Source organism: Carettochelys insculpta, chromosome 9 (assembly GCF_033958435.1).
Source record: "Carettochelys insculpta isolate YL-2023 chromosome 9, ASM3395843v1, whole genome shotgun sequence".
NCBI classification, from domain to species: Eukaryota; Metazoa; Chordata; order Testudines; family Carettochelyidae; genus Carettochelys; species Carettochelys insculpta.
In genome coordinates this window covers 60,684,796-60,806,691 of record NC_134145.1, presented here as the reverse complement: position 1 = coordinate 60,806,691, position 121,896 = coordinate 60,684,796, and the positions used below count along the sequence as shown (strand labels likewise).

Below are 121,896 nucleotides of genomic sequence, written 5' to 3'. Positions count from 1 at the left end.
CACACACACACACAGACACATTTCTGTAGCACTCAGCTGTTTCTCATTGCATTTTCCCCCTTTCCAACCTTTCATGTCCCACTACATTAAAGCAATAGTGTCCTTGCTGGGATGCAAAAGCAGACACTAGTCTAGAAAACGCTAACTTGTGATAACTTGTTCTCTCTACACTTCGATCTCCTGTTTCATTAGCCCACAGCTACATGTCCCAGCAATGTGAGGGGTGCCCAAACTTCCACATCGGTGGGAAAGGCAGCAATTATTCAGGGGAAGAGAGGTGTGATGTAGATCATCAGTCTGAGAAGACGATGGGATATAGTCTTGCTTAGAAAACAAGAACGAGCCTTGTGGCTCATCTAGTCTGTCCTCCTTGCATCACTGTTTAACAGCCTAGAGAAAAGTGATGTGTTAGACCCATAAGGTCTTGGAGCCTGCTTCTTTGAGAGATCACCTCTTTCTCCCTGAACAGTGCTGTACCAGTGAAGGGTCTGCAGCTGGAGTGTCCTTAGTTTAAAGGGGAAGGAACGGCCAACCTGGAAGTTCCATTTCCTGTGGATTCATCCCCTTCCCATCCTTCTCGTCTGAAATAGCCCAGTGGTCACAGCATGAGGCTTGTTAACACAGGGTTGTGAGTGCAATCCTTGAGGGAGCCTTTCAAGGGAGTAGGGTAGATTTGACAAAAAAAAAAAAAAGTCAGGGTCCTGCTGTGAGTTCAGGGGATTGGACTCGATGACCTCTCGAGGTCCCTTCCAACTCTATGAGGTACGTATGTACATATGTTGGGCTTTAGAGCAGCCTGCACCCCTAAGATACTGGGGAAGAAGAAGCTGCAGTGAATGGCTGGTATTGTGGGGTGCCTGTGGGATAACACCATTTTCTGGCAGGTCACTCACTCCTCAAGCTTGACGGCAAGGGGTATCAGGCACATGATGATGCTTGCCAGTGCACCTGTGTTTCCTCAGCTGCCTCTTACTTGGCCTTAAGGACCCTGGGCCCTAGACGAGAGAAAGAGACCCAATGGGAAGTGCAGGTGACAGCTGTCAGAGACCACAGGATTGGTCCCTGCTGAAGGCAGGAAGCTGCAAGAAGTGTTCGCTGACTGGGGTCCCCAAGCCAGAGGGCCAGGGCTGGAAAGATCAGAAGGCCAGTGAGCAGCAGAGAAAGTTGCCTGTGGATGTTTAAGATGGGAAGCTCAAGGGGAAGGCTGGTGGGTGGGAGGTGACTCACTCACATCTTCATGCTGAAGACCAGGCGCCAGAGGAACAGGGAAAGGATGAGGGCGAGCGAAGGAGGCTTTCCTGGTGAGGCTGATCTCCCAGCAGAGGGCGTACAGGGTTCTCCCTGAGAAAAGCCTGCTTCCATTCTAGCTAGAAGGGCTGGGGCAGCTTTCCTACCCCAAATCTCACAAAAATAGACCTCAGGCCTGTATGGTCTTCATCCCCACTTCTATTGGGCCCAACTTGCCCTCACAGAGGGTCTGTCTTCCTACTCTCCCAGCACCTCTTGATGGCATGTTGGTATTTTCCCTGCTGGGTCAGGCCCCTCCGTGGCCCTTCTTACTCCCTGTAGTGTTTGTGGAAATCTGCCAACCACCTGCAGCCGTCTCCCCCCGTTATAAGGCTCTGGTGACTTCCCTGAAGCCCAGCTAGGCAATAAGTAACTAATCCAGATTCATTGGTCCCCACTCCCTTCTAAAGGAGCCAGTCATCCTGTGATTATCCCACACTGGATTTGACAGATTAGATTAGATTGACAGATTAGATACTAGATTTTTAAACTACATCAAAGGTATCTTGATGCCTTTTTATGGATATAAAATAAGCAGCACTCAACAGTGTATACAACCTTCACATTAGAGGAGATGCAGGTCTGTTTAGTTTGATGGACATGTTACTTCCTTCTAGTTTTGCATCATTTCAGCTCACCTTGAAAGTGAAACAGTGTCAGGATGGAAAAAAGGAATCTCATCAGAAACAATTAGCTTGATTTTAAGCCCAGGGGACTTGCTTCTGTTTTATTTCTCTCCTTTCAATATGGACTGCCTTCCTGATGGAATGTTGCTGCTCCTACCTTTTAAAGTAAAGCTTCCAGCCTCCAGCAGCCTTCACAATAGATCAGTAAAATCCTCCCCATTCAATAAGTGAAGAAATACCTATCTCATACAGCTGGAAGGGACCTTCAGAAGTCATTGAGTCCAGCCCCCTGCTCTCACAGCAGGACCTATCATCATCCCTCAGCCTTTTTTTTTTTGCCCCAAATGCTTAAATGCTCCCTCATGGATTGAGCTCACAACGCTGGACTTAGCAGGCCAATGCTGAAACCACTGAGCTATCCCTCCCACCTTGTTAAAAAGTAAAGGCAAGAATAATTGGATAGACCTGACTGTCTCCTCTTCACACATGGTCTCCCAAGACCATGGACCATCATCTGAAATGTGGCTTTTTAACTGGCCCTTCGTGTGAGAAAGCTGGTCTTCGTGTGAGAATGGATGGTAGGAGATGCTGAAATATTGCCCAAAGAGTCTTGCTCATGTATGTGTGAGCGGAGGAAGTTCTAGAATGTGGAGCTGACTCGATGAAACGAATATATGGGCTAGACAGAGGTCAGCCAGAGTAGTCTGGATTTTGTCTTCAGTCCAGAAATGTGAAGGGACTATTCAAGTTCCATAGAAATACTGGCTGGACAATGGGCCTTGGGAGGTGTCATTCTACACCTGGGGTGTGTCTACACCATCCGGCTACTTTGAAGTATCCAGTACAACGTCGAAATAGCACGCGTCACGTCTACATGCGCTGTGTGCTACTTCGACGTTGAAATCGATGTTAGGCGGAAAGACATCAAAATTGCTATTCCCATCCGAAGATGGGAATAGGGCCCTACTTCGACCTTCAGTGTCAAAGTAGGGCGTGTGTAGATGATCCGCGTCCTGCTACTTCAAAATAGCGGGGTCCTCCATGGCAGCCATCAGCTGAGGGGTTGAGAGACGCTCTGGCCAGCCCCTGTGGGGCTCTATGGTCACCGTGTGCAGCAGCCCTTAGCCCAGGGCTTCTGGCTGCTGCAGCTGGGGGTCCATGCTGCATGCACAGGGTCTGCAACCGGTTGTCGGCTCTGTGGATCTGCTGCTGTGCAAGCCAAGTGTGTCTGGGAGGTGCCCTTTAAGGGAGCGGCTTGGGGCTTTGCTGGTCCCTTATTTCGACGGGGAGCACTTGTGTGTGTGGACGCTCCGCATTTCCTTTCGGGGCAGTTCCTTTCGACGTTCTCCGTCGCTACTTCGACATTGAATGTTGAAGGCATCAGCCCTGGAGGACATGTAGACAATACGCGTCGAAGTAGCCTATTTCGATGTTCTTATGTCGAAATAGGCTACTTCAACATAGTGTGCTAGTGCAGACGTAGCCCTTATGAACTTTCCTGTGAAGGTTCAGACTGGCATGGGAGCAGTGGCTTCCACCTGTAAAGAAATGAGTCATGTATGGACAAGCGGCTTGCCCATGTGACTCCAAACGTCAGCTTGTTGCTGTGCTTTTCCACAGCAAGAACAGGATTCCCCATCCTAATATGGGAGAAGATACAAAGACCCTGTAAACCCTTCTATTTTGTCTCCAGTCCTGCTTCTTACCTCTGGAGGATCTTTGCTACAAAGTTTGAATGACCCTTCCAAGCTGCAGATGTGTGCCAGAGGCTTGACTTAAGTCAGCAGTTTATATTCCATCACTGGTGCAAACCTGAACCAAGAATTTTACAACTGTTACATGTATTTAATTCCTTTAACAATTTTAATTGTCACCTTTCCTTCTTTCCTTCCATCTATGAATAAACCTTTGGAATTTATACTCTAAGGGACTGGCACAGTGTGATTTTTAGCTATGATTCTAAGATATAAATTGACCTGGGGGTGTGGTTGGTCCTTTTGGATCAGAAGGGCCATTTCAGTTGATGAGAATGGTTTTCATAACCTCTTTGAGACTGGTCTGGGGTGTACTGTACAACAACCCCAGTCTTGGCCTATTGGCAGCTCTGTCTCTAAGCAATAGAGAGGTGGCCGTGTTAGTCTGTATGCCAATAAAACAAAGCAGCAAAAATGTAGCACTTTAAAGACTAACGAAATGATTTATTCTGCTCTGTCTTTAAGCAGTTTGCCCTAAATGGATCCTCTCCAGAACAGCCTCTCCTTGGCCGTATCTACACTAGCAAGTTCTTTTGAAATATTTTTCGAAAGAAGGGGCTCTTTCAAAATACCCAGTGGAACATCTACACCCAAAAAGTGCTCTTTCGAAATGAAATTGAAAGATGGCGGCTTTCCTTTTGAAAGCACTCTCCCACTCCCGTTTCAGGAAGAGCACCTTCTTTCAAAAGAAAATGTGTGTAGACGCTCCGTGGGCCATCTTTTTTCAAAAGAGCAGTTCTCATGGCACCTGATTTTTCGATCCCTGGCCTGTTCTTTCCAAAGAGCAGGAGTTGTGTGGCTGCTCTCTTTTGAAAGTGCAGATCACTCCTTTGATTCACATTTTTGTGTGTGGATGCGCTCTTTCCAAAGAAGCTCTTTCAGAAGACATCTTCTGGAAAGGCTTCTTTCAAAAGATCAGAGGGGTAGACGAATTAGTCTGTATCTTGAAAATCAACAATAAGTTTGTGGCACCTTACAGACTAACAGATATATTGGAGCCTAAGCTTTCGTGGGCAAAGGCCCCCTCCATTAGATGCATCTGATGAAGAGGGTCTTTGCACACAACAGCTTAGGCTCCAAAATATGTTAGTTTATAAGGTGCCACAGGACTTCTTATTTTTTTGAAAGATCACCGTACCGTAGACATAGCCACTGAAGGGCAGTCACTGATCAGCACCTCTCTCCACAGCCCCCAGCTGAATTCACAGGGCAAGGCAGTGATATTTCATACCCTAAAAGTGCAATGAGTCCCCTGGTAAGACACTGACTACTCAAGGTGACCATCCGTCCCATACTTGGCCCAGGGAGATATGACCCCCCTAGGAATACAGCCTCCCTTTCACTGCATGGGATGACACTTCCACACGTCCTCCCGGGACTGGGGGACCTGCAGGGGCCCAGCAGTGGCTCAGAAGGAGCAGGCCCCGGCAGGAGCGTTGGAAGACGGGGGCAAGGAGGCTCCGCAGCTGCCTTACTGTCAGAGTTGCACGGAAGAGCAGGAGCACGGCCAAGGAGGGGCGGGGCGAGGCACATGGCTCAGGGAGACCGGGGGACCCAGCTCCCACCCCGGCCGGAGCGTGCAGGGCACGTGGCCGTGTCCGGGGCGGCGCTGCTGGGCGGCGCTAGCGGCGCTGCGGGTAGAGGCCGGCTCGGGGCCCGTCCCCGGAAGCCAGCGCGGGCTGCCCGGCGCGGAGCAGCATGACGGCGGTGCTCGGCGGGGGCTTGCGGCCCGGCAGGCTGCTCCGGCTGCAGCGCGGCAGGTCCGAGCCCGGCGCCCCCTTCCCCGCTCAGGTCCCCTCCCCGTGGCCCCGGGGCGGTCGCTGCTCCCTCCCCCTGGCTGTCCCGCATTCCCCGCTCGCGCCACCCGGGGTTCCCCGCACCCCCATCCCCACCTCTGCTCCGCCCCCCGACCCTCGCCCTGCACCGGCTTGGCCACCCCCCTGCTCCCAGGGTGCCCCCTCCTGCCTCTTAAGCACAGCCCAGCTAGTGGTCCCCACCAGGGCCTGGCTCACTCCGAGCCGCAGTCCCCCTTCTTACTGTCTGGGGTCCCACCTTGGGGTTTCAGGGGGTGAGGCTGCGGCGTAGCAACAGTGCTGCTAAGGTTTGCATCGGTGCTGTGTTTTTAAAGGTGCTCAGCAACTTAGGCTCTGGGGATCAGGTGTAGAACCCCAGCTTTGGGTCTTGGGTGCCTGTAAAGCAAGTTGTGCGCTTTCCTGGTTGTGGAGGAAAGCCTGAAAACCTGCTCTGAGAGCCCTCGGAAAGCGCTGAACCCCCGAGGCAAAAAGATGCCCATCAATTTTTATCCATAGCTTAGTTATAATCTCATGGTTTTTGAATGCGTCAGGCTGGCAGTGCTGCACCTATTGCAGTGAAAGGGTTACAGAGGATATCTAAGGGTTCATAAGTGGCAGACTTTGGCAGTGAAGTAGAGAGTAGCTGGTTTTCCTTTAGCACAGAAACCTTAGGTAACTCCAGGGAGCCTGTCTTCAGGAACCAACGGAGTTAAGAAATGGCAGTGACTGCATTTCACCACCTGCTCCACGCTAAACTCAAACTTTCTTAGTTGTGTTGTACCTAGAGCAGCATCATTGTGCTAAGTGCTGTGCAGATATATAGCAGAGAGCAGTCCCTACCTCCATGATCTAAATACTGTTGGTTTCGGTGCCATTGGATTCCTTCATCAGCTGTAAACTTCTCTTCCTCTTTGTTTTAAGAGTTAAGAGTCAGGCAAACTCAAACGCTTTATGGAGAGGTTATATAGACTGTCTCCGATGGATAGTCAGCAGTCTTTTCTGAGTAAAATCCTGTCTTTTATAACCAAAATGATTTTGAAAATGCAGCTGCTTCTGGGGTGGGAAGATGGCACCTGGCTGGTACACAGCACAGCATAACACTAGCGCATACTCTTGTTGTAGGAGCTGTGCTTGGGTTAAAGAGCTTCTGGGGTTGTCTTCCCCGAACAACAATCAAGTGTTGCAGTCATGCCGGAGCTATCGAGTGGCGCTGTGCACTGAGCTGACAAAGCCATTGGTTATTAGGAACCTTCCATCCCCTGCTCTGCAGCCCCACGAGGTACCGTGAGTGAGAGGTGGTTGTTATTTAGCTGGCAAACCCTGTTCCATCCCTGTGTGTCAGGCTCACGGGCTGGATGCTATCCTACTGCTCCTGGTTCTTTCCTCTACCTCAGGGCTATTACTCAGTCCTGCCAGTCTTTCCTCTTAAACATCTCCAAAATCTGCCCACCCCTGCTTGGAGTCCCGAACATCTCTCTCCTCAGCCACGGCACCTTGCCCCTTGCTGTGTCTCCCTGGTTTTCTTCTCACAACCCAGCTGTCAGTAGCACCCCAGGATTCATCTTTGCTGCCACGCAGACAGAATCTAGCCACGCTTCCTACCCCTTCACTTATTTGTTCATTTACTTACTGGAAGGTACTGCAACATCCAAATCAGATTTATGGTATCATTTTGCTAGGGGTTCTACAAACCCATCGCTATGAGCTGCAGTGGCTGGAGCCCTCTGCACGGCATGTGCCAGGCAGTGTTAAAGGCTGGCTGCCCTGTCTCTTCTGCCCAAGGCTCTGCCCCTTTCAGGAGTGCAGGGATGCCCCCTGTCCCCAGGGAGACGCGATTCTGGCCCTGAAGATTTTATGACATGAGACACTGATGTAGCTTTGAATGTCAGCCGAGTGGACCCCCGTACTCACGCAGCATTCGTGGCAGGATTGGAGACTTTGGCAGTGCTGCCCATGGGAAAGCATCCTGGGGTCAGAGTCAGGTTCCCATGGACAGCTGTCTCCCTGTTTCTCCTCTTGACCTTGGTCTGTCTTGTCTGTTTACGTTAAAGCTCTTCAGAACAGGGAGTGCTTCTTGCTGTTTTTACGCTTGGCACCATGGTGCCTCTCGATCCTACTGCATTAATAGTACAAGAACCTTTTTATCTGTAGCGCTCAGTGCCCAGCATCATTTATTCCCTGTTTACAGATGGTGAAAATGACTTTTCCTGAAGTCACCCAGCAGACTAGTGGCAGAGCCAGCACGCAGAGCTCCTGAGTCCCAATCCAGTGCTCTAGGCACTGGGCCACACTGCCTCCTCAAATAAGAAAAGCTTTAGAGATGAAGGTTGTGTGCAGATTGGATTTGAATAAAATTTAACTCAGAAGAGAGGCTGGTTTGGGACTTTAACACAACCATCGGGTCAAAGACTGAGTGACCTTAAATCCCTTCTTGTCTGAGTCTCATGTTCGTTGTCTGTAATACAGTGGCAATGCAAACTGCACAGATATAGTGGGAGGTTTAGTACATGATCATACTGCACTTTGAACAAATACAGCCCAAGTGCTAATTGTTGTTATATCAGCACTGGGACCAGGTAAGAGCAGGTGAAAATCCATAGTCCATGCTTATTGCTTGTATATACACAAATGCCTTTTAAGTGAAGATGCCAAGAAGCCCATAGAAAGGAACAGCTGATAATGAAACCGTGAGAATCAGGGTCCAGACACCCCTTGGTCTGAATCCTAAAGAAGTAGTAGTAGTGGAAACAACTGATTGTATAGAATATTATTGTACAATAAAAGTGAGTTGAGTGAGGTATCATAAAAGGCCTGGTGATGTGCTGATCATTAATAACATTGCGCAATCTGGATGAATGGTGTGTAAACAGTTGTGTGCGTGTGCTGGAAATACGTTCCCAAAATCTGCTCTGGGGGCAGATTTGATAAACAGGTTAGTTCTAGACCGGGGTCACCAACCTTTCCGAGCCAGAGGGCTGAACTTTGAGCTTTTGACCTCTCTGTACGGTCTGAGTGCCAAGGATACTTTTTAAAGTCACTAATAGTCCTTTTTACATCAGCTTCCTTAGTAACTAAATGAAGGCGCAGAACTCTACGGTTTAGCTGTGGCTGGAGGGAGAGCCCTGGCATGCAGAAGTGGGGCTGCCATCTGCGGGGCGCAAGTGAGCTGAAGGGGAGGAACTGGGCAGCCCTGGGGAAGCAGGACCGCCAAACGCCTCGCTGGAATTAACTGCCTGCCCAAAGGATGGTGGTAGCGCTCGGCGAGGTAGCAAGATAGGGCAGAAATGGAAAGCAAGAAGGTTTGGCCCCATCCCAGACAGTGGGCATAGGCTGGGGCAGATGGGATAAAAAGTCCCTGTCCAGGTGCAGATGGCAAGAGGGAGGCAGAGGGGCTCCATGTCTGTCATCAGGGGAGGGAGGACACCCCCACCTCTGCTGGCTGGCTCGTGGGCAGGGCTCTCACGTCCCCACCTTCCCACGGTGGCTCTGCTTGCTGTGGTGTGTGCCTGTGGATCTCTGCACCCCCGCTGCATGCAGGGAGGAGAGGTGGGTCTGAGCTCCTGCCTCGCGTGCCAATGAAAATCGGCTCGCATGCTGCTCTTGGCACCTGTGCTGGGGGATGCTGACCCCTGCTCTAGATCAAAGAAATTTGTTTTGCCTGTCTCTAACGAAAAGTGAGCAAGGTGAGACCAGAGACAGTAGACGTTATCTTGATATCTGAGTCAGCAGGAGGGACGGGAAGTGAACTGGGCAAGACAGACAAGCAGGCGAGGGGAATTGGGAATGTGGGAATACACTTCAAAAATAAATGTCAGAGGTTTGCTGGACTATAAAAAGAAGAGGCGAGAGCTCCTTAGTTATCTCTCACTTAGCCAGGAGGGCTAGAGATTCTGGTAGCATGATGTACGTGAGAGAGCTGTTTAGTCAAAGGTTGTTGCTTGCTGTAGTTAAGTTTTGGCTGAATGTTCTGTTTTTGCATTGCTACTCTGTATTCCTTACATCTCTGTTTGCAAATAAACTTGCTCTTCATCTTTGCTGTGTGCCATCTCAGGGCCATGTGTGGAAGTAGAGTGTGAGTCCTCAGCAAGCCAACAGGCTGGTGTGTACGCGATCTCTTTAGAGACAATGAACTATATCATTTTTGTGGGCATCCAGTGGGAGGGACTGGATGCAGCAGGAACTCAGGAGCTGAGGTTTGCTGTCTGTTCCCTGCAAGGCCAGGTTAGGATGAGCAGTCTCAGAAAGTCTGCTGGTGAGCCTGTCAGACTGCGGTGGCAGGGTGCTGACGCACTATCCGAGCTCCGGCCAAGCTGCCTTGCTGAGTTGGGGTAACACCATGGCTGTCAGTTCTGGATGCCCTGAGGAGAGTGTCACAGAACCTTGTCAAAAAAATAAACATCCCACAATCATTTATAATACAAAAGTGTCCTGAGGACAAATGTTTGAAAGGATGTGCTGTACCTGGGTACCATGGTAATGGGATTATGGCAGTATTTAAGAAAGGAGAGAGCTGTTTTAAAATGCCAGTGCTGTGAAGTCGTCTATTTAAAGTGTTTCTTTTGCTGTTGCTTGAAAGCTCCCTTCTCTCTTGCAGGTCAGGGTTGGCGTCCATTACTGTGGAGTAAATTTTGCTGATATCTTAGCATGTAAAGGTCTGTACCAGGAGAAGCATTGTCTTCCATTCGCTCCTGGTAAGTAGCACTCTGTCTGATCTGTGCAGGTTATAGAATGACTGGCTCAGCTGTCGTGTTTAATTATGGCTACGGTTACACGACAGCGATCTGTCAACAGAAGTCACTGTCGGAAGAGATTTCCTGACAAGACTGTCGGCAGAGTGCAGCCACGCACAAAAGCCAATCAGAAGAGCGCTCCGCTCTGCTGACGGAGAGGCCGGGCTGCCTGGCCATGCTCTCAACAAAACTGCCACCTGGAAGCACAGCAGACAGGGCTGCTCGTTGTTGTGGATGCCCTGTCTGTCACAAAAAGACCCCACAGAGCATCCACACTGCTTTTTTGTCGACAGAACTGGTCAACAAAAGGCGCTCTTCCTCATCTGGGAGAGGCAGAAGGTGAATGTGCTGGGTTTTGTCGAGATATCGTTGACAAATCCCATTTTGTGTGTGAACACTCCACTAGTTTTGTCAACAAAACTGGGGTTTTGCTGGCAAAACTCGCTAGTGTAACTGTAGCCTATCAGTAAATGAGGTGGGAAGATTGGCAGCCCAGGGGAATAAAGCTGTAGAGCTCTGTAATAGGTGCTGCATAGCCTTTGGCTAATTAATGCCAAGTGGGGTGATGCTTCTGTGTGCCATGGACATCTTATCCTGCAATAAAGAGACATAGGATGGGAACAAATTGTGGACGTTTCTGGCCTTCACTGGTTTCAGATCAGCAGACTCCAGGTGGTTATCTTCCTGTTCAACAGGTGTATTGTAAGGAAGAAAATATTTAAACATGCTTTCCCAGGCACAAGAGGATTAGAATAGACTTCCATTCTTAAAAATTCCTTTGTCCTTCCACCCAAAGAATGACCCGCAGTAAGAAGGATCCCTGTTCACTCCAAATGGTGCATCCTTGTGACTGTCCATTCCTTGGTTTTGTACAGCACAGTAGACCCCTGACTTACGTGGAGGCTGCGTTCCTGTGCAAACCTGTGCATGTCAAATTTTGTGTTTCTTGTGGTGGGGGAGCCAGGACATTGACCAGCACAGCAGTGCGCACTTCTCCTCTTTGCTCCCACCTCTCCACTGCTCACAGGAGGCAGGAAACTGCTCCCCACCATCTTGAGTCGCATTAAACTGAGATACGCGCAACTTTCAAGGGGTTCTATTATATACTGTATTGCTGCTCTGGGGAAGAAAAAGTCTGTGTATCTCGGCCCCCAACTCAGTGCTTAATTTGTGCCAGGGCTTGCCAGGACTGGGCCCCGGCATTTTTAGGCTTGGCAGCTCATGGCCCCGGAACTTCTGGCTGGCAGCATCAGTTATGAAAGTAAAACTAGTGTCTGAGCCCCAGCATTCCTGTTATTACCAGTTAGGCACTGCCCCAGCCTTAACCATGTGCAGCTAACACCCATTTTGCACCTGTCCTCTCTAAATCAGGTTTAGCACCTTATAAATTCAAGTGTGCTACTTCCGTCCTGTTGGATTTTCCTAGGATAGACCAGGCTTCACTGTGGCCCCCCGTGTCTTATCACCTCTGTTATACAGAGCTTTGTGTTTTCAAAATGCAGGGCAAAGTGTAACTAACTAATCTCTGTGACCTCAAGAAAGCTTGGCAATTATAAAGAAACTAGCTTTACAGATGGGGATGGTGAGAAGCAGAGAAGATATATGCTTTGCCCGAGGTCATGTGGCAACTCAGAAGCAGAACTGGTGTTAGAGCTGAGGAATTCGTAGTACCCACCAATGCAGTGCAGGTTACTGTGCCTCCTCTTAAAGCATGACTCCCAAGGTTTCCATGCTACTGTACTACTTTCAGGAGTCTGATTTGTCTTGTGTATCCCCACGTTTCATCTCACTTGAAAACTACTTATGACATCAGACATAAAAATACCAAAGGATCACAGCACACTGGTGCAGAAAACTTTTTTTTCATTTTTACCCTGTATAAAATCAAATGGAGTATAAATATTATACTTGCAAAGCAGTACAGAGCAGTACAAACAAGTATAACATAAGAATTTCATTATATGAAATTTTACATTGCACTGACTTCACTAGTACTTTTTAAGTAGCCTGTTGTAAAATTAGGCAGATATGTAGATGTACCTGGAGAGATGCATGTACCCCATTGAGATCCACCACTTTAAAGTATAAAGGCTATAGGGACAATTCCATGTGCGTTGCTTTGTCCACGCTTGACATTTTAAACCTCCTTTTCCTGTAGCTGTAGGCACAAAATACCTCTGCTGTGTTGGATTGCTGTGGTAAAACCTTCAGGCTTGAATATCTCTTTCAGCTCTGGCCAGCTGGGGAGCTAACAGCTGCGTGGATGCCATAAGAACCTCTCTGAAGAAAGACAGCCATGGACAGAGCTTTTACTTTAGCATAATTTTAGAAAAGGCTTTACTTTTACTCCCCGTCATCCATTCGCCAGAATTAGCCATCCATGTTCCCACAGTGCCACCTTCTGGCCTCTTAGCAGCTTTGCTTCTGAGGTCTCTAAAGCAGCCACCCACTGCTTCGAATGTATCCCGTATCTTGTATTGAACCTGGGCCATTGTGGATACTCTGGTGACTGGTAATTTGGAAAATGTAGCCCTTTGCAGAGTGAAAAATCAAAGAGCAGCTGGATTCTTAGCACCTTTACAGAGACAAGGTGGCTGAGGTTATATCTATGATTAAACCAACTTCTGTCAGTGATAGAGACAAGCCTCTGAGCTTACCCAGAGCTTTCCTCTGGCATGTCAATCTTTTCCAAGCAATGCAATATCTTTGCCAACCAGTTGGAGCAGGGCTGCTTACGTCTGTCATGCCAGGCTAATGTTAACTGAACCCATTATTCTGTGCTCTCCCCACTCCAGTCCTGAGTAGGGGAGACCCCTAGATTCCTTCTGCAGAGGGCAGTGCTTGAGTGCAGCTGTGGAAACAGCTTAATTCAGTGTCTGTGGGTTATGCATGACTTTCTCCTGCTTTAGGAATGGAGTTTTCAGGGACGGTGATGGAGACGGGATCGAACGTCAGCACAGTGCAGGAGGTAGGTGAGATATAGTGGTGCGGGGGCTACGAATGGATTCCCACCTGATCAGGGTGTATTGAGGGGGCAGTGTTGGGGTACTGTGTAAGCGGCCTGTATAATAGGATCTGTGAAGTTTCTGAGCTTTGCTCGATGGGTTGGAGGTGTGTGCAGGAAGGTGGTGGTAAAGCAAGTCCCATCAGAGAGGGGAATAAGGATCTGGGAAAAGAACTAACAGTGGGACTGGGTTGTCTGATTAGTGCAGTTGCAGCCTGAACTGTTACCAGATTTAGCCTGTGTTGCTCTGGTTTTCTAGGGGAAGATCAAAGACTTAATCCAAAGAGAGGGGCAGTACCAAGTGTTTGTTCTTATCGTAACAACTGTCCACTGGTGATTTTCTGGCAGGGAGACAGGGTAATTGGTGTGACTCGCACTAAAGCAATGGCTGAGGAGTTCGTAGCTGATCAGAAGGTAACTACAATTTAAATATACATTTGCCTTCTGTTGTTGCAAAAGATTTTGTGTCTCATGTCGCTTAGGCTTTTGTGAGAGCTTCCAGCCTGTACCTTTCTTCGTGATGTTTGTTCTCCTGCTTTTGCTGCCATGGGCTGGGGTTTGCTCTGGTGAAGTGTTGGAAGTAGAGAAAGGGCTGATTTAAAAAAATTGCATTAAAATGCTTTTGAATGAAATTAACCGTTTCATGTAGAGTAACATGAAGGACAGCTTGATGACGTCCTTCTTTAACACATTCAAAGCAATTGGAAAAGACAGAATATCATCCTCTATACCTGTTCGGGGTTAAACGCATTGTTCTGTGTGTTTCGTCATGTAGACACTGTGGCCAATCCCAGAAGGAGTTTCTTATGAAGAAGCTGCGGCATTGCCTGTGTCTTATGGCACAGCCATTTTGGCCCTGGAACACAGAGCACGCACCCAGCCAGGGTAAGTGGTCAGAGGAATCCAAAGCATGCCACGTGTCCAGCAGTAATGATATTTAGCCCTTGTGGAGTGTGCGCTTCATTTGCAAAAAAAGAAAACCAAAAAAAAAAACCCCCAAGCATCATCTATATATGTATTTTAGAGTACCTCAGTATGTGAGTCTGTGCTTCTGTTTGTTCAAAAAAATGCTCCTAAATGGTAAGAGTGAGGGCCCCTAAATTTGGTATACAGTGTCCTCTTACCCTCCCTGAAAGCCAGGTCAAGGTTTGGTTGTGCTAGGAAAACAGGAAGTGCCCTGAATGGGACTGTTTTCCAGAACATTGAAAGGGTGTGTTTATGTGAAATAGGGAGATTTATACTGTGTTTGCTTTCCCAGCAGCTGGATTATAATAACCCTTTATATTCCCATACCGCCTTCTGAGGGAGAATCTTGGAGCTCTTTACAAATATGTTTGAATTAGGCCCCCAAATGCCCCAGTAGTTACATGAGTGTTGCTGGCATTTTACAGGTGAAGGGAACGAAACCATAAAGAGAACCGACTAGCCCATACTGACACACAAAGTCTGTGGCAGAGCTAAATACAGCCTCCAGCACCAACTCTTGTGCCTTCTCAGCAAAACCATCCTTTCCCTGCAGCGTAGATAACGATATATTCTTGTCCCAACTCTGACAACCGCATTGTTTGCTGTTTATACTTGAGCTGGAGTATATGTATGTCCACTTGTAAAGTTGTTGAAAACATGCAGGTACAGGTTGGACCTCTCTAATCCAGCAACATCCATAATCTGGCAAGATTTTAGGTAGTTGAACAACCACTTGTCATGGATGTGGACAAGTCTCCAGTGGTCCCTAAAGTTTGCTTATAGACACCAATCCTGGCTTTCAATGTTCTATGCTGTTTATCTTTAATTTACCCCTACATGTCTTCAAAGAGCCCTGTAAGCAGTGGAAGTACTGGTAATGTGTTAGAAAATATTGGCCTCCTGTGGTCCGGCAAATTCTCTCATTTGGCACTAGTTGGATCCCAAGGGTGCTGAATGAGAGAGGGTCAGTCTGTAATCTCATATCAGATCACTTCAGTTTGAAACATAGAAGATTCACATTCAAGGAGGGATGGGGTGATTCATTTCACCCAGGTATGGATTGGTGTTTGGGAAAAATCAAGCTCCCCTTACTCCTGGGATTGGGAAAGAGAATAGCTTGAAGACGGGGAATGTTCTTACAGATGAAATGGATTGTGGGGTCAGCCTGTTATTGGAATATTTTAAGAGGCTCAAGGATATCTTTCATCTTCGGAATGAATGGGAGATCATGTGGTGGTCGCAGACAGGCATGCAACGCAGTGCCTTTCTGATGTGAAAGGAAGTGCCATTTATTTCTCTCTCTCTCAGGGAAACGGTTTTAGTGACCGCAGCTGCTGGAGCCATGGGGCTTGCTGCTGTGGATGTGGCCGCCAACATTTTCAAGGCAAAGGTATTTCCCTTTTTAAAATGAATCCGGGTTCTGTGTGGGTCCCACTCTGGTAATGACTTTGCCTTCTACCGCCCGCTCCAGCTGGGCATTCAAAGACCTCTGCAGACACTAATGACTTAAATCTTACCAGGTAGGCCAGTATTCTTGTCTGCTTTCAAGAAGTACGTATTGAAGGACACAGAGGATGGGAATTGCCCAAGGTGTAGCAGTGAGTTTTCAGCGGAGCGATACAAGGGAAGAGGGATGGAACCCAGGATACTTGTAAGGTTAGAGGGGCTGGTAATCCAATAAACCCAGCTCTGTGTCTCAAACATAATACACACGCTAATATAGCATTTCCCAAGAGAAGCTTGTGGTAGCTGCCTAAGAGCAGTGGGGTCAGGTTTCTGACCCTGGTTGGCAGGTGGCAGGCAGTGGTCCATCTATATTTTTTTCCGTCTATGGCCAGAATAAAGTTTGTTACAGCGTGTGCGGATGTGCACCATCGGTAGAAATACTAGCTGCCCACTGTGGATGTCTGTGGGCACTCTGCTAGTCAAGTAGGTGGATTCTGAATCTCCTCCTGGGTGGCCGTCTCTCTAAATTCACCCCAGTTTCAAATGCCGCTGGGACTGTATATCTCTTTTGGTTGTAAGTCATTACCTAGTGCTGCTGTGTGCAGTTCGGCTGCTGCTGGGTTCCATCGCGCCGGCGGCTGCTCTTCAGTGGATGATAACATGATCTAGATAGAGTTTATCATGAAGATGCATTACTGCAGAGCTTTGCTTAAAGTTGTTGGTGCCGTAATAGACAACAGCAATGATTCCCAACGTGGGGTCTGCAAGGTTCTTGCAGGGGGTCCATGAAAGAAATAAAAGATAAGTAAATGATCGTTGGAAAGTGCATTTTAAATAGATCGCAAAGTTACAATCAATTATTATTTTTAAATGAAACATCTTCCAGTGTTGTTAATTGCTGTCTGAAAAGTTATGTTGTGGTTTCCTTTTTCATTGAATGAAGTGTACGTAGCAGCTAGAATTGGCTTTGATGGGCATCCACGGATGGTTCCGGGGGGAGATGGGGTGTGATTTGGGGGTCCGTGTTAGCAAAAAGGTTGGGAACCCCTGGACTATGGTGCCAAAGCAACTAGTGTGTCACTCTGAGCAGAGACGCCTTCACTATTATTATTCTATTATTTTTTGGTGTTCTCATAGTACTTGGGAGGCTCAGACCCCATTATGCCAGGCATTGTACAAACCCAGCCAAAAGACAGCTCCTGCCTGGAAAGCTCATACTTCCTCCCAGCAGTAAGGATCAGACAATGATGCTGGTTCCTTCTTGGCTTTCAGGTGATAGCAGCAGCTGGAAGCGATCACAAATGCAGCCTGGCCCTGCAAAAGGGTGCAGCCCACAGCGTGAATTACACCCACGGGAACCTAAAGGAGGAGGTGAAGAAGCTCACAGATAACAGAGGGGTCGACGTCGTTGTTGATGCTGTCGGAGGGGATGTCTTCAAGGTGGCATTACAAAGGTGTGTTGAAATAGGAGTCCGGTCGTGTTCTCAATGACATGCATTAGTTGTGCGAGATGTGTGGTCTCCTGTGACCAGCGCTCCCTGTAAGCTGAGCACTAGGGTGACTGCACAGGAGAGATTCAGCTGTTGCTTAGATGAGTAGCACAGTGTGCACAGCTGCCCACACTGGGCAGCCTGTGTTTCTACTGATGGTGCGCATCTGTACATGCCCTGGTGCACATAACAAACTTGATTCTGCACGTGGATGGAAAAAATTAGAGGGAACCCTGCCTGGGACCCTCCTCCTGAGTGCTTCAAGATTATCCAGGGGAAAGAACCAGGGACCATGCGGGATCAGCGTGGAGTTCTGCAGACTAGAATTTGGGCACATGGGTCTTGTGGAAAAAGTTTCCCGGACTCTTTAATGACTGTGGATACTTCGGGCCTCAATTTTTTTCACTTGTCCTCAGAAGGAGGGGGTGCTGCCTCGCCCCAGGCTGGGGCATTGGTTCAGTACCGCCTGGGAGAAAGCCTCTCGCTGGCTAATGAGCAGAATCAATTCATGGAGAGCCACAATTTCTCATTTTGTGGAAGAGCAACAGCAGAAAAATATTTAGTATCTTTTCCCCTGTCCTTAATGCCACGTGAAAGCTAGAGACAAGCGTAGACTAGTCAATATCATGTGGCCAGCCAGCTTCTCTGTAGGCCACCAGGAAAGTGTTCCGACCTGGCAGTGGCTGGCCCAGATGTTCCCCTTGTGGTTGACAAATTCTGATTGGATTCTTTCTGCACACTCCTTTTCCCAGCCCCAGTGCCCTCCCCCCCTCCGATTCCACCCCCCAAATGCCGGCCACTCACCAGAACCACTGCGGCCAGAGGCGCTCCGCCGTAGCTTGGAGGTGACGACACAGTAGCTGGAGATATTTGCCCTTGCCTCAAGGAGCTGCCGTTGGAGCTGCCACATGCTCCTCCCATCAGGTGGGGCATGTACACAAGTGCTGTTGCACCCCACTCCTGGTGGAAGGAGCACGTGGTGGCTGCGGCTGCGGTCCAGGCTGTGCTGGACAGTTCAGCCACGGCCAACTGCAGTGGCTGGAAGCGAGGACCGCTGCAGCCACAGTAGTGGCCTCTCCAGTGGCTCTGGTAAGTTGCCCTGCTTTTTGTGGGGGCAGAGGGCGGGATTTAGAATTTTATGAACCCCAGTGGACTTCAGCAACAATTGGCAGACATCCATTGTGCCAGAAGTCTGCTAAATCGGGGTCTGTAAAATCGAGGCTTTACTGTATTATATTTAGGGTTAAATCCTGGTAGAAAAGGCGATTCCCCCACCCTTCCCTTGCCCCCGTGAGACCAGAATTTGATCAAGTTCTTGCTCTTCCTCATTAACTTTGTCTCTTCTTTCCCTCCCCCTTGCAGTTTGGCTTGGGAGGGCAGGATTATCGTGGTAGGTTTTGCTGGAGGAGAAATTCCCTCTGTGCCAGCCAACCTGCTGCTTCTGAAGAACGTTTCTGCCTTGGGCGTGTTCTGGGGTCGCTACTCGGAAGAGGACTTCCCTGTTTTCTCATCCTCCCTCTCCTCTGCTCTTCGGTACTGTCAGGGAAGACAGATCCGACCTCACGTGGGCGCAGTCTTCGCGCTGGAAGAGGTAAAGCTCTGCCCGAGGTGCCCAGTTTTGGCCGGGCTGACAGCTCTGTGAGGGAGACTGAGTAGAAGGAAGAAGCTGTCTGACCTGGTGGGCTGCTGTCAGCACTCCCCCGAGGGATGGGAAGGCTCAAAGCATGAGCCCTGTTTGGGGTGCTGGTATAGTTTGTATAGTGGGGCTGCTGAGAGGCATCAAACCAAATTGTAAGCCCTGTGTGTGATTAAACCATTTCAAGCACAGGGGAGCTATGTCTCCCCCGGCACCCTGCCCCTCTGCCTCTTAGGAAGGGAGAAATATGAGTTACAACTAGGAGGCACCCAGGTTTGATCCGCGCCTCAGTGCTACCTCTAAACTCAAAGATCAGCCGAGATCCTGTGAGCCCTGTCATCTGTCGTTGCTGTTGGTGAGTAAATTAAAACCCCGGCATGTGTATTTTCACAAACTGTGGTGCCTTTGTGCAGGGTTGAGCTCTTTGAATTGCACCGTGCCCAGTGAAGGTTAAGTACCTACAGTAGCAACTAGCACTTGTGGATGTGAGTGAGTACCTGCCCTTACAGCTGAGGTTTTGTGCTTGCAGGTGAACGAAGCCTTTAGCCGTGTAACCCAGCGCAAGTCCACAGGAAAGGTCATCCTCTCCATGAAATAAATCAGCCTGTTTCCTCAGAACATGCCCCCATGCTGCTGTTGGAGTAATGAGCAGAATCACCCTTCTGGATTATGGATGCAGACAGCCAAGTTGCATTCGCCCTCTGATTTCTTGTGTGATTTGTCTATCGCCACTAGTAACGCAGAGGGCTTACGGGCTCCTGTGTAGAGCTAGATGTCATGCTGGTATCAATACTTGCATCCATTGCTAGCATTGGTGGAATTGCACTGGCGCTAAACTAGCAGTGCCAGGAATCTTAGGGGAGATGCAGTGGGAAGAGGAAGAATAGATGCGCAGCAGCTATTAATACAAATATAAGTCAGACTGCCTGGAAAAGAATCAGCATCAGGAAATCTCCAGGGCTATGTCTACACTAGCCATAAACTTCGAAATGGCCATGCAAATGGCCATTTCGAAGTTTACTAATGAAGCGCTGAAATGCATATTCAGCACCTCATTAGCATGCGGGCGGCCGCAGCACTTTGAAATTGATGCGGCTCGTCCAGATGGGGCTCCTTTTCGAAAGGACACCACCTACTTCAAAGTCCCCTTATTCCTATGAGCAGATGGGAATAAGGGGACTTCGAAGTAGGCGGGGTCCCTTCGGGGGGTCTGGACGAGCCGCATCAATTTCGAAGTGCCGCGACCGTCCGCATGCTAATGAGGTGCTGAATATGTATTTCAGCACTTTATTAGTAAACTTCTAAATGGCCATTTGCATGGCCATTCAGAAGTTTTTGGCTAGTGTAGACACAGCCCAGGTGTCCCCCTGTGAGCAGCGTGCGCTCTGTGGGATATACCTGTAATCTAGTGTCCCTGGGGCAGGGCTTCTCAGGCCCTTCTGCTGACTGTTATGCAGATCCCTGCTTTCACGTTTACGGTTGCACAGACTGCTCTTCTTCCAGTGGTGATGGCCGGTTGTCGTAGGGTTTGCCTGCACTGCAGCCAGACACCCACAGCTGGCATGTGTTGGCTGACTCAGGCTGCGGTGCTGGTCAGTGATGATGCAGACTTTTTCGCACAGGCTGCAAAGATCCTTCTCTCTTGCAGGGCCCTAGAGCCTGGGTTGCAAACTGAGCCCGAACGTCATGCTGTAATTAATCAGGCCCTTAGCCTCAATCAACGGGCATAGACCAGTCCTGAGTTTTCACCTGCGGTTGTTCCTTTTGTGTCAACCACCGTCATGACCGACGTTCCCTGTAAGCTGAGTGCTCGGGCACATGCCCCAGAGAAATTCACGTGCAATCCAGCTGATTAGCAAAGCTCCCACCACCAACAGCATGTGTTTCCTTCATGCACAGAACAAAATTTAGTCTGCCCGTGGATGGAAAAAAAATCAGAGGAACCCCTGGTCATCACTTTCCTGGTGTTCCCTTTGCACAAGTGTGTATTTTTGCTCCTTTAAATGCAATTGAAGAGCTGGAAATGAGGAGGGAAATTAGTGCCATGAGGTCAGTCAGTTCTTCAGCCTCCATGGCTTGAGAGGGGATGCTCTTGTGTCTGGTAGAACAGCAGGAGCAAAACAGAGCCAGGTGGCTTGGGCAGGGGACAGAGTTGAAACGAAGAGAGTTGAAAAACACATCAGTGGGGGGGCGGGGGGGAACACATCGATTTTACCATGGTGTATCAGCCATTGTTGCATCTTCCTGGTGGCCCCACTTTAGTCACAGCTGCCGTCTATCAGAAGAAGCACAACACCGATGAACGACTTCATCTCTGACTCCTGTGTTAACTCAGCCTGATCCCAAGAGGTGTAATTATACAGGTGGTTACCTTGGTGAACATCACTGGCAACAGGAGAGACATTAGTTTGAGCCAGCATTAACAAGCACACTTGGCTTATTTAAGCCTGCCTGGAAGGAGCTGGACCCACAAGATGCTGCAGCATGTGCTCTGGATGTTTAAATACCAAAGTCCTTCCAGGCTGCTGCTTGCTGCTCTGACTTCCAGTTCAAATCCATATGTAACCTCCCATCAGACTAGAGCGCCTTCTAAATGTACAACAAAGTTTTCAGTTTTCTTAATGTGGCTTTGCTGTGACTGGGTATCACAATGCTTTGCTCATGTCTTCGCTGCTGTGTAAGGATGACCAGCTCCCCTGGCTTCTGTCTGGTATTTTGGAGGACCCCCTAAAAGTCTTTCACCCCTTAAAAACATGACTGGTCCCTCAGATTGCCACCAGCCTCCTGCTGCAGGAGGGTGAGGTCTTGGTTTCTTGTTTGTGTCCTACACAGATGGAAACAGAAGAGTTCTGTAAAGGATGGAATGTTCAAATAAGCCTCAGCCTAAGTGGTCCTGATGGTCCCTTCTGACCTTAGAGTCTGTGAGTTTTTAAGTTTCCCGACCTGAGAGTCATAGGAGGGGGTAGAGGAGCTTACAAAGCTATTATGGGGTGTGTGTCTGTGTTTCTGCATTGCCTTCAGAGCTGGGCAGCTGGAGAGTGGCCTCTGCAGGCCAAGAGCCCAACTCTGAAATGAAGGACATGCCCCCAACCGCATACAGTCCATGCTTCTGCACTGCTGCTTGCTGCTGAGCCAGCAGCCGCTGCTCCCTGGACACCCACTCTGAAGGCAGCATAGAAGTAAGGCTGGTGATATCCATCTACCCCAGCCACATTTTGGGGTGAGGGTGGGAGTTGAGCAGACTTCATTGTCCATCATATGTTTTTCGTAGCTGTGAATTTGTTAGGGCCCTAGTTATACAGGAAGTCAGATAAGGGATTCCTAGTTGTCCCATCGGACCTCAGAAGCTATGATTGTTTTCAGCTTAACAAAGAAAAGCCTCAAATTATTTTTAAACGAAAGATGAAATTAGCAGTGAAGTTTCTAATCCTCTCCTGCTACCAATTGTTTGTGGAGCTGAAGAGGGGCACAAAGCTGGTTCTGCTTTGCCCCCCCCCTTTCTTCTGCAGTTTTGAAAGCGGCCTTTTTGGAAAGTTGGAAGTGAGTGATTAATTCTGACCATGTCCAAACCTGCTCAAAAGCCTTTTTAAAAAGTGTTCATTATTGCAAGTCTCTTTATCCTTGGAAAAAATTACTGGAGGACCCCACGAGGGTGGGAAGTGAAACAATACTAGGAAAGTAGTAACAGAGAGAGAGCCGTGCTAGTCTATATACTATCAGAACAAAAAAGCAGTCCAGTAGCACTTTAAAGACTAGCAAAATAATTTATTAGGTGATGAGCTTTTGTGGGACAGAAAGACCCACTTCTTCAGATCATAGCCATAGCAGAAGAGACTCAATATTTAAGGCACAGAGAACCAAAAATAGTAATCGAGGGTGACAAATCAGAAATTATTTTGTTAGTCTTCAAAGTGCTACTGGACTGCTTTTTGTTTTAATGCTAGGCAAAAGTAGGGTACTTCACGATGGTGAAGACAGCAGCACCAAGACCCAGTGACAGGAATGGTTCTGTGAGAAAGCAAAGTCCAGTGATCTCTCTGGGACTGGCTTGGTGGGTAGCCTGACGCGTTTGCCAATTCTGGGAGTCCTGGATTCAAATCCCCTTCGAAGAAGTGAACTTGTTTGTCCACTGTGTGCCTGGGAAAGCTGAAGTAGAGGACCCCACAGCTAGCAATGGAGCACTGCGATTCAGAAACACATTGCACCTATAGAAACAGATGAAGACTGCCCATTAGTTCCAAATAAGTCTAGTTCTGTGATTTAATCTTTGTGGGGCAGAGTGGTTCTCCCATCTCTTTCCTATTTCTTCCAACAGCTGAACAAACACAATCAACTTAAATCAACTCTTTGTAATAACCGTAAATTTCATTACTGCGCATGCATTTGTCATGTGCCTTGCATAAAAGTATTTTCAGGAGAGACTGAAAGAAGAAAAAATAATCTCCCTAGTGTGACTGTACCAATAGCTAAATGGGGTTATTTTTTTTTTGATGGTCCTATTGTAAAGATATTACCAATATGTATATGAAAAATACAATGTGACATTTGGCAAAAGCCTCTTTTCTGGGTGCTGTAATGTTTTACCATGGACTGAAGTGATTCTGCGTTAGTAAGCTGGGTGATATTATGGTGAGGGTAGTGTGAGCCCTAATCCTGTAATCTTATCCACAAGCGCAGACTCCTCCTCTGCTTTACTGTCCCTGCTTCTAAGCCTGTGTGTTTATGGGGGTCTGCCTGTCTGCAGATGCGATTGGAGGACTGGGGAGATAGTCAGTTTGGGAGCGAGAAAACAGAATACATTTCCATTCCCCTCTAGCTGGCTGGTCTGAGTGGGGCATGGGTCAGCAGTGACAATCGTTTCTGTCTGGAAGCTGGCTAGTGAACTCAGGCCAGGCCCGGTGGACAGACATTTGTGTTGTATTGACTGGAATACTTGCCTGAAAGGGAAGCAGCCTAAAGGAATATCCCCCCGCCCGCTTCTGTTATCAGGGTTTGTCTTCGCCTCACCCTTTAAAGGAAATAAAACTTTCTGAACTGTGGGCGCAAACAAGCAGGGCATTTGTACAGGTGAATAAAAGATAACGCAAGGGATGTAAGACATAAGTATAACGGGACCCTCTCAAAGGTAAGTAGCAAAAGGAACAGAACTCCGACTGCGCCTCAGGGGCGTTTCCTCCCTCAGGATGGGGGTGAGGTAAGGGATGGAGGCCCTTCAGCTGAGGACCCCCATGGCGAAGACAGCTCCAAACACCCTCTTCTGGTGGCAGAGTCAGGTAAGGAATGAGTAGAGAATGTCAGCTCCCCAGCGATGGGTCGGCTTGCTGTCCCGCCCTGTGATGTTGGCTCCGCCTACGAGGGCAGCCTCTGTCGACAAAACTCGCCGAGCGTCTACAGGGTCAAAGGGCTCTGTGGAGAGTTTGTCGGCAAAACTCAGCTGTCCCGCCAGCAGCGTTATACCTCTCCCCGATCGGGTATAACGCCTCTGTCGACAGTGTTCTGTCGACAGCGTGCCCGGGTAGACAGTTCTGTCGGCACAGAGGGCTTCCGGTTCCCTGGGCAGCCCAGTTTGCAGGGCTTCTGGTCAGCCGTTCCGTCAACAGAGGGCATGGCAGTCCGGCTGCCCTCTATCAGCGGTGTCTTGCTCTTCCAATCTGCTTTTGTGTGTAGACGCTATCTGTTGACACAGGTACTGCCAAGGTTTCTCTGCCCGGGTAGCCCCAGCCATTGGCGCGTTTGTCCTCATGTAGGAGGAGTGGCAGCTGTTAACACACCCCTGGCCTGCAGCTGTGCTCACCCTCCTACAATCAGATCTGCGTGGTGCGGGCGTGCTCTGAGGAGCTCCTAAACTCTGCCACTCGGAAGGGTGACCCCTTGCGACTGGTGAGCAGCCCTTAAATCGCCAGTTGTTGCCAAGCAGAACTCAGGTCGCGTGCCTGTCCAGCCCCCTGTCAGAAGAGCGGGAAAATCTCGGGGGGAGGAAGGAGGAGGGAAGCCAAGATGGAGTCCAGGTTGTTGTTTAGACTTCCAGTATGGCGCGCACACGCGTTGTTAAGCACTGGAATTAATGCTTCCCCACCAGTTACAAAAGCCAGCCTTAGAGTTTAGCTGGCTTGCTGGCAAGTGTGTGCCGAGAGGCCGGAGAATGAGTGTGTTTGAGGCTGAACGACCTTTATGGCTTAAGAGGAGTGGCCCCAGATCAACTGGGGACAGAGGCTTATGGTCTCCAGGTCTCTTCATCCAATATTTCTCTTCAGCACCAGGGCCATGTCATTCCCCCACACCTCGTCCTGGGGCCGGGGTGAAAGGGGCAGATCTGTGTATCTGAAAAGTGGGGGGAGGGAAAGGTGAGCCGAGCCCAGGGCACAACGTTTTCCTTCGTGCTGGTGAGGCAGAAGCCCTGGGCCCTCAAATGCCCCATGATTTCCGCCCGTAAAACCCAGCTCCTTCTTGCCCTCAGGACTGTCTGAGGGAAAGTCTGAGCCCAGGTGGTGGCAGCAGAGCACTGTGATCCCTGCCAGAAGGCGCAGAAGAGAGACCATGCAACTCTGTCCCTGCTTTGTTGGGTAAGTTAGGGGAATATCTCCATGGCGTGTCTTCCAGGCAGCCTGTGGCAATGGGGCTGTGTGAGTGGAAAGCCGTGGAGGGCTTGCTGACACAGTGTGTCCTGCTGGGATGTTTCTCTCAGGAAATACAGAACGTTTGCCCTAACCTCTGTCCTCTGCCCCATCTTTGTGCAAGACGGGAGGCTGGATTTCCAAGTGCTCAGCAGCTGTAGTTGGGGGTCTGATTGTCAACGGAGAACACAGGATGGTAGGTGAGGAGCATCACAATGGGAGCCTCTGGGGGCTGAGCCCTCCTGATATCTGACGCCTACAGGTTGGAGCTCCCGGGTCCGGTACCCTCAGGACCTGGCTGGTCCCAAACAATGGAGTTTGCTGGACTGGGGAGATCAACTCTGTCTCCTCTGCTGCCAGCTTCTGGTCTCCCCCAGAATGAGTCCCTCCCACCAGGACCCGCTGCTCCACTCCCAGCCACCAGGGTCTCTGGTCCAGCTCTGTTCACAGTCCTGCCAGGCCACAGATTTTGCCAGACCAGAGAGCTTCAACCTGTGCTTTGGTATTAAATATTGGACACCCACATGTGCTGCAGGAAACATAACTTATTTCCTAGCCTCAGTCTGTTACCCAAACTGTTGCCTCACAGGGCATCATCCAGGGCTGCCACCTCCTCATGTATCATCACTCCCTCCATGCGCCACGCAGTCTCGGGACGGGTTAATAAAACAAAATGGAAAAGGAGCTTGTTTCAGGGGAGGGACTGAAGTAAAAATCTATTGTGGATCCATGGAGCTTTGTCATACAGGATGAATGTTTTCTTCTGATCCTCCAAAATACCTAGAGTTCTGATACTTGTAATTAGGAAAAAATTGAGCGGGGAGTAAATGGAGCATGGAGTAGAAAACTTATGTGATTTTTCCTTTCAAGCCCACTATTGTATTTCAGCAAAAAAAAACCAAAAAAAACTTTGAATAATGGATAACGCTTTGAATAATGGATGCTCTGTAGTCAAGATCCCTTGACTTTTCTTCTTGCCTAACGGGAAGCCTTTTAATTACAGTACACATGGTAGAGTAGGTACAAAATGCTTTATCTTTTGCACTGCCGATGAGCTGAAGTGTGTGTGTGTGTTGTCATTGAGGATTCAGTAGCAGCAATGTAAATCCCAGCCTTGAGCTGCAAGTTGTCCTGAAGGTGGTAGCCGGATCTGTTGACGAATGCCCTGCTGGCGTAACTGCGTTGAAGTCAATGCAGCACTGCCTGAGATTACATTGAGTTTTTCCTCATCTTTCCTTTGGGCAGTTCCCAGTTCTCCGTTTACCTCTATGGTCCTTATGATTTGTATCTGATGGGATTGTCACCTGGCTTAATTTAATCAGATAAAAGCCTTCTGGACTGAAAGCTTGGGCTGGATCATTGTTCTTTCCCTGTAAGCTGAGCATGTGGGTGGCCACCCAGGAGAAATTCAGGTGCTGCCCAGCTGAGTAGCAGAGCACCCACAGCCACCCACAATAGGCAGCAGGTATTTCTCTTGGTGGTGCACGTCTGCACATGCGTTGGTGTACATAACATTTATTTTGAACACAGATCAAAAAAATTAGATCCTCCTTTGGGGCCAGATCCTCACCTCAGCTATGTCTGCACTAGCTTTCCTCTTTTGAAAGAGGTATGCAAATGAGGGAAATTGCAAATGAGGCACATATTCACATATTTGGCACCTCATTTGCATATTCTTTTGAAAGAAGAAAGGCAGTGTTGATGCGGCTCTTTTGAAAGCAATCCCCATCTTCGAAAAAACCCTTCCTCCTAAAAAAGAATAAGAAGGAGGGTTCTTTCAAAGATGAAGTTTACTTTCGAAAGAGCCCTGTCTACACCTCTTTTCTTCTTTTGAAAGAAGAATATGCAAATGAGGTGCCAGATATGTGAATCTGATCCTCATTTGCATTTGCATTTTCCCTGAGTTGCATGCCTCTTTCAAAAGAGGAATGCTGTTGTAGACACAGCCCTTGTGTAATGTGAAGTAGCACCATTCAGGTCAGTTTCCACTGGTTGAATCTCTGGATCCATAAAATGAAGCTAGGCTGTCACAGTTCAAATCCAAAACCCTAATGCATGCATGATTCACTGAGTTTGTACAGCGGGGCATGCTTTTAAATATGCCACTGCTCTCATGTATCGTTGAGTGTCACCTTAAAGAGGTTCAGGCACAGTTACTTGCCCCAATGTTTGCATCGTCACTGGATAGTCTGTCATGATCTAGTGATTGTGCAATGCAAAGGCGAATGCTAGCCACCTACAAGACAGCCAGGACAAAGCCTGGAAACTACCATGCGTGGAGAACTCCTACCTCTCTTCAGCTTTTATCTCAACGCCCTGCTTCCTTTCCTTTGTTCTGGCCCTTCTCCAACTCGCTTCTGCTGTGATGAATTTTTAAACCAGCTGTAGAAATAAATTATCATGTCCCTGAAGATTTTAGATACTCTTATTGACTTGAGTGTTATTTGTTGTTTTGTTTATGCCTTCGGTGATCAATTTGCTCAGCTCCTTGTGCTGGGGCCAGGGCTTCAAGTGTATGTCTAGATAGCAGTAGCTGGGCTGTGGCAGCTGAAGGGCTTGTGGGGCTTGGGCTATGGGGCTGTTTAAGTAGGATGTAGGTGTTTGGGCTCAGGCTGCATCCTGAGATCTGGGACAATCCCACTTTGCAGAGCCCTCCAGCTAGACTCTAAATACCTGTGCAGGAATCCTGTCCGTGTCAGAGCCCAGAGCCGTGACAGCCCAAGTCAGCTCACCAAGGCCAAGCATAGGTGTGTTTTATCTCTGTGTAGACCTAGCCTAAGTGGGCCTGAATAGGACAAAACACTGCTCTAGCATTTCTCTGAGGGTCTCACCTCTAGCTTGTGTCTTATTCAGTGTTTGCATTGCAACTGCACAACATCTTCTCTAAAGCACTCCAGCAGCACATGGTAAGTGTAGACAAGCCCAAGACAGTACCTTTATTCTTGAACATGTTCAGGCATGATTTGATCCGGTTTATGAGATGCTGCAACACCAAATCGTGTCTGAGCTGTGTGATGGGACGACATATCGTTACTCCTTCTGGCGCAGTAGATTTTACGTTGCAGCTGGGACCTCTGTCTGCTTCCCATCAGATTCCTGCAAGGCCTTGCTTGCTGAAGTAATCATAGCCCATCTGAACAAGCCCCCTGGATTTCAGTGGGATCATGTACATGCTCTGGCTACTTACAAAGGAAGGGTTTACTTGTGTGAGTGTAGGATTGTCTGACAGAGCCCTAAAGTTCTGTGTGAGAGGGAACATGGCTGACCATAGGGACCATGGAAGGTGGCAGAGGGTGAGTAACCACCAGGGGTGGGGGTGGGGGAGTGGAAGATATGGAGAGGAGGGAATACCTGCTGGGCAAGGGGAGAAAAATGGCTAGTGGACCACGAGTAGAGTTCCAACATTCCCCCTCATTTTTTTCCATCCATGGAAGTGTAAGCCCCGAGGCACCGAGACCATGTACTAGGAAGAGTTAAATCGCTGTAGAGGCTGTAGAACAGAGACGTCACTCACCCTAGTGTGCGGGCTTAGTGCTTTTGGGGTTACATAAGGAATACACTTTGTTATGGGCGCTGAGGCTGCTGCCAGGTGAGGGTGCACTGCTAGTCAACCGGGCGGCATTTGAATCTTTCCTGGGTGACTGCCCAAGCACTCAGCTTATCAGGAGCACCGTCCCTCACCTATTGGCTCATTCTGATGCCCCTTTCCAACCACCTGGAAGCTTTGAATTCATTTTAATCGAAAAACAAGGGGACCCGCTCAACCTTCCGCCAGTACCGATTCCTTGTCATATGTATCCTGTTAACAGAGGCGAACAGCATTTCCAGATCACATCTGGATGGGTGGCTGCGTACAGCTTGGCTCATTCTTGGTGGAAAGTAACACTGCTTCCCAATCACGTAAAACAAGCCTTTTGGTCTGGTTTTTAAATGTGTGTGTATTCCCCTCGGAAAGGAAATGAAAGCTGCAGCAAATGTCGATGTGTGTGCTGGGGGTTGTTGGCTCTGATTCATCTTTCCTAAGAGAAAATAAATCTCTGCAACAGAGAGGATCAAGGGTGAACTAGAGCATAGCCAATGTCTCGCCTCTTCCAAATTGGTTGCACAGAGGAAATGGCTGCAGAGGGTAGATTCCAGCACGAGGTACTCCAGCTTGAGTCACAGGTCACTCACCCTTTGCCATATACAGCTCGACCTTGTTCAAATTAGGTCCAGCTCTCAGGCTCCAAAATTTTTCATAAGTTTTTGTTACTCTTCAAAATCGGTGGGTTACTGTTGGGATCTGAGCCAGGAGTTGCTCAGTGTTGCCCAGATGCATGGTTTATTTGTGAGTCTTGTGATATTTGGTGTTTTCCTTCCTTTTGGTGTCAGGGTTAGGGGAGAATCTCAGCTTTCACTTCAATAAATGTAAGCCTGTAGGCTCATGATTTCAAAGAAAAGCTTTAAGATGCCACCTGAGTGTACCTTAAAGGCTCAAAAATAGATGAATCAAAAGAACCCAGAATTTATAATATTTTAAAATTTCATGAGTTTTCAGCCACACTCTTGGTTTTCAGAGCTCTGAGGCTAGCAGTAATGCACATGTGTAACTCGCAAAGCACAGGCTTGGTCCTACAGACATTCATGGAGTGACTCACACAACTGAGATCTGTCCAGGTTAGTGCTACCAGAGGTCTCGGTCAGCATTATAGCCCATTGGGTTGAGGCCTGCATTAGCCCCTGCCCTGAAGTGATGATGAGCTAACTTGCAAGTATTAAAGATGATGGTGACGCTCACTCATTGCCAAGTATGATCAGATTGTACACTCCTGTTTAAGGGAGTTCAGTGGCAATCAGAATGAGGCAGTGATTTTTTTGGGGGGCAGGGGGGGCTAGTACTTGCCGGTACTGAGTACGGGCACTGCGGTAGCCCCAGCCATGGAACTGGCTGGAGGGGGTAGGGGCAGGGAGCTGGACGAGTACCAGAGCCTGTTTTTTTTTTTTATAGAAATAACACTAGAACTAGGCAGTTCAAATGTTCAGATAAACATTAAGTGGACTCGACTGACCCCTGTTGAAGGGAAATAGTGATGAGCTGAATTTATTTTGTTTATTTTATCTTTAAGGCTTTAGGGTTCTGGCAGGGTGACACATACACCCCTGTCTTTACACCCCCACCCCCGTACCCTTATCTTCGGTTCCAGAACATGGTCAGTAGCAGCATGTGTGGTGGGGGACCTCATGGCTTGGGAAGACAAGCCCCACCTAGCCCCACCCCTTCCACACCCACCAAAGCCCAGCCCCTCCCCGGTGTGGCTACGACTGGCCCCCCCCTGGGGCTGCTGACCCTTGTTTCTTCTCTGCCCTAGGGTAGTGCCCTCATTGTCCCCCAACCCTCATGGAGGGCTGGCAGACTGTGGTCCCAGGCTGCCCAAACCCTGATGTTCTGCTGGCTGGCAGGTGTGGCTTGGGGAGGGTGCAAAGTCCCTCCCAGCCAAGTCTCTGGCCCCAGTGCCTGGAGAACCAATGGCTGTGCCATGGCCCCCCAGCCTTCCTGTCTCAGCCTTTGGTACCACAAGAGCAGGCTGGGGGAAGGGGTCTCAGGGACTCTGATAAGGCACTGATGGGGCCAGGTGAGGCAGTTTGGGAAGGCAACGCCTTCCCCTGGCTATGATACCCACCGCCCCTTGAGTAGCAGCCTTGGGGCACTGTGCATGAGGTAAGGGACGAGAGATGCTTCCAGCTGCGTGCAAAGGGGAGGACAGGATGATCTGGCCCATGTCCTTGCCGAGCTTGTCCCTTCCTGCTTGCATAGCGCCTAATGGCAGCTAACACCTCCGGGCTGCTGCTGGCCACCCACATAACCCTCTTGCCTCCTGTCCCCTGGGTACAGAGTGGGCACACTGTGCACCAGGGAACCTGACTGCAGGGGATTCTGCAGCCACAGAGCCTGGCTGGAGAGGTGGCTTAGTCACAAGAGGGTGCCTAGGGGATGGAGCAGCTCTGTGCTCCCCGAGGGCCAGATCCTGGGCAATGGGGGAAGGGTGGGTGAGCCCCTGCAGTTATGGGGTGGGAACAGGCTTGAAATTGCTTCACCCCCCACAACACAGCTGACAAGCAGTGAGGGCTGCACTGATGGACCACCAGCAGGACCAGCTTGGCCCCGGGAGCAGCAGTTTCACCCACCAGCCTTGCACATCCACCCCCCCTTATCAGTCACTGGCCCCCTAACTCAGCTGGTGGGCGGGCGGCTGGTGAGCAGAAATCCAGCCAGCAGCAGGCTCTGTCAGGAGGAGGCAGAAAATATGGAACAATCTGCTCATTTTTCAGAAAAATCCCAGACACCTGCAGGAGGCCTTACATAAGCAACAGTTTCTTTAAAAGCAGGACACCTGGTCACCCTAACTTAACACCTATGGCACTTTGTATGGCAAATCTTGACGTCCTGTACAGATATCTGAGGGCCTTGATGATTTAAGGGTGTGGGCGCCGTGGCCCCAGCTTTCCTGTGTTATGTCTGCCAACCAGTTCTCCAGAGCTTCAGGGTTTGGAACAGGCTGGGGCTGGGCAGCCCGACAGATTTCTGGAGCTCTGGGGCCAGGGCAGGCTGAGAGCATTATCCTGGAGAAGGCAGACAGCAAGGGCCAGAGGCCACGGGTGTGGGGGTTGGGCACATGAGCCAACAGCAGCCACAGGTGTGGGGGGCTGGGCTCTGGTGGGTGTTGAAGGGGTGGGGCAGGGGGGGTCTTGCAGCTCCATGCCCTACAGTCATCCACCACCCATGCTGCTACTGATAATGTTCTGGTGTGAACCCAGGCAGAAATCTGTGGGACCAAATGCCCTTGTATGCCCCCTCCCCACGTGTTGCCTTGAGAAGATGCACTGTCCAGTACTCGGTGGGGTGGGTCCACCCTGGGAGGCCCAGACTGGCATGGAGAGAGGAGAATTCTGGGCAGGGAGGGTTGATATATGATAGAGGGGTATAGGAGTGTGTGTGTTACCTCTCCCCACATGTGTGTAGGGGAAGTTAGGGGTGTGTGTGTGTCACCACTCCCTGTGTGAACCCTAAAGCCTTAAGGAAAAGGTAAATAAAAAGAATACAATTACAAAAAATTCTTTTTAATGGGAATCAGTCAAGTCAACAATGTTAATTTGTAACAGCAACAAAGGGTCCTGTGGCACCTTATAGACTGCATCTGATGAAGTGAGTCTGTGCTCACGGAAGCTCATGCTCAAAACTTTTCTGTTAGTCTATAAGGTGCCACAGGACCCTTCGTTGCTGTTACAGATCCAGACTAACATGGCTACCCTTCCGATAATGTTAATTTGAACATTTATACTGCTGAGTTCTGATTTCTGTTGAACTTGCTTGAATATGAGTAATTTTACGAGGTGTCCCAAATCCAGCATAGGGAAATATGGTCACCCTATAGTTGCATAATCAAATATATTATGACACTTTATTAATAACACGTGAGTTTGTGAAGCATGTACTTTTGCCCTGTATTTTCAATATTATATATGAGACAGTTTTATACCCTTGAAAATACATGTCCCCTTTTTTATTTTTAGTGCAGTGAAACGTGCTAAATTACATTTCTCCAGTCTGGGCAGCAAGTGGTTAATGTTGTCATTGCTGGCTTTCCCATGGATGGGGCCAGGTGCCCCCCGGACTATTCCTGCACTTGGCATGTGACTTTCCATTATTAACCAGACAACATTGTGCAGACCAAGTAACAACAAACTCCTGCTACAAAACAGAGCCCACTCACTGGGATTAGCCCTTTAGCCTGTTCGTGTCTTATCTGCCACTGATTAAATCTATCAGAACAAAAAGCAGTCAAGTAGCACTTTAAAGACTAGCAAAATAGTTCATTAGGTGAGCTTTCGTGGGACAGACCCACTTCTTCAGACCATAGCCAGACCAGAACAGACTCCATATTTAAGGCACAGAGAACCAAAAACAGTAAGCAAGGAAGACAAATCAGAAAAAGATAATCAAGGTGAGCAAATCAGAGAGTGGAGGGGTGCGGGTGGAGGTCAAGAATTAGATTGTCTGATTAAATCTGCAACCCTAATAACCTCTCTGCACAGTCCAGAGTGAGATAACATTGGTTTTATGGCTGGAGAGACAAAGAACGAACATTACAGGTGTCGCACAGAAAATCCACTGCAGTGAGAGCCAGCTGTGCGACCTTCTTGTCCCACAATGACCTTCTCACTATGGCTGAATTCAGGTGTTGGAGACGCCATTCCCCCTTCAAACTTTGCTTTTGCGCTCAGCTAAACTTTCCGACTAGCAGCAATGTCTTCCTACCAAGGTTCCGGGCAGCTGACGTGGCAGAGCCAGTGAGTGGGAGCATCCTTGCTAGGGAGCCGGGGCAGAGCCTGTCAGGATGGGATGCAGCAGCCCAGCCTTGGATGTAGGGGTAGGCGGTGTAAGTATTGCAGTATTGTCGGTGGAGTTAGAATAATGGGACTTTTTGAAGGGGGAATTAAGCAAAGGAGAAAGGGATCTCCCAGGATTGTAAAGATAAATGGATTTGTCTTTCTGCTACAGCCAGACTGCAAACTTATAGACACATGCTTTGATTTTAACAAATCTGCTTCTTTATTGGAGGAACGTGAGCTGGATGCAGAATGTTCTTTCCTTATTGTGCTAGATGCTAAATGCCACAGAGGGACCCTGCTTGCAGTTTATTTAACTTTCCTCACTATCAGCAGCGAGCCATTCCAGACAGTCTGTTAGTTGTACTATTAAATGTCTCTGTGCCTAATTCAAATGTGAGGATGGCAAAGTCCAGTGTGTGTCTGGAGTTGGGATTTGGGGAGTTGAAAATGGTTCATGTGGGGCTGGGATACTGGACAATGTAGACACACAATTATCTGATTGGAAAGGGGAGAGTGCCAGCCAAGAATGGACAAATAAACTCCTGGAGCAGCTCCACCCAGATGCTATGCTGCTGTTGGAGCATACAACGGGAGAGTTTCCATCTGTTTTCAGGGGCAGTGCTGCAGTATTGTTTATTGTATATTTGGTCCTGTATAAAACTCAGACCAGCAAATAGGAATTGATATAGAGGCTGCTTTGGACTTAAACCAGTGAGAGTCTGACCCGTCACGCAACCTTGACATCATCTGAAGTTAAGGGCTGCCAGCAGCAGCAAGCTGGCACCAGACTCTAATACAGTCCAGATTTGTCTAACTCAGTTTATGTCTTGGAAGATGTTAAAAGAACATGAGGCAGGAATTACTGCAGCAGATTCTACAGCCTGTGATATGCAGGAGCTCAGACTAAGTACAGGAAGGCCTCACCATTCGCTGGACAAGTGGTGAAAACCATGAATAACGCCAGTTAGTCAACATTTTAATGGAATGGGGCATTCTGTCAATGACCTAAAGGTATGTGTGTTACTTAATTATCGCACGGTTTTGGAAAGGGAAACGGCCGAGCTGGCTTTTATATTCAAATTCGGCACATTAACACATGGTTTAAATCGTGATGGGAACTTTCTGAGTCACTGTAGGGGCTTGTCTGCATACCTGGCTCAGTCTAATTCTTGACCTTCCCCCCCACCCCTCCACTCTCTGATTTGCTCACCTTGATTATCTTTTTCTGATTTGTCATCCTTGCTTTCTGTTTTTGGTTCTCTGTGCCTTAAATGTTGAGTCTGTTCTGGGCTGGCTATGGTCTGAAGAAGTGGGTCTGTCCCACGAAAGCTCACCTAATAAACCATTTTGCTAGTCTTTAAAGTGCTACTTGACTGCTTTTTGTTTTGATAGTGTATAGACTGGCACGGCTTCCTCTTTGTTACTATATTGCATGCATGTTTTCTTTTTTGAGCATCCTTCATTATCTTTTCCATTGTCCTCTTATTTCTTCCATCTCTGTCTCTTCTTCCCGCATGTATCTATTCCCAGTCTCCCCCTCATCTCTTGTTCTTCCTGTCTTTCCTAATTGATGTTTTTTGCAGCTGGGTAGGTTAGGCTGCTCTTGCTTGAAACTTTATATTACTGGCCTGGCAATGTCTGCCCATAACTTCTTTAATTGCACAGCCTGAGTAGTATAATTCCACTGGTCATCTCAGACATCAATAGCACTGATGATTGCTGCTTTACACAATTTAAACTGCGGCTTTATCTTCACAGCGCACGGTCCTAAATAACAAGCAGCACTGTGGCACCTTAGAGAGTAATAAATTTATTCAGCCGTGAGCTTTCACGGGTAAAACCCACTGTCTTCAGATGAATGGAATTGAAAAACAGAATCCATTATATGACTGCAGTTTGGGAAATTATGCCCCTTTACAGAGATTCTGCTCATCTGGAAGTGGCTGAGAAATTTAAGATTTCTAGTATAATGATGCCCTGATGGCAGATAGGCTTTTAAAATCAGTATCAGTTGCTTACGAGAAAGAGGACTAAACTCACCAGCCAGAAAGTAAAAGAAAAAACAGGTGATAGTAAATTGAAAAGTTACGTACAGGAATAACAGCATCACTGCTTCTGCTATTGCTTGCAGATTTCAGATGGGCAAGATAAATGTGAAACTGATATGATTGTCTGTTTCCTGACTTTACAAAATTTTGTACAGTGGCATTGCAATCAACTAGTGACTTGATAATTGTACTCTGCCAGAACAGCAACAGAGGCAGTGGAACAATCTGCCTGCCAGCTAGGCCTGGCAGTTGATGACAAGGCCAAGTGTATTGGCTCCCTGGTGCACTGTGGACTGGGGTTTGAGATCTGGTGGTTCCTGCCAGTTGAAGCTCTCCTGAAATTTTCAGTAAAATATCTGTTCTGATCTTTGACCTCCAGATCATTCTGTGGTTAGAGATGATAGAACAATCAAACATGACTGGAATGTGTGGGGGGAGTTACATTTGCTCGAACTGTATTCACGCACATTAACTAAGAAGCTTAATTAGCAAGTTTAATTTATTTCTCAGGTGGCCTGTTGGCCGCATGATGAGATCCAATACCATAGTGAGGAGTATGGAATAAGACCATAAATAGAATAGAATAGATCCACTTTATTATTAGTAATAAAAGGAAAATATCTGCATTTTTTGGACTCAGTGGGTTACATGGTGGACCTGGAACAATGAGAAGAGAGGACGAATGAAAAGAAAAAGGAAAGTTATTTCACTTCTATTATAAAGGAAGAAGGTAACTGACTAACAAGTTGCCATTGGGAGCTTGTCTCTTTCTCCTTCGGCTGTTATGGCTTTAAACTTCACATGTCCCAGGCTGTTGAAGTCTCAACGTCTCCGGAAGCCCAAATAAACGCCAAGAGCAAATCCTTGGCAAGCACAGAGAAAACAGTCACGGAAGAGTTTGTCCCGAGGCAGGTGAGCAGTCTGCCCTTTGCACTGCTGCGTCAGCTGCAGGGGGGCGGCTCTGTCGCAGCAAAGAGCTGGAAGTGCTGATCCCAGGTTGAGGGTCAGGCAGGCATCAGCCGATGTGGCAGGTGGACTTTGACAGATGCCTTTGGGGACGGAGAGAGCTCAGGCCAGGTCTGCAAAGCTGCCGTGGGTGGTCTCATTGGAACAGGTGTGTGTAGGCAGATGGGCATTTTGTCACTTGCTGTGCTTTCTCTGGGAAATCAGTCACTGTTGCAAGTCATTGTTGCTGCTTCTGGACTATGGAAGAGACATGTACTTGGAATAGACTGACACACACAAGCTGCTCCGTTCAGCATTGTGCACCTTGTGTGGCATGGAGGTGGGTGTCTGCAGTCGAGATCACATCGGTGCGGACTGTGTTGACCTTTAGACTTGCACAGAACAGTTTTGGAAAAGGTGGGAGTGGAGGGGCGAGATCATAGCGCTTGGCTGAGGGGGGCAGAGGGCTTGTTAAAAAGAATTGGTGGAAAAGACTGGGAGGAGGAAGAGCTCAGTGGTTAGTGCATTTGCCCTGTAGAGTCAGGGTGGTGAGCTCAGCCCTTTGGCGGGGCCTTTCAAAGGCCTGAGGCAGGTGAGTTTTTTTATTTAAAAAAAAAAAAATCCCGGAGGGCTGGTGATAGGTGAGGGCAGGAGACTGGACTTGATGACCTCTCAAGGTCCCTTCCAGCTCTGTGAGAGATGTATATTTCTGTGTTTCACATGCCCTCCAGTTCCTGCACATGGAGCTGAGTGCATCTTACACTTTGTAAAGGATTTGATGAGCGCCCCTGAAATCCAGGTGTTGTGGCTAGGGACATTGCTTGAGCATTAGCTATAAGAGAACGGTGGGTGTCTCCACACACTCAGTTGTTCCCTGGGAACGTTCTTACTGGCTCCTGGGATGTGGGGCTTACGAGATTGCAAAGTGAGTGCTGTGGGTAGGTCCATTGTCCTCTCTCTGGCTTCTGTGCAATGAGTTTAATCGGGATTTTTGCTGTTACACTGGGCATTAAAGGTCGCCAAGGGCAGACTGAAACTGATGCCACCAGCATCTTCTGGGGCCAATGGTGCTGTTGGCAAACTCCAGCGGTGCGGAGGTGGGACACTATTTTAGACCAGGCTGTGGGTTCTGGATCCTGCCTTCATCCTCTTTGAGGTCACGTGGCTGGCCAGGGCTGTGTAGTGCCAAAGAGCAGGCTCTTTGAAGCTCCTTCCACAATAGCTTCCCACACCCTGAAACATACATACTGTTTTGGGGTTGCGAGGTTGTGGCTTGTCTCCTTCTCCTCCCAGCACAAGTCTCACCCATCAACCTTCTGAAAAACATGTCAGATACCTACTGACCACCGGAATAATTCTGCTAGTTGAAAGTGTTCCTATCAACATGATGGTTGGGGTTCTGCCCAGTGTTCCCTCTAATTTTTACCATCGATAGATAGAATAAATTTTATGGTTGCCGAGGCAGGTGCGGCTGTGCACCACCAGTAGAAACACAGGCTGCTGCCTCTAGGCGCTCTGCTGATCAGCTGGGCAGCACCTGAATCTCTCCTGGGTGGCCACCCAAGTGCTCAGCTCACAGGGAATACTGGTTCTGTCTGCCGGGCTGAGGAACAATGCTCTGGAGAAACGCTCAGCCCGCCTGCCAGCTGCTGAGGATGCTAGAGTTTCTCCCAGAGCCCATCACCAGATCCTTCCTGTGGTGCCTTCTTTTGTATCATGTGCGGCTAATAGAGGTCTGCTGTGTTTGAAATCATGAGCCTCCAGTGGCTGAAAGGGAGAGGGAGCTTCCTGTCTCTTACATGCTCTCCAAACTCCTGGCTGCTGTGCAGTAGGAATTCAGCTTCTCTGCATAACCTTTTGTTTTTATTTTTCCCTGCATTCTACGAATCTAACTGCTGTGCTCGGTTTTGCTGCACTTCATACATTTTCCAGACATCTTCAACAGCAGCACTGTGTTTTGACAGTTTCACTGCACTGATTGCAAGTAACTGGCCAATCTTGTTAATTTCTGCTTATGGAAAGCCATGAGCAACAAAAGAGTCCCCATAGCTGCGTGCAGACTCAGGAAGAAAGCACCACATTAGGTCATAATTGGAAGTTCCCCTTGCCGCTGGAAAAGTGAGAAGAGTATTGGGCTTTTTGTTTTCAAATGGGAAATTAAATTCTGTAAAAATTTTTGCCAGGGAAAGCTTTTAACTTGCCACGGGTGAGTGTACAAGGATATTTTCCCATGTCCCTTATATTACATCTTGAAGGGAGTCAAAGGGATGTGAACTAATGCCAAGGTTGATGGATATTATGACACTGGAAGCATGGCACTGCACTTTGTGGGCTGACTTTGAGTGGGTTTAGATTTCATGCCCTGGGATTTATCCCTTTGTTTGCAGGAACCTACAGACATTTTGGGACTACAAAAAAACAAATCAAGGAGGAGGAACTCCACAGTGGGACACAAATGGACCCTTGGGTGCCCCCATGGCAGCCTCCACCAAGGGGGAGGCATGTAGCCCAGATGGAGGGCTGGAACAGGGCACCATGGAGAGAAGCCTACCACAGACCTCCACCCCAGTCCTGGCATAATGGTGAGAGGTTTTACCACCAGCAACAGGACCTCCAAACAGGACCTCAACGATGGCCTCACCCATGGATGGAGTACTGCCCCCCCAGCTATCCTAGCAGGGCAGGGGATCAGATGAGACCAGACTCCAGAGCAGAGTATTATGAAAACAGTTATTTCACTAGACCGTATTCAAGGTAAGGTCAGCATAAAATTAAATAACCATATGGATCCAACTTTCCTTTTTGGCTTCTTATGCCTGTGCATCCTCCTAGATGGTCCAGTTATTAAAAAAGAAGCTGATGTGACTACTTCATTTAAGGTTATGTAACCATGTCCATCTAATCCCCGCCTTATGGTCATGCATAATTTTCTAAAACTTTCTTTTATGGGGCTAGTAACAGAGAGACAGCTGTGTGAGTCTGTATTCTAAGAAAACAAATAAACAGTCATTTAGCACTTTAAAGACTAACAGAATAATTTATTAGGTGATGAGCTTTCGTGGGGCAGACCCACTGCTTCAGATCTGGAGACAGTGCTGGGCTGGAAATGACGTGATGGTTTTATAACACAGAGATCCAAAAAAACTGAAATAAAACTGGCAAATCAGATACATAGGACAGAAAAGGGGATGATGGTGAAGGGTAGGGAGGAGGGGAGGAAACTACTAACTAAGCGTCCTGCTTGAGATAACGATGTCAAAGAGAGGGAAGTTGTCTTTGTAATGCGTGAGGTAATTGCTATCTCTATTAACACCTGTCCTCAATGTACCGAATTTGAGCATAAACTGCAGTTCACGTGTAATCTGCTGTTAAAGTCTCCTTGTTGTAAGATGCATATTCTCAGGTCTTTAACAGAATGGCCTGCTCCATTGAAATGCTCACTGGTTTATGTGTATTCAGATTACTAATGTCTGCTCTGTACCCATTCATTCTTTGGCAAAGAGTTTGCCCAATTTGTCCCATGTACATACTAGAGGGGCATTGCTGGCACATGATAGCGTATACATATACAACATCGATTGAGGCACAGGAGAATGACCCCCTGATCTTGTAATTAGTGTGGTTCGGTCCGGTGACGGTGTTTCCAGAATAAATATGGGGACAAAGTTGGCAACAAAAAGTTCCAGGATTAGTATTACTGTGGTATGGCCTGTGGCTGCTAGTGAGAGTTTTCCTGAGGTTAGGTGGTTGTCTGTAGGAGAGAATAGGCCCCTCACCTGGGGCCTCTTGGAGTATAGCCAGCATTTATGGGGCTGAAATTTTCCAGGCTTGACTTCTATCCAACTGTGAATTTCTTTGGAAAATTGGAGTAAATATAATTCAGCTTTTTGAGTGCTGACACAGTGATAAAATGTAAAGAATAATGTAACAAAAATTATTGCAGCCATGTTAACCCAACTGCAGAAACAGCTAGGGGAACAAGGATAAAATGTGAGATTGAGGAGAAGTGGCTTTGAGGATCAGGCTAGATACGGATATTGATTTGATGGTGCTATGGACATTTGAAAATTGCATGTTGTACCTGAGAAGTCCACTTTGCAATGGGTTTTTCATAAAGCTTATGCAGCGCTCTGCTAGGGGAAGCGAATGAATGGTCCGAGATCGAGGGAGGACTCTGGGGCTTTTGGGATTTAGCCAAGAAGGGAGCCCTAATGGGAGGCCCGTGGCAGCTTCAAAGGTTTGCAGGACAGAGGCTCTCTTCTCCAAATTTCCTTAACTGCTCGTGAGGGTTCATCCCTTCAGCAAAGCTCCTAAGGTTATTCCAGGGTTATCCACTTGCACAGTTCTAAAATTCCACCAAAGGACTTCAGTGGACTGGAGGGTGATGCTCCTTCCATTAGGAACAGGAAATGAAGGCAATCTGATCCCCAAACCTGTTGCTCTATGCTTCAGAGCACTCGCCCTAACCTCTGGGCTTGACATTAGGCCTGTCTGTAACCCTGCAGCTGACTGGGGGCTCATGAAACCCTGGTCTTTATTTTATTGGTCTTGTTTCACAGTGGAGTTCCAAAAATCTCAGGCTGGAATGGGATCCTCGCTTGGCATTGATTCCTTGGCCTTTGGCCTTGGAACTGATTCTGGAATGTGATCCCGACCCTAGATCTAATGCAGAACGAGTCTCCTGATCTTTTGTTTGGATCTGGATTTGAGGTTCTTGGAGCTGCTCAGTGCCAATACGGTTCTGATGGGGATTCCTTTCTCTGGCTCTCCTTTTGGTTCGCCACCCTCTCTGTTCTGTGTATTTGGGATCATTTCAGGCAGGGCTATGAAGACTACTGGAGTTTCCCATCGCCAAACTCTGGGGAAGACTATGCCTACAGAGGTTATCACAGACCTCTCCAAGTACTACAGCATGACAGAGGTATTGTATATTCTTCTAGAAAATGAAAGAGACTTTGCTTGCCGTCTTTTGTTAGCCTGGCCTGTGTAATGATCTGTTGTATTGGCAACTCCTGATGGTTCCTTTAGCATTAGCCCTGTATGACGTGCCCCTTCTCTGATGTATGTATAGATCTCTGTGATGGTGACCAACCCTCTTAGAAGAGGAGGACTGGTTGTTGCCTCCTCTAGAACCAGCTGATCACCTTTTTTTTGATCAGATGGTCTTGACAAAGAGTATCCCAAGGTATCCCTCTGGTGGGCTGAGTTCATTGCCTTCATTCCCAGCCCTCGAATCATAATCTCATGTTGCAAATTCTGAGATGGGTTTGCTTTTCAGCAATGGCTACATCAGTGACATACCAGAGCTTAAGAGCTCCCAGTAGTAGGTGAAGCACCAGGTAGTTGCTGGACCAGACATTGTAGGATAATGTTGATTTTACTACATGGTCCGAGCTAACAGGCTGATGACATTTCTAGCTACAGGACATGTGAAGGAAGGAAGGGGTGTCTGTTGATACTGTGCATGTGATTTGTCAGTGTGTGTGTTGTACATACAGACATACGTGTATGCACACAAATATATATCTTAGCACTAATGAGACAGAATATAATTTGGAAGCAACGGCATGCAAACAACAAATCCTGATTCCGTGTTGCTCGTTTTAAAACTTTGTTAATACTAATTGCACTGAAGAAAAAGGTTAGGTCTTTATGGTGGCTTTTTCCGAGTGTGCAGATCCAAGGCAAGAAGATCCTTACGGCCGGCACGTGAATTACTGGGATCAGCAGTCTGACAGAGATTCCCGCTGTGACCAGGGCACCAGCCCTGGTGGGCAGAATGATGCCGCCCAGTTCCGGTAAGTTTGATTAGAATGGGAAGGTGAGAACCTAAGGTCTATGCAGGAGCTTGCTGTCAGGTTTTCCAATTCTCCTTGCAAAAGCTCACCAATAACACGTGATAGATGGGTGAGCGTGGTTGTGCTGTCCTCTGAGATGCAGTGGGATGGACTGTCTCTAGGAACTGTAGGTTGGTGGAGCTCCGCACTGCTCACTCGGAACCTGTAGTGGCTTACCTAGAGAGTGGTGACCTTCGCCAGTGCAGTCTCACTTATCTAGTCAGCAGCTCCATTGGCAAAGCTGCTTTGTGTTAAGGTGCATACGTGGTGCTCACTGCGTCTCCTTGGGCTTCGCGTAGTCTGGGGGGACAACCAGTTTGCTGGGCCCCTGGGCATGGTGTGTGTGGGGCTGTCATGGGGTTCAGCGCTGCACCCCGTCCACAGGCAGAAGTGACTCTCGCTCAGCAGGAGAACAGCGGGTTTATTAGCCAACAGGGACACAGCATGGTACAGAGGTGTCAGGACAGCAATCAGAGACAGCCAGTTCAATCCATGCTGGGGAGAGGAGGCCCCGAGGGGCCCCTGGAGCCGGGACATTGCCCCCTCCTTTGCCTCTGTCTGTCCCAGCGCAGACTCATTGCTTTCCAACTCCCAGTTCCAATTCAAACCCCTCAGGCTCCACCTCCCCCTTTGTCTGCAGCCCAGAGGTGTCACCTGGTCGCCTCGGTTACCCTCAGCAGGAGCTCCACACCCTCTGTGAGACACACACACGTGTACACATGTATCCCCCACTACATCACAGGGGCCTGGCTTCATTCTCCCTGGAGGGGTGTGGCCTCAGGAAGAAGGGGCGGAGCTGTGGGCATCCGGGCTCTCCCAGACCATGCTGCACTGGCTCCCCCAACCAGCCCTGAGAGCTGTCTGGAGCACACCACATGGCACTCTGGCAGTGATTTAAAGGGCCTTGGGCTCCGGCCATTGCTGCTCCTGCAGTGGGGGCAGCCAGGAGCCCTGGGCCCTTTTGAAGAGCCAGGCCCTGGGGCAGCTGTTCCCTCCTCCCTGCATTGGTGGTCCTGCTCAGAGCATTGAAGAGGGTCACCATTAGCTCACTCTCGAAATGCTTGTTGTGTCTGTTTCAAAGGCACCTTCTACTGTATTCCAAACCTGGTGCAGCCAGGGACCCCTCAGCATCACTGTCAGTGTGCATGGCCCAGCCCTGCTCAGTCACATGCTCTCAAGAGCTGCTTCGTGCTTCAGGTAGCACTAACCACATCCCTACCCTGCAGTTCCCAAGACACAAGCAGGCCAGGGGCGGGGAAGGATTCTCTGTGCCTAATCCATGCTTAGCATGGAGCTGGTCATTAGGGCCTGATCTGGTCCTGACTGAAGTCAGTAGAAAGACTCCTATTGACCTTAAAGGGTTTTGGGGCAGGCCTCTAGATTAAAAAGCACAGTGACCAGGGACTGTGTCTGTCCATCACTGGATATACTGTCTATCTGCCTCTTTAGAGCCTAAATGCCTTTAAAATCTGGCCCTTAGTACTCAGTATACAGCTCTTCATCTTGGTAGGATGCAGCCAGAATCCATGCCATTGAACAGCAAAACTGCAGCTCTGGTATTTTCTGCAGCAGCTGGAGTCTCGCCTAGCGAGACGGTTCTGTGCAGTCTCATTTCCCATGAAAAAACAGAGGGTGTCTTCTTCCCCCGCTATCTGGCTGCGGTACACATACCACTGGCTTTTCATCTAGGAGAGTCATGTCCATCTGTCATTGCAACTTGGTGGGCCAGGTCTGCAGTGACTTCTGTGGGCTGCTGAGGTCTCACAGCATATCTGCTGTCACATTGGGTTGGCGCTGTGTTCTTTCGTACAGTTCAAAGAGCTACGAATCATATGAGGGGAGGCACATCTCTACTCCCAGGCAGGAGCAGACTGGGGAGGAATCCCGAGGGAACTGCGTGGCGGACGCCAGCTTCCAGCCATATGAGGTAACTACAGACAGAGGAGTCGGAGCTTTGAGTTTCTTCTGGAGATTTCAGAGAGTGTCTGTCAGTCTGGAAGCCCATCTGAGTGGGAGTGTTGCATTGGAAAAGGGACCAGGCCATCAGGAGGACTGAATTTTTCCATGGAATCTGCGACCAAGTCTCCATGTGAACTCGAGTAAATGGCTTCTCCACCCACTGCCTCAGTTTCACAGCTGGAGACGTATGGGTAGTGTTGCTGCAAGAGTCTCATGTGGAAACATGGTTGAAGGGCTATTAGTATCATGAGCATATGTTTTCCTGCTGCTGGGCTGTCACTTGCACTCCCCGGGGCATCTGGAGGCGGGGCCCATCCCTGCGGCACCTAGAACTAGCCCAAAGGCAGGTTTTGTTAGGTTTCTCCACCCTGTGTTCCCCTGGGATCTTCCTTGCCTTCCCACACTGGGGTGAGTGGTGTCCCATTACCAGAGCACTGCTCACTTCCACTAGTGACAGGAAACCCTGTCTGACTGACTGCCTTTTGCAAGGATCAAAGGGAAAAACATATCTAGAAAATATGCGTGTCAGATGGGCAACAAGTCGTCTAGCTCAGGGGCCAGCAACTCCCAGCACGGGTGCCAAGAGTGCACACGAGCCGATTTTCATCGGCCTGTGAGGCGGTAACTCAGCCCTGCCCCTCCTTCCCCATGCAGCTGGAAGCTTGCTCAAAGCCAGGCCTCCTGTGGGTTAACAAAAGAGCAGCTAATGCCACCAACCACCCCCTCAATGGTAAAGAGCGGCCTCTTCATTTACTCATTAATCAAGCTGTTGTCAGTGAGGCTATTAGTGACTTTAAAAAGTATCCCTGACGCTCGGCCTGTACATAGAGGCCAAAAGGTCAAATTTCGCCCCCTGCCCCCTGGTCCTGCTTCCTGGAGGCCAGTGGATTTGTGTAACTTCCCACCAACTGGGGCTCTACGTCAAACTGACCAAAGCCACCAGGAATAAGCAAAGTGCCAACTGAACGAGTCTGAGATTGTCTGAGGCGAGGTGCAGCTGTACCCTGCTCATCAGCGCGCTGGTGTCCGTCCCCCCCGTGCGAGGGCCACGCAAGCTGACGACAGCTCTCGGCTTGAGACTTTTGGCTGTTTAGCTCAAGCTGGGGAGACCCCTCTGCGAGTCCTGCAGGAGCTGGTCCCAAGATGGCTGCCGTCTCACTACAGACACAAAATCTGTGTGTTGTGTTCCACCTCCGGCTCCCTCTCCACGCAGTGCAGCTCTCTCCTCCTTGCCGGCCTCCCCGCCCACCTTCCCCACTTGCCTCCCTCATGGCACCTTTTTCTCTGCTTCCCTCTCCCAGTGACTCTGGCTTCTCTTTCCCCTCAGCGCTCTGCCCCACACGAGCTCAGCCGGCTCGAGCAGTACAGGGAGTCCGGCCTCAGCTCCAGCAGTTATGAGCTCAGTCAGTACATGGGCGACTCTCCTGGTCAGTATGGCCCAGATCCCGCAGAGACCTGGAGCCCAGTTCAAGCAGGTGGGTCTCTCCTGAGGGCAGGCGCTCACAGGCATGCTATCGGGGGGGGCAGGGTGACACGGGGCGATGCCCAGGTACTGTCGGGTGGGGGCAGGGTGACGCAGGGCGATGCCCAGGCACCGTCAGGTGGGGGCAGGGTGATACGGGGTGATGCCCAGGTACCGTCGGGTGGGGGCAGGGTGACTCAGGGCGAGGCCCAGGTACTGTCGGGTGGGGGCAGGGTGACGCAGGGTGATGCCCAGGTACCGTCGGGTGGGGGCAGGGTGACGTGGGGCGATGCCCAGGCACCGTCAGGTGGGGGCAGGGTGATACGGGGTGATGCCCAGGTACCATCGGGTGGGGGCAGGGTGACTCAGGGCAAGGCCCAGGTACCGTCGGGTGGGGGCAGGGTGACGCGGGGCGATGCCCAGGCACTGTCGGGTGGGGGCAGGGTGACGCGGGGCGATGCCCAGGTACCGTCGGGTGGGGGTACGGTAGCTCAGGGCGATGCCCAGGCACCATCGGGTGGGGGCAGGGTGACGTAGGGCGAGGCCCAGGCACCATCGGGTGGGGGCAGGGTGACGTAGGGCGAGGCCCAGGCACCATCGGGTGGGGGCAGGGTGACTCAGGGCGAGGCCCAGGCACCGTCGGGTGGGGGCACGGTGACGTAGGGCGAGGCCCAGGCACTGTCGGGTGGGGGCAGGGTGACACAGGGCGAAGCCCAGGTTCTGTTGGGTGGGTTCAGGGTGATGCAGGGTGAGGCCCAGGTACCGTCGGGTGGGGGCAGGGTGACGCGGGGCGAAGCCCAGGCACCGTCGGCTGGGGGCAGGGTGACGCGGGGTGAAGCCCAGGCACCGTCGGGTGGGGGCAGGGTGACGCGGGGCAATGCCCAGGTACTGTCGGGTGGGGGCAGGGTGACGCAGGGCGATGCCCAGGTACTGTCGGGTGGGGGCAGGGTGACACGGGGCAATGCCCAGGTACTGTCGGGTGGGGGCAGGGTGACACGGGGCAATGCCCAGGTACTGTTGGGTGGGGGCAGGGTGACGCAGGGCGATGCCCAGGTACCGTCGGGTGGGGGCAGGGTGACGCGGGGCGAAGCCCAGGCACCGTCCGGTGGGGGCAGGGTGACACGGGGCAATGCCCAGGTACTGTCGGGTGGGGGCAGGGTGACGCAGGGCGATGCCCAGGTACTGTCGGGTGGGGGCAGGGTGACGCGGGGCGAGGCCCAGGCACCGTCCGGTGGGGGCAGGGTGACACAGGGCGAAGCCCAGGTTCTGTTGGGTGGGTGCAGGGTGACGCAGGGCGAAGCCCGGGTACTGTACGGTGCCTGTGGATTTGGGAATCACTTTGGGCAGCTCAGGGGAGGGCTATTTGACCGAACTGTGCCTGGCCCAGTCTGTGGGGCCAGGGCCCCCGTCCCAGCTGGTGGAGAAAGCTTGGTGCTGCCTGGTTTGACGCTGTCCCCAGGCCTTTCCCCACCCCTGCAGCCATAGCCAGGCCTGCTGAGCGGCTGTGAAAGGGGGGCTGCAGCCTGTGTACGTGTTTGTTGCTGTTTAGAGGATGATCTGCTGTCCAGCCTGCGTCATATGGCGCCCCAGAAGTATTCCCTCCCGCACGTGCCAGTGTGCTTTGGAGCAGGAGGCCAGCTGGTCCGAGTGTGCCCTAACTCCCCTGCTGATGGGCAGCCCGCCCTCGTCGAAATGCACAGCCTGGAGGTAACCTACCACCCAGCGCCAGAGACTGAGTACTGCCAGGCCATCCCTGGCCCGCACTGCCCTTATAACGCCTCATACTGCCCATCTCCTGCCTGTACTGCCCTTATAATGCCTCGTACTGCCCACCCCTGCCTGCACTGCCCTTATAACGCCTCGTACCTCTCATCCCCCTCCCATGCTGCCCTCGTAACACCTCATACCTCCCATCCCCACCTGCACTGCTTCTGTAATGCCTCATCCCATTGCGCTTTGGAGCTATAACTTTGTACTCAGGTATGACATGGAGGAAACATGGCCAAGCGGCAAGGGCATTAGCATCGGACTTTTGAGACCTGTGGTCCAGACAAGTTTCCGCTTTGCCACAGACTTTCTGTATGACTGTGGACGAGTCCCTTAGCTGCTCCATGCCTCAGTTTCCCATCTGTAGGGGTGCCATAGCCCGGCCCGGCCTCGTAAGGGTGTTGAGAGGATAAATGCATTAAGGATTGTGAAGAGCTCAGATACCGCAGCAATGGAGATCAGATAAACACCTTAGATGGATTGTGTTCCACAGGTACTGTCCTCCTGAGCCCAAGCTTTCTTCCTCCCAAAGGGCTGCAATGTTAGTACCCAGATCCCATTGTAAAAAGCAGTTGTGTCTTAGGGTTGTGTGGATCACAGTGGTACACTCTTCATTGCCTATGCTCTGGGATAACATAGACACTCAAAGATGGCTTTGGGAAAAGCATTGCCAGTACTAGTAGACCCTTTACCAAAGGACTTTAGCTTCCAGACCAGGCCTCCGTCACAGCTTCTGCTCTTGTGTCCTAGGTAATCCTTCATGACACCAAAGAGCAGGAGGAGATGCGTGCCTTCCCAGGGCCTCTGGTCAGGTACAGTGCCATTAGAGGAGTACAATCAACCATGCTCCTATCTGCAGCATTGCTTTCTGTCCCACAGACAGCTTCTCTCCAGAGCTCCTCCACGCAGAGCGTGCACATTAGAGGAGGACATTGTAATCCAGAATTGAGCTGAAGCCATGTAATTTGGATTCATATTTGAAACTCCCGGAAGCCTCAGGCTGTTTTTTGGGCTAGGCTCTTTGTAGAGGCATGAGCCATCTGCAAACTCCAGGTCTGGATTTAGCAACCCCCATGTGGGATTTGGAGAGTTTGCTCAGTTGAGGATGCTCAGAGAAGATTGCTGGACTTCGTTTGACTGGTTCTTAGTTTGTAACCAAGCCCAGGCAAACCTGGGTTGTAAGAAGGGCTTATGGGGCATCTGCAGTCTTTGTACATTTAGCAGCTTTGTCCAAGCAGGAGTTTCAGTCCTCTTATGCGCAGCAAGACTGAAGCCTGATTTGCCCTTTGGTGTGCAGATGTAGGGAATATCTTCCCTCAACCCATATGTTCAATCAGGCTTGCTCCGCATCCCATTGGTTATTCTGAAGTGTTGTTCAGCCCCTTGTGATTAAAGCTGAGAGATAAATTAGGCCTTTTTCTTTCTTTAAAAGAAAAAAGAGCAGTGAAAATACAAAAAGCATTTAGGAAGCAGAGAAGGTGGCTAGAAGGCTGAGGAAGTTACTGGCTCAGTAGGAAACAATATCAGTGGAGTGCGCCATAGATGGTAGAGTCCCATCGTCCGTGATCTTCTCCGATGATAAATGGATCTGGATCAAGTTAAAAATGCTGGAGGTACCCAAAGAAGGGATTCCAGATTCATTCTAATTCTTCATGGCTTGGCCATTTGCAAAATGGAAATAAGAATAAACGGTCTTTTTCCATGTTCTGTGAGATTTGTCTGAAGGATGCACAGTGGCGTTATTGATATGCACATTAGTATCTCTGATTTTCTACTTCTCCATGAATTTCTGGGTCCTCCATATAACTCCAAGGGTCACAGGAACCTTCCCCCATACTGTTAAGGATGGCCTGCCTGGCACCAACATTCCCTCTGCCCCTTTGTTTGTTCCTGCAGGGAGGATTTGCACAAAGTAGATGTGATGACGTTTTGCCAACGCAAAATGGCCACAAGCTGTGATTTGAAGACTCAGAGAGGCCGGGATTCAGCCCTGCTCTGGAAACTCTTGGTCCTCCTTTGTCGGCAGAACGGGGTGCGTGTCTCTTTTGTGCGGTGTTGCGTGCCAGTCCTTTTGTGGCTTTTGGGGTCAGTTAGGGATGGCTCAATGAAAGAGTCCCTGGTGTAAGTCTGAAGCAGCAAAGTGGGGGATCATAAATGCATCTCACTCCCCTGCTCGTGCTGACCCTGTTAATGTGACCCAAAGCACCAGGTACATGGAAGACATGGCGGCTCTCCAAACCAGGTACATCGTCTTTTAAATACCAATGTTCTGATGGAACAGCAGCACTTCAAGGGATATTGTCAATTTAATTTGATCAGACCCAGTCAGAGGGAGGTTTGCCACTGAATGTTAAAGGGAATCAGGCCCAGATCATTGAGAGCTGTGAAATCTGGCTTTTGCTGTTATGCCCCTTGTTGATGATTCATTGCTTGACTTCTGTAACACTGTGCATATGTAATTAAGAATAGAATCTTCAATGAGATACAAATCATATGCGCCACCAATCCTCATGCTTCAGGGCATAGACTGATCAGGACTGGTGGATCAGGAAGGAATCACTCCCCAAAGTATGGTAGTATTTGGAGTGGTGCATTTGGGAGGTTTTATAACTACCTCTGTATTATGCAGTGTTGACCACTGGCTGAGGCTGGATACCAGACTAGATGGATATTTAGCTGGGTGTAATATGGCAGCTCTTATGTTCCTGTTTCCCTGTGAAGTCCATGGTCGGCTCAGACACAGCTGAGCTGCTGATGCAAGACTGCAAGCGCCTGGAGAAGTATAAGAGGCAAGAGCCGGTGGCCAACCTGATCAACCTGACGGATGAAGAGTGGCGAGTGCCGGGCTCAGGGACACCAGACCTCCTCACTGGGGAGATCCCACCCAGCATGGAGACACCAGAGCAGAGAGTGGAGAAGTTCACTAAGCTTCTCTTTTACGGAAGAAAGAAAGTAAGTAGGCTGCATGCACATCCTTGTCGTCCTGCTGTCAATAACCAGCACTACAGCACAGCCTGAGTAGGGTGGGGTCTAACGGACATGACAGGGGTGCTCAAACAGCTTGTATGGGGGAAGTACTGAGAGCCATTGATCCAAACTATAAATACTGGATATGGTGGAAACCACTTTGCACTGGGGTCGATGCACCAGCGCAGCACTGCCTGCTGGTCACAATGGGAATTAGTTCATTTGCTGAGTGTGCCGCCTCCCAGTTGGTGTCTGACCCATCGTTGCTCCACTCTCCTTCTCTCCCCTCTCCGGGTCTGGACCTGCATTGTTCCTTTGATCTGCCCATTACTCCGGGTCCTAACACAGACCCCCATTGGCAGCAGCTGTCTCCTGCCCTCCTTTTCTTGCCTTGATTGCTTACCCTCCCTGGGCCACTCCTCTGTGACCCTTGCACCTACTAGGCCCTTATGTGGAAATCCACAGCTTGGTAGGTATCAGGCTGGAGCTTCTTTCCAGCTCCCCTGACCCTGCCCAGCGCTGCTCTGTCCAAGATGCCTCTGGTTTTCTCCCCTGCTGAGATGCAGGTCCTTTGGCAGTCAGGCTGGGAGAGAGCTCTCCTTCACATTGCAGCCTTTTATAGGGCCCAGGCTGGCCCTGACTGGCTGACTGCTCCTCACTGTGATAGATCAGTTTCCCACGGGCTTCTTCTGGTCCACTTTTAACCTGCTCCCTGCTAGAGTGGACGAAAGCACTGCTACATACTTCAAGCTCAGATGTGTGGCAGCCTGCCCCACCCATCACCACCAGCTCCAGCATCTTTGGGACCCAGTGTTTCAAATGCTAACAGCCATGGGCCGCTCCTCTAAGAGCTCCTGCTGAACTAGTGGTAGCAATGATGGGAGGAGAAACCCCTAGTGCAGAGAAGGTCTTAGTGCCCAGTCTAGGGTTCTGACTTTGTGGCATGATACATGCTACAGGCAGCCTGGAACTTGCAGCTGATGGAACAGTGCAAATATCTTGAAACAGGCTGGTATAAATGTGAGAGGGTCTGGGTGATGGAGAATACTTTGTCTACGCTGGCTCCAAAGGAGTAAATGCAACAGTCACATCGTGCATCACAGCCTTGAGCTGGTCCCAGTGTTTGGTGGGAGGAACATATCACACCCAGGGGAGAAATTAATTCATTTCTCCCAAGCCTCACTCCCTGTGAATGGGCAAAAGCCTTAAGGAAGCCTGAGGCCCACGGAGTCAGGCTGCAGGTCCTGTGCTGGGCCTTGGGAAGTCAGGACCTTCCTTCCACGGCTGTATAACAGAGACATGGTGGAAGGATAACCTTATTTTTCTCCTGGCTGCAGGAAGCCCTGGACTGGGCCATGAGAAGCCAGCTGTGGGGTCATGCCCTGTTCCTGTCAAGCAAGATGGACTTGAGGACCTACAGCTGGGTTCTGAACGGGTGGGTAGAAGCTGCCAGAGCGCAAGAACTCTCCCCCGTGATTGGCTACCTCCCTTGTCCTTCAAAACCACACCACATTCCCCACCCATGTCTGTGCCTCACACCACCCGAGCCCTTTGGTAGAAGATTTCTGCTTCTTGTCTCATCTTATGTTGGAGATGGCACGAGGGGCAGAGCTGGCTCACCAGACAGCCTGTCTGCAGGCCTGACAGTGTATTTAGCCTCACAACAGGCCCTGTAAGGCAGGGACATGTGAGCCACACCTCACAGAGAGGGAAATAAGGCACAGTGAGACTAAAGCTGCTTAAGGTCACTGAGGCAATCTAGGCCTGTGTCCTAGGCTGGTGTCCTAACCACTGGGCCCTCTTTCCTTTCTGCTAGCTCAGAGGCTGTCTCTCTGCTCTTGGTTTGCAGGTTCACCAGTACGCTGGCCCTCAACGACCCCCTGCAGACTCTCTTCCAGCTCATGTCCGGAAGGGTCCCTCAGGCGGCTCTGGTACTGAATGGGAAAGTATCCGGTTCCCATCCCCCAGTGCCCTGTGATGGTGTGGGGCAGGAGAGCAGGGCTGAGTGACTCTCTGCAGTGCTCCAGAGGCTGTTGTCTCAGTGTCACCGAGCTTGTCTTTAGTGTGTTCATTGCAGGGAGCAGCAAAGCAGTGGGATGTTTCTCACTGTGCTGCTCATCTGGCCAGTCCCCTCACACTTCCCGAATGGCATCAGGTCCCTTCCTGTTTCTGTTTGTCCCCTGGGACTGGGGTAACCAGGTCCCAGGGCACTGATGTGTTTGCCTGTTTGTGTCCTGGCAATGCCTCAGCGCATGGCCTCCCCATATTGTCAGATGCCAATGCGATATCGTGAGGCGGTGCAGGCAACGGGAGATTTTTACCTGTCTGGCTCACAGGGACAGGACAGACCACGGACAAGCGGCTGTCCTGTGAATATGGGATGGGCGACACCCTTAGTATGAGCAGGGACCCCTGCCAGCACCTGCACAGGGCCATTCCTCCCCAGGAATGTGATACAGAGGAGAAGCAGTGTGAGAAGCTGGCGCCCGACCTAGGGTTACATTGCAGCAACCTGTGGTGGCACTGAGAGAGGCCTGGAGCTGACTTATGGAGGATCTCTGTGGAGGGATGAAAAAGCAGAGGGGCCTGGGATTTTAGGGGACGTAGAAAGCTCAGGCTAACGGAGGGTGGGTGAAGTGGCCCGACTCAGCTAATTGGAGAGGAGGTTGATGGAGAGGCTGGAAGTGAGGTGAACACTTTGGCTGGAAGCAGGAGAAGGGAAACGAGCTGTAGCTTTACTGCCTCCTCCAACTTTAGGTCTCACCTGAACAGGGTGAGGCACTTTATTGCTTTATTCGCAGAGTGTTCCTCCCCTTGTTTTGCTCTAAAAGTTCTGTACCTACAGCCATGGCAGCCAAACTATCCATTCCTCTTTTTTCTGCTCCCAGTACTGCGGGGACAGCAGGTGGGGAGACTGGAGACCACACCTGGCCGTGATGCTGTCCAACCAGGTTGGAGATGCTGAGATGAACCACCGGGCCATCGTCACCATGGGAGACACTTTAGGTGAGGAGAGGCTGGGACTGGGCCTGGGCCCAGATGAGTGGCTGTCATCTGGGATGTCAATAGGATTCATGCTTTTGGCTTACTCCACTACAGGAGGTGGGAGGGTGGGGGCTTAATGGCTAAAGCTGCAGCTGGGTTGAAAACCATACTGGTGGAACTAAGTTTAGTCTCAGTTCTGTCCCTACTGTAGAGCCATCCACCTCACCTTCACCACCTCATGTAGCTGGGCCTCACTGGGAACAGGGATAGCCTTTTGGGTGAGGGACATGGAGACAGCCCAGGGCACTGTGCTCAGGGGGTGCCATGGCCAAGAAGCAAGGAGTGTTGGGAGTGTGGGGTGTAAGGCTGAGGAAGGGATCTTAGGGCACCACAGGTGGATGGAGTTGGGCATCAGGGTGATGTTGGGGGCTGGGGACCCTGAGGAGGCAGCAGAGGCCAGACCTTGCCCAGGGCAGTGTTCTCCTTAAGGCCAGTCCCAGCCGAGAGTCTGTGCTGAGCACCTGCTGGTAATGCCATCTTGCCCCCAGGCCAAGGCTTGAGATCATTGGTGGTGCACTGCTGGGAAGTTCACAACACTTCTACCTGGAAAAGAGGCGCTAGGATAGTTACGTTCCATTGTAATGACATCTGCTGCCCCACAACAGACACGTGGCTATTCAGAGACCACCCAGAAAGCCCCAGATTAACATCTTTCCCAGTTTGCAGTGGTGGGAACTTCTCAGCTGTGTACCAACAACGATCCCGAGCCCTGATCTGAAAGAACACTCGGTTGGATGTCGGGGGGCAAGATGGCATTACCAGACTCCCGGCTGGGATTGGCCTTAAGGAGAACAGTGCCCTGGGCAAAGTCTGACCTCTGCTGCTTCCTCAGGCTCCCCGGCCCCCACTGTCACCCCGGTGCCCAGTTCCATCCACTTGCAGCACCCCAAGATGTGGGTGGCGAAAGAGAGACACCTCCATGAGAAAAGGGCCTTTCTGAGATGCTGAGAACACAGCACTCCTGCCGGCTCTGGATTTTCTCCTGCAGAGGCCAAGTTCAGGGCTTTCATTTCTGTGTATGCTTATGGTCCCCGCCCCGACATATATGTCAGTGGGGCAGAGAGAGGCCAGGTAAGAAGAGGCGGCCGACAAGGTGTCACAGTGTAAACTGAGCATATCTAGGAATCGGGGGACAGCTGGCTATCTGCTCAGCTGTAATGGCCAGCCTGGGTAGGTGTCTAGGGCGCTGGTGTGGGTGGCTGCCGGCTCGGTTCTGTTGGCTAGCTTGGGCTGGTGCTGCTTGCTGCAGAGGGAATGAGTTTGCAGCTTGGTGCAGCTTCATACGTGTAGCTTGTGCGGCTGTGAACTCATTGCCCACCGTGAAGGAGCTCTGAGTCGGGGCCACTTGCATATAGATTCACAGAGCTCCTGGCTGCCTGCTCAGCCCTGAGCCATCGGATACCAGCTACTGCTCTCACCAGTCCCTGAATTGGTCATTCCTGGGGACTGGTGCAGCTGAATTCACTACCCTCTGACTGAGGCACTGCAGCTGTCTTCCCTCTTTGCCTCCAAGAAGAGGCAACCTGTGCCTGCAGGGGACGGGGTGCAGAGCTGCAGGAGAGGGGCTTGAAACCAGAGTGAGGGCACCCAGCTTCAGCAATTAAAATCTGGCGAGGAGGGATGTGACCCACAAACCCCCCCATCACCTGTGCGTCTAAGCTAAACAACCCCTTTATTTCTCTCTTTAGCTCAGCTCTGTGCCTGTATTATTAAATCACTGCACAGCTTCTATTAAAGTGCCTTAAAATGCCTTGGCAGCACCCAGGGCTGTGTCAGCTGTTGTAAACAGCTGTGCGCATGTTTGCGAGCCTGGAGAGGATTGTGCGTCTGCACCTTTTCATGGTATTATGTATAATCGTGACTGTGTGTCTGTGGTTCAACTCACACACGGGGATCGGCAGGCACAGTCCCTGCCTGGCTGCTGTAAACAGAGTGAGCCCACATGTTCCCTCTCTCAATCACGCAGTGTACGCTGTAATTACACCTAATGGTGGCATATCCCTGTCGCAGGCTTAGAGGTGCCAGCCTCTCGCCTCTCTTGAAAACACCCGCAGCGCCTTCAAGCCAGGGTCACAGGTGTGGCAGACGAAGAGGGGACTTTCCCACCTTATTCTTAGCGCTAGTTATGTAGCAGCAACGGTAGAAAGTCTGGGCACAGATGTTCCTACCCTGAAATTTCCTGAAGCGAAACAGGAACTAGACACTTACTGGCGTACGCTACTGCCATCCAGTCAGGTCATCTAATTGAAAATTAAGATTGATTAGTAGCAAAATAACAGCCATAGAAAAGGATGTAGGATGAGGGTTAGCCTGGGGCTTGAGGTCGCTGAAAGGAGATGGTTACCACTGGTTTGTCACGTGAGCATTTGGCAGCGTACTTTTGTCATGACAGCCTTTTGTTCCTTTTCTCCCTGTTCAGCTGGGAGAGGGTTCATAGAAGCTGCTCACTTCTGCTATCTGATGGCGAACATCCCTTTTGGTCACTACGGGGTTAAGACAGACCGCATGGCCTTGCTGGGCAGTGACCCCAGGTGAGTAATCCAAGCAGGCAGACTCCTGGCTGTCCTGCCTTCGAGTCGGAACACCTCCTGCTAGGGATCTCTGAGGGCTTCACAAACAGGAACTAACGCTCCTCCCAGGGAGACCAAGTCTGTAGTTTTCCAGGCAAAGTGAAATGCTGTGCTTCAGGGCATCCCCAAAACAACTGGGAACAGAACCTGGGATCTGGTAATCTCTCCTGAGTGCCGTGCATTGAACTGGTGGCCAAAGGAACATAGGAAATGAGGCCACCAATGGGGCCAATTCAGAGATTTCTTGGGGTGGCCAGATTCCAGTTCCTGCCTCCCTCCTGGTACCAGAGGCCCTGCTCCATCTCCTGCTCATTTCCTCACCGTGCCGGGACCCACACGCCCCAGGAGTCAGCATCCCCTGCGCTCTGGGAACAGACTCACTTTGTGGCCTGTCACAAGGCCACTCACAGAACTTTGGGACAGTTGCCCCAGTGGCTGGATGGAAGGGTGGCAGGCGGGTGACATGTCAATGACAATTGCAGCCACGCAGCTAGAGCCGTTCTCCAGATCATTGCAGCTGCAACTGCATCGGTTTCATATGGGACCACCGCTTAATGCTGGTCATTTCTTAGCCCCAGCGCTGTGGTCCTTGAGCCACATACTGAACACCCCCCAGAAGTCCTGCCCTGTGACAGTCATCTGATGTGCTGAGACCCCACTGAGCCTGCTTCCCCTGACAGCCTGGGTACCCCGTAACCCTGTCTTGCTGAGCCTGGCTCTTCAGCCTTCTTCAGCATGGACACAAGGACAGGGCCACACCTCCAGAGCTGCAGACACAGACTAAAAGCATCACAGCATGAGACCTTTTCCCAGCACTTAAGTACACAGCTCCTCAGGAAGCTGAGCCTATATACATTTGTCTTGCACTGTATAGAGATCTGTACAGTATAAACCTATGAAATTCACCCTCTTTCTCCATGTAAAGAGAGGGAGAGAGGCACAGGCTCCTGGCTCCCCCATGTTGTAGTTACTCACACTGGGTTTATTACTAAATAAAAATGGTTTTATTAAGTATGAAAAGGTAGGATTTAAGTGGTCATAAGAGGTAACAGACAGAACAAAGTAGGTAACTAAGCAAAATAAACAAACAACTGATTACAGCTAATAAACAAAAAGCTAATTACATGTAGGATCTCACCCTAAATGTGGTTACACAATTCTTCACAGGCCAGATATCAGGCTGAGCCCAGTCCCTTCCCTCATTGTCTTAGCTGTTGTCCGTAGTTGTCTTGGGTGGGAAAGTTGATGACCAGGATTACCTCGTTTTTCCATCCTTAAATAGGATTTGCAGATAATCTCCCAGGCAGCCCAGGGCCCTGTTGGTCCCATTCATAGAATGATTGAGGCAGCTGCCAGGGGGATCCCCAAAGCATGCGGCCTGGGGTGGCTGTTCCCAACCTTCCTATGGAAGGGGCAGTTCTGGACATAGCCTTAGAGACTGTTCTCTGTGGTGATGGATGGCAGAACAAGGAGCAATGGTCTGAAGTTACAGAGGGAGAGGTGTAGGTTGGCTGTTAGGAAAAACTATTTATTTCCCCAGGAGGGTGGTGAAGCACTGGAATGTGTTACCAAGAGAGGTGGTGGAAGCTCCATCCCTAGAGGTTTTTAAGTCCTGGCTTGACAAAGTCCTGGCTGGGATGATTTAGTTGGGGTTGATCCTGCTTTGGGCAGGGGCCTGGACTTGGTGACCTCCTGAGGTTCCTTCCAGCCCTAGGAGTCTAGGAATTTATGAGATGCTTTGAGGCAGCCCAGCCCCCAGGCAGCAACAGTGCCCAGTGCTTGAAGGGAGGAAGAACAGTGTTTGGGCAGCAGCGCAGTTGATAATTTGGGGAGATGTTTAAACACCTGTGAAGGTTTTCCTCCTGGCCTAGCACCTGTCTTCCAAGTCCCAGAACACAGAGATCCCACCCCCCTGCCCCGTCCCGCCCATACATCTCAGTAACTGGAGAAAACAGACCTGCCATAATCCAAACTGCCCACTAGATTGCGCTGTAACCCCAGTTCCCAGGGACCAGCCTGGCTCTGGAAAACAGCCTAGAGACGAAAGTGACATCGGCTCTGTGTCAGCCTGGAAGACAGCAGTGACCTGCTTCATTGGGAGAGGCTCTTGGCTCTGGTGCTTCGAATGAAGGTCACTGCTCAGCAGCCCATCTCACAGCAAATCTGATTCACTGCTGCCTGGAGTCTGCGTCTGCACCTGGGCAAAGTGGATGTGAACAGCTGCAAAGGATTTCACAGAGGATACAGCGTGGAAACAGGCCCCCTGTCTGCAGGGGTGCCCAGCCGAATCCAGATCCCCGTTGACTGAGGGCAGTCGTTTGCCATCAAGGGACATCATCTTTTTTAAGGGCTGGGATTTTCAGAGTTCAAGGCAGCCCGCCTCCCTCAGGGCCCAGCCAGAAATCTGGCTAAAAAACCCCCGCCATGCCACCAGCACACCGGACTGCTAACAGCGAAGGGGATTTAACCATTTAATTTGCCGTTTATGCTGTTTGTTCCTTCTTAACCTCTTGGAGGTTTCAGACTTGCCCCGATCACAGATACCAAGTCAGATGCTTGGACAAGGCTCAGCTGCTTACAGTAAACGCTCATTGATGCTGCAGAGGTTTTCTGCTGTCCTCTGAGCTAGAGGGAACCTTGTGGTTCTGCATGTGCTGGAGTGAGGCTTGGAGCGTGGCCATAGCGGTGCGGGGGGGGGCGGGTATTATGGGATGTGAACGAAGGTTGCCATGTCTCCTCACTTCTTTGTTCGTAAAGGTTTGTGTGGATGGGTTTGGCGCTGCCCCCTTTCCAAGGAACCTTTTGTTGGCGAGAGCTGAGCGGCTGCAGCATTGATCAGTTTCGCTTTTGCTCCTAGTCAGTTTGAACAGCCCGTAGATTGGCGAGGTGAGGGACAGACACTCTGTGTGTCACCAGACATACAGGTTGATCAAGGAGAGGGAGACTGGCATTCTGTCCCTCACCTCACACCTCTGCCGTCTCCTTTCAGTCAGACGCTTGCACAGTTTGCCACGACGGACTCTATCCTGAGGACTGAAATCTTTGAGTATTGTCAAATGCTGCGACATCCCAAAACCTTCATCCTCCCCTTCCAGGTAAGGGAAACTGCCAGGAACGGCCAGTACACTGAGCGTCAACACAAATCACAGCCTAATGCATTTCTGATAGGCCTGTTGCTGCAGGCTGCGATATACAATTACATTCTGCTTTCAGATGGTCCCTAAAGAACTTTGCTGTCCTGCGTACTTTGCTTCTGGAGTGTTGCCCTTCTTCCTCCATCTCCTGTCTAAGCACTCTCCTGAGCCTCATACGTCTGGCTGGGCTGGCCTGGCTGGTACATCCTCCTGCAGTACAGACAGCTCAAGACTGTGTCGCAATCTCTGTAACCCAGACTGGAGGGGTAGGGGGATTTCCATCTCCTCTGTGTCTGGAAAGTGAATTTGGGAGAATGTAGCTTTGGCTGGACCGGCTCCCTCATCCAGTACTGCCAACGCACATCAGCACCAGCCCTGCTGTGCCCGTGTTGTTTCAGTCCTGCCCAGTCAGCTCAGGGCTCTCCTGATGCTCTGTTGATGGCAGTGTCATCTAGTCACTAAAAGAAGGAACTACGGTGGCTGAGTGCCTCAGTTTCCCTGTCCGTGTGAAGAGCACGCTAATTCTCACCCCATGTCACTGTGGGGCTCTGAGGCTTTGTGTAGTATTTATGAAGTGGTGAGGACGAAAGGAACTATAGAAAGGCAGAGCCCTGGGTCCAGAGCCACAAAGGGAGCTAGGAACCTAACCCCCAGATTTAGGCACCTCTGACCCATTTTTAGGTCCCTCGGTGATCCACACAAGCTGTTCGCAGCTCCTGGGTGCTGTGGGTGCCTAAACTCACTTGGGGCCTAAATTTGCACTGTTTATGGTCTCCAGGTGCCAACATTTCTGCCTTCTGAGCTTGCTGCCTAGTTGTCGGTACCCAAAGCCCTGTCTCCCACCTGCTCCCCAATGCAATTCATGATCTGGAGCAAGACAGATGTCCGTCCAAATAACAGGGGTGTGGCCTGATCCAGTAGGCATGTCTGACTTCACACAAAACAGCTGTGTGTGTGACGAGAGCTGCCCTTATCACCTAAAACACTGAGGGTACTCCCTCTGGATGTGGGGGACCACTGGTGTGAGTCCCTGGTTTGCCTGATGAGTTTGAAGGAGTTTGAACAGGGCTCTGCCACCTCTCAGCCAAGTGTCTGAAGCAGTGGGCCTTGGAAATGGTCTTGCTCTCTCCCAATTAATATGTAATTGGTAATTCATTTAACTGAAGTGGCACAACCTGCATAGGAGAGACTGAGGGAACTGCATCAGACTGTCCCTCAGTGGACAGTGGCAAGTCCCTCTGCAAATCACTTCTCATCAGGTGGAGCCGGGATGTGAGCTGATATCATCATCATCATCTTCAACTGTGGGCTCAGCGCCCGTTGGTGTCTGATGCCTCTCTCACTATTTCCTTCCATCTTTCCCGATCCCGTGCAGAGCGGCTCAGTTTCTGCCGACTAGCTCCGCACCAATCTACTACATCTACTAGCCTCCTAGCTATGCTTCTCCATCTCTGCCCTCGGCTGTTTTGCATGGAGGTACGTGTCCCAGCTTGGGTCCCACAAGTGGTTTGGGCACAGGAAGGCCTCTCTCCCCACTTTCCCCTGTTTAGGATCATGCACAGAGATCAACACCTCTCTGCAACCTGGCCATGGGCACAAACTCCATGAGAGTGGCAAGGCATAGAATGCGCCCCTGTCCTTGGCATCTCCCATTGGCTAGCGTGCTGGCTTTTGGTGGATTTCAGTCTAGGGGTAAGTCTATACTCACTGGAAGATCGAACCCTCTTCCAGCGTTCAATTTTGCACTCCCAATGGGTTTGCGTGAAATTGAACTATCGGGGCGTGGCAGTCTGCCCTTGTGCTCTTCATTCTCGCAAGGAGTAAGGGAGGTCGGCCAGATAAGTCGATCCTAGATACATCAAGTCCAGCGATGCAATTGTCGTAGCTGGAATTACCTATCTAGGACTGACTTTCAGGTCTATAGTGTAGAGCTGGCCAAAGGCACCTGCCGTTGGGACTCCCCCACCTTTTCTACTAGGCTTGTTCAGAACACCTCGGCCTCTTGTGGGAGGACATTTTTTCCCATTCTCTGGGACCCCTGGGAGTAAGTTCAGTTCCAGCTCCTCACTCCGGTTACTTAATTAGGCATGTGCCAGCTCTTTGCCCAGGCTGGCTAGAGGTTTTAGGTTCAGGCAAATATCACAATTCTGATTCACATGACACAGCATGTTTCACATCCGTCTTTCCTAGCTCCTGGCAGCTGTAAGTCTTGCACGTAAAGATCTTGCGGTGTGCGTAAAGCAAATGTTTTAGTGGAGGGGTCTCTGCCTACTGCGTTTACTCGAAACATATCCACAACGGTTAGTGTAGTTAGCTTCTGCCTCCCTTAGTTACTATAAGCAGAGCCACAATCTTTAGTTGTTTCAGCAATTACTTGTCCGGGCTTGGCTTGTCTTAACTCGGCCTGTCTATGGCAGCTAAGTCAGCCCTACTCCTCTCTCTCATTCACTCTATAGGGAATCGAGGTGCCCATTTGAGGTGGCACAACCTCGGTAGGAGAGATTGAGGAAACCCTACGTTAGACTATCCCACCTAAGCAGTGGCAGATCCCTCTGCAGAGCCCTTCCCATCAAGTAGAGAGGAGATGCCATTGTCCTGCCAGTGATTTTCTGGGCGCCTAAAAATTAGGTGCTGCAATAGCTAAATCCCTTTGGGGATCCAGACCCATTTATCGAAGTCACTGCAGTTGGTTCTCACTGTCTGTGCCTCTCTCTCCTGGCTCGTAGCGCTTCTCGAATGTGCCCGGTTGTAAACCCTGCCACCATCCTAACCCTGAGCTCAGTGGGGACGACAGCCGCCGCTGGCCCCAGGGCAAAGTGAGACGGAGGCAACTCTGCACCCTCAGAAGGGGCGGGGCCATGGGCAGAAGGGGCGGGGTCATGGTCAGTTAGCTGTTAGTGCTGCCTGGACCTGAGCACTTAGCTGCCTACAGCCACATGGAGCAACAGCGCTGTGGCCCTTCAAAGGGGCCCAGAGCTCTGGTCGCCGCTGCTGACGAAGTAGCAGCAGTAGCAGCTAGAGATCTGGGCCCCCTTTGAAATGCCAGGCCCCAGGGCAATTGCCCCCTTTGCGCCCCCTCACCCCACAGCTGCAGCTCCTCCTGCTATGCCAGCCCCTGCTCATCTTGACTTGCAGCTCCTGACCTGAGTTGTGGGCGAGGAGAAGCACTTCGTGCCGATGCTGTCTTCCTCCGTGATTCCCTCTGCTGGAGCGCACGGCTCGTCTTGCCCTGGGGGTTCTCTGGGGCCCCCAGCTACTCAGTGTCTTTTATCTCCTTGCAACCTGGGAGGCTGCAGCTCTTCTTTTTCTCATGCCAAACTGCTCAGCGTCCCCTTTCAGCGGGACTCCCTGCCCTGCGCTCTGTGAGGGGCAGCCCTTGAAATCCAGCTGCAGGGCGGGAGTCCCTGCGCAGGAAGGGCGGAGCAGAACTGTGACGGTTCCACATTTTGCACAGGTACGAAGCCGGGAGAGATCAGGCCCCTCCCGGGGCTTGGAAGAGCCTCCTCTGTGGGGGGTCTTTGGAAACGACTCCCTTTCACAGCTCAGCAGAGCATGTGCCTAGCGAGTTTCAGGGCAGTGCTTTTTCTAGCTTTGCCTTCTCTAATAGTCAGGCATAGCTGCTGTGCATTAAATATGGTTCATAAGTACCCAGCTGCCGCAGCCACCAGTGCTGGTGTCCTCTTTCTGGGTGTCTGGCCAATCTCCACCAAGTGACAGGGAGCAGCTCTGTTAGCCCATCTGGGGATCTGACACTCCCCAGAGGTGAGCGTCAGCAGGGCAGCAGTTACAAAAGTGAGCAGGGGCACTAGCAACACCCACCGTACTTTAACACTCATTCGTGTGGATTTAAGGGAAGTTCCCTTTGCAACAGACAAGAAAGATGATGGTCTTTGCCCCAGGCTGGATTTGAACCCACTACCTGAGGCTACAGCTGCCACTGCCTTGTCCATTAGGTCACCCAGTAAAGGGCCACAAGGGAGAGAAATTTTTTCTCACAAATGTCTGTTCTTCACATTAGCTTGGACGTGAAATACCCTCTTTACACACTTTGCAGAAACATCTGTATCCCCTGTCAGCGAGACAATGGGCCGGTCACTTACAGAGCACAGCATCACCTTTTCCTGTGAATAAATACGTATTTCTGGCTCGCATCCTCCCCCACAGATCTGCTGCCACGTCTCTACTCTGACTTGAAAACCAGCTGTGCTGCAATTCCAGATGCCAGGCCAAGAGCAGCTGAGCCAGCTCGCTTGCTGCAGTAGCTGGCGGCTTTGTGATAGAGACAAATGCCCCTTACAGATCAGAACGAGACCGTCAGCCCCCATGCACCTCTGCCCTGGCCAACGGAGCCTGTCTTTACTTTGTGCCTTTCTAAGTGGATGTGGCAATGCAATATTCCAGCATATGGAGCGGTGCTACTGATAGGGCTGGGCTGGCTCCTTCTTGAGAGCAAACGGGTATTTCATTGGCCTGGTGCCTGGAGTCCCCCACGAGGCTCGGTGCAGCACAGGTGCCTGGGGGGGAGAGAGAGAGAGAGAGAGAGAGAGAGAGAGAGAGAGAGAGAGAGAGAGAGTCTGTGCCCTGACGTCTAAATAGAAAAGACAGAGGTGCAGAGAAGAAAGTTACACAAAGTCACAAAGTGGAGCTGAGACCAGACCAGGTCTCTTTTGACTCCCCGTTCTGTGCACTATCCATTGGGCCATACTGCCTCTGAGTCAGCCACCTCTAGCCGGACTCACCTTCTGAGCATCTGGGCTGCTTTTTCCTTTCTTTTCTCCTCCCCACCCCAGACACTCATTTTTCTCATTCCTTTTCCAAGGTGTATAAACTCCTTTACGCTTCACGCCTGGCGGACTATGGCCTCACCTCCCAGGCCTTGCATTACTGCGAAGGGATCGGTACCGCTCTGCTAGACCAGGTCCACGCCAGCTATCCGGTGCTGTTGGAACAGGTTATCAAGGTGCATTTTTCATAACCAGTCCTTGTTTGTTTTGGTTGGGGCTGGGGCTTAGCTATGTGTTTAGTGGTGAAATCCTGGCCCTGTTGGCTGTTTTGCCTGTGATTTACATGAGGCTGAGATTTCGGGGATGCTGTCAAGTTGCCTCAGCTTATCTTTTACTTAGAATCTGTTGCAAGAAACATTCTCCAGCCCTGTAGAGCTCCCAAGAGCTCATCTCTTCAGAAAATCAGCCCCCCTCCCCACATCTATTTGCTGGCGTATGACAACTAAGATCAACGCAGCACATACGTGAGTCCTTCAGGATGCAATAGGCTGTGTCTGGCTACCCCTGGTGATTCTTCTGCAGCAGCTGCCTGGATGAAATATGTGCTGGCCTTGCCAACAGTGCTGAAACAATGACACGAGAGCCAAGCCTAATATCAAATAAAGGGCAGTGGAGGGGGGAAGGGGCATCCTGGGCTAACGAGGAAAGAACACAAAACTGCAGAAGAAGGAAATTTCACTGTGAAGTTGCCACAAAGTTAAAAATGGGGGAAGACTTCTGAAGTTAAAATCTGTTCACATAACTTGATGTTTTCTCTGCAATGTGTCATGCTGGGATAACGTTTATGGGATATGTTGCAAATTCAGGGACGGTAACTGATTCTGCAGATGTTTGTGTCCATAACTGCCTACGTAGCCATTCACTATTAGAAAGGGTATGACTTGCATTGGAAGGAATATGACACAAGAAATCATAATCGCACAACAGCTACAGGGTTTGGGGTGTGTTATGGCAGTTGTCAGAGCTGCACATTGTTATTTTATTGTAAGCCGTTGTGATTTTCACATTGGTTTTCGTGATCCAAGTAGGCAAGAGCCTTTATTTTAAACTAGAACGTATTCTCTTCCGTCCAGTTCGGGATGGAGTTAGAAAAACAAGCCAACTCCTTTGTAGCAAAACACCAGACGAATGCCCAGCAGAACTGAGCTCTTCCGCAGGGCTTTTCATCTCAGAGCTCTTGACAAAGGAAGTCAGTTTCATTGCGCCCATTTCCCAGCTGGGGAAGCAGAAGCCCAGGGAAGTGCTAGAACTCGCCTCCGGTATGGGAGTGCCGTACACAAGCTACAGGCTTCAGTGCCTCCTTGTTTATGGACAAAGCTCCAGTGCTACAGGTGACTGCACTGATCCCTTGAGTTTGCCACTGTCTCCTGTACCATTTGGCTTGATAGTACTGACAGTAGCACTTGTGCAGGCCAGTCAATGGGAGGTTCGGGAGGGGAAGCTGCCCCAGGGCCCAGCATTTCAAAGCGGCCCAGAGCTCCTGCTGCTGCCGCAGTGACAGTGGCCAGAGCTCAGGGTCCCTTTGAAATGCTGCAGCAGCATTGCGCCACCGCTCTGCACAGCTGGGGAGGGTGCGGGGGCAGCACTGCAGTGCACAGTGCTATGGGCTGACTGCCCCATGCCCCACCCTCTCCACCCTTGGCCCTGCCTCTTCTTCTAGGGCCCTCTCACCTTGCTTGGGGTGGGTGTTGGCCCAGCTGCACCTGTCCTTTCTGCAGCCCTAGACCCGTGCATCGTCCATTCCATCATCTTTCTTTGTGTTCTATTTCCTTCCAAAGCACCATTGTGTGGAGTCCCAGGAGCAACACAATCAAAAACTGTCTCACCTGAGATGCAGCAAAAGGAATATTTCCTGGTTATTGCCACAGTGCAGATTAACGAGAGAGAGAAAGAACACCTAGATAATACACACGGGAGGCAGGTGCTACGAAAATCCTTGTCATGCTGTCCGTGGCGTTACATAACGTTATAGCACTTACCTGGTGCCCCCTGTTGTGGAACCCTGATTATTCTGCTGGGAGAGCAGTTCTTTCAGATGAAAAACCAGCACCATCCTACCTTGTCTTTGATGTTGCAGATTGTGTTACAAATTACGATCCCCATTAGAATTTGATTAAGACTTCCCTTCCTTTGAAGCCGGAGATGATTTACAGCCAGGTGTTTGTTCACTAAAACTGGATCAAAGCACCTATTAGCTTTTGGATTAAACATCCTTTCACTTAGGAGTAATCACGTGTCTAATTTCTTCCCTCTGGGTATTGGTTTAGAACGAACCCGTACCTGTGTGTGACAAGAGCTGGCCAGGCCTCGCTGGACAAAAACCTCTCCCATTATAGTTCCATTTGTTCCTGCACTATGAATCTCTCCACACTCGCTCTCATGGTAATTGTTGTCCCTAGTTGCAGGCTGTGGTTGTCTGTAAGCTCCAGATTCATGTTTTAAACTTGATCACCGTTAATAATAGCAAGACTTGGATAGCAGCCTGGGCTAGTAACCCTGGGCCAATCAGCTTCTCACTTAATAGAGGCCAGTGGTGTTATACTGGCTAATGGTGAATTTTCTCTTCTCTTTGTCTGGCTGAAATTTGTCTCCGTCACTTTCTATGGAGCCAATTTCATGAGTGTATCAGTTGCGGAATCAGGCTAAGAGTTCATGGGTCTATTTAACAGCTCCTGCTTAGAGGAGGAATGACCAGCTGAGCCAGCGATTGAGGCCGTCTGGGTTCTACTCCAAGTTCATCCGTTTCCTTAGGCAGGCCCTTTCACTGCGGTCTGCCCAGCTGTAAAATGGCCAGGGCGTGATTTTTTTTCCCACTTGCTTTGGGAGCAGAGCGCCCTATTACCATGTGGGTTGTATGACAGTTAGAAAGAATGGTGAAAACCACAAAGCCAAACACCACACAGAAGGGACAAGTGGGCAGTTTCATTGGGAGCTGGCAGGCAGTTCCTGTGCCTGAAAAGGCTGATGGATATGACTGGATGCTGTGTATCCTGGCATATCTTTGATACCCTAAAGAGAGGGAACAGCGGCACATGCCAAGTGACCCTGCCGTTACCCTTCTGCAGTCCTTGCAGTGCTTTACAAAGGGGTGTGAATTCCTGGGAGGTGAGCGTTGTTACATGCATTGTACTAATACACAGTGCGAGATATGCTACAGGCCATGCAGGGAGTTAGTGGCGGAGCTGGGGATGGAAACTCTGAAGCCTGACTCCCAGGCCCATGTTCTAGCCACTGTGAACATGCCCTCCCCCTCTCAGAGAAGTTATGTGACCAGAACAGAGGCATGAAAGCTGGGAAGTCTGCAGTCTCTTCCTGATCCTGCCAATGGCTGATCGTGTGATCACACTGTTTGCTCTGTGCCTTTGTTTGCCCACCTGGGAAATGAGGATCATGGTACTGTCAGGCGTGGTGTCTGTAAAGTGCTTTGAGATTCTTTGAGGGCGGTCAGCTATTCATACAACACCTAGTGCAACAGTTCTGGGGCATTTTGACTTTACTGCATTAGAAATAATAAAGGTTCTAGAGACATGCTGAGTATTATTCTGATATATTTATTATGCACTCATTGAGTGAATAGCTTTTCCCTGGTCTGTGTGGCTAGCAGCTCATTAATTGCTATGACTGTCAATCTGCTTCCTGTGCTGGAGAGATTACCAAGTGACAGCATCTGTTCCCCCCTCAATTTCTCCCCCACTGCTGCACAGCTTGCAGAACAGCTGAAACTCTCTGACCCATTGCTACTGGAAAGACCCAAGTGGGATCAGAACCTGGAACCTGAGTGGCTCATCCAGCTCCGAGCACGAGGCCAGCAATGGCTGGAGGTGAGACTGCTGGGATATGGAGCGGAGTCTGTCCATTATGTTTCACACTCTGGGGTGGGTGAAACAGGATGTACTGTGTGACAGTGCAACCAGTCCTTGGGTGGTCTGTCTGCAGGTGCAGCCTTCCCTGCATATAAATCTGAGGTAAGTGTTGCGGAAGGCACTATAGTCCCAAGGGGATTTCTTACCTGGGTTCTGGGAGGCTTCTTCCTCCCCTTTCTTATTTCGGGAAGTGCACTGTTGGTACTGTGCAGAACTCCATGATGGCCAGGACCACAAGCCTTCTTCTGTGGGACCTCAAGGTGATTAGGAGATGGGAGGGTTGTTGTGCAAAGATCTCCTCTTGATGTGCAGGTGGTTTCATCTCAATAAGCTTAGAGACTTGTCTTTCTGCAGCGGCTTCAGTTCCTGTGTGCCCCTGTGCTGTTTAGCATCTCTCAACATGTTTCGTCTCTCCTTCCTCTCCCTGTGGCTCCCCCCGCCTGTCCCCTCCTAAAAGGACAATGCTCGTACTCCGGTCTCACCTAACAGGGTGAGAATCAGCAGGAACTTCACCAAAGTGAATCAGGCCCGATAGCCGTGTTCTGAACAGGTCCAGCCTTCCACTGAGTTGGCCGTTAGCAGTGACCTTGTGCCTGGCTCATACTCGGGGGGGATCCACATGATAGATCTCCAGCTGAGTGGAGTGGCTCACCTGCCACAGCAGGAGAATAGAGCCCCAGGATGCAGCGCACCTCCTTGCTTGCCCTTCGCTTGGGATGAATGAGATGCAGGCAGGTGGCACAATGCATGTGATCACTGCCCCCCTTTGTGCAAGTGACTCTGACATTGGGTCTGACTGTAAGCTCAGAAGCAGAGCAGAGACCGCTATCCACAAGGTGGCTATGATCCACCAGCAGCTTGCCTGGCTTTCAATGCAGCAGCAATTATGTCCTGGTTGCCGGCGCCTTGGAGACAGTGCTTTTCCATGTCCCATTTCCTCCCCAGCTCCAGCTTCCCCTTTCTATTGTGACATTCACTTTTTGGTTCATTTCAGAAGGAAGGAGACCTCCCTGACTGGACTTCTGCTCAGCCAGAGCTCTCCGTAGCCAGCGGATACATAGCAGGTAAAGAAAGGAACGTGCATATATATTTAGGTGCCTAAATACCAAAGGAAGTTAAGCGTCTACATACCCTAGAGATTTAGGCCACTCTGCGGAAGGATGGAGGGGTTCTCCAGTTGGGAAGCATGCCCAACTATGTTGGAGACCAGTTGGAAGGGGCTGATCCCAGACTTTGGTGCCTACGTGGTCAACTTTTCAGAGCTGGGCATTCATCTCTGCTGCCCCCCCGCCACCTTTATCCTCCCTAGAGCAAGGAAATTAATACACAGCATGATTCCCATTGGGAAAGATTCCACTTACAGGCATCTCCACTTTTGGAATCTCCATCACTGGAGATATTTAAGAGCAGGTTAGATAGACATTTATCAGGGTTGGTCTAGACTCTAGATGGTGTTTGATCCTGCCATGAGGGCAGGGGACTGGACGTGATGACCTCTTGAGGTCCCTTCCAGTTCTAGAGTTCTATGATTCTATACAAAGGAGCCTCTGCTAGGAACAGACAGGAAACTGCCTCCTTGACTCTGTGTGGGTGGCAAAGACTCAAGTCTTGCTGGGAATCTCTCCAACGTACTCTAGAAATGTGCCGTGCCTCTGCCCCTCTCCACAAAGGGTGCTGGGTGGAGGAGCAGGGGCTCAGAGGAACTCCAGGAGTGTGATCCTCTCTCTGCTTGGGCAGGCATCTACAGGGCTGGGTCTGGGTGCCCTCTCTATCAGTGCCTAGCCTTGGCCTGCTCCACCTCCCCATGGAGCTGGGGTGGGCTGGAGTTGAACAGCGGCAGCCAGGAAGCTTCGGAGCTTTTGGTGAGTTTTGAGGTAGGAGGAGAAGAGGATGCCATAGGACCCTCTGAACTTCTGAAGGCTCCTGCTCTTCCCCAGGACTGTCAGTTGTCTCTGCCTCTGTCATGCCAACTGGCATATTCCCTCTCCTGTCTTTTGCCACTGTGCTCTCCCCGCTAAGAAGTTAAGAGCTCGTCTGTGTTGACTGACCTGTACCAATGCCCCACATTTTACCCACTCTTGGGTCTTTTCTTGGTGTGTCTCTCAGGCCCCCATTCCATGTGTAATGACCCCAAAGGGAAGTCTGTTACCCAGAGTCATTCGATAAAGCTGTAAATATCTTGAATAAATCTGTTCCAGACCAAGATCGCCATCATGAATTTGCACAAAACCCTGGCTACCAGCACAACCTACAGCAGCAACAGTATAACTTCCCTGCTGCTGAAAGGACAGGCCAGTTCCAGCCAGGTCAACAGGAGAACGTGTCCTTCCCACCTGATACGTATTCCAGGGTGGGGGAGTCAGAGCAGGCCATTGCTTCTGTGCCATCTGATGCCAGGCTAGAGAATCATCCCACAGGGGTCAGCCAGGGGGCAAGCTTTTCTCCAGGAGGAATTTCAAATGACCATTTCCCACAGGCTGGCCAGCCACCAGGTAAGCTGTGATGGTTCCTGGGAGAAGGGTGGGAAAATGTGTTGTGGGGAGGGGGGTGCATATGTGCCCCACAGTTCAGATGAGAGTTGGAACTGGGGTGTTCAGCTCCAGAACATTGGGAAGTTCAGGCGTGGAGCTCAGTGCTGGATTTCTCTCCATTCTGGGGATCAGATGGGCCTGAGCCACCTGTCTGTGCTGACTGGATTTTCTGCAAACATGCCTGCCTGTGCCCATGGGTGTTGTTTTTGGAAGTGTGGCGCATATCAGGAGAGTTTCTGAGATGTCTGTCTGTGTAGATGATACATGCGGACAGCCTTTGCGTCTGTAACCTCCCGCAGGCGCAGTTGAACCTGGGACCTCTAGAGCTTAGTGCATCAGCCTCCACAGTCTGAGCTAAAAGCCAGCTGAGGCTGGAGAGGGGGCTCATTCTTTCTCTGCGTGAGGGGCCTTGGTGCCACTACACGGGATAACGAACCATGCCCAGTAGGTGTGTAGGTTACACTTCACCTTGTTCTCATTAGAATTTGAGCCCCACTCTAGCATTAGGCTAAACCCAGTTCACGTTTTAACTCGGTGCCTCCTGCTCCCAGAGCCTCTCACTGGCGCTTACCCTCTTGGGACTGTGCCGTCATCCAGTACAACAAGGACCGACTACATGCAGAGCTGGGGGGTGATACCCAGCACCAGGGTACATCTCTGCGCCAGTTCGGCTCGAGTGAGCACAATGAAAGCAGAGCGCAGCCACAATGGTGGGAGAGCCACGCAGAGCTGGCCACCCCAAACATGGACCTGGCCAAGATGCTAGCCCATGCTCGGGGAGCTGGTGTCTGTCTCTTTTTCTGCTCCTGCTGCCATGGCTACATGCTATTTTTATCATGCTCCAAGAGTAGATGTCTTCAGCTCCTGGTGTGTAGCGCTGAGGGCAAGCTGGAAGCTGAGGCTCTGAGAAGCCCCACTTCTGGGCTGTGCGGTAGATGGCAGGAGGCTTGCAAGCTGCTTTTTCTGGCCTTTAAGCCTGCAGACAAGTCTGTTGGCGCGTTACAGGACAGGGGTGTTTCACGGGAAGGACGCGCAGCCCCCCCCCGATCGATGCCATTCTCTCTGCTCCATAGGGGGCGCTGTGAGGCCGCCAGCACACGCTCTGCCCGTTGGGGTTCAGAAGAATGTTCCGGAACAGCAGGTGAGAGTGCGGGGGATGGGGTCAAACAAACCCCGTTCTCCTCCCCGCCCCCCAAATGCAGCCCCTGCCTCAGCTGTCCACTAGCCACATGCCAATACCCCACCGGCAGATTGGCCCATGCTAGCCAGTGCCTCTCTCTGCTGGCCCTTCCCTGAACCCTGCCTCAGCTGCCAACATGGTCATCTTCCTCCAGCTGCCTCACGGTGGCTCTGGTGCTGGTCGTGTGCAGCACAGGCTGCAGAGTGGAGTGGCACAGTGGCACATATCTCTGTGGTACATTTCTCCAGAGAGCCACATCTCTCCATGGCCAGAGACCTTCCCTTCCCCTCGACTCTCCACAGACTCTGCGGCTGAGGTGCTTCCCAATCATCGGTCCCCCAGGAGCAAGGACCAGATTCTCTCCTCATGCCATAGGCTGCACGTGCGACACAAAGCGATGGCATCTGTCTCTCGCCAGCCCGCTGAGAATGTCCCTCATGTAGGGGAGCGGGTGTAAAGTCTCCCCGGTCCCTGAACCTTGGTGTAGAGAGCATGATGGGGTGCTTGTGCTGCACCAATTCGCGCCTGGCATGTGACTGCAGCCAGTTGGTGTGAAGTAGAGTAGCCCCTAAGCTGCTCTAAGGCTAGTTGATGGGGTGGGGCTGGTGCAGATGTACCATAATCTTCAGAGAGGCATAGCAAGCTTCCTGACGGGATCCCATCGCCTGTTCCAAGATCCACTTGGCTCAGGGCAGGAGCTGGCCTCCCACCTTTCTGGCGGGCCTGAGATAAAAGGGATCCTGAAGGAGAATGGCTCCTGTTGGGATGAATAAAACTGCCTCTTGGGATGTTCTTTACAGCCCCACTTTTCTCACTTCCATTCTCTCTCCCTACTGGCACTGATGCCACTTCTCTCCGTTACCAGAGCCCATTGAGTGCCAGGAACCGGACCATCTCCGAGAGCTCCACGATCTCCATGGAGGAGGACGTTCTGCAAACCCCAGAAGGCCCAGGCAAGGGAGCTGCTGCAGAGAGGCCATCAGCTGAAGGGGCCGAGCAAGAAAAGGCGAAGGTGAGTAGGGTGCTGTGCTTCTTTCCCAGCCATGCCTCTGGCCTGATTCTCCTCTGACATCTGCAGCTCTGCAGCCAGGTGGTTCCTGTTCTGCGCCACAGGCAAAACAGAATCTGGCCCTATATGCCCTCTGATTGGGAAATGTCTCCCTCCCCACCTGGCCACCATCTGGGCGTGCTGCAGCCAATGCACATGGGTAGGCTGGGATTTACCCATCCTTGCTGTCCTCAGGCGGATGTGCTGAGTCCCCACTCTTCTGTCTCCCCAGCAATGCCTGTGTGTGGGGGGAGAAGTTTTGGGGTCTTCAGCAGGGTTCCCTCTGATTTTTTGCACCCTGGGCAGAATAAATTTTATAATGAACATGCAGGCATGTGCGTATGTACACCACCAATAGAAACACAGGCTGCCCACTCCGCTACTCAGCTGGGCTGTACCTGAATCTCTCCTGGGCAGCTGCCCTTGTGTTCAGCTTACAGGGAACACTGGTCCTCGGCTCTGCTTGGCACACAGTGATGTAGGGATGGGTTTCCGCTCCTCTCCCATCGCAGCCGTGAGAAGGGGCTGGGTTACCCCCCCACCCTTTCTTTCACCCATGGAGCTATGGGGTTGGGAGGGGTCAGGCTGGGCTCCACAGTGTATTTTCATGTGGGGGTGTCTTTAAGGTATTGCTGTTACTTAAATGAGTCCAGCGCCAGTTAGAACCTGTTTTTTGCCAGGGCTCGAGGGTTGGCTGGTTCAGCTGGTTTCGATCAAAGCCCTCCAAGGAGGTGACACCTTCCAGAGATGTGTCCGGCCCTGCCCCAGTCTCTGCTGCACTTGGATCCCAGGTAATGAGAGAACTGGAAGGGCCTTTTCCTTCACAGTGAGAAGAGTGGGGTCAATCTGGCCCCACAATAGGTATGTGAGTAGGGCTGACCTAGCTGCCAGCCTAGCCTTGTCTGAACTCCCTGGGTGTTTTATAATGAAATGTGAGGGTGTCTTGTGGCTTGGCTAATGCTGCCTGGAGTGTGTCGAAGCAAGAGCCTAATGCAGCTGTACTAGCAACGAACTGGTCTCTGGAGCTGAGCACGGCACAGCTGTTCTGTTCTCTGAACTGGTGTGTATTTGTCTTTTGTCAGGAGAATGCTGCTCCAGCCCCAGCGCCCACTTCTCCTCCAGCAGCTGGAACCAGCCCTTCCTCCTCTCACCTTCCTCCTCCTTGCCTGGTTCCAGCTGCCCCCAGCCCATCCTCCAGCAGCTCAGGTAAATCCCGTGGAGGCCAGGACCAGTGCTCCTTTTTTGGATGCAAGCCCAGGTTGTTTCTAAGGCCATTTGGGTCACATCCTCCCAGAACGAACCAAACACTGACAGATCTCTTTCTCATTTCCACAGCTACTAATGAAGTTAAAGGCTCGTGGGGCCCTGATGGCCAAGAAGCAGCAGCCTTTCCAGGGGCAGGAGGCTGGGTGAGGGATGAGGGAAGACTATGAGTGTGGGGTTGGGGGGCAGGGGATATTGATTCCTGTTCTTTCAGTTCCTTATTTTGAGGGGAGGATCTTAAAGGAAACACGAGGGAGAAATAGGTCAGATGGCTCCTTTGTGGTTTCCTGTGTCTGAAGGAGCAGGCAACAGCTTCCTTCAGCCCTGTCCTGCCTGCCTGCCTCGTGTCCTAGGATGTTCCTTTGGCTTCCCTGAATCCCAGAGCAGAGACTGGCTGTTATTTCCCATCTGTTTCCTCTTTTAGGGTAGCGGAAATGTAGCACTTTAAAGACTAACAAAATGATTTATTCAGTGATGAGCTTTCGTGGGACAGACCCACTGCTTCAAACCAATCTCATTTCCGATACAGACTGACATTTACAAGTACAGAGGACCAAAAAAAAAATTGCAGTAAAAACTGACAAATAAAGTACATAGGACTGAAGCGGGGGTTAGGGGAGTGGGGATGTTAGGTGTCCTGCCTGAGATAGCTACGAGCATCAAAGGAAGGGAGCAGTCCTTGTCATGCGTGAGGTAATTGGTGTCTTTGTTCATACTATGTGTTAATGGGTTGAATTTGAATATGAATTCCAATTCACAAATTTCTCGCTCTAATCTGTTTTTAAATTCTCTGTGCTCTAGGACACAAATCCTTAGGTCTTTAACAGAATGGCCCACTCCATTGAAGTGTTCACTGACCGGCTTATGTGTATTGAGTTTCTTGATGTCTGCTCTGTGTCCATTTATTCTTTGGTGAAGGTTTTGCCTAATCTGCCCAATGTACATAATGGCGGGGCATTGTTGTCACATAATGGCATATGTAATATTGGTCAAAGTACATGGTTAGGTCTAGTGGTGGCATCCCCAGAATAAATATGTGGACAAAGTTGTCAGCGGGGTTTGTTGCAGGAAAAGTTCAGGAAACTTTCCTATAGACAATCTTCTAACCCAAGGAAAGATTCTCACCAGCAATCACAGGCTACAACACAGTAATACTAATCCAGGAACTCAGCTTCAAATTCGACACATTAACACATAGTATGAACAGAGACATCAATTACTTCACACATTACAAGGACTGCTTCCCTTCCTTTGATGCTCGTAATTATCTCAGGCAGGACACTTAACATCCTCACTCTCCTCACCTGCCCTTCCTTCAGTCCTATGGACTTGATTTGTCTGTTTTTATTGCAATTTTTTTTGATCCTCTGTACTTAAAAATGTCAGTCTGTGTTGGAAATGAGATTGATCTGAAGAAGTGGGTCTGTCCCACAAAAGCTCATCACTGAATAAATCATTTTGTTAGTCTTTAAAGTGCTACATTTCTGCTGTTTTGTTTTGTTGGAGTACAGACTAACCCGGCTATCTCTCTGTTACTCTTTTAGGATGACTCACATGACCCTGTTCCTGGCCCAGGTGGTCTCCTTGCCCAGAGTGGAAGGCAGGTCCCACTCTTCAACCCTGCTCAGGTTCCTCAGGTATGGAGGCTCCTCCCATCTTATAACCCCATGGGGCACCTTGGCTAGTGGCCCAACCACCCAAGGACTGCCAGGCTTAGGATCAAGATCCTCATGAAAGTGAAGTCAGACCCTCAAGTCTCTGATGGGAGAGGCCCGGGTGCTCTCTGGTGTCCGTCTCCCTGCCAGCAGAGAGAGCACATGGCTGATGCCTTCAGAAATGGGGAAGAGGTGTTTTAGCCTTCCCACCTGCAGATGTAGGACTGGTTCTCTGCTACCGTTGAGATTCACTGTGCGTGGTAGAGGATACAAGGGGCATCAGGGAGCTGGCTGTGGTCCCAGTTCTCTGCCTGGCCTCGGCCTTGGTGTGGATTAGAGAAGGGACCAGCCGGCAACAGAAGACAGGTGTTTTTGCCCATGCTTTTGCCTTGTCCGCTGTAGGGGCAGGCGGAGCAGGAGCCCATTCTGCCCCACTGTCTGATTTCCAGAGAGCCTGGTCCTGGTACAGCAGAGGGAGCTGCAGACCAGGCCTCAGGGTGTGTCCACATTGCAAAAAGTACTTGGTGGCAGAAAGTCTCAGGGCCCAGGTAAGCTGACTGGGACGTGGGCTCTGGATCTAAAAAGAGCAATGTAGAGGTTCCTGCTTGGAGAGATCCTCAGGCCTCTGAAAGTCAGAGCGGGGCTCGGAGCCTGGCTTCCCGCCCGAGCCCAAATGTCTACACTGCTCTTTTCAGCCTCATGAGCCCAAGTCAGTTGACCTGGGGCACTGAGGTGCAATGGGAACACTGTGAGGCCACAGGACACCTGGTTCTGGAGTACGAAGGGGCAGCTGGTCAGGACTTGGCTCTAGGTTCAGGCCTGGAACAGCAGGTTAGGTTTGAACTATGCTGGCAGAGCTCCCTGGGGAAAGGTTGCAGAGACCTGGACAGCACTTCGGGTGGTCCTGTCAGTGCTTCCTGTCCCTCACGCTCTTGAGCATTCCCTCTAGACCAACCAAATGGGTTCGGCCCCAAGCTGTGTCTGATTTGCGGACCGTGACCGGAGAAGCTTTTATCCTCCTTGCCAAAATACCGTGGGCTCCTCCTATGTTTGGTCAGCTCCACCCCTGGCCTGTTACTTAGCATCCTTCTGTCCTTCACAGTTCTCCACGGCGGCCTCCGCTGGACTCGGCCAACCCAAGTGGCTCTCACAACGGCGCTACCCTGCCCAGCCATGACAAGTGAACCCTGGCCTGTCTGCGGAGTGGAGCCTGTGAGAGCCCTTGCCATGGGGACAGAAGGAGACGGTGCTCGGCTCCTGCTCCTCCCCGTCCCTTCCTCTCTTTTCCCCTTGAGATGCTGCCGATGCCGTTCCCCTTGCGAAGGGCATCTGTCTGCAGGAAGGGGTGAATTCACTGCTGTCTGAGAGCAGGCACTCCTCGTTGGGCCACGTGCCCTCTCCGTAATGGTTGACTAGGGGAGGGAGGTTTGGGGGACATGGCGAAAAGGGGAAGGCACATGCAGGCTGGATGGCAAAAGAAGCTGCCAATCAGTAGCGTCTTCTAGACTGGGCAATTCTCTCCCATGGGCCGTTTCTAGAGTCCCCATCTCTTGCCTCTCTGGAGTCTAGAACGGCCAAAGCAATGGTGCAGATATTGCAAGGAACTGTTCCACTGGGTCCAGGGGTTGGACCCCGGGAATGACCCTAGACGGTAGATTTCATCCATGGCCAATTTCTGTGGCACATGTAATGGCCACAGTAAGATGAGCGAACGTCTGGCCATTCCACTGGCTGCTGTGCAGGGAGGGCATCAGGTGCAGAGTTCATGTTTGCCCCCAGGCCGGGGAGAGCTGTGAAGACAGTACATGCAGCCCTGCCTGGACAGAAGCATGTGGCACTCAGATACTTTCTTAGGCTGACTGAAGGAGAAGCATTAATTGTCTCTGAAAGGAGCGGTGTCCAACTTGGCTGGTGGCCGCAACATAAAGCCAGTGGAGACTGAGTGTGCATCCTCTCCACGAAACATCCGCCCTGGGAGTGGTTTGGGGTGATTCGGGGGTCGCCAGAGAACGCAGCGCCTTCGCCTTGTGTATGATCCCTGACGCTAAAGGACAGATCTGCCTTGTCTCTAATAGCACCTGTGCTGCCTTCGCGTTTAACGTTTTTGGAAATAAAATCCAAACCCTTTTACAGCCCTGCCTGCCCCCGGTCTTCCTACCTGTTAGGCAAATGCGACTCGGATCAAATGCACACCCTCCTGGAGTGCTGACCAAGCACCACTCCTCTTGCCCAGCTGAGTTGGCGGGTGCTGAGAGATCTAGGCATGGGGCTCGGATATTGGCCTCTGGACTGGAGGAACCTGCATTGAATGGTTGGTTGTCATGGAAACCTGTTTTAAAGCAGAAAACTACTGGGGTCCATATTCATCACTGGTGAAACGCCACCGACCTCAGTGAAGTTATCCCCCAGCTGAATTTGGCCCCATTCTCTTCATATACATGGTCTCTGTTGCTCTCGGTGTGGTGAGCTGGGGCCTGAGTGTTCAGGTAATGTTTGGACTTTCCCAGCCCTCCTGTCAATAGATACGACTAAGCTGTTATTTAACAGCAACCAGCTAAACCCCACTACACTTTCCAGTATGCCCTGACCAGTATCGTGGGCTAATGTATTATAAAGATTTCAAACTACAACCCCTTCTGTGAAAGGAAAGCCCAGAAACAACTGCGTATGCACCGCTGTCCAGAGACGTCAAGTATCGGAGGGGTAGCCGTGTTAGTCTGGATCTGTAACAGCAACGAAGGGTCCTGTGGCACCTTATAGACTAACAGAAAAGTTTTGAGCATGAGCTTTCGTGAGCACAGACTCACTTCATCAGATGCTGGTCTTGGAAATCTGCAGGGCCAGGTATAAATAAGCCAGAGCAGGGGTGGGGATAACAAGGTTAGCTCAGTCAGCAAGGGTGAGGCTTACTACCTGTCCAGAGACGGTGTCTCCATGAAGGTGAGACTATCACAGATTGATGCTGAGTTTTCCAAGCTGTGCTTCGTGACCTGGGGGAGCAGAGAAAGGCAGACGGGAGTACAGAGAGGCTTCAGGAGGGAAGGGGAGGTCACACAAAACATGGGATCTCTCAGTTCTGTGCCTCCCTCCCCTCCTCATGTGTTTTAAAATGCTAGGAAGGTGAGCAGTGATACTGCAGTTAGCAATGCATTTAAGTGCATGAATGAGGCCATTAACTTCAGTGGGCCTGCGTTGACTTAATTACGCAGGTGTGTAAATCTTTTAGGATCAGTTTCTTAGGCTGTCTGCACTTCAGCATGGAGAGTTGTCTTCCTCTAACACCTGGGACACAGTGTCCGATTGGCCTGCTGCTTACTGCAAACCAAACAATTAACACTAATTACCCACACAATTAAACATAACAACCCAAGTAATGGTGTGTTCCTTTTGAGCCACTATAGTGAAGTTTATAAATGTGAACATATTGCATGTTAAAAGGGGGTTGCTCTGACAAGGTCCCCTTGACTGTTCTTCTATACACAGCTATAGTGGTGCGCCCTGCAGTCTGCAGCTAGTGGGTAAGTATAAACTCGTGCCAGTTGTGAGTATCCCTGCAAGTTATTAGACCTTCTGCTAATAAAAGTGTATTAGGTGGATAGCAATTGTTATCTAGTCTGGTATCCTGTGCTGGACAGTTCCCAGTACCGAGTGTTTCTGAACAAGATGTAACGAAGGCCAAAGTCAGTAATTACTGAATGAACAGTGTCTTGGAGACAGTCCTTCATGTCTTCCAGTGGCTGGATTCTGTTCTGAAGCATGAGGGTTTCTGTCTGTTTCTAGTGAATGTAATTGTTGGCGTCTGATAATCTCTGCAAACCTGTGCTTCCTATTTGAGTCCTGCTAATGGTATCCTGTGCAATGAGTCCTGCAGGTGACTGATGAGCTGTATATGATATAAATTCACCTTGTGTGGCCTTGCATGAAGAAAAGACTGAACAGGGTTATGAGGGCTGGGTTCTCAAGCTGCCAGCTTCCAGTGGTGCTCAGTCTACATTTCTGTCTTATGCCCATAGGAGAAGCATTGACCAGAACTAGCCACCCTATTGAAGTTTCATCTGCTCCATGGCTGCCTCTCCCCAGATCCCTGCCAGGCTGGTAGTTCAGCGACCTGTTAGGTCATGGGAGCTCTCGATTCTTGTCTCAGCCCGTCTTAGAGGCAGTCAGTAACAGCCATACAGACTGGGACTTCAGCTTCCCACCGAGATAGCATCTGAGGCTTCCATATACACAGCACTGTGAGATGAGGGGCAGATGGGCACAGGATATGTTAATTAGGAACTCTCTCCTCCCTGCTGCTTATGGGAGTTAGGCATAGGCCTGTATGTATCCCACCAAATATATAAGCCTCTTCCATGTCAGGATGTTGGAGCCAGGAGCTCTAAGGCCACAGCAGGGTCTGACGCAGCTGCCTGGCCTTTACGGCCGGTCTTTGTAAGAGCCCATTTCTGGCAGAGTGGCATTGGAGAAAGATGGAGTGTTCTTCGAGAGGTGTGTGGGGAATTGTTCAGGGCCAGTGGGCCATGGTGTTTCCAGGTGCTCCCTTCCAGGCTTGTGGCTAGGTACTGTAGCCTGGTTTTCTTCCATAGCAAGCAAATGGCCGTAGACCTGTATCTTTCCTGTCCTTTTGCAGTTGGCTGCAGCTGCTAGTGGAGCTCCTGACCCTAGTGAACTGCTTGTCTGCCTTGTTTTGTACATGCCCTCAGGCTGCTCCAGGCCCCAGGCTCATGGTAAGCTCTGGCTCCTCTGGGAGGCTTGGGCATGTAACTATCCCAGTCGGATGCCATGTTACCATCTACACAGCTGAATGAAAAGCCCCAGGAGCAGGCTGGTGGGATTGTGCTTCAATGACGTGAGGAAGAATCATGTGTTTGTGAAGAGATTGCAAGCGATGGCGCTTAGAGTGGACCCACCTTAGGAGCGGAGGTGGAAAAGTTACTTGAGTAAAAGTATGGTGTCTTGGGGGGTGGGTACTAAAGTACAAGTCAGCAGTGTTATGCTGGAAAACTGCTTGATTAAAAGTATGTACACACACGTCACATCTTTAGTGCACTCAAATATCCAGAAGTGAAAGCAGCTGTACTTTTACTCAAGTAACTTTTGGGGTACATTGTCTGCCTCCACGTAGGGGGAGGCCTTGCCTTCGTATGGGCTGTGATGTGCCCTGCACAGAGAGGGTCTGATTCTGTCTAGGAGCTTGGAAAGCTCCAGCAAGCGCAATAATTCTAATCAGGCCAGCTGTGGAATGCTAAGCCCTTTGAGGGCTCTGTGCTGCCCAGATTTAACCGCATGTGAATTAAGGAGGGACTGGGGCCCAGTTCTCCTTGACCAGGGACTTTGTGGCATGGTCAGTCCCCTACTTTGGGCAAGCTACCTTTAGCCTCGCTGTGCCTCAGTTCCCTGGCTGTACAATGGAGAGGAAAGACCTCCCCTCCCTATTGTGTGGCTAACTGTGTTAAAAAAATGTGAAGGGCTTTGTGGTCTTCCTGAAAAGGGAGGAAACGTACTAATATTAAGCTGAGATCCCCCACAACTTGTGGCGTGGTATACCCTAGCACAGGGGTGTGTGCCGGGCAGAGGGGAGATTTTCCCAAAGCACTGAGCAACCATGGGACTTGTGTGCCTAAATCCCTGAGGTGGGTTTTAAAATTTTTCCCTTAGCAGTTGCCACAGTGGGTGAGAGAGAGAGCAGGGGTAAGCTAGCCTGTGTTGGATGGGTCCCAGGATTAGCCAGTTCTGAGAAAGGATGCGAGAAATCATGTAGTATGGAAAAACCTGCCTGTGGGAGCAAGGGTGCTTCCTTTTCCCCTGAGCTAGTAGTGGATTTGTGGCCTGAACCGTTTGGTTCCTATTTTATAAATTTTTTTTATAATATTTTACAAAAAAAAACCACAGGTGAATCTTTCTTAATATCAGCCTGTGGGTATTGGATTATCCATATGAACCTCCAGTCTGCCCTGAATTCTGATGGGGGCAACCAGTGCTAATGCTAAAAACATAATTAGGTCAGAGGGAGAGTAGTCTGAATTGGGTTAGGAGACCCCAGGTGGGGGAGTCTTACCTCAACCCATTGAACTCAGCAGTGCCAGGCATGAGCCTGTCCCAAAGCCCTTGGGGCTCAAAGGCATCCACCAGAGGGGGTCTTCTCTAGCTTCTTATGCCACCTGCAGCCCACATCAGCCCCACATTGCTGATAACTCATTCACCTGCAGTACGTGATACCCTGCTAGGGCAGCTAAGGGCTTTGTCTCTCAGACCTTTCCAGAGGCACGGAACAGGGAATGAGGAACACACTGCATGTGACCTCACCGGTGAGCTTCCCTCTGAGCTGAGGAATAAATAATCACGTGCAGTACATAAAGCTTCAGAAAGCGTAAGATAACAAGTCAGGGTGAGCTGGAAGCACATTCCCGCCCTGCTTTGCGAGCATATGCTAATTAGGGGTTCCATGGTCAAGCCAAAAACCAAGGCTGTGCAATATTCAGGATTGATGCTTTCATGTGCTATTCATATGCACGTAGACAAACACAATCGCAAAGTGCATTGCAAGGATATGGTACTGAGGGTTTCAGCGTTGGTACTGGAGATGGGAATGAGTCAACACAGGGCAGCATTCACGCTCTGTTCTTTCCTCCAGGTACACACAGTAGGATTTACAGTGCAACTGTACACTCCTATCCATGGAAAGCAGCCTATTGTAAAATCTTTGCACATGTAGTTGAGATAGCAAAAGAAATCGTATATACTCTTTTCTGTGGACCATGGTGATTTTTGCATGCAGGCAGGTGGTGAGTAGGGAACTCTACCCCGGGTTGGTGAGTACTTTATGCTTCAGACCATGGATCTGCCACAGATTTGTTTTGTTTTGCCGGGTGTTTTACTGAAATGCGTGAATTGAGTTGCGATTAATACAAAGTGTATCCGCATCTGCATCCCTACCGGCAAAATGAGCCGCCTCCAAATTTGCAGGGCTGCAGATACGAAATGTATGTACAGTTGCGAGGGGGGATTGAAAAGAGTCAGAGGGAGAGTAGTCTGAATTGGGTTGTGAGGCCCCCTTGCCGGGGGTCTCACCTCATCCCATTGAACTCAATGGTGCCAGCCATGAGTCTGTCCCAAACCCGTGGGGAGGGGCTGAGCATCCGCCAGGAGGAAGGAACTTCCCCGTCCAGCTTCTCCTGCCCCATTGAGCCCCACACCCCGGGCCCACCATGTCTGGTAACTCATCCACCCGCAGCAGGTGGTGCCCTGCAAGGGCAGCCGGTGGCTCCTGTCTCAGACCTTCCCAGAGGCGTTGCACAGCGAGTGACGCGCACCCCGCACGTGACCTCACCGGTGAGCTTCCCTCTGACGGGAAATAGTATCCGTCAGCCCGTTATATAACGCTTCCCTATCCTTGTACTCTTCAGCTCAGGGTGAGCCAGAAGCCACGTTCCCATCACGCTTTGCCTTAGCATTGATCCAGTGCTGCGGCAAGAGTCAGGGAGCGCCCCATGCAGGGTCTATGCTTCTTTCTTCCGCACTCCCGCGCGTGCAGGCAAACCAAATCCCAATGTGCTTTGCGAGGATATGTTAATGAGCGCTGAGTCAACCCCGTGCAACATTCTCTCCGCCCCGCCCTGCCTTCCCCCTCCGGCGCTCGTGCTCCTCTCGCAGCAAAGCCGCAGCAGCTAAGTTTGCAGACGCGAGCCTGCCCTGGAGGTGTCCTGGGGAAGCCCCTGCCGGAAAGCCTTGGGGCGCAGGGTTCCCACAGTGGAACTGAATAAGGCATCCCCCCTCTCCTGCCTGCATGACCGTGCAGCGCCTCGGGCAGGGGCCAGCCAAGTTCTCACCCCTCTTCACCCCTGCAATTGTCAGCCGCCCGCCAGACCCCGTGTCTAATCTAATCCGAGCCGGCCGCAGTGGCTGTGTGGTTCACATATAGATAAACCTTCTGGTTGAGGTGAGAGGACAGGTCTGCAGAACGCAAGACCTGCATGAAGCGGTAGGGCGGTAGGACCACACAGGCGTAAAAGCAGTAACGTAGTTCAACCTTTCTGGTGAGAAGGAAGAGCCTGAGACCCAGCAGGTGATTGTGCTGCGGGCCCCCCGCCCCGCCTTATGGCATTTCAGGCTTTGTGCACCCCTGGCCTAAGGTGCTCTCTTAAATCCCCAGCAACTTCCTTGCTGTGTGCGTAATTTAAAACGCGCCTTTTGTGTTTTGCTTTGGACTCAGAGCCTGCAGGGGTGGGAGCTCAAAGTGGTTTGGGCTCAGCAGCCAGGGCAGTGCTGGGGAGGGGAGCCCAGGGACCAGCCTGCCCTATGGGTGCAGTGGTGGGAGGGCCTGAGGGTCTGGCCCAGGGGTGCCTGGCTGGGTGTCAGGAGTCATAGGAGGCGGCCAGGCCAGGGTGAATGCACTGCTGGCATGGGGGAATGATGCTGGGGCGGGGGGGGCAGCTGGTGCCAGGCCCAGTGGCGCTGGCAGGGAACAGGCCCAGCTGCTGTGTGGAGTGTGCGGTGTCGCTGCTGCTGGACATCCAGGGCAACGTGTCCCAGCTGTGGACAAGGTGAGCGCAGCACAGCGGGGGCCGCCCTGGCCGAGCCCCTGCCAAGGGGGCTCAAGGGGACAGAATGCTGGGGGGCGGTTTGGAGCCTGGCTGAGGGTCTGCGGGTGGTTATTTGCTCGGGGGGGGAGGGGGGGCTAGCTGAGCCTTTCCACCCTCTGCCTTCATGGAAGGGGTCACTGCCAGCCCCAGTGGGAGGGAGGGATGCTGTGCCCGTCCAGGGGGCGGCCTTATCTGGAGGGGGTGGTCCTGTCTCCACAGTGGAGCGGGGAGCAGGTAGTGTGAGGCTTTAGCCTCCAAGGAGTTGGGAGCGGGAAGGGCGGCTCCTGTGTCTTCCCTGTCTGCCCCCCCGTCCCTCCCCCACCCCCCCGAGTAAGCTGTGGAGCTCCTGGAGCTGGGGGTGAGGTTGGAGCTGGCTGTGACAGGCCACGGCTTTGGGAGGGTGGCTGAAAGCAGGGTCTGCTCCGACAGCCTGGGCAGGGTGACGTGGCGGCTGGTGAGCCGTGCGTGGCCCAGTCAGTGAGTGGCTCCGTATGACATGGCTGCTCTGGGCCAAGCGCTCAGAATCCGCCTCCTCAGAAAGCTTGGTAAAGTTCCCCATCTGTTTGACACACCCGTTCGCTGCACCAGAGCCTGCCTGACCTTGTAGGCCCTCAGCAGCACCTTCAAAGGCAGGGTGCACTTAAGACACCCCCCTGAGGACTACAGCCTGAGGTCGGAGATCTCCCCAAGGCAAAGCAAGGCCGGTTCACACTAAACGGTAAAGCTCTGCACCTTCCTTTATTTATGAATGAAGCTGTTGTAAGGAGGACTGTGAGTGAGTTTAAAAAGTATCACAGGCACTCGTACTGTGCACCCATTCGCCTCCCAGACCCTGCCTTCCAATCCCCTAGGTCACAACCCCCTCCTGTCTCCACACTCCCTCTCAGACCCCGACTCCCCAACATCCCAGCCTCCACCCTGAGCTCCCTTCTGCAGCCAGCCTCCACCCCAGGCCCTGCGTTGTCTCTGTAGAAAAGTGCAGCCCTTGAGCACGTACCAAAATCTTGGCCTGGTCTCCCAACAAAAATTATTGCCCACCCCGTTGCAGGCTGTGTGCGAAGGGTAAATTTTCGGTGTAGGGTTGCAGTTGCCACGCGCCGCGGTTAAGCTCGGGGGGAAGAAAACCTTTGCCCCAAGTGATGAAAAAGGCACTGTTCGCGTACACCCCATTTGCCAATCTGCCCTCTTGACCGTGTCGTTGCGGGCAGAGCCAGCTTTGCCAGGCCAGCACAGCAGGAGCCAGCTCAAACCTTGGGGTGGCGTGTGTGGGTGGGGGGAACGGCTGCATCTCTGCCACCCCCCTGGATGCTCAGCCATAAATCAAAGAGCGGGAGGAAATCCTGTTCCGTCACTGGAGGAATTCAAAGCAGGACGAGGTGCTGGGTGGGGAGCTAGGTTTTCAGTGGCAGCCGGCTTTTCCGACCTGCATGGTGGGCGGCTGTGCTGGGCCTGGTTTAGGTGGCATAAACGGCACGCCGGAAAAAAACCCACACACCCTCTAAAACCCCCTCAGGGGCCACAGCTTCCTGCTGCCCCATTGGGTGCAGCTCTGGCAGGCCTCGGACACAGCAAGCAGCCCTGGAGCACCCTAGAGACTTACCCATTTATTAGGTCATGAGCTTTCGCGGGCAGAAGCCAGTTCCTCAGGCAGGCCTGGATGAGGACCCCTGGGGTGGTGCCACAGAAATGAAGGGAGATGTGCCCTCCTGTGTGGATATGGGCCCCAGGAGAGAGGCCTGTGGTAAGCACCCAGAGGAGTCCAGCCGCCCTCCAGAGGATTTTGCTGACGGTAGAGCCTGCCCACCCGCTGGCAGACAGCAGGCTGTGCACCCCTGCAGCCCTGACAGTGTTAAGTGCTGAGCGTTTCCCCCATGTGCATGGACAGCTTTCCCCCACCTCCCTTTCCCCCAGAAGCACCCTGCCCCTCTGATCCGTCCAGCTGCTTTCTCCTGCCTGGGGCGTGTTCATGGGCGCAGCAGGTGGCTTGGCCCCCCTCAGAGCAGACCGCCCCTTCCTGCCACAGCCTGGAGCTCTCCCACAGCCAGGAGGCGGGAGTGTTTCTGTGGCCGTTTCACAGCTCTCGGCTGGTGAGATGAGCAGCTGTGCTCCTGCAGCTGGCTCCAGAGCCGGGGCCCGTGGGCGATACCCAGCCGTGTTCTGAGGGGTGCTGACGTGCGTCATGAAAACCAGACACAGCGGGGAGCGTTGCCGTGCCAGCCTTCCTCCCTCCTGGCAGCCGGCCCTCAGCGCCCTCGCACCTCTCCGGCGTGAACGTGACCTGCTCTGGGGAATGGAGACTCAAACGGTGCCGCAAGTTCACCAGTGGCTGCCCCTCAGAAAGGCCCTTCTTTGTAGGGCAGCAGCACCCGAAGGCCTGCCCCCAGCCCTGGGATTAGCGCTCGGCCCTGTCCGCAGGCAGGAGAACGCGGTAGGACTGGGCACAGTCCATGCACAGCCCTCGGCAAAGCTGTAGAGCAAAAGGCGCATCTTGAGGAAACACCTTGGCTAGCTGGCTACCATCTCCTTGTGAATATGACCGAGCTGGGTCTCCTGTCAGGTGGGAACGCACTCTTACCCCCTTTCGCTGACGGGGAACAGAAGCTGTTACGGGCCCGGTTCAAGCTCACCAAAGCAGCACAGGACAGAAAGCCAGGGATTGCACCTCTCTCCTCTGTTAATTAAGAACGATTAAAGGCTTGCGCTGCGGCGTCCAATGCGTTTGCTACTTGCCACATGTGGCGAATAGGACACTGCATGGGGGTGAATATGAGGGTGGCCAACCCACAGCTCGCGAGCTGCATGCGGCTTTTGGAGCCTTTAAATGCGGCTCCTCCTGAGAGCTGCGTGTGGGGAGAGCTGTCCGTCTGCTCCGTGCACGTGCCCCGCCGACGGGTGGGAGAAGTGTGTGGTAGCCGTGGTGTCAGCCCTGGCCGTGGCTCCAGTGGCAGCCAGTCACTTAGAGCAGGAGGGGAGGGTGGCTGTGGGTGCCTGGCTCTGCGGGAGGGGGAGGGCATTTATTTAGAGCAGGGGGTGGCACTGGGAATGCAAAGGGTGTGGTGCGTATGGACAGAGGACAGCCACAGGTGTGGTGATCTTTGAATTCCTGTTGGATGCCGCTGGTCTGGAGAACGTGAGCTGTGAGGGAAGACTGAAAGAACTGGGTTTGTTTAGTTCAGAAAAGAGAAGACCGAGAGGGGACATCATAATGGTTTTCAACGAAGGTTACAAGGAGGTGGGAGAAAAATTGTTCTCCTTGGCCTCTAAGGGTAGGACAAGGAGCAATGGGGTTAAACTGCAGCAAGGGGGGTTTAGGTTGGACATTAGGAAAAGCTTCCTAACTGTCAGGGTGGTTAAACACTGGAATAAATTGCCCAGGGAGGTTGTGGAATCTCCATCCCTGGGTACGTTTAAGAGCAGGTCAGAGAGACGCATATCTGGGTGGTCTAGACAGTGTTTGTCCTGCCGTGAGGGCAGGGGGCTGGACTTGATGACCTCTTGAGGTCCCCTCCGGTTCTAGTGTTCTATGATTCTCCTCCCCCATTCCCACCCACCATGTCTTCGCCCCAAGACCAGCCTTGTTCACAGCCACATGCTGGTCTTTCCTGCGGAGATGGTTTGTGTCAGTCTCAGGGAAACCTGGTGGCAGCTCAGCATTGCAACTATGTCAGGACTGTGGTGTGGAGGTCCCAGGGAACATTCTTCTCAAAGAAATGACACCCCAGCCCTTCCAAATCCCTCTCCTGTTATTTTTGCTGCCTCACCTGGAGGGTTTCTGGTGGACACGGAAAAGCCACTATCCAACCAGCAAGACCTGTTGTCTCAGGAATGAGCTTATATAGGGCTGGAAGGTCTCTCTTCCAAGCGTGGGAAACCCGTACGAGGCCCCCGTGATTCCACCATTAAGAATGGAATTATCGTTAGTAAAGGTAGCAGATGAGCCTCAGCCAAGGAAACATCAGGCAGCTCCCAGCTTGTCGCTTGTTGATTCGTTTGCTGAGCGTTCAGATGCTAACTTCACGCTTCTTCCTTGCAATTCCCCTAGGCACCTGGAACCAGGACTGCCTTTCCTCCCATTGCCTTCTGCTCCTTCTCCTTTATCCATCATGCGGACGGTGCCCCGTGCCATTTCAGGCCCTGCAGTGACTCCCTTCTCCGTTGTTTCTCTGTCTCAGAAGATGCCCCTGGTCCCTGCTCTGCAGGATAACAAATAGAAGTGTCAGACCCTCTGCACCACAGCCTGAGAAGATAAATGGTCTGACACACAAAACAACCTTCATGGTTTGGGTCCTGGAGCCCTGGCAGGAGCTAGCGCCAAGACGGATGGGCCAACAAGGGGCGCTGACACAATGGGGTCAGCATGAAAGTCAAAGTGAGGAAAGATGTGTCCTTACTGCCTCTCCGTTAGGATTGGGGCTTGCCACTGATGGACTCCTGTGCATTGTCCCCATAGCACAGAGCCAGAAGAGGCTATTTCCTCTGCCACGCTGGCAACGTAATTAACTCCTTGGAGCCACCCTTTGGCCCTTCCTCAGAGGCTACTGAGAGGGGCAGCGGGGAGGGAGGCAGTCAGGTGAAAGACCTGCAGCTCATCACGTTATACTGTCTCCTGCCGTCCACCTCCCCCCAGTGCCTTTCCTGCAGGCCAATATTTAAAAAAGGCTCTAGAGGAGACCCTGGCAATTATAGACCGATAAGTTTAACATCAGTACCAGGCAAATTAGTAGAAACACTAGTAAAGAATAAAATTGCAAGGCACGTAGAAGAGCACGAATTGTTGGGCAAAAGTCAGCATGGTTTCTGCAGAGGGAAGTCCTGTCTAACTAATCTATTAGAATTCTTTGAAGGGGTTAATAAACATGCAGACAAGGGGCACCCAGTGGACATAATATACCTAGATTTCCAGAAAGCCTTTGACACGGTCCCACACCAAAGGCTTTTATGTTAATTAGGTGGTCATGGGATAGGAGGAAAGATCCTTTCATGGATCGGGAATTGGCTAAAAGACAGAAAACAAAGGGTGGGAATAAATGGTAAATTTTCACAATGGAGGAGGGTAACTAGTGGTGTTCCCCAGGGGTCAGTCCTGGGACCGATCCTGTTCAACTTGTTCATCAATGATCTAGAAAATGAGGTAAGCAGTGAGGTGGCAAAGTTTGCAGATAACACCAAGTTCTTCAGGACAGTCAAAACCAAAACAGATTGTGAAGAACTACAAAAAGATCTCAGCAAACTGAGTGATTGGGCAGCAAAATGGCAAATGAAATTTAATGTGGGTAAGTGTAAGGTAATGCATGTTGGAAAAAATAACCCAAATTACACGTACTACATGATGGGGTCAAATTTAGCTACGACAGATCAGGAAAGGGATCTTGGAGTTATAGTGGATAGTTCTCTGAAGACATCCACGCAGTGTGCAGCGGCAGTTAGTAAGGCAAATAGGATGTTAGGAATTATTAAAAAAGGGATCGATAATAAGACAAAAGATATCATACTTCCCCTATATAAAACTATGGCACGCCCACATCTTGAGTACTGTGTGCAGATGTGGTCTCCTCACCTCAAAAAAGATATATTGGCATTAGAAAAGGTTCAGAAAAGGGCGACTAAGATGATTAGGGGCTTGGAACGGGTCCCATATGGGGAGAGGCTAGAGAGACTGGGACTTTTCAGTTTGGAAAAGCGGCGATTGAGGGGCGATATGATAGAGGTATATAAAATCATGAATGGTGTGGAGAAAGTGAATATAGAAAAATTATTTACCTTTTCCCATAATACAAGAACTAGGGGACACCAAATGAAATTGATGGGTAGTAGGTTCAAAACTAATAAAAGGAAATTTTTCTTCACACAGCGCACAGTCAACCTGTGGAACTCCTTGCCCGAGGAGGCTGTGAAGGCCAGGACTCTATTAGGGTTTAAAAAAGAGCTTGATAAATTTTTACAGGTTAGGTCCATAAATGGCTATTAGCCAGGGATAAAGTATGGTGCCCTAGCCTTCAGAACAAGGGCAGGAGATGGATGGCAGGAGATAAATCACTTGATCATTGTCTTCTGTTCTCCTTCTCTGGGGCACCTGGGATTGGCCACCGTCGGCAGATGGGATGCTGGGCTGGATGGACCTTTGGTCTGACCCAGTATGGCCATTCTTATGTTATGTTCTTATAGGCTTCCCTCCCAGGGTTGTCTAGCCAGGTGTGTTCATTCCCTGGCTCTGGGCTCATCTGCCACAGGGCTTGGCCTTGCTCAGCCCCGCTGCACTGACACCAGGGCCAGCCAACCTTCCACTGTGGCCAATTTGTTTGCCTCCCAAACCCAGCCGAGCGGGCGAGTATCCGTTCTGGCCCCAGTCATTGCAGGGAGGTGAACAATTCTAAGCACACGGGAAACAGCTTTAGACTCGTAGGCGGCCACTTTCATTTCTAAGTGTTTTCCTGGTCTTCCTTGCAGGTGAGGGAGCTGTGTAGGAAAACCCGCCACCATTGGTGGTTTGGAAAGTGCCAGCTTAAAACTAAATGAGGTGAGTTGTGCCTCTCTGCTCTAGATTAATCTACACTTGGACTTATCACACCCCTGAGAGCAGTGTCCCCTCTAATTTTTTTTTTTCTGTCCACAGGCAGAATAAATTTTGTTATGTGCACCCCGGCCTGCGCAGTGTGTGCCAGCAATAGAAATGCACACTGCCCCTTGTGGGTGGTCTGCTAATCAGCTGGGCGGCACCTGAATCTCTCTGGCAGGTGCCCAAGCGCTCAGCTTACAGGGAACACTGCCCGAAAGCCACAGCTGTGCTGATGTACCTTTCCAGTGTAGACCCTGTTATATTGCAGCCTTCCAGGTATAGTATTCTATTTTTTTGTCTCAATTCTGTGCGTGCATGTTGTGACCGTCAGCAATCAAGATTTTTTTTTTCCACCCCATTTTGCTTCCTGGTTTCAAAAACCTCCTTTGTGACATATGTGTGTCACTTCGCATTTTTCTCCCAGGAGAAGCAAATCTGCAAAGTGCTAAAATTCCTTGCGATCGAATGCGTGCCTTGGAAAAATGCAGTTTCTAGCTGTTTGCGCCTTTGGTGGCAAGGCAGCAGCTTGGCAGGAGTCTCACACAGCAAACCCAATCTCTGGGTTATGAAATTGCTTGAAGAAAATGGTCAAAAATGATTGCACAAAAAGCTCTGAGAAAGTTGCATGCCTTGCTCACAGGGCATCGTGTGCTGCTTGCTAAAGCAGCAGCTGTCACAAAGGCCTCGGTATTTGTTACTCATTGAGTAACCTACTGAGGCAGAGAAAGTCTCTTTGCTCGCTTGGAGGAGAAAATAATCTGCTGAGGAGCTCGGGCAGGACCCTGGTGCAGCACCTAGGGCAGGATCTGCAACTGAAATAGCGAGAAGAGCCATTTTTTTCAAATTCAGTTACAAAAATCCATCCTTCAGGAGTCTCAGTGCAGGTGAATATGAAACAGTCCTTAATAAGTAACATCAAACCGTACTTTTTGCCACCCCTAATTTAAGAATGAGTTGTACCTGTTAGAAAGTTATTACCCCTATCCCCAGGCTTGACCCACCACAACCCCCCCCAAATCTGCCCCAGTCTCCAAACTTTACCCCGCATCCTGCAAACCTGCCCAACCAACCCCAGGGTTAACACCTTCAGCCCTGATCCGCGCCCCGCCCCCACCCCCCATCTCCAGGATTTCTCTGCCTCAGCCAGTGAGGCCTGGCCTGGGTTGGCAAATGAATTGCTCCTTGGTTTACATATTTAAAATCTGCCAACCACAGGGTTTCTTGCATCTTGCCCTGACCTGGGGAAATGGCGAATCAGTGGGGGAGGGGCTCTTTACCTGCCCCCCAGTCTTTCCCCTCCTCCCCCAGTGCCCTGCCCAGTTCACTTACCCAGCCTGGCCATGGTGTCGTGTGCAGATTAAAAACCTACCTCTTCGACAGACAGTGAACGTAGCAGTTTGATGACGCCTGTAGCCCTGACCGCTGGGGAAGAGGCTTTATTAGCTTCTCAAAAGGAGTTAATTCCTTTTCCAACATGCGCAGAGCCAGAAAACAAGCAGCAGGGAGGCTTTTGATTCCCCATCACTTGCAAGACGCTTGCAGGAAGAGCATCTGCCAGTGTTCTCTGCAATCTTTCCCAGACATGTCAGGAATAAATTTGTCATGTGCACCAAGGCACGCGCACCACCTGTAGAAACAAAACCTAGCTGGGGCACTGGGCTAATGGGCAGGGCAACGTTGGACTCTCTTCTGTGTGGCCGGACACGTGCACAGAAGGGCCAAGGCTGGGCCACTCAGGCTTTTGTAGCTTAGGCTACAGGGGGGTGAGCTGTAAGCTGTTCACTGTGGGGCCCAGGAGTTTGAGCTAAGTTGCTGCCTGGCAGGCCTGGGAGTTGCCAGCTTCCGTGTTTGCCCACTGCCCGGTCAATGGGGATCTCGGTGGGTCCCTAGGTGCTGGCCTAGTAAACCTCATTCATCAGTAATCCCTGGTGAAGCTGGGGCAAGGTTCTTTTGCGCACCGGCTGCAGCGTAGCTAAGCCCCACGCTCTGGGGCATGTAGGAAAATGCTGGGGAATGGGTAATTCTGGGGGGGGGGGGGGGGGGGCTCTTTCCTTGCCTACCCCCAGCTTCCTCTCCACCCCGGGCAGCTCTGTCCAGCGCACTTACCCACCCGCCTGCCGCCCTGGTGTAGGCTTGGTTCACCAGAGTCATGGGAGTGGCTGGTCTCTGCAGTGCCCCCATGCTGGGTCAGCTCCTGCCGAGCAGCCTGTCCAGAAGGCGCAGGCAAGGCTGGGCCGGTGTGCAGCTGAGCTGCAGAAGAGCTGCCCCCGCCCCCCCCCGGGCACAGCAGCCTCAACCCCCAAGCTTTACCCCCCCTTATCCTGCAAACCTGCCTCCCCAACCCCAGGTTTAACCCCTTTGGCCCCAATCCATGTCTCCTTCTCCAGGATTTACCTGCCTCAGCCAATCAGCTTGGCATGCTGCTGCTGCTGCTGCTGCTGCTTCCTTCTCTGCATGGCTGTGCAGCTCTGACAGGGCAGGCTTGGCCACCTCTCCCCCAGCTCTCCTGCAGGCTGACTTCCCCCACGTGGAGCACGGCTGGCTTCCTGAGCCAGGGCTCCCTGCTGTCTCGGATTCCCCCGCCCCTGCAGCTGCCTGCTCAGTTGCCAGAGCCGCATGGGTAGTCAGCGGCGGGCAGCAGTGCTTGGAGCTGCAAATGGCTCCTGAAAGAGCTGCATGCGGCTCCAGAGTTGCAGGTTGCAGGCTTAGGCAAACACAGCCAGGGTGACTGGCTCTTTAAGTGCAGATGGCTCCTGCTTGCACCTGTGGCTCACTTGGCTTATCTCTCCAGGTGGAAAAAATACACAGCCTCAGGTCAGGTGAGAGGCAGATCATATGGCTAAGATCAGGCCTCCTGGGATGGAGATACAAGCTCATGGAGCAGAGGAACAGTCCTGCATAGGAGGCAGTGGGAGTTAGTGGATGACCAAGAATAGGGTGGCAGAGGTGTTCTTACTGAGTGACTCTTGCTGCCTTCCAGGTTGATATAAGGGAACAGGAGCTAGTAAGAAAGGTTGAAGTGGAGGGATCATGTCTGCTAGAGGCCAACCTTAGCTGGGACAGGGCCAGTCTCCCTGCACCAGGTGAGTAGGAGTTCTTGTGTTTCTTTCTGAACTTTGTTAATAAACCTGCTCTCTGGGGAGAGCCGTTCCCTGGCGAGGGAAAACCTGCGGGGAAGCTATCGAGGGGTGAACTGTGGCAGTAGCTAGCCCAAAGCTAGACTCTGCTGTCCCAAAGGTGTAAGTTGGTCTCAGAAGTGCCGTTTCTTGTATTGCTACAAGCCTGTATGGCTCCCCCACTGTGTATTACTCTAGCAAGCTTGTACCCCAGGAGAAGCTGAGGCTGCCTTTCGGGTGTGGAAGAAACGAAGCTTCACTCTGCATTTGGTTAGAAAGCATCAGAGACTCTTTATTAGAATATATGAGCAGCCGCAGAGGGGAGCCCCAGCTGACAGCGTTTCCCCTAGCCAGTGAGAGGTGCTTCCCCGAACACCAGTTTGGGCAGGTACATATACGTTTACAAGTAAAGAAAACGATAGTTGCATGGCTTAGTAACAGACAAACTTCGGAGGTCACCCTCCTAATTAATGGGAGCTGGCACTGCCTGCGTCTGGCTCATCTCAAAGCTGCTTGATGTTCTCAGCATGCCAGAAGCAGCGGTGTCTTGTCTCCGCATCCCTTCAGTGTAGTCCCCATCATTCCTTTCAGGCCAGGCTATAGTTTGACCAAACTTCTGCTAGGCCTCTGGTCTCTTGCTTCCATGCAGGAGACCAATCTGGTGCCAGGTGCGAGAGCTCCACCACTTTGGTCTGGCCCAACTGAGTAGCTGAGACGGGGCAGCCCGAATGGAGCTGAGTGTGGACTGAGCCTTGGACATCAAACTGGGAGGGGTGAAATAGTGACCTTGTTGGCTCTGCCGGGGGCAGGGTTACAGCGCTTCCAGGCCCTTGATCCCCTCTTTCCTGGGGGCAGGGTCTGAGGCCAGCAGCATGAAGGCTCTTTCCAGCCTAGGAGCTAGACTGGTTGGCTGGGATTCCTCCTCTGGCGGAGGATGAGATGCATGATGGGGAGAGAATAAATCCCTTGAGATGTGAGTGGTGACGTTGAATGCATGGGCAGCGGTGGGTTTCTCAGTAGGCCTCTGCCTAGGGGTGCTGGCATTCTAGGGGCTCCTAAAAATTCAAATGTTGCCACTCCTGGTCCCTGAGGAGGCTGGGCCAGGGCTGGCTGGAGAGGGGAGAAGCAGCCTGTGGGGGTTCTCCTTGTTCAGCTCAGATCAGTCCCCAGCAAGGCTGTTGATTGGGTCTTTGGGTGGGGAGGGCTGGGCAGTGCGGGTCTGCGTGGGGCACTGGGAAGCTGAGGTGGGGCTGTGTAGTGGGGAGTCTGTGGGCAGATGGGCACTGGCTGGTGAGTTGTCTGAAAGTGTCAAGTGTAGGGGTACCCCTGGCTGCCTTTGGGGGTGAGGGGCTTCAAGTGCTTGCGCCTAAGGGCATTCAAGCTGTAAATCCAGTCCGGTGCATTGGGGAAAATAGCAACTTCAAAGCAGTCCATGGCAGATCTCCCACTGATGTCACTGGGAACAGTGTTTTTTTGCTTGGTGGAACTCAGGATGTGTTGGGTGTGTGTCTGTGGGGGGGTGTCAGTGGAGGTGGATGTTTAACTTTCCCTGAGGGTTTGGGGGAAATCTTTTGGGGACTGGGGTAAAACAGAAATTGGGTTTCTTCTGTGCTTGGTGTGGAGCCATTGTCTCCACTCTCGTGGTAGAAAGGTTGGACTAAGCCAACTGGCTTCTCCATGCTGCGTATGAGAGTTGCTGGCTGGAGAAAGGAGGCCCATGGAGCCAAGGAGTGAGGGCACGCACCAGGACAGTACAACTACACCGCCTAACAAAGCTACTACATTTAACAAGGATAATAGTGCCGGGTGTGGACAAGTTGAGCAGAGTTAAAGCAGGGAGTCACCACTGTGCTGCTGCTAATAATCGAGATACTAAAATTAAAACTTCAGCTGCTGATCCAGCCTGGTAGTGACCCACAGCCAAGAGGAAAAACCGGGGAAATGTTAAGAGCCCGGCTGCTCCTGCCAGCGAGGTGATTCAAAGCCACCTCTAAACGAGCTCTGCTCTCCGGCCACACGTTGCAGATCCCTGCCGCTGCCGGGCTTTCAAATGCCCCTGCACTCACTGGGTGGACTGCGCATGCAGGGGTCATGAGAGACTTCCTACCAAGTGCCTGCTCGGGTACAAACTGCGTCCAGGAGCCGCTGGCAAGCGTCACAGGGGAGCTGTGGAGGTGACGGTTTTAGCCTCTCTGCTTTCCTGGCTGTTTTGAAGGTCTGACTGAAAATAGCAAGAGCTGTGGCTTGGCAGTTAATCTGCCAGGATTCTGGGTGGGCTGGAGTGTGGGGAGTTTAATAATAAGTCACTTGACGCTCTACCTCTGAAGGGGAGAGGTATGTTAAATTTATTATTGGCATTACAGGAATGCCTAGAGGTCCACGCTGAGGTCAGGGCTGTCTTGTGCACGCCACCAAAGAAGCACACATCAAGAGAAAGGCCTTGCCTCAGAGCTGCCTCGAAGTAAACAACACAGAGGAGGGAGGGGGCCTTGCTGTCCTGTTAAGTGACTGCCGCTGCCTCTCCAGTAAGCAGAAACGACCTCACCAGGAATGGCAGATTTAAGAACCACCTCAGTGGAGGTTTTGAGAATCTGCTTATCCCACTGAGGAAGTGAACGGGTGGCCTGTCGATTGCAGCTCCACTTTGGATCAGGCTCCGTGCATGGACGGATACTGTGCACCTTCCTTTCCCTCCTGCTCCTTTGCTAGATGCTGCTGAGAAGGCAGCTCCCTGGGCCTGCTAAACCCATGGGCAAGGACCGCAGCAATCAGGCTATGGAGCTAGGGCTTAAGATTGCCAACTGGGGTTTGGTCTGGTGAAACTGATCTGTATGTGGCTTGCCATCAACCCCTGCGGCGCACTATGAATAATTAACTCTAATGAGAAATTAGCGCTGCTGTGGTCACCCGGTCTGTCCCCTGGGGCTGCAACAGGACTTTCTCCATTGGCTGTTCTCCAGCGCTCTGTCCAGGCTCATTTCACATGTCTTGAAGGATGGACCGGCGTGCTCGAAGGGAATCTGCAAGAGAGGGTCGCAGGTCAATTGACTCTGTCTGCAAAATGTGAGAGGCCAATATGTCACCCTGGATTCTTATTTATGTTTTTAGGTCTTTTGGAGGGGGTCAGAAAACCAGCTTCTGCTGGAACCCGTCCTGTGGCTTAATATCCAAAAGGAGGGCAATGCTGCACAGTTGCTTCACTGACTTCAGAGAAGTCACTCCATGGGTCAGTCTGTGCAGCCTTTGTCTTGAGTCGCTGGAGGACAGAAAGGGTTTAAAACTGACCATGTGTCCTGGACTGGGACAGCTAGAGCCAGTGGTTCTGTAATGCCCTCGTGAACTCTGCAGGGACCACCAAACTCTTTACTTGTGGCTGAAATTCGCGTGGTTTCCCCCCCCCCACCCCAGGTAGTTTCTGGCACAGGGTGAATGCAGAGGGGGGCTGAAGTCCTGCTACACTTTTTTTTTGCATGGGGTGAACTTGGCTCTGTGGTAGCAAGCGTATCTCCCTTCTCCCGCAGCCTGGTGAGGCTGGCGGTTGCCCGGGGGAAGGGAAACGAGTTAAACCCATCTTCAGACACGTTTGTATTGATTCTGTCACTTCCTTGCTGCTCGCTGGCAGGTGATGGATGGCTTATAGGGCAACTGGAACAGTACATTACATTTCCCGTCCAGAGTCCCCTCAATCTTTTCACATCCCCTAATCAATATTTTATCACTAGAGAAGAGGAGAGCGGAACGGACCCATTTCTCAAGAGGCGTAAGCGTGCATGTCGGTGAATCTGTATGCTCATCAGAGCACCCACCACGCTGCTGATGTTATCATAATAATAGTCTAAACAACAAGAACTTCTGTGGCACCTTTTAGACTAATGGATATCCTGGAGCATAAGCTTTGGAGCATGAAAGCTTATGCTCCAAAATATCAGTCTGTATCTCCACAAACAAGAAGTTCTGTGGCACCTTAGAGACTAACTTGGCTACCTCTCTGATGAGAATGGTATTTTATTATGGGAGCAGGAGGGGCTCTGGGTGTCAGTCATTGGAAGATTAGGCTGGGTTTCAAAACTGAGACTGAATCAGGATTGGTATTTGGATTTCAGACTGAATCTGAGCTGGGGTTTCATGTTGGACATCAACTCAAGTCCGGGGCTCAGGCTGAGACTGAATCGTGGCTGGTGTTCAGGCCACTGAATGCTGGAGTAGGCTGTGGGTTTGTCCTGGCCCGGCTGAACAATTTTCACAGTGCATTGGTTTCAGACCTCATGTGAACGTGCGTCTGACCCAGAACCGACCCCGCCCGCCTGGGGAGGATGTGGTTGTGGGCTCCCGCCGAGGTTCTATTTCCATACCGCCACCACCAGGTGGATAACACAGATGGGGCTGAGCGTGATCCCATGATGATGTAGTTTAACATGGCACCCTGGGTGGCGGTTTGGACAAAGAACCAGGCACTGAATTGTTTGAGAACCAAAACCAACAGGTCAAGCAAAACAATGTGCAAAAGTGCTCCCTATTCTGCGCAAAAAGGAGATGGAGTGGCAGGGCCTCATGGGCTCTTGAGGGAGTCCACAAGCTGCCTCTCATCCTGGGCAAGTTCTTCCTATGCTCTGCCCCCTGCATCCCTTTGTGTTAGCCTGGGCCAGCTCTGGTGTCAGGGGGGCCCTGAGTGGGTGCCAGAGGGAGGGATTTGCAGCAGGAGAGATGTCCAGGGGCTTGGTGACAGCGGAGGGGATCATTGGGCACGGGGGGCAGAACAGCCACAGCAGCTGTCTTTTTGCAGAGGCCAGTCCCAGGTAGCGTATAACACAGTTTTATCCCCCTGAATCTCTGTGTGCCCTCCCCTCTAGGCTCCCTAGACCAATGGCAGCATGGCTCTTGTCCATGCCACATGGTCATTGGATGAGGGGGCCCACTCCCCGTCTTACTTGTAGAACTTCAGTGGAGGGGGAAGACCACAGGGCAGGAGTTCCTATTGCTCTGAGCCGTGGAAATGGGGGTGACCCTGAGGGGACCATGCTGCAAAGAAATTCTTGCCCTGGCCTTCCCACTGGGCTCACGCAGATGGGCTGAGCTTGACTCCAGCAAGGCAGACAGGGAGGGAACCGAGGTGGTGGGGCGCATGGAGGATTGTCCTAAAGGGCCCCTTTACACGCCATGTCTTGGGCACATATAGACGTGGGAGATTTGCAATTCCATTTCCCTCGTCAGCCTCTTGCTCGGTACTTTTGAGCTCCCTGCCCTTGTTCGCATACGTTTTCAGCCCTTCTGCACCGAATTCCATGATGCTCTTGTTTTGCTTGTTTGCCAAAGGAGAAATTTATTTTTATTAGCCTGATGCTGCCCAGCTGGGCAGCAGCAGCTTTAATTAAACCCTCCTTGTTACTGCCACTTCCTCCTGTGTTTGCTTAGGTGACTAGCTGGTCTCCTTGCTCTGTTTTTTCTCTGGCAAAGTTGTAACACATGGGGTAACGTGGCTTTGGATGGAGAGCAACAACACGTGATTTCTGGTCTCATAAGGATAACTTTGTGGCTCAGGTCTGGGCTGAATTCAGCTCTGCTGCAGCCCCCCTGTTTGACCTGGGACCAGCTGTTTAATCTCTCTGTGACTTAGTTCCCCACTTGTAAAATGGGGAATAATCTTTCCTTTCCCATTGCTCTCTGGTTAGAGTGTAAAGTCTTTAGAACAGGTTTCATCTTGATTTGTCTTCATTGCCAATCAGATCTCTAAGGATTACAGCAATAGATTGCTGTAGCCCCAGAGATCAGGGCTGTTATAATCACCTGGATGTTGCGTCTCCCCTATATGTAAGCACAGATCAGCTAAATCAGTGACTCTGGCCCTTCAGTCATATTCACCTTGCCTGCTGGTGGCACCAGACTTGAGCAAGTCGGCAGAAGTCTCCTATTTAAGAACAACCCCCACCCATCCGTCTGTAGATGTGTTACTCTTTTAATTGCTGAGCTGCAAAAAGCACCTATGGAGAAGCATCCAAAAGAGGTAGGATTCTCATGCGCCCATCACCACACACCATTTAAAGCCAGACAGTCTGCTGGGCTCTCTTTCCTTTCTGGTTATGTTCACAGCCTAAACACGGAAGTTAGAGTTAAAAATACAACAGCCCATAAATACTTTTGCTGGAAGGTGCAGTCTAACGCTGCTTCACTGAACAGAATTCAGAATCCTAACACACAAGCACCCGGAGCCACACAGAGAAACCTGACTGGCTTCTAACACAGGTGTGTACAACTTCTCCTTACTCTAGAGCAGGGGTGAACGCATCTCATATTGGGGAGGGGGGGCCCCCTTTTTGTCCCCATAGTTATCAGGGCCCCCCACCAACCTGCCTAATCTAATCCAAATAGATAGACGTTTATGTTCATATAAAAACCCTTTTGGCATGTGTTAAAAAGAAGACTGTAGAATGTAAAAACTGTTAATTGGTATATAAATGTGAACACACACACAAATGTTGAAATACACTCGTGGTTTTTATGAGGAATGAGCCAGAGACCCAGCAGCTGATCATGCTGCACCCCCTGTATGAAATGTCACGTCTCCCCAAGGGGATCTGTCCCCCCGCACTCTAGACCATTTGCAGGCTTACTTTGCATTTATCCCTATAGTCTCTTCCGCCAGCCAAGAAGGCTTGTGAAAATCTCTGACCATTTGGCCTGATAGATTAGTTTTCAATACAGCCTGGACTCTTCCCCTCCTGTGCTAATCTCTGGTGGATGAGTTGTTCCAGTGGTCGTGTTGCATGAAGAGATGCACCTTCCTTTCGCTGTCAGTGTGGTGTGGCTGGGCTGCTCCCCAGAGTCGGGTATGTGGAATTCCAGATGTAACATTGGCCAGGTGTTTGAGCCTCTTTCTGTGGCAGAGCCAGAGAAGAGCTGCCTGCTTGTGTTCTCAGATGATTAGTCCTTCAGACTCCCTAAAGAGACTTCAGAGCTCTACTTAATGCAAGAGGAAAAAGACAAACGCCCTCCTGGAAGCCAGGCATTCCTGTTCCCAGCTCTGTAATAGAGGCAGGCATGAAACATGATCTGCCTTTTGGGTTTCAGGACTTGAGTTACATCCCCAAATTGTGCAGGCTTCAAAATCTACTTGGCAGCTTGTGTAAAATGACTTGATGGTTTCTGCCCAGTTCATATCCCAGGGCTCTTATTAAAGCACCATCACACCTGTTGCAAATCTGGGCTTTGCTGCCAGTCTCTCTGGGTGGGTTTGCAACTGAATGTCCCACAGAAATGCAATTCTCCTCTTCCTGCCTCACCCCTCCAGGGTAGAGGGAGAGTGCAGGAGCTGGGCAGTGTGGGAAGGAGCTCGCAAGGATGGTGTCTATGATCTGCATGGGTGGCAGGGTTCCCTCTAAGCTGAGCGGGTGGGTGGTCACCTAGTAGAGAATCAGCAGGGTAGCACTTGCATGCTTCTGGCTTGCAGGTGCTCTGCTATTCATTTCTAATGGTGGTGCACATGTTATGGTGCACATAACACCACTTATTCTGCACATGGATGGAAGAAAGTAGAGGGAACACTCGTGGGTGGGTGTCATTCACCATGGCTGACAGCCCTGCGCTTTTCACCATCTCCTCATCCTCTCAAATACTTAAAGGGTCAGAAGGAGACAGAGGAAAGCCCCGTCGACCTCCTCATTAAGAATCCACCCCCTTCACAGGGCTCTGCAGCGTCTGCCCACTTGTAACGACACTTCCGACAGCAGAACACCAGGGGAGAAAGCTGTTTGACAGCCTGTCTTCCCCTCTCCTTTGCTTTAGTCTCTGGAGTGAAACGAAGCTGAGGATCTCCGACACCAGTGGGCACCTGTCTCATGCAGCTCAGGGGACGCTTCTGACTGAAAGTTTTTTGTCCAGCAAAGCAATGCAGCTTCGGGCTGACAGAAGTGTTTTGCGGATTTGGATCAATTTTGTGGTTGCTGAATGGTTTTGAGGGGGAAGAGGGAGAATGTGTTTGTTTTGAATGCATATTGCCCCTTTTGAAATGAACCCTGTTAGGTATTTGAGTCAGTGGTTGTTTCGACGTGCCCTTTGGTTTTGGTTTAAAAAGAGAAAATGGGCAGGTGGTGGGAGGGGCGGGGAAAGGCAGGGGGAACCTGCTCCAACTCAAATGAAATCTTTAGTGACAGGGTGACTGGGCTCAGCTCTGAGTCAGAGTTCAGTGCCTGAACCACAAGGTCTATCCTTCCTCCTTTCATGGCGCTGAGTGTGAGAGTCGAAGTCTAAAGGAGCGGGCAGGCAATGGGGCTCCTCACCAGATAGGGATAGCTCAGTGGTTAGAGCATTGGTCTTGTGAACCCAGGGTTGAGCTCACCCCTTGAGGGGCCCTTTCAAGGGTCTGGGGCAGGTTGTTCCCCCCCCTGCCCCCGCCTTTCTAAAATCTAATCTGTCAGATGGTGACGGGGCCCAGCTGGGAGGGCAGGGGATTGGACTCATTGACCTCTTAGATCTCTTCCAGTTCTGAGCTCTGCATGTAGCATTGATTCATTCTCTAGTTAGTACCACAGTCTTAACCACTTTAGCTGGCAGAGTGAGGCAGGCAGGTTGGCACGACTTTGCTTGGCAGCTGGCCTTAAGGTTCCTTGTTTGGTGCTCTGGGAGCTCTAGGGGCCAACAAAACCAGGGCTTTCTCCCCATTGTGCTCGTCTGGCTCCAAGCAGGAATGCTGAGAAGCGAAGCTATGTCTCCAGCTGTTCCAGCAGACCCAAAAATAGCTTGCCAGAACCAATGTGCCATAGCAATGTTCTAATTCAAAAGTTAATAACCTTTGAAATTAGATTTTAATCAACTAATCTTTGGGCATGGTCCCTAGATCTCCACTAGGGGAGTCCAGTCAGCTCGCTTGCATCTGTCCTGCTTTTTGGGGGGCTTTGCTCTGAACTTTTTGATCACACTATCAGCCCTGGCCTACCTTTCTTGAAGCCCCTTGGTCTGCTATGGAGGGTTTGTTGCAGGGGAAGGATGGGGCAAAACTGGGTTTAGCATAAAAACTGTGCTGCACCTGTTCTGCAGTGGGAGTCATTGCCAGGTTTCCCTTTGAACTTCAAAGGACTTTGCCAGCGTTCATGGATGTCTTGGCTGGAGCAAGACCTATTGACTCCATTTTACAGACAGAGGCATGACACTATCGTGTATCCTCAGGATGTGTGCTATGCTCCAGCTTTTAATTTTGGAGGACCCCCTACAAGGTGCCAGTTGTTTGTGGGGTTTTTCTCTTTCTCTCCCACCTCCCCACAAAACACCCACCTAGTTCACTTGCTGAAGATTCTTCTTTCCAACCCTGAGGCCTAGAGATTTGCTTGAAAAAAGGAAAATTTTATATTCTGGAACCAAAATTATTCAAATCCTGACAAGTTACTGGCTCCATGAGCCACCAAAGGCCTAGATGCCTGATCACACTTGGTTCCTATGTGTCTCTGGAAAGACTTGGGGATACGTGGCTCCTTTAGAACAGCTCAGAAGACTTGTGCCCTAATTTTTTAAATCCCCACTACAGGCCTCGTTAGTAAGATTTCTGCTCCCAAGTAAGCACCTGAACAAGGAGTAGCTTTTTCCATATCTATGGCCATTGTGATGGTCATGCTCAGGTATTCAGCAGAATGCAGCCCACGAGGGGTGAGGGGAGTGTTCCTCTAGGTGTGTGTGTGTTTTTTGTTTTTTGTTTTTTTTTGCACCCACGCAGGGAATAAATTTTTTCCATGTGCACTGAGGCATGAGCAACTGTGCACCACCCGTAGAAACACAAACCTAGCTGTAGGTACTCTGCTCATCAGCAGGGCAGCAATTATATTTCTCCTGATTGGCCACTACCAAGTGGCTGAAATGTTCTGCAAATCTGGCTCTGTGGGTGGCAGAAACCGCATTCTGAGCTCCTTGGAAAATCCCCACGTGTGCCAATGTGGTGCAGCAATTTGTCCAAAAAAACTGGATTTAGCTCTGCCACTGCTGTTTTTGACATAGCCAGAGTAGGGTTACTGCAGGATAACAAAAAACAAACCTACTTGTCGGGGGGTAAGTGGGAAGGTCCTCTCATGGATTGATAATTGGTTAAAAGGGTAGGAATAAATGGCCGGCTTTCAGAATGGAACGAGGTAGTAAGTGGCATCCCCTGAGGGTCTGTACTGGGACCAGTCCTATTCAGCAGGCTTATAAATTATTTGGAGAATGGGGTAAATGAGGTGGCAAAATTTGCTGATACTACACTGCTCAAGATAGTTTAGAACAAATTAAACTATAAAGAGCTTCAAGGGAATCTCGCAAAGCTAGGTGACTGGACAACAAAAGGGCAAGTAAATTTTACTGTTGATAAATGCAAAATGATGCATTGGGGGCGGGGAGGGGGATAATCCCAACTATACATATTAAAATGATGGGGACTAATTTATCCATAAGACCCTGGGAGAGAGATGTTGGAGTCATTGTGGCTAGTTCTCTGGACACACCCATTCCATGTGCTACAGCAGTCAAAAAAAGCTGTCAGGAATGTCAAGGAATCATTTAAAAAGGGATTGAGAATAAGACAAAATATCTTATTGCCTCTGTATAAATTCCTGGTGTGACCACATCTCAAATACTGCATACAGATGGGGTTGCCTCATCCCCGATATCGTGGCACTGGAAAATATTCAGAAACGTGCAATGAAAGTGATGAGGGGTTTGCAACGGGTGACATGAACGAGATTTTAAAAACCAATGGGACTTTTCATTGTAGAAAAGAGGAAGGGCAGGGGATATGATAAAGATCTATCATCGTGACAGGTATGGAGAAAGTGAATAAGGAAAAGTTATTTACTTGTTCTCATAACCCAAGAATCGGGGTCACCAAAATGAAATGAATAGGTAGCATGTATAAAACAAACCAATGTTTTTCTTCACACAACACACTGTTGGCCTGTGGAACTCCTTGCCAGAGGATGTTGTGAAGACAGACTTTAGCAGGGCTCAAAAAAGAGCTAGATACATTCATGGAGGTTATGTCTGCAAATATGTATTAGCTAGGCTGAGTAGGAGGGTGTCCCTGGTTTCTGTTTGTTTGTCAGAAGCTGGAAACGGATGACCGGAGAGGGATCGCCCAAAGATTCCCTGTTCTGTTCACTCCCTCTGAGGCACTTGGCACTGGCCACTGTCGTTAGACAGAACATTGGGTTCGACGGACCTTTGGCCTGAGCCAGTAAGGCTGCCCTTAAGCACAGGACTCAGCCTAAGAGCTCCCAGCCACTTCTGGAGCAAGAGGAAACGTAAAGCTTGTCTGTGTGTGGAACAGCTGCTATTCTATCAATGGCCAACAGAGCATCTTCCAGAAGTGCAGTGTGTGGTGAGGGACATAGAAGAACCTGAATGGAAGTCTTGGAATTTGATTTCCTCCTGCTTGGCTAACCTGCCCCATGTTTATGGTTCTTTTATTATCTGTCAGATATTACTTTCCACTGACTGCCTCGGGGTCTGTTCTGGGTCCATGAACACAAACTCCTATATTTCTTGCTGGTGGTTTCCTTCTTTCCCCACCCCGTTTTCATCTGCAGTCTCCCTTGGAAAGGAGGATGGAATTTTCAGTCCCAAGGCAAGCGAGAGAATGTATTTCGCATTTCCAGTTCCAAAAGCTTGTCAATAAGGAAGCAGGAGCCTGCTGGGATGAACAGCTGCTCTTCTCTCCTGGAGAGTGGTTGAAATCAGAGCTGGCTGGAGGGCAACAATTCTGTTCCTCGGCAGCTTTCAAAGTTTTGACCTTGGTTTCGGCTCTGTGCCGGACCAAAACCGAAACCTGCCAGCTATTTGTGTGCGTGTGGCCTGATGGTTAGGGTCCTGGAGCGAGATGCCAGAGACCTGGGTTCAGCTGTCTGATTCAGAGCAGAGATTTCCCCAGGCTGGTGCCTAACCACCCACCAAGAGAATATATTTTTCACGGGAGCCAGGCCCCCACACTCTTCAACTAAAGTTTTAATACATCTCTGTGAAATGTTTTGGCTTCTCTGGAACAGCCTGTTTGGATGAAATGGAGTTAATTAATTAACTTAATGGGTTACAGGTGAAAATACTTGGACCAGCTCTGGTTGCAATGTCTTCTGAGCAGAAGAGGTAGCATTCAGAAAGCCCACGGCGGGCTAAACAGATACTGTTCAAAAGCTGGGTGCTATTTTCCCACTGAGGAGAGGTCAGGATCTAACACTTGCTGGAAATACAGATCCAAAACGTGAGGTGTGGGTGGTTTGGAACCATTTGCCAAGGGCGGCTACTCATTGCCCTGCCATAATAAACTGTGCTGGGCCTCAGAGCCCATAAGACCACAAATGATTAATCATGACTTGGTACATTTGTCTGAACTCAAACTTCTGGGGTAAGGAAATGGACTGACATTTTCTTCTCTTCTCCTTCCTTTTTTCCCCTCTGTCTCTTTCATTCCCGCTCTACTTCCTGTCCTGGGTCTCTCAGCCACCTTCTCCAGGTGGTTATTTCTGCTTTCTCTGGACAGCTTCGTGTCCTCTGTGCAGTGACCAGACTGAGCCAGGGCATAGGGCCTGTGACAGCTGTGCATTTGTGGGTGCAAATAAGGAGCAGACCCTGTGGCCGCCTGCCTTTCCTAGCCCTCCCATGCTGAATGTGACCTTTGACCCAATCTTCTTAGTGGTAGACCCACAGCGAGGGCAACCGGCAGTTCTCTCTGATTTGCAGGCAGGAGGCAATCCGGTTCTCATGCAGTTTCCCTGGTAGTCCAACTGCATGGAGCAGCCAGGGAAACAAATACTGCAGACTCACTTAAACCCTTGCACCCTGTCCTTAAGTGCCACATCCTGGACTTGTTGATATGAAAAGTGGTGAACTCATTGTTGGGCATCCCCTGAAATCCTCCATGCGTCGCAGTGCCTGCGGCCTAAGTCATGCTCTTAAAAACAGTGTCCAGAAAACTGCAGGCGCGCTTATGAAATACTTTTTGTTTTGCTGGCAAAGGGACAAGAAATAATTGGACACTAAATCAAGGAAATGGGAGGAAAGGAACAGCAAATCAAGGCAAACGATGGAAAATTAGATCTTGGTGTAGAGAAATGTGTACATAAGGATCGCCTGGCTGCCCAGGCAAGAAGAGGCACACCTATAAACTTTCTCTTTAACCTTTTCATTCCTATGGTCAGTGGCCTGAAGCATGTGCTTTGTAGAGGGTGTTTGACAAGCTGGTCCTTCTTGTCAAGCAATTGGGCTATCAAGTAGGTTCCCTGGGCTTGGTTGAGCGGCTAAAGAGGTTGACCACAGTGCCTGTGAGGTGGTCTCCCTTTATCTTACCCACTCGCAGACTAATCTCTCTAGTTCAGGGGTCAGCAACCCCCCCCGCACTGGTTCCAAGAGTGGCACACAAGCTGATTTTTCATCGGCATGCGAGGTGGGTGCTCAGCCCTGCCCCGCCCCACCTCCCCCTGCAGCTGGGAGCTTGCTCAAAGCCAGGCTGCTTGTGGATTAACAAAAGAGCCACCACAACCACCACCTGAATGATAAAATTCTGCCTCTTAATTGATGAAGCTGTTGTAAATAGGACTCTTAGTCTCAGCAGCACTCGGACCATACTTAGAGATCAGAAGGTCAAATTCCAGCCCTCTGCCTCAGAAAGGTTGCTGGCCCCTGGGTCAGTTCATCTGCCTGTGCAATGGACAGGTGACCCACATGGGTAGGGCAGTTAGATGTGATGCTGGTCATATTGCTGCTTATGCACGCTTGGCTGTGGAAACTGGTGTGTCTAAATTGTGTCGGCCAAAGGAGCATAAAGGAGACCGAGAGGTGCTCTAAACTGACCTAATCCCTGTTGTACTAGCTAAAACAAAATCCCATTTGCCATAGTGCCCCTGGATTATCTCCATAAACACCAAGAAAAATAACCCCCATTAAACAAAACTCTTCTAGTTCTCACTTCTTCCAAGCATCCCCTCCGCTAAGACCCTTAACACAAATCCGATAGACCTTTCTGCTGGTTTAAAAAGAGCAACCACCTACTTCAAGAGCTTATTTCCCCCCCCCCCCTTGGGCTGGCAGCGGGATTAATCACAGATAATAACAGCAAGCGGATCACACTCATAACATCATGAGCCTGGTGTGAAATGCAATGACAAAAACTTTGAGGCAGGAGGATATTCCCCACCCCCCACGTATCAAAAAAGAGGCAAAAGCGATTAGATTAAATTTTCCATTATGGAAAGGGGGTTCTGTGCTGTTTTCCAGCCCTGCTCCAGTGTTATGGGAAGCAAATCCTTCCCCTTCTTTGAGCTGTTCCTTTTTGGGACTCAGTAAGGAACTTTCAGGTAGAAAACCCCATGGATTGCCATGGGTCTTGGTTCTAATGCAATATGTAGGGTGTGATCCAACGACATGCATCTGACAAAGTGAGTCTTTTCCCATGAAAGCTTATGCTCCCAATAAATCCATTAGTCTATAAGGTGCCCCAGGACTTCTTGTTTTTTTTTTGTTAGAACCAAATGCAATTCTAACACTGTCCTCTGAGGGCCAAGTGCAGGAGAAAGGGGAATTAGTGCTCAGAAGAGAGGAGAACTTGCTGGCTTGGTTCCTTTATCTTCTGCGGAGGTTCAGGGAGGCTGCTTGAAGAGCTGAATTCAGCTCAGGGTGGGAGAGGAAGGCACACAGCCATACATTGCAGAGCTCCGTTTGAAGCCCTATCTTATTTGCCTTTAAACATACCGGAGACCGATACCACCATTCTGACCTTAACAATGTAAGTCCATCCTATATAAATATTGGGCAATAAAATGACTGCTTTGCCCATACCATCTCTGATTGTGGTCCTTCTCTGCATGCTTTCCCCCAGCTGGTTTCTGGGTAGGTGGCTGCGGTTTGTATCCATCCAGCTTGCACGGGCCATCAGACATGGCCTATGGGGGCTGAAGCACAGAGCTTATTGCCTTGGGCAATGGTTCCTGGCACATTTGTCCAAACTCAAATTTTTGGGATGAGGCAATTGGGACCAACACATATTTGGGAGGGGGGTGGGTGGGCTAGAGCTAAGACTTGCTGGAAGTGTTGCTCCAGAATAGGAGATGGATTCAGCCCCTGAGCACCTGTGTCCATCCTCAGACTCGTTAGGAGTTGAACTACATGTAAGGAGCTCCATCCAAAGGCACTGTAGCTTACAAGAATCTCTCCTCCAGTTTTGATGAGGCTCATGTGTTTTCAAGGCATGGATGCCTTCTTCTAGGATCTCCAGAACCCAGATCTGTAAGTGGGCATCCCCAAAGAGACATTGGCTCTGTCAAAGCATATCTCCTGAGTTAACCGATATCTCCATGGGGTTGAGATTAGTCCCTACTAGATTCCACTGGGACACAGTCAGTGTGGGATTTTCAGAGCAAAAGAAGTCCAAAGCAAGTAACAGGCCTTTATTCACGGAACAAGTGACACGCTCCCATGTGCTGTCTTGAATTGGCTTAGTACCAGCCCATCTTCTTTCCTTTGGGTGCAGGGCTTCTGGGATACTGTGGAAGAGAAATTCTTAAAATGGTTGCCCAACTTTTATTGGGTCATGACCACATTTGCAGTGAAGTGTTTTTGCCACCATTGATTCACAGCTACAGCATACGGATGGAAAACATTCCCAGCGGTGCACCTTTCTTTTCCTGCTGTCTGTTGTGTGGCACCTTCAAAAACACCCAGTCTCTATTGGGTGGGTGAGCTTTGCTTTTTGAAAGTCCACCCTTGGGACAGATCCTCGACTGGTGCAAATGGTCATAACTCTATTGACTTCATTTGGGGTTAGAATTTACACCTCTTGCAGGTATTATTGCCCTTGTCCCAGACTACTGCATGGAAGTTTGAGTCCTGGTTGTGGTCCTGGTTTATAACAAACCATGGCTAACTACATATACATGCAGCCACTGTGCATGTCAGCCAGCAAATATCAAGTGTCCTTTTGTGTTCTAAGGAGCGTCCCTTTACATTTGTAGGTGTCTGAAGACCGCTGCCATTTAGTGCTCATTTCAATGCAGTCTGTTAGAGAGGAGACACCTACTGTGCTCTCTCTTGGAGACTTTACTTTTCATCTTCCTTTTTTGGATAGTTTTACCTTTATCTGCAACAAAAAGTCATTTAGCTTGGAAGAATAAGAGCTTATTGTGCACAAATGAGTCTAGAAGCTGTCTTGTTCTTCAGGGAGCAGTGCAAAGATTGTGTCTGAAAGATTCATAAGTACCATGTCTACACGCCTTCAAAGGAGTTTGTGTTCCAGCTGATTACTGTCTGAGAGCAGGGGGATGGGATGGCTTGGCTCAGGCATTTGGGGGGTACCAAACAAACTCCTCTCTAAACCATGGGTTCAAACAAGCCTAAACAGGAAGTGACTATAAAATTTCCTCCAATGGGTATTCTGGAATTGGATGGGGCTAGCTTTATAGTAGGCAGAACTAAGTGTATGGTAGCCTGTCTCAGCGTAAAGCCCAAGGACTGAATGGGCAAACAAGCTGAGTTACTCTTACAACTGTAGGACAGACTGGAGGCACATTAGTAGGGCAACCTGGGGGAAGTTTGCACTTCAGTGCAAAAAGGGTCACCTGGTTAAAACTTTTGAGTGGCACTTAGGAGGTGGCAGCTCAATTGTTAGTTTTACCCCAGCTTTTGGTGTAATCTTAGGCAAGTGAGATCTTTTTTTTTCTCTCTGCTTTACTTCCCCATCTGTAAAATGGGGATAAGAACACAATCTTGACATTATCTGTTGTCTTGCCTGTAGTCTGATTAAGGAAGGGGCTTTCTTACTATGTATACGTAAGCACTTAGCAAAATGGAGAGTTGCTCTTGGTCAGAGCTCCCTAGTGGCACTGATGATATGCCTGGTCTGTGGGAAGCAGATTATTTCCACCTCTGTGTGGGTGCTTACACAGCACCTTGTTCTCTGCCAGCTGTCAGCTTCTGTGGCTGCTCAGGAGAAAATCAAATACCATTCAGCTTTGGTGCACACACAAATTTTATTCTGCACCTGGATGGAGAAAAATCTGCACGTGGATGAAAAAAGACTACAGGGACCATGGCACGGCATCCGTGCTACAGCCAAATGTTGCCAGTTTTCTGGGCTGTTAGCAGAACTCCTTTCACTTGACGTTTTAAACAAAACAACCAAACAGACCCCAGAACAAAGTGCTTCTATGCCTGTGACTCAGGCTCCCATAAAGAAGGTTTGCACGATTCTGCTAGCAGTTGGGTGAACTGTTACATCCTCAGGCGCCGTTTGTATTCAAAGCTGGAGCAGAGGCTTGGGAAGAGAGACTCTAGAAAGAGGCAGAAAACAACAACATAAAAGCTGTTTGCACAGCGCTGCTCCTCTTTAACCTTTCACTCATTTTGCTTTCTTTCCATCGAGCGTTCTGCTTTGATTTCCTTCGGCGGCATTACTGTAGCTGCGCCTTTAAAAAGGCAAGTAAGCGAGGGTGAAGGAACAGCTGCGGGAAGATAATTAATGCTCTCCAACGTTTCCTTCAGCCTTTAGCACCTTGCCGTGACACCGGCTGCAACATCTGTGCTTCTCAGCAGCCAAGCTGTAAAACTTCCCCTCCGTGATGTTCACAACGCAACGGTTGTACGCCGCCCCCGCCCCCAGGGTACCATCAGGACAAAAACTTACAAATTGCTACAAAAGATGAGATGTGGCTTCCAGAAGATGGTGGGTCCTTTGCTTTAGAATTTACACCAGTAGAGGCTTTAAATGTTCTGCTTATAAGGTCATGCAAAGAAAATTGGCACCTCTAGTAATGCTTCAGGGGTAGAAATGGCCCCATATAGCTCTCCACCCCACTCCTGAGTTATTTGATAATGTGGGGCCTTTTTCCTATCTATGTAATGGTCATAATAGAACTGCAGATCCCCCAAGAGCTCCTGGCACCAGCATGGGTTGTAGGTTTTCAGTGGACTGTGTGGTTGCCAAACCCCCACGGATTCTGGGGAAAGTGCCTGTTTTGTCTTTGTTTGTGGGTCTCGCCCTTTCGTTGGCCTTTCTTTTCACTCTGCGTAACAGGAGTAATGAATCAGGCCAGTCTGAACCTCAGCTGGTGGCCTTTCCCAGGTTCCAACAAGGTACTATGCTGTGGTTGTTCCTGAATTTGGCCTGGACCTCCCCATCTGATGTTGACTCCATTAGCTTGTGACACCTGGATCAAGGAGGAGATTCCTTCTGGTGAATGGACCTTAGCTCTGGATCAAGCCTGACCTGATGTTTTGTGGAGGAGGGTGTCTGCTGCTTGAGAGGGACTAACAGATTTCAGGGTCAGATGTGCAGCCCAGTCCGTAGCATATAACCAGTGCTAGAATTTCCTCTATGCCAGGTGTGTCTGCAGGAACAGAGCTGCTTCCCTCCTCCGGCCTACCCTTTGTGAGAGTCCTTCTACCTCTGGGTGGAGAGAGAGCTTTGAGAAAGTTGAGACCACTTCTGGTGCAGTCCTGGCAGCCTCCTGCAGTTGAAGGGGACACAGCTGGATCTGTGACAGACAGATGTCTGTCAGTGCAGTGAAAAGGCTGCATCGTGGTTTGGCACCTTATAGCCCAGCAGATGTGTTTTTTTTTTTTTTTTTAGTTTTTTCATGGGCAAAGACCCGCTTCATCAGTGGGTCTTTGCCCACAAAAACTTATGCTCCAAAAAATCTGTTAGCCTAAAAGGTGCCACAGGACTTCTTGTTTCTTGCAGATATAGACCATCCCGGCTATCTCGATACTCCTTGTACTTTGGCTCTGAAATTCAAGCGACTCCCCTCAGGGTGCGTGGTGACTGCAGCTGGCTTTAAATCAAGCTAGCCTGGCTAGAAATAGCAGTGAAGCTGCAGCAGCATGGACCACAGTGTGGGGCCTGTAACCTTGGTTCCAGGCAGGCTTGTACAGCTCTCATGAAGGCCACGCTCCTGGGTCATCTAGGGACTCTGTAGCTGAGGGAGCCAGAAGACAGCTAGTACAGGTTGTAGTAAGACGAGGGCCGAAATGTAGGCCCATGTATCACAAGCCAGGTGTGAGGCCTAAGACTTGCTAATACCGGTTGAACCTCTCTAGTCTGGCAAAGTCCATGGTCTGGAATGATTTTTAGTTAGCCGGATGTCCACTTATCATGGGTGTGGTCGTGTTTCCAGCCCCCAGTCCTGGCTGTCAGGGTTCTGTAGTGTTGTTTAGCTCGAATTCACCCCTAAGTGTCTTCAGAGAGCCCAGTAAGCAGTGGAAGTGTGGATAATGCTGCTAGACAATACTGAACTCCAGTGACTTGGCAAATTCTCTGGTTCAGCACCGGTCAGGTCCCAAGGGTGCCAGGTTAGAGAGGGTCAGCTTGTATAAAAGCAAAGTGAAGCTATGAGCAAGAGGCAGGCCCTACTCACAGAGTATGTCAAACAGGTATAAAACACTAATTGGTTCTAGGCACAAGCTGGAAGTACATTCCAGGAGGTTCATAAAGGCACATTTCAAGAAGAAACATCTCGGTACTAACATGCTTCCCACAAATAGCAGACAGATCCACCTAGGTTCAGAACCAGGTCTAAACTGGCTGCATGACTGATAGTGGTCAAAACCCCGTGCACAAGGTAACAGGGTGGCTACTAGGTAACGTCAGAAGGTGGCAACCTAATATGTCAGCTGTGATGTGTAGCTTGTTTGTATAAAAATGTACCCCATGGGAGTCGTCTTTGTCCTGCCCAGCGAGCAGAGATGGATCCCGCGTTACTGACAGAACCAAGTCCATCGTAACCAGCATGCATGCGTTAGGGTAAGCATAGGCATCTGGTCTGGGGCAGCGAAGACCATTTACCATAAACCTATCTGGGTGCTTCCAATCATTCTCTAATGTTGCAGTCTTTCAGGGCTCTCTTGAAGTCTTCATTTCAGCCTGGCTGTGCAGAGCCAGCACCGCATGCAGCCAAACGGTTGTCGTCCTTGAACAAAGCAGAATACCTGTCAGAACGCAGTGCTGGCGACGTCTAACCCATGCAGGTACACCCGCCTGTGCTCGGTCACAGCTTAGAGTGCAGCGTGGCTGCACTTGAAAGAACGCCAACTGGCAGCAGCACCACTAGGCTGCCAAAAGGAACAGCTGCGTAGTCCAGAAATCACAACGCTGCCACAAGCATCAGGGAGGTGGCCGTGTTTTAGTCTGTAGCTTTGAGAACAACAAGAAGTCTTGTGGCACCTTATAGACTAACAGATATTTTGGAGCGTCAGCTTTCGCGGGCAACGACCCCCTTCATCAGATACATCAGTCTTTGCCCACAAAAGCGTATGTTCCAAAATGTTAGTCTATAAGGTGCCACAAGACTTCTTGTTGTTCTCAACACTGCCACAGCATCTACTGGACTTCATCCACTAGGCATCTCGGGGGTAGTTTAGCTTTGCTGCGTCGGTGTTCCTGGAGGCGCAGAGATGAAGGCTTTGCTGTGGTTTTGCTCTGTTTGCAACAAACCAATGCATTCTCTGGCTTGCCATCTGGCTGGCATTTGCAGGTTGGTGATGCGTATTCCTATTTGCGTGGCCGTCATGTCAGTGGTTGCAGACCAAAACGCCGCCGAGCTAGGAGCTGTACAGACAATTCCTCTCATTGCCCTAGAAACAGGGCGAGAATTATTTCAAGTGGACGTTGGCATGGGAGTTGCAAGTGAACAGAGCACTGCCTGGTACCTGATCCCGTGCCAAGGTGAAGGGGCTATAAATGGGTGTGTGGAAACAGGACAAGCAGGGGAATCGATCTCTGACCATCTCATGAGGGCAGCTGGCCCATAGGCAGCCTGGCTGGCTACATAGGGGATGCTCAAAGCACTCACCCGGAAGCAATGAACTCCTGTGCTTGCTGGTTCCCAGCTCTGTGCCGGCCTTGCCTCTTTCCAGGCGACCTGACCTTGATGTCTGACGTCCTTGCCACTGAAACCTGCTCTACCCACTAGGCGTGACAGCCTGCTGCCTGCTTCCTGATTAGCCACTGCATAGACTCTCCAGGACCTGGCATAAGTAGGGTGCCAGAGATCAGCTTCTATGGGCCAGGAATTGTGGCTTACCTGGGATCGCAGCTATTCTTGCTGTGTAGATTTGCGGCCCTGGATTTTCTTGCCAGGTCCTACAGAATGTGGGAGGCGCAGGACACAGCTTAGAGGGAGGTAGCTGTGGAGGACCCACGGGCCCTGTTCACAAAATGGAAGGTAGTGCCTTGGCCAAGAGATAACAGCAGTGAATGCTGTCCTGGCCTGCAGCTCTCTCCAGAGGCAGAGAGCCCTGCAGCCCAGGAGAAATGGTGTGCAGCAGTACATGGCCCAGTTCTGCCTCTTTCCCAGCATGGCGTTGAGTATACTAGGATCCCCCAGGCCCTTTGTGGGGGAAACGAGGGACAAATGCATCCGACAGACAGATTCTGCATCCAGTGGCTGAAGGGAACAAGCCCTGCTAACCAAGGGTGGAGTGACAAGTACCCCGTGCGTAGCTAGGACACCATCTCCCACCAAGCTCAACCTACAGCCTCTGCATCTGGGCTGAAAGGAGAATGTTAGCTTACGAGAGATCAGTAGGGGTGACACCATCTTCCAGCATGTGTATGTTTACACTGCGCTGCCTCGAACCTGTGTCTTGATCAGAAGGCAGTAAGGCTATGTAGAGACCACAGCACCCAGGAAACAAAATGTGCAGCCTTCCTCCTCTAAATGGCCATTGCAGGAGAATCTCTGCAGGGCCAGCATGATGCTGTTAGCTCACAAGCATAGAATCCTAGGGACATCAGGAGGTCATCTGGTCCAACCCCTGGCCCAAAGCAGGACCAACCCCAACTAAGTCATCCCAGCCATGACTATGTCAAGCCGGGACTTAGAAACCTCTGGGGATGGAGATTCCAGCACTTCTCTCAGTAATGCATTCCAGTGCTTCACCACCCTCCTGGGGAAATAGGTTTTTCCTAATATCCAACCTACTCCTCCCGCTCTGTAACTTGAGACCATCGCTCCTTGTTCTGCCATCAGTCACTGCTGAGATGAGTTTCTCTCCATCCTCTTTAGAGCCCCCTTTTGGGAAGTTGAAGGCTGCTATCAAATTGCCCCTCACTTTTCTGTTCTGCAAACTAAAACCCAAATACCTCAGCGTCTCCTCATAGGTCATGTTCTCCAGCCCCCTAACAATTTTCATTGTGCTCCACTGAACCCTCTCCAATGCATCCACATCCTTTCTGTACTGTGGGGTGGGGGGCAGAACTGGACACAATACTCCACATGTGTCCTCACTCGTGCTGAGTAGAGGGGAATAGCAACGTCTCTAGATCTGCTGGGAATGCTCCTCCTAATGCACCCCAATATGCTGTTAGCCTTCTTGGGAGGGAACATCATCATGTGGTTGGGGGCTCTAGACTGTGGTTGCCCTAACCAAATGCAAACTCATCAGGCAGTGTAATGCCCTAAACACCAAATTGCTTGCAGGCCTGTTGGGCATGCCAAGTGCTTTGCTGTGCTAGATGGCACCTTACCCCCAGAGCCCAAGTGATATTCAGGTGACTACTAATTGCAAAGGGCTAGTTGCCTTCCCTAGCTCAGTTGGGCTGTAGGTCTCACAACAAAGATGACTTTTGTAGCTGGTCCTATAGTTGACTCTCTTTTTTCCTTTTCTGTGCAATAAGAAGTCATTCGGATTTATTGACAAGGTTAAAATGAGCACAAACGAGTTAGTCTTTCGGGGTAAAGTAGACTCATACCTACCTAGTTTAGAGAGCTGGAAGGGACCTTCAGAGGTCATTAAGTCCAGTCCTCTTCCCTTACAGCAGAACCTCCCTAACAGATTTTTTTTTTTTTAAAAGTACATTTGCGCCAAACTCCTACATGACCCTCTCAAGGATTGCGCTCACAACCCTGGGTTTAGCAAGCCAATACTCAAACCACTGAGCCAAGCATTCTTAAGAGTTAACCCAGGCTAAGCAGCTGGAGACTTCTTGCTTATGCCTAGAAACTCCTTGCCCTGCCAAGTTCAAACAGCACTGAGAGCCTTTGGTTTGGGGTTTTTAGTCCCCTCCTGCCACATGCTCTGAGCTGCAAACTGGGCTGGTGGGAGGAACCATGCATGTGATGTGTTTTCAGGGGGAGAAGACCAGAAGAGTCTTCAGCCCTTTTGTTGCTGGCTGCTCAACCCAGAGGTGGAACGTTTTGAGTTGTAAGCACCAACCACAGCCTGTGGGGTATTGACTGGTCACCTCTGCTGGGAGAGGCCTGCCAGCCTCTGTAGAAGAGCAGCTCTTCATAGTCAGATAACGCCCCTCTCCTGTTTGGCAGCTCATGCTGTAAGAGAGATTCACAACACAATCACTCAGAGGCTGCACTGCAATATGGAACACAGCTGTTACAAGTCAAATTTCTGAATGCTTGTGAGTTTAAGCACTTGATCATTTCAGTAACTAATTTATCTATATTAATGCACAAGTGAGCCAGACGGATTCCAGCCATGAGCTGGCGCGTGTCCTGCCAGCAGCATCAGATACACTGTGTTACTTCACCCCCTCTCACCTGTCCAGGCATCCCAGCCATGGACAGGTGACATTCCTGTGGGCTGTCCTAACCAAGCTCAGGACCTCTGAAGGCTGGTGTGCAAAGCATCTTGAGGCTACTGCCCTCTGTGGCTTGCTCATGAGGAGAACTTGGAATAGGGAAGGGAATGTGTTGCAGGTGAAAGAATAACAGGTTAGACACGAAAGGAGCAGCACCCACTCCGCCATGGAAAAATAACGGTAAAAGAAAACCACCCCCAAGATAAAGGTGTGGAGAATACCCCCAAAGTAGAGCTGGTTGGCAAACTTTTTTGGTTTTTTGTTTTGTTTTGTTTTTTTCCCTTCCTGTAAAAAATGTGGACAAAAATCAACTCTTCCCTGGCCCTATTTTTGTCAAGTTTGTGTTTGAAAATTTGGGGGTTTTCTGAAGAACAAAAAATGTTTGAGGTTGGAGCCAAAGCAGGTCAGCTTTTTGGTGGCCACAACCAAAGCAGGGAGGAAAATCCAACACACAGAATATACTTCACAAAAATATCTGTTTTTGTTGAAAAGTTGATTTCCAGTGAGAAACCATTTCAATTAAACATTTCCAGCCAGTTCTCTGCAACAGAAATCTCTCATGGAGACCGTGATTTCCCACTGACTTCTTTGGAGTTCAGCATTCTGAAAATCAGGCCAATAGCCTGCTGTTCATTGGTCTCTCTTCACCAACCACTTCCCACCACTGGAGTCAAATGGTCCCACACCCTTCACTGTATGCTCTGTCCAGACCAGGAACAGAGGAATGCCGGTGTCCATGAACTGTAGCATGTGTACGGCTGCAGAGCTACCCTTGAAGTGATGCAACGAGAGATTCAGTACATTGCACACCGTTGGATGTATTGTATCTTTGCTCCTTGGTAAGGGTTGTAGATGTTCAATAGCCCAGCATAAATCTTACTGTGACACCCAGGGAAGAGGGATACTCTGTAAAGCCCTGAGCATGCAGTCAGAACAGCTTGCAGCAGCCGGTGGGTGTTTTCAGCCCTTCCTTTTATTTGTGTGCACGGATGCAAAGGAAGGGAGACTCAAAAGACAGAAACTCATATCACATGGGGCAATCAAGTCTGCCGTCTGCTCCAATACTTTCTGTGTCATGTGGCAGCTAATAAGCAACAAGTCTAGGTTTTTCCTCTCACACAGGTCAACCAATACACTTATATTGATTTAGGGGGATAAGAGAATTAGCGCTACAGAATAAAATGCTGTAGGACAGGTGACCATTTGTCTGCTTCAGCAAGGCATCAGTCTACTGATCTGCTTTTCCAGTGGAAGGCCTTTAATTACTGAGATCTATTGATCAAGGGTGGGATTGGGAGCTGCGGCCCAGCACTAATGAATTGCTGTGCATTTAGAAATAATAAAGTTTTAAAAAATCCATTTTATTTCTTTCTAGGTGTAGTTGTTAGCCAGGGGGTGCCACCTATCAAGCCAAGTCAGAATTTTATGTTGGAAGGAACTGATTGCTCATTGCAGTTTGCAATACCATGACCTGCCATTTTTAGGCTATTTTCATACAGAGAGAGAAAGGAAGGTATGGGCTGAAATCATTTTGTAAGCACTGGCAGTTACTCTCATGCCTGTTACTACACTGAGTCTTTTTAGTGGCGGTGGGCCAGCACCCTATGGGCCACTGTTGTGTGGTTTCTGTCATCATTGTTGAGGCTAGAACCTAAGGGCAGAAATGTACACAAAACCAGAAAGGAGATACCTATCAGCCAGTCTGTTTTCTGCCAGACTAACAGGCACAGGCAGGTGCCAGTAGATTCCCCCACTCTGTTAATTTCAGTTAATCCAATGAGTCATGTTACAAGACCACCACTGGAGCTGATCATCACTAGAGGGTCAGCATTCTCTCTGTTTTTGCTGCCCCTCAGATCCTTGAATCCTGATATCTGATAGGAAAACCAGCTGCACTGCACAGACTTTCACCTATATATATTTGATTAGCTTAATTAACTCAACTGGAAGCATAAAATACTCATTAGAAGAAAATGGGTTCATATCAAACCATCAAATTAATCTGATTCTCAGGCTGATTAAACCAACAATTCTGTATGTGCTTTGTTTAATAGTTTGGGAATGCAGCAGTCTGCTTTGGCAATCAGTCCCTAAAGTGACATGGTAATGTTAATCTTGTTGCCAATAAATATGTTTGCATCCCAGCTATACTGCATTGACTAGGGAGGATCAAATCCCTTAGCTTGAAGCCAGCTCTGGAGCCAGTTAAGGCAGCTTGCCCAAATTATAAGGGTTTTGGTAACAACCCATCTCTATCTTCCTCCCCCAACACATTGTTGCATGGAACATTTAGCAAAAGTCAAGATGACTCAGCTTGTTACATTTAACATGCATCCAAAAATACAATAATTTCTCAGGTGTAATCCTATGACTCCTAGCCCGGGAAGAATGCATGTGGGACCCTTGAGACAGCGAGATGTTCAACATGGGGTTAGTTTAGGTGTTGGAGAAACTATTCTATAGATAGTTTCAGAGGGGTAGCCATGTTAGTCTGTAGCTTCATGGAAAAGCGAGCACTCCTGTAGCACCTTGAAGGCTAACAATTTTATTTGTTAGGTAATGCACTTTTGTGGGTGACACCCACTTCATCAGGTGAACTGGGTCTTACCCACAAAAGCTCATTATTCTGTAGATGCCACTCTTAAATTTTGTGGCAGCTACACACCCACACCACTGACAGCTGACACTAGAGCTAAAAAGAAAAGTGCAAGAATTTTCAGGTAGAATAAAAATTGAGTAAAGGACACACCTGCTCCCTAAAAGAACATAGTATTTATGCAGGATGACTATGGTTCACAGGTTCATTCACAGCCATTCTTTCCACCATCCTATAAAACTCCAAATGCTATTAGATATGACTCTCGCCCCCAAAGAGTAGTCTGCTCCTTCTCTGGGTTGCCATTTCTTTGTCATAATTCTGTGTCTCTTTAGGGGATGACGCACCTGGGAAAATACGCTGTCTGGGGCACCTGATGGTATGCTTCTATTCCGTGCTTAGAAAGAACCTTGCCTTGAGAGAATGGCTGAGCGTAGGGTTCACTCCCCAGGATATGTAGTTGGCAGTAGAATTAGCACTGGCTTTTGTATGGCCAGACAGCTCTTTCTGTTGGATGCTGTATGAGAGGTCATTGTTTTGCTGGTGCCAGGGTCATTGATAGTGGCGTCTGGTTCTGTGCCAGCTCTCTGCTTCGTGGCCTGCTGATGGCATCAGATTGCCATGCTCTGCAGCGTTCTGATGTCAGACAGCTCAGACGGGGTGGAATCTTCCAGCCCTGGCCTCCCTGCCCTGCAGAGAGAGACCACTGTCGCCGATCCCAGAGCTGCCAAACCTCTTCTGACTCAGGGCATGCACAAACCGCATGGCTCACGAGGGATGGGAGCATGGGAATGTAGAAAGTTCCGTTCTGGATCGCTTCAGAACTGGAGTCTTTCTGGCTCAGTTCAGGGGCAGATTAAGAACAGGGGAGGCCCTGGGACAACACAGTCACAAGCCCTCCCCCCAACCCCAGTATGTTAAACTATTAATATACTGTCATTATTTATGCTTTGAAATCTATTCATGCTTCTTATTACTCGTGATGCATAATAAAACAACACTTAAAGTAATTTTGAAATAAGAATGATGGGACACTTTTTTTTTTTTTGTTGCATGAAGGTGAATTGTTTTGCAAAAGGGAGTTCTGGAGCCTGAGGGGGGGGGTCTGTCACGCTGGGGGCGCTGGGGCAATTGCCCCTTTTGCCGTTATGTTAATCCACCACTGGCCCAGTTCCAGAGGATGGTATGAGACACCTCGCAGGAGGCAGATCTGGCCCTCAGGAAGATGTAGCTTTCTTCCAGCCCTTGTACTGGGCTTGATAGCGTTGTTCCTAGCAGCTGTTTGCTGTTGAACACACAGAAGAGTGAGACGTGCACTGACCGTTGGGCAGCGCTGCTAAGCCCAGCAAGCTTTGGTACAGATGACTTGAGAGCCTGCAGGAATGTACCCCGTCCGTCATGCCTTAACCTTCTGTACATTTGTGGCTACAGTTCCCCTTCCTCCATCTTACAGACTAACGGATATTTTGGAGCATAAGCTGTCATGGGCAAAGACGTATGAAATTCTTTTAGTGAAATGCATGGCTCTCCTACGGTCATTAGTGCTTGCCCAACAAAACCACAAACCCTGATCTATTTTAGGATTTTCATCAAAAGTCAATTTGCATCTCAAAGTATCCAGACACTCTTCTTTGCTGCTAAATCAATTTGATAGTGGCCATCTCATACTTAAGTGAGAGTAACAGATTTCTAGCAATCTTCCTGCAAAATATTTATTGAATCAACTGCCCCCATTTTGGCACTGG

At 50.4% G+C, this 121,896-nt stretch overlaps 2 protein-coding genes across 3 annotated transcripts; both read left to right on the top strand.

The window, feature by feature from the left end:
* The first annotated feature begins 5,293 nt into the window (after positions 1-5,293).
* LOC142017740 (quinone oxidoreductase-like protein 2) lies at positions 5,294-19,790 on the top strand. Its single transcript, XM_075002930.1, has 10 exons — positions 5,294-5,427; positions 6,583-6,739; positions 10,055-10,151; positions 13,100-13,158; positions 13,543-13,608; positions 13,970-14,079; positions 15,469-15,550; positions 16,879-17,060; positions 18,459-18,687; positions 19,262-19,790. The coding sequence occupies exons 1-10, from the start codon at positions 5,366-5,368 to the stop codon at positions 19,328-19,330; spliced, it is 1,113 nt and encodes a 370-aa protein (XP_074859031.1). The 5' UTR covers positions 5,294-5,365; the 3' UTR covers positions 19,331-19,790.
* Positions 19,791-39,149: 19,359 nt separating this feature from the next.
* SEC16B (SEC16 homolog B, endoplasmic reticulum export factor) lies at positions 39,150-77,100 on the top strand. 2 transcript variants are annotated; one of them, XM_075002646.1, is made up of 25 exons: positions 39,150-39,463; positions 41,527-41,630; positions 42,387-42,507; positions 44,359-44,473; positions 45,833-45,980; positions 47,517-47,674; positions 48,485-48,546; positions 49,631-49,766; positions 50,456-50,686; positions 52,039-52,136; positions 52,551-52,632; positions 53,590-53,707; positions 56,166-56,277; positions 59,306-59,411; positions 64,270-64,410; positions 67,939-68,055; positions 69,092-69,161; positions 70,296-70,589; positions 71,702-71,769; positions 72,674-72,820; positions 73,537-73,647; positions 73,939-74,062; positions 74,192-74,265; positions 75,664-75,756; positions 76,877-77,100. In XM_075002646.1, exons 1-25 carry the CDS (start codon positions 39,165-39,167, stop codon positions 76,949-76,951), a joined length of 3,204 nt encoding a protein of 1,067 aa, XP_074858747.1. In that variant the 5' UTR covers positions 39,150-39,164; the 3' UTR covers positions 76,952-77,100. The 2 variants fall into 2 exon arrangements, with proteins under 2 accessions (XP_074858747.1, XP_074858745.1); XM_075002644.1 differs by having other exon boundaries at positions 39,179-39,463; positions 69,095-69,161.
* Positions 77,101-121,896: the final 44,796 nt, after the last annotated feature.

What these genes read in the sequence shown, in the direction of transcription:
- LOC142017740 (XM_075002930.1), top strand. Translation starts at nt 5,366, where the DNA reads ATGACGGCGGTGCTCGGCGGGGGCTTGCGGCCCGGCAGGCTGCTCCGG. An exon ending in CTGCTCTGCAGCCCCACGAG is followed by an intron (nt 6,740 to 10,054) that starts GTACCGTGAGTG and finishes TCTCTCTTGCAG; the next exon opens with GTCAGGGTTGGCGTCCATTA. An exon ending in AGAGCACGCACCCAGCCAGG is followed by an intron (nt 14,080 to 15,468) that starts GTAAGTGGTCAG and finishes TCTCTCTCTCAG; the next exon opens with GGAAACGGTTTTAGTGACCG.
- SEC16B (XM_075002646.1), top strand. Translation starts at nt 39,165, where the DNA reads ATGGACCCTTGGGTGCCCCCATGGCAGCCTCCACCAAGGGGGAGGCAT. An exon ending in CCTTCATCCTCCCCTTCCAG is followed by an intron (nt 59,412 to 64,269) that starts GTAAGGGAAACT and finishes TCCTTTTCCAAG; the next exon opens with GTGTATAAACTCCTTTACGC. An exon ending in CCCATCCTCCAGCAGCTCAG is followed by an intron (nt 74,063 to 74,191) that starts GTAAATCCCGTG and finishes TCATTTCCACAG; the next exon opens with CTACTAATGAAGTTAAAGGC.